Raw genomic sequence first — 144179 nt, 5'->3', positions numbered from 1 at the left:
GGCCGTGTTCCGAATTCTGAATGTGGAAGGCAGAAAACTGAACCGTTAAAATATCTTACAATTATTTTTTCTTCGTATTATTGTAACAAAAATATAAAGATTTGACAAAAACTTTTTTCCGCAGACCTCATTTATTTATTGTTTTAATCTTTTGGACTTCAATTTAAATTATTACTTTTAAAAATGGTTTTAAATTCAATAAAAACACCATTTTTAATTTAAATCCTATAAAAAACACATTAAGTTACCTAACTCAAAAGTGCAACACGAAATTACAATTTAGATAAATAGCTATCATTAGCTAATTACATGTAAAATACTAATATATGTTTTAACTTGTATGTATATGCAATATACATGTGTCTACAAGTGTCAATAATAATTTCGTCTAGAGTTAGGGATTATTTGATCGGTAAAAACGTAATAAATATTTATTTTTATTTTTTAGAATGAATTTTAATAACATTTTCATTGAATTTTATCCATTCCTATATAAAAATGACTTAAGAACATAACAATTTCTAAAAACACAAAAAATGTAATAAAGTTTTAAAAATACAAAATAAAAGTTACATTTTTTAATTCCTTGATTTATGAAATGAACTTTGTGCTTAGAAAGAAATGTTTTCAGACATTCAGAAAAAATACGATTTGCATTCAAATCCGTTCCCTAGTGACCCTAGTTATGAAAATCCTTCCTGATACAACTTTCAAACTTGAACATAGATTTACAAATATAGTTATTGATGATTAATATATAATTAAACAATAGGATTATTACATTAACTTGGGTACATGAAATGTGTAGATTCTTTTCTTCTTTTTTTAACTCCGTATTCAGATATATGCATAATTGCTGTATAGATTTGCGTGAAACTGTTCAAGTTGTATCAGGAAGTTAGGAGTCCCTAAGTTGTTGGAAAACATTTTAGTTATAACGATATGTTTGTTTTGAAGGTATAGTATAAAATGTAATAGCTGTTATCAAGACTCGTTGTTCTGATTAAAATATCGTAAATAAATCAAAATTAAACAAAGTATTGTATAATAGAGGAAAGGTTGGCGAATAGTAGTAAGTTTTAAAGAAGACCGTATGATTTAAAAAAAAAAATAGAGGTTCAGAAAAAACATTTTTTTTTTTTTTTGATTATATAGTAGGTTTGAAGATATGTTGAGGTCTGCTCAGACAGATATGAAAACAAAGTCAGCACTAAAGTAAAATATTTTTGGTGGTCTATTTATTTATTTTCCGCGGGTCGCCTGCAGTTGCTGACCCTCGGTAAAGTGTATAAATACTTACTTTAAATTTGAAAACAAGTATATCCTTTGAAAAATATTGATTTGTTTTTATCTTTAGTATTTATAAATTTGAATATTACTTTAATGAATCATTAGATAAGTAAATAAAAATCTTGTATGGTATTAAATAATATGGCATAAACAAATACTATATATGGTGATGTATACACAAAATAACTAATAATAATAATAATATAATATTAATCGTGTGCGGTAAATATTTTAAAAATAATTATTAGACTATGTCAAATTGAAGTGACCATTTTGTGAAATATTTTAGTACTTTTCACGAAGAAGACAACGTTTCCACTTCATTAAATTAACAGATTTTCATGAAGATATCGATTTCACGAAGTGCATGCTGCAATGACATAAATATTAAAGTAGGCCTATATTGCACTACGAGTGTCATGAAGACAAACACATTTAGCATCTATAGTCTACATATATAGTCTTGCTATATAAATATGACAAATATTATAATAATATGAGAACGATTCGTTTCCGACTCTCGAATTATATTATGTGAAATATACTCGAATAGGTTAGGTATCTATTGACGATGTTTCGTGCACGTGCTGTAGTATAATTTATTAACGGTGTGTATTACCATGTATTATTATTATTATACATGCGGTATGCTGCACACGTGAATTTAAATAATTAAATGCTATATATTAATACGTAATACCGAGTAAATAATGTTATGTACATATGACACACATAATATATTATGCACACGATATACGATGATAACTAGTCGCACAATATTACGATGGTATCATTAGGCGTATTCGTTAGCGTAGCGGACATCCGATACGATGATGTTCGCCACCCGAAAAAATGTTTGGAAACCATCTGCAGAATTTGTAAGCCTATATACCTATATACTTAAACCAATGTATACGTGATAATAAATACGTGTATTATAATAGATGTACGGAAATCGGATATATTTCGCGGGCATATATTTATATTATAAACTAGACGCTCTATACGATATTCTTCTTCTTATTATTATTATTATCACGACTGGGCCATAACTATCCGCACGTAATGGACCGCACGCATGCGACGATGAGATCGGACACACGCGGGACCGCAAATGTCGGGAAAACCGGTTCGGGGCCACTCGATTGAGTCGTCGCTGTCACCTATAATAATGCACAATGTTCCTATACACCGATGAAGTGTACCAATGGTTTCTATTATATATGATGTACATATAATAATACATAATGCGTGTGCCCAGTTCGCGATTGCGTTTCAATAGTACACAATAATATGTTTAACGAATCGGAAGCGAATATCGATAAATCGTCATATAACACTACATAAATTACAGTAATAAAATACCAGCGCACGTAGATGATATTTTTTATTTTTATTTTTTTTAAATAGTTTATTAAGGCTTTAACAACACAGGTTTTTAGCCTACTTTAATCAAAATGTATACAAGAAAAGAAAGGAAAATATATATATGTGTACATTAAATTTTGGAATACATTTTACTACATTATTAGGTATAGTTATTATTTACGATGGGTATTTAGTGTTGATGTTATGGAAAAATGTACTGATTGCAGCTGTTCATCTTTGAATAGGCTTGAAAGAGTGATGCAGGATTTTGGAGTATCTTGCGAGCTTCAGTGTATTTGGGGCAGGTGATTACGATATGTTCAATTGATAGAGTTACGTTGCAACTTTGCAAGTATTACATATGGCCATATGGGTGCTGATTCTTTTTTGAATAGATGATATTATGCTCATATATTATTGTCCATATATACGTTTGGTCTGCAAAACCAGAAGAAGAAGTGTCTTGAGAGTGTTGGCGTTGGATCATTCGCACCACGTTTTGCGTTATTTTAACGTCGCACGAAATGGACCTTATTATATTTGCGTAATATGCGGCCAAACTTCGATAAACTTTCGTGCAACGAAATTTCTTGATAAACGAAATATTTTTGTGCACAACAAACCAAGTCGGAATCAAATGTATTCAATTTTATGTTGAACGAATTTTTTTATGCCTAATTCGAATTTGTCTTATGTTAGAGACTTTGTGACATGCAAGAAATATCACTGTGACAACAGGAATGGTCAAACGATGCAGTGCTATAATCAATGTGAAAAAAGACAGATATATTTTTGAATCATCAAATCGAGAGTGGTCGTCTTGCACGTGTATCTCATCGATAAACGCCGACCAAAAATGCATGTTTACATATTATCGTAATATAGTAGATACATAATTGTGCTTATACTGCACTGTGATCGTCATAGTTATTTAAACGTCAAATACCATAAATATTATTCACCATAAGTACCAAGTAAAACAGTAAATTTATTCGAAGAATTACAATTTGAAATAACGATTTCATTTGAAACAATATTTATTCAATTAATACGATCGTAAAACTAAAAATATAGCATTTAAAGTCGTCAATTCTTCTAGCATTTTGATATGCATGCCGTTAAATTTTTATTAAACAATCGTAAGCGGAAGCTATTCTAAAAATCTTTTACGGCTATCAAAATTGAAATAGACTTCCAAAATACACGCAATTAAGTATATATATCATATTGTATATTACATTTACGTATGTTTTCTGTAGGGCTTCTTGATCGTTTTATGTTTATTTTTTATTGTCCATGAAATATGTTCAATTGAATACGTCTGATTTTTGTTGTAGTTTTTAATACATCGTTAAATATAATTTTTATTTGATATTTTGATGTACCTAATGAATTTCAATTCAAAAGTCCATTTCTCATTTCCACAGAATATACAAGGAGATTCCCATCCCATTTTTTTCCCATTAATAATGGATTTATTCATATTCTGATTTCGTAATTTTTGTATAAATTCAAAGACCATATTTTCAAATTTCTGTACTTTTTTTACTACATAAGACATATCTTGTGTATTATGCTGATAAATACTTCTGTTTTATAATGAGTTGGTACAAAAAGAAAAATAGGAATTTTTTACTTTAAATTATTTAGTTGAACATTAAAAAAAAAAAAATTGATTTTAGTAGGTAGGTATCTGATTCAAAATTCCAATGAGTATAGTTTCTAATTTACCTAATAAGATGTTTTCACTAAAGATAATAGTTAAGTGGTCAAGACTGACAAAGTGACACTCAAAGTCGTTTTTCGTGTGCACAATGATTTATCATTGAGTTCAAATTTTAAATTCAACATATTTCTTAAGCTATGTCTACCTACCTATACTCAATGACAAGAAACACTCAAAATCTACTATACAGCATAGCGACTTCTCCGGTTTATTATATTACTATAAAATTCCAATTATTACACTGAGTTTAAAATAGGTGGAGCGCAATATTACGATAGTAATATCCATAATTATATTGTCGATAGATAGTTAACCTGGATAATTTAATGGCGGTGATACTATATTATTACTAAATGAAAATACAATAAAAGCATGCTTAATGTCAATGCTTTATACAATTTATAAATCTTATTAATATGTTATAACTATTATAACTTATAAGTATTAAGTGCTAATCTATTCACGTAAAATATTATACTATACTATTCTCGGACTACGTTCTCTATAATATTATGTAAAGGTAAAGTGGTACACCTATGTAGTAAATTATTTTCAATACCTACATACATTTTTCAACACATCAAAACTATTTACATGCTCACGTGATCCGGGAGTGTATAGTTCCATAGGTACATATTTCGTACATGATTTCAAGTATACGTGTCATAAACAAAATTAATTTATTTTTGTCTTATCAAAATGTCTTTTTTAGATTTCGTGATAGATTAAATATGTAGTATACCTAAGTACAATAAATGTCAAGGTCTTCAACTCCGAGGTCAGTTATTAATCATTTTTGTTCTGTTATCTTATTAATATTTGAAAACTTATCATTTCTGATACTAATTAAATAATGTGTTTCTTTTTTTTTATTTTGACTGTTATTTTACTTTTAATGAATTAATAAAGTAAATCATATAAAGCGCTCGACATTTTTCTGGTAGGTTGTTCTTTCAAGATTGGATATTCATTCAAGTTGATATTTTGATGCTTATTAATTTATATGAGTAATTTTTGTAATAAGAAGTAACATCTGCTTGTTAAATGTTATTTTTCAAATCTACAAAAATAAATAATTATTGCATTTTAGGGTTGTTTATACCATTCGACTGCTCATACTTACACAAATGTAACTACTATACATGTTCTTACAAAGCCACTCTAAACTTTTGAAGAAACATTCAAACTTCAGAGTACTATCTAATGATAATTGAATAGAAACACGTGATACGTGACTTCGCGAGGACTTTTATAAGCGTATACTTCCTATAAATGTATATCCAAGATTAAAAACCAATATTAGCGTCTGCAATCAAACTATATCATAATTCATAATTTGTGTTGGCGAAAATTATATTTAATGTTTAATAATAATAGACCTATAACACCTGATGTATAACTGCGTGTTTGCCGGCCCATTAAAGTGGGACGATGTTTGTCGGAAATATAATATTGAAATTAAGTCAAGGTTATATTTTAGACATTCGTGGGCTTTAAGACAAATAGTTTATTACTTTATTACTTTAATATATTGTGTTGTCATTATTTAACAGATTTTTTTCTACCAATTTATACATGCGAGTATACTTTTTCGCATGTTTATATTTTATTATGACGTATGCCAGGGTATAGAAGTTTATTAGGATATTATGCGTACATTGTACAAACATTATTTTTAGTTTAATTCATAGACAAAACACTGCAGGTTAAATATACCGGGATTTCGAGTAAAAACTAAAAACAATCCGACTGATCGCCAAAAATATGATTTAGACATTGTATTATTATTTATTAATATTTAATGGCATATTTTCTGTTCAACCTGCAATAGTAAACATCGCGCAATAACAAAGTATATAGGTAATACTCCTAAAATATGTCACATATCTGGCAAGGATCCGCGAAATACAATGCAAACACATTTTCGAAAATAAACTATATTTTCTATTGAAGAAATGAACCACATGAATCAGCGTTGCAATTACCACACAAAGTATAGGTCATATAATCCAGGAATCACGTACGCGCCATGCGAAACCTGTTGTGGTTCACTTATTGCTATACTAAGTCGTTTGAAGTAAACTTGCGCTAATTATGTTATATATATATAATATTCCGTTCAACTGCAGCAACGCACGTAATAAACGTTATTAATGATAATATTATGTTTGTTCGTAATCCGGCTGAAATCGACTGAAAATTACTTAGTTTTTGCTCTGCTGGTTTGTTTACTGTGTGTATGGGTCATTGAAATTAATGGAATCCGTGCGATTTTATTTCGGAAGATATTAGTTGCGGGAGAGTTAAAAAAATAATTATGTTTGCTATTCTACTTGAAAATATTTTTATCGGTTTACTGACCCTAAGATAAAACCATTATTCATTAGATATTGTAAAGAGTATATTTTATACTCTTATAATGTAAAAGTATCTACTATATGGTACTACTTCGCGCATAGTACCTACTTATAAATTACTGCACTATATTATCACTTAAATATGTATAGTATATAAACTATATGTATAGCACAGTTAAAGATTAAACATAGTGAATGGTGTGATTAAAAAATGAATTGTACCTATAATGTTTAGTGTTCATACATTATTTAAAGAATTTGTCAAAAGTTCAATATTCGAGGGTATTACATTTAAATACCTAATTAGGTTTGGTTTGAGGCTGTTGAATTAAAAAAAAAGTTTGATTCGGGTCCGTTCTTAAAATTGGAATTCGCAACATCACTAGGACTACGATTAAAACCTTAACCGGCCAACATGTAATTACCTAAATAGACTAAGAGGATAAATATTAAACACCCGCGATGATATAGTGAAATCAATCTCTACCATCATAGTATATTTTAACATACAAAGTACGGGGCACTAGTGCCCCCCAGTGATATTTTAATGCTACCCACTGGTGGGTGATCGTGCCACACTGCCACTGACTAATACATTCTCATAACGACCGAACGACCGATAGCTACCAATGTCAATTATTATGTATATAATATATGTATAAAGAACATAAAACTATTTTAAGCTTTCGACTCTTGTATAGTTTATCCCATACTATATAATAAACAATAATAATATTTTATTGAATGTAGAACATGTCACATGCTCACAACTATTTTGTCGGAATTGTTTATATTATATACCTATTGATAATATAAATTATACGAATAGATATAGTTGTACTGATGTAGTACGAAAATAGTACACGTGATTTTAACAATGCTATCAATTTCTTTGGAAGTCGTCGATCGTCACCGTAAATTGAAGGTTGGGTGGGAATAAGGTGCTATATAACAACATTTCTAATTTTCTACATATTTTGAATTTTCGTCCTGTACTCCTGATGAAAGACAGGCGAGGCGACCATACACTGTATAGGTAAATTTTATACTACTTTTATATAATTGTTTAGAAGTATTCATATTTCATAGCATTGTTCTGTGATTGAAATATCAAATACTTATACTCGTCCAGGGCCGGATTGGATAGTCTCGGCCCTTCGAGAAATATTTTTCAATCGGTCCGTAATTTGCTATAAAAGCCCATATTGGACGAATTTTAGTATTAATAAATAGTAATGATCTTATCCTGTTTGTTGACTGTATACCTAGTGTATACTATTATAATATAGCTGTCATTAAAATGCTAAGTTTCTGGAATCTAAAGAGAAAAGAAGGAAACTACCTGACCCAGAGCTATACCAGAATCAAGAATTTATACAAACATTTTTTTCCATAGATTCAAACATATAATTTTAAATTTTAACACGTATTTTTTTAAATACAGATACTGATAGAAATATATATACTCTGTTCTACTTATTTTATCAAAGTTTTATTATTGAAAAATCGGTTATTTTGATATAATAATAATATCTCAAATTCTCAATAAATAAACCCATATACAACTTGTAGATGTATTTTTCAGTAGAGTACATTTAATAAACCTATATCAAAATTGTTGAAATAGGAGAGTTGGATTTTATTTCAATTTTATTGAAGTGCCACCCAGTGAAAATTACTTAAAATATGCTCTGATCTCTACTTACCCTGCCAACTACCGTATGTGTATAATATGATAAGAAATAACGATTTGCGTCGTCTCTGCATCACGGCGTCGGCCATACTTATCTCGTTTTAATTTTTTTGTTCGCACTAATTTCCTATTCGTAATACATTATTGTCTTGTTGCAGTCTATGCGACTCGTGTTAAAAACACTAATACGTTTTTATTTATTATCATACAGCGCACACAGGTAGGTAGGTGGGTATAAACACTAAACGCGAACCTATATGATATATGTAAGTGTTATAGGTGGGTTCTAGTTACCTACACCATTCCGCTGCCAGCGCCACTGACGGTCTGCCGCTCGGTGGTCGTGCACTCGTGCGCCTAATTGAAACGATCCGAACGTCACGCGTCATAAACTTCGTTTATTACTTAAATATTGTTATTATTATTATTATAAAAATCTCTTACCGGGTGGACCAGTCGTCGTGTAATGGGCATACGCGCCGCGGTTGGTCGTCGCGCGTATAACAAACGATTGACCGTATAAAAGTCGTTAATTAATTGATATCCCACTGGCGTGCGTCTCCGCGTGCCGCAGTCGTTGTCGCGACTCGGCTCCGGTAAGGCTCACCCCCGTAGGTTAGGTTAGGTATATCTTGATATAGGTATAATGCGACCGGTATACGGTCATAAAAATATTTAGGTAAATATTATTATTATCAACCGGCCAATAAGTGTACCAGTGTACAGGGTGTGTCTTGACGGATTCGGTCTGCGGTACACATTCCCGCACGACCGCTTAACGTCATATTGTACCAGTATAAGGGCATTTCAGCTCCATGTCCCCGGCATCCCCACTTTGAACTTTCGTAAAAAAACCCGGGGCGATCGTTTGTACTCTGTTTGTACCGGTTTGTACCGCAAAAATCATCGTTTGTACCAAAAGCTGTAAAAAGTTACAAACGTTTTAAGTTGGGGGTGCTGGAGACATGCCAGCACCCCCACTTTGAGCTTTCGTAAAAAAACCCGGGGCGATCGTTTGTACTCTGTTTGTACCGGTTTGTACCGCAAAAATCATCGTTTGTACCAAAAGCTGTAAAAAGTTACAAACGTTTTAAGTTGGGGGTGCTGGAGACATGCCAGCACCCCCACTTTGAGCTTTCGTAAAAAAAACCCGGGCGATCGTTTGTACTCTGTTTGTACCGGTTTGTACCGCAAAAATCGTCGTTTGTACCGAAAGCTGTAAAAAGTTACAAACGTTTTAAGTTGGGGGTGCTGGAGACATGCCAGCACCCCCACTTTGAGCTTTCGAAAAAAAAACCAGATCCATCGTTTGTACCGGTTTGTACCGCAAAAATCGTCGTTTGTACCGAAAGCTGCAAAAAGTTATTAACGTTTTAAGTTGGGGGTGCTGGAGACATGCCAGCACTCCCCACTTTGAGCTTTCGTAAAAAAAACATGGGCAGATCGTTTGTACTCTGTTTATACCGCAAAAGTCGTCGTTTGTACCGAAAGCTGTAAAAAGTCATAAAAGTTTCGGACACGACTACGGCATCCCCACTTTGAGGGTAGGCATAAAAAAATCGGCCAAAATATGACTCTTTCACCACTCAGCCTACGCACTTATCGCAACATTTATTGTGATCTTAGTTACTTTTTGATTTTTTGTTAATTCGAAAAATGTTTTCCTAAACACCATTGATATATAGCTTTGAGTAGAAGGCTCATTGGTCTTGCAACCCCTCCGATTTTAATATTTGTTTTTCGTAATTTTTTTTAAAAAGGGGCTCTAAAATTATAAGATATTAATAAAATATGAAACGAAATTGGTAATATCCTAATTATTAAAACAAATGTACTTGGTTTTAAAATGTATTATATTTTAATGAGGATTGAGTGACTGTAAACTTAAAATACACTTATAGAATTATATTTGACACAAAACTATAACAAAACCATTTAAATCCATTGAAAAATAAACATTTTAAATTATTTGTTGCAAAATAAAAATAACAAATAATATATGTACATATTGATATACAACAATCGTATTCGATTGGCTATACGATATTGTCACGAGTTCCAACGAATACAATAGTCCTGCCGAACTGGTCAAAAAATACGAACCTTTGATCAGTACCTTTCTATGTATTGTATACGGTACTTTGTGTATGGTAATTACAATTGCGTATTATCGGTTTTCTTTGACAGGTTCAGATAAGAACTAGTTTGCTAGTCTGATGTGCAGTGACAGTCCTACCTATGTATATAGTCTATTGATAATCTTATTTTATTTTTAAATTCTTTAAGAGGCTGCTACACCGGCATTGTACTTATCTGAAGAAAAATTATTAGTGTATTTAATTTTATTACCTTTACATTGTTAATAATTAAGTTTCTCTTATAAATAATTTAATTTTGACGATTGTTAGTAAAATTTAAATTTCAAATTCTCATATATTATAAAATTTCGTCAATATTTGAACTTCAAACACAAATAAATTTCACGTATTTATTTTAATAATTTTTGAAAGACTTTACCTAAGACAAACTTATGCAGATTCATACAGAATCTCCAGAATCTGAATGAAAATTTAACAAAGCAAAAAAAAAAAAAACGTATCAATAAAATAAATTACCTATTTCGAATCCCTAGCTTAAAAATGAGCTTTACATAATTTCCTTTTCGAAATATTTCTGTATTTTTTTTAGCTATTTATAGGTATTTGAAATATTCAATTTTTTAAAAAAATTTTTTGTTATAAAATATATTGATATATATTGTATTGCTGAGTTAAAATACTTGAAAATGTAATAGGTACAAAGGTTTTCATAAGTTGGTCGCTTACAGCCATTAAACAATTATTAAAATACATAATATGCGCAATTTGATTAATTATTGTTTGAAGTTCAAATATTTCCAAAATTCTTCAAATGAACATTCGAAATAAGAATATTAATAAAACTTCGAAATTACCGTATTAATAAAAGTGACTTAATTATTAACACTGTATTCAAGTTTAATAATAATACATACATTGTCACTCGACAACTTCTATACAGCAAAGTAACAACGTTTTTTTTATTTGATAATGGTTTTCAAAACTTTAAATAATATTAAATGAAATCAAAACAATTTTATTAAATCACTATTGTTTGTTACTTATTAACTTATTATTTCTTACCCTTTCCAGCCCATTGGGTCCATTTGGATTACGTATTGTATTCTTAAACGTTATTCCAATACAAATAGTTCGAAGACTCCAAATGGACCCATTAAATATAAACAATTTTATGTTCTATCAAATGGTACCACTGTTTTTAACATATGATTAATATTACTCGTGTTTTTATTGTATTTATTATGATAAGAATTAAATTACTTTTTCCGAAAGATTTGAAAAAAAAAAATTGGGCGGGAAAGGGTTAAAATACGGAATTAATGCTATGTTTTATTTACAAAAGAATATTTTAAAATGTTAATTTACAGCGATTAGATGCTAGTTTTAGATTCCTGTTAAATAACCTATCATTAGATACAATACAAGTTTAAAAATTATTAACAGTTATACCTACCTTTATGTTTTTATCATTTGTTAGAAAAAATTAATATTTTTAATTTTTATGTTAGATATATATAAATATATATATATATATATATATGTATATATATTACTTATATATAATATTTTTAATTTTTATGTTAGATATATACAGGGTGGTTCTTTTAAGTGTGTAGGTACACTAATTATCTCGAAAAGTATTTAATTTTTTCAATATATTTTTTTACATGGTTTTAATTTGTTAAAAAACCAACGTTTTTATTCAAAAATTATTTTTTTTAAGTATTTTTTATCCTTATCAATTTTTAAGTTTTTTACTTTTTTGAATGACAACATAGAATTTTAATTTCATTTTCCAAAGCAGAATATTTTTCTAAGTATTTAGATTCATTAAAATCGAATTTAGGGCTAGTAGTTATTGAGTTATAAGTATTTGAAGTTTAGATTGGCAGAGTGGTTTTTTAACAACTATAAACCACGTAAAAAATATTTTGAAAAAAGTAAATACTTTTCGAGATAATTAATGTACCCACTTAAAAGAAGCACCCTGTATATATTATTTGTTATTTTTATTTTGCAACAAATAATTTAAAATGTTTATTTTTCAATGGGTTTTAAATGGTTTTGTTATATTTTTGTTTCAAATATAATTCTATAAGTGTATTTTAAGTTTACAGTCACTCAATCCCCATATTTTGGCTGAATTTTTATGCCTACCCTCAAAGTGGGGATGCCGTAGTCGTGTCCGAAACTTTTATGACTTTTTACAGCTTTCGGTACAAACGACGACTTTTGCGGTATAAACAGAGTACAAACGATCTGCCCATGTTTTTTTTACGAAAGCTCAAAGTGGGGAGTGCTGGCATGTCTCCAGCACCCCCAACTTAAAACGTTAATAACTTTTTGCAGCTTTCGGTACAAACGACGATTTTTGCGGTACAAACCGGTACAAACGATGGATCTGGTTTTTTTTTCGAAAGCTCAAAGTGGGGGTGCTGGCATGTCTCCAGCACCCCCAACTTAAAACGTTTGTAACTTTTTACAGCTTTCGGTACAAACGACGATTTTTGCGGTACAAACCGGTACAAACAGAGTACAAACGATCGCCCGGGTTTTTTTTACGAAAGCTCAAAGTGGGGGTGCTGGCATGTCTCCAGCACCCCCAACTTAAAACGTTTGTAACTTTTTACAGCTTTTGGTACAAACGATGATTTTTGCGGTACAAACCGGTACAAACAGAGTACAAACGATCGCCCCGGGTTTTTTTACGAAAGCTCAAAGTGGGGGTGCTGGCATGTCTCCAGCACCCCCAACTTAAAACGTTTGTAACTTTTTACAGCTTTTGGTACAAACGATGATTTTTGCGGTACAAACCGGTACAAACAGAGTACAAACGATCGCCCCGGGTTTTTTTACGAAAGTTCAAAGTGGGGATGCCGGGGACATGGACCTGGGCATTTCCGCGGGAACTGAGCTTTCAAAACTTTTCACGTGGCGCATTCGGAAACCGTTTAATATTGAAAGACGCACTACACAATAATGTTATGTCTATACGTCATATAATATGGAATACGTGAAATATGTGCGTGACTGACGATCGGAGTCGACGTTTGATGGGAATCAAAAATTTTAAAATATACTTATCCAAAGCAAAGTTTGTAATTTTATAGCCACCTTTCGAGTTACGGTAAACCGAAACATATTTAAAATGCGACCTCCCCGGTTAAAATGTTCAAAAAAAAATAATAGTTGGAACAAACATGGCGTGACACCCTGTAATGCCAGCAAGTCCGAAAATACAATACAAACGGGTTACAGCGGGGTACGTTTACGTGTCCACGCGCCGACCGGCGGAAAACAACTTGATAAACGCGCACTCTCCGTGCACATAACAACAATAATGATGATAATAATAATAATACTATATGGACATAATATTATTGCCGTTGTGATATATTGTAGATACGTATTTGTACGCGTGCATAATATAAATTAATTATCGACGATTTATTAACGCGTCTGTTTGGACGTTTTTTCCCCCTTCCCTATACGTGTGGGGTGGCCCAAACGACTACCTACAGTGTTTATACTTTTTCGTTATACTGACGTTATATTATAATAATACCCGAGACTCGTGGACTGCGGTAAATAACATATTAATATTATTGTATCATATTATTTTATCAGACATCACGCAAGAGTATGATGTATAGGTGGTTTGCCAAGCACCGATTAAAAGATGAACCGAAGGCGTTTCGTTATTTACTAATTTTCCACATAACGTCGTTGTCACGATCGAATCTCATTAGCCACAGGTGATTAAAGATTTCCGATCGGAGAAAATTTAGGATTACTATATTATACGCCTCGTTTGTTCTCACCCCGCCCATGGGATCTTGCGTGGTAAGTGTATCGTATAATATACACAAAGCGAGCTGTAATCGTGTTACACTTGTTACAGTTTCTTTTTTAATTCGTACTGTTGTACAGAGTCCGTCGGAACAAACGCGTGTTCTTCAAAATGATGCTACACTCTAAGTAATTTAAGTAAAAAAATGTTTTATTATATTAAAAATGCATACGCATATGCAGTTTTTGTTTATATGTAACAGAATTTAGGTTTTGAAAATAATGTCAGTCATCTGGCGCCCTTGAGCCACAAAGTAGGGATGCAGCCATTCGCGAAACGATCCTATATCGCGTCGATCAGCATCTGTCCGGAAACTTTTCTCACCACTTGAGTGATCTCGTCTTTTAATTCATCAAGGGTTCTAGGATTTTATTGGTAGACTTTTGATTTTATGTGACCCAACCAAAAAAAATTACATGTCGTCAAGTCAGGGGAGTAATAAGGGGGCCACGGAATGTCCCCAAAACGCCAAATGAGCCATATGTATGATATTATTTTCAAAACTTAAATTTTGTTACATATAAAAAAACTGCATATGCATTTTTTTGAAAAACATGCGTTTGTTCTGACGGACTCTGTGTATAATCTATATGTATTATGTATATTATCCTATGTATAATACTATAATTATTGTTCATAGATGTGCGTTTTATTCAATGCAAAAACTTTTATTGTTCTGCACCAGTCCTAAACAGTTAATGGAAACATATTGGATTTTTTCAGAGAACTTTTTATTTTTACTGGCACTGCTGACTATTTAATTATATACTGGGTGAGGGGCAGGTGGCAAGAAAGTGCTTCACGAGCTATACTATCACAGGAAGTTAACAAATTATATTGGAAATTTGTGGCCACATGGCGCATAACATTTTAACAATTAAATTATATAAGCAATGAACAACATTGTATTTTATGATTCAATAACCCATAATTCACAGATTATATGCAAAATAATTACTAAAACTGTGTGCATATTATATTATATTAGAGTAGGTGCTTACTGGTACCAATAAATTAAAAATTCAGGGCCTGGGTGCATAATAATAAACAAAGTGTACATTGTTGGAAAACTCAATGAAAATACTGTTCTACGATTGTTTCTAATCCCAATGAGATGACGACTTCGATATCAATGATCTGTTATCATCTATCAAATTCTGTTCTGAATTTAAATGTTTTTAAGACGTTTTAACGTTAAATTGAAATTCGAAAATAAAAGCCTATAATTTAAATCAGATGATTGATAATGAAGTCGTTATTTCATTAAGATTAGAGCCAATCGTAGAACATCATTTTCATAGGGTTCTCTAACAACTTACACTTTTTTATGTGCGGCCTTAGTATATATATGGTATATTATCTATATTATCTATAACCCAGTTAAGTATACCTGCAGAGATTAATATAATATATCATATTAGTTTCGTTATTAAGTGTAATATTTATTAGACATAATGATTATAAACAATTTATTTTTACTTCTTCACCAGTATACCTAATCTTTTCCATTGAATAACTATATGGACTCAATGATTTTTTCACTGAATCAATTTCAACTGTCAATACTTCTCCTAATTTGCTATCAATTCAACTAATAAAATCGAAATCGAAAAAAATGGACTACTACAGTTTTTTCCCAGCTTTTTCATGCTACAATTATTAATTATAAGTAAAAATGTTTGTTATCATGTGTACATCTATATAAAATATTAATGAACCTAACATATTTTTTTTTTTGTGTCATTGCGTTCGCACTATAGGTTAGGTTCATAAGGTTAGGTATATATAAATACAATAATATTAATAATATTGTTACCAAAAACTGTGTTTGATCTTTAAAAATATATTGTCCGTTCTTAATCTTAAAATAGTCTAGTGTCTACATTATTTTAAAGATAGTTACATACAAATGTATTGAATCAATACGTTTTATTTACATATCATCATTCATCATTATGTTCAGAATGTTCAGATTTATCTGTCGTAAGGGTCATAATCATTTAGCTATAAATTCTTATAATATCCATATAACTAGTAGGTATGTATTATCTGTGAAACTTGAAATATTTTTAGTTTAATTTTTAATAGATTTTGTAGAATTGATTTTTAATAACTAATAACTTATATTTCGATGGATATACTGAGCATTTAATACCTGTTAGTTGTGGTTCATCATAAAATAATTTGATAATAACGAGTAGTTGAATGATTATTTTTAAGGCCTTAGATATGTATGTATACCTACCTATATAAAGTATTAAATATGGTTATAAAACATACGAATCGCATTGTATTTTAAAATAAAATAATACGTTTGATTGAATGAATGACCTATAAATTAATAAACAAAAAATGTTATACTTAAAATAGTAGAGCATAGATTTCGATTGGATTAAATTTATTTTAATTAATATACAGACTCAATGAAAATTTAAAATAATACACGAGAAGAAATTATTTTTTCTCTAAAATAAAATTCATTGAAAATATTATTTGATAAAAATACTTTTAACTCGACTAATAGTTAATTGAAATATCATTAAAATAAACGTAAAAACATAGATAATATTTTTACCTTTAAATTTGATAGTAAGTATATAGTATTAAACTCTAAGATTAGTTCTGATGAACACAAATTTGGTATGCCATACATGGTGTACATAATATATAAAGTAGAGACAACACTTATCTTAGGAGTGTGGTGTCCTCTTATAGACTTAGACTTACGTAAAAGTAGATGAGGTACGAAAAAGAACCATATAGATATATATTATTTGACTTGAAACGTAACGTTTTAGTAATTAAACATAAAAAACGTTTTTATCTACTTTAAAAAATATTTTAATGTTCCATAGTATAGCGTCGTAACTTGTTTTCTTCGAAGTAAAACAGTTAGTTTCTAGTTAAACGGAACGCATTTTATTGATGCTCTTAATTTTCAAGTTTTTATTATTTATTTGTAAAATATTTAACTAATCCACGGGACATTAAGATAAACTGTTCTCTAAAAGCGTTTTTTTCTACTCGCGCGATTCGTAAGTAGATTTTTACACAACATTGCACTTTCATTATGTACAAAATAGTTGTTGGTGATGGGATGTTTTTACGTTTTCTATAACTAAATCTTAAAGATTTTGTATATAGTATACCCCTACTTATATAAATGGGTATTTTCAATGAGGATGAGTAATGTTATGTATGCACGTGTACACGCTATAAGTGTACGTGTAAAAAATGTGTGTGGTGCTTTTAAAAATATAATTTTAATGGTATATAATACTATCACCATATAGTTTGTTCAGCCTGAAAAATGAAGCATACTTTAGAATCATTAGTCATAATTATTATTTTTGATCGGATTTCAACGGATTACCGCCACGTAGAACGTGATAATACGAATATATCTACCTGTTATTCGTTTGGATTTTCGAATACTTCACACGCACACTGCGACATATTATTATACATGTTACATGTATATGTGTATGCATGCATACGATGTGTTCGTAAGTCCATTGTGTGCGGAATCCGCATCGTCGGGAAAGCGTCGTCGCTTAAAGTCGTTATGGCCGGAAATTTTTCAAATAAGGGGAGAACATAACATTATTATTATAAATGGACGCGGTCTTAACGTATCAAACTCATCGGGCGGTATTGTGTGAAAATGAAAAACGCGCCGCATTATAAACACAATTGATAGGCATACACGCGCTTACGCCGCGTTGTTTGTCAACGGTATAATATTATGTACTCATATCATTCTTATACATATATATATATATTATGTTACGTGCTTTGATATAATAATAATATATATATAAATCCGTTGGTTTACGGAGGAGCGATTCCGCCCGCCGCAAACGCATCTCGGGATAAAGGTCATAAAACGTTATACGCGTATACAATGCGAGTACAATGCGTCCGGCAATTTCACTTTTTAGACGCCTCTGTATTATACAGTATTTTCTATTATTTTCTTGAAAGCCCGTGTAATTTGGTCATAATCGTAAAATACTCGCACAGGGCGATAACTAAAAAAAATACCCAAATAAACACGAGTTTTTGTTCACGGTGACGGGACATACACATAAAGTTTGTTTTTGGATATAAAAATTTAAGCTGCAATGCATATCTATATAATAATGTGTGTGTGTGTGTATTAATCACGGTCAGTGGTTGGTGTGCAGCGGTGCCGGTCTCTATCCATATAATATAATATAGCTGGTGTCAATTTGAGTAAAATTCCTGAATCCCACTCGAGATCGGAACAATACTCTAGGGTTCAGATAAGGATAAGTGTTTTATTATTTTCCCTTTAAATTCAAATTTGTGTTAATGAGCTTGGGAGTCACATATAAATATGTTCTCATACACACACATATACGGTATATAATATATTACATTATACATACTACGAACCGGTTGCCGCACAGGAACCTTATGGTACCTACTATTTTTCTGACCGCCAACTATATAATAATATTAAATGCATTTAATATTCTAATCGATTTCGAACAGGCGCCTCCTTTTTACCGACGGTTATTCTTTTGAATCCGATGCTTTAAATGCAACCGCCAACCGCCCCCTTCTATATAATAAACGTTTTCGGTTACACATCAATGATGATAATAAAAATAATAATTTTATTATTATATTATTTTTATATGGATCGTCGTTAGAAACTTATACAAGTAAAAATAATAATAACTATTCGACTCGTTAGCCTTAACGCGGTCTTCTCTCTATAATGGACTCATTTACGTAGTGAAATATGTTTATGAGGTTCACGATACAGGCCAGTCAGAAAACGATTTTGCCATCTAATATGAATATCCGGTTTTAACAACTGCAATATTATATAAAACTATTGAAGGGACTCATTTGGCTGTTATGTATATGCACGTTTACGATAATCTCAATTATTATGTATTTTTTTTTTTTACACAACAGACAAATCTAATGGCAAAACGGAAAGATGTTTTCGTGTTTTAAACAGCTAGGTTATGGGAACATTTATTGTTAAATTTTATTACGTTAAAATAATATATGAACTATGATCTTGAGTTAGTTCGTTTTAAGCTGCCATGAGTTCCTATACACAAATTACCTATAAATAGTGCCTATAACTTATTGTATAATGTTGTTTTTAACTCTCCGTCACTTTTTATAAAAAATATTTTCTATGAATCATTAAAAAGCTTAAAATATGTCCACTATAAGACATAATATTATACATTTTTATATTTTAACTAACTTTATTTATACATATAAAGGTACATTTTAGCATCATAATCTACGATATTATAGCTAACGAAATGGCATAAACACCACAGATTGAATATAATATAACTTATATTACTGCAGTTATATGTGTATTTTATTATATTCTATAGTCTATACGACAATAAAGTATGCATTTTTAGAATATTATACGATCAATTCAGCGCAATAGCAACTATTATTTAGAAAACATTAATTATTATTATTCGTGTTTATTACCTGTCCTATTTATTTTATTATGGAAAAATGTTCCAACTAAAGCCAATCACTGTTATGGGAAGTTGGGAATATTGAGTCGATCGGCTTATATTTTATTTACAGTCGATTATAATTATTATACGGCGTTATCGTGATGTTGATTACTACGAAGATGCGATATAAACAATGTAAAAACTTATGCACTACTTTATTATGATATTGTTATTCTATAGGTACAATAACAATAGGTATTTAAAACATAGAAAAAAAACCACAACGTAACTGCATTATATTATGATCGATCAAGGCCTTTAATTAGATATGAGTAATTATTCGTGATTAATTAGGTACGTGATGTTTATTGGAATTTCGATAGCATTTAAATGTTACTCTGGATCGTCGGAAAAATAATATGTAAATCTATTTTTTGGCGCCACATATTATCACACAGCTGCGGCATATTGTATGGTTGTCAACTTTCATTATAACTATACTTATATCATTATAATCGTCATCCTGTTTAATCGCTACAATAATTTGTATAATGTAATAAGATCTGTATGCCAAAACTTTTTACTAAACAATGGAACGTGTCACACGTTTATAAATAAGTATGGGCGCCAGGCGCCTAGGTGGTATATACATATATGTATATTCATTTGGTACCATATAATATATATGAGTTTTATACACCACATATCATATACTTGTACCAGTTGTAACGTATGTACGCGTGCATTTATATTTATGAATTTAATTTTTTTTTTTTTTTTCAGTTATCCTGCAAAGAACTTCTGTGAACATGGGACAGCTAAACATCCAAGGCGTAGCGACGTGTATGTACTTGTGCATGGACGCATGCGGCTTACTTTACGGCTCGGTAAGGCAATCATGCATATTATTATAATAATGAATAGGTACCTAGAAATTACAATATTTACAATCTACAGATTGTTATTATATATTTATATTATTATATATGATACCATTTTTCATATAGTACCTATGATAATATCAAAACGTGGCCTCGACTTAAATAGTGCAGACACAATCTCGTCATATTGTACCCATACCTATATTATATACAACAATATATTATAATACACAATATAGAAAATCTTTAAAAACAAAAAAGATGATCGTTGCTCGTAATAATGCGTTTGTTTATCGAATTATCGTTTTTTGGTTGTAATTAAATAATGATGATAAAGCGATATAGCATATTAATATACTATAGGTAACAGCTGGTATAATATTGCGCGTGTGCGTGTTTTCTGTACACATCTTATCGAGCAGCTTTACAACCTATTTGTGACAATTATAGTCGCATCATTGCCTGTAGCAGTAATTTTTTTCTCATACGAACCACCGTACTATTATACTTAAGTACATATTGTAAATACATGTAGACCTATAATATAGTAAGGTACTCGGGGCGTAATTTCAGTTTTTTTTTCGGATTATGCAAGGTTTTAAGCCGGCCATATTGAATTTTCACCAAACCATATGAATATAAAAATACCTGCTATGCACATTATACGGCTTTTGATTTTTTTTTCCCCCAAATGGTTAGAAGCAATTTAAAAAAACTAAAAGATAGCGAATAATTGATTACCTTTTGTAAAAATCAATTAGTAATATTAATATATTATGCATGAAAAGGTTGAAGAAGATAAATACAAGAAAAAATAAAAGTCCATAATATTAATTATCATTATTTTTATATTTATAGTTTTTGTACAAGCAAATTTCTCTAAAACAGTTATTATTATATTTAAAAAAAAAATCTGCCAGGTAATTTTAAAAATATAACGTATTGTAATCGTTATTTGGATTTTATATTTATTAGTTTATTACTGTTTTCACTTATCATTTACTGTAATAAAGGGTTCAAACAAAACACCCTGACGCCCAGTAGTGTAGCCAGGATTATGAAATGGAGGTTTAAATATAAATCAGCTAAGTTTTTTACAGTTTTTACACATAAAATATTATATATTTTAAAAAAGCAAAAGGGAGGGTTAACACTTAACACCCCCCCCCCTGGATACGCCCTGCTGACACTTACCTCACGACACCAAAATATGACGCCACTATGTTCGTGAATTTGGTCTTACGTACAATGTGTCACCAACGTTTTATTTGAATTGTATCTCGTATATTGCTGGACATATATAATAATGTGTGGTATATAGTGTCAACTGGCCGTGTAATGAATAATAAATTGCGATTTTCAAAGCCTTATGGAAGTGTTTAAAACTTTACATGACTAAATAATATCATTGTAATTTAATGCCAATCGATTTTATTGATTTTTATTTTTTGATTGTGATCTCGCTTCTATTTGGTCTTGCGTATAAACAAAATGTAGGTAATACCTACCTATTACAAGTTTTATATAACACATTATAATATTCGATAATATCGATACGTGTATACTTTTCGTGTGGGTCTTTACACGTAGCACGGAAAAATATATGATGTTAATATATAATATCTATTAAAATATTGTGATACGTAACTAGGACGACGTTCGTTCTTAATGTGCTATATATGTTTAGCAGAAATATGCACGAGTATAGTGACAGTGATTTAATCTAAACTATACACAAAACCCGTGTATTTTGTATCTGGTTTATCTTAGTGAACAGTTGTAGAACTTCGTTTCGAATGAAAATCATTATAAATCAAACACATGAAACATAACGTGTCCAAAAATGTATAATTTGCATTCTGGTTAGATATATTAGGATGCACGTCTTGTAAAAAATAAAATTATATTTGACAGCACGCAACTGACATATGTATATAATAGAATGTAGTATTTTGACAGATTAAACGTTTCGGGTTTTTTTTTTTACATAGGTACTTAATAATTTCATAAAGTTTGAAAAAAATAGTTATACATTTTTTAAAAATTTATTTAATTTTAACACCTACGTAAAATATTTTGATATTTGATCGGTGTATATATTATTATAATTTATAGCACATAATATTCTGTCCAATATACATACGATGATATTGATAAAAAATATCAGAATGTGCCATGAACTATTAAAGTTATTTAAAATTATAAACATTTTAATTTGTGAACGCGTATCAATAATATCATATTCATATATTATGATCATCGTTCCACGTTTCGAATATAATATGCTATATGTGTATACTGTTTACGAGTAGTGTAAATGAACGTCAGTCGTTGCACTTTAATTTTAAATTGATTGGAATTTTTTTTTGTTTAATAAAAAAAAAAAAATTGCAACTCCTTAATGGCTTATCAATTGTTAAATATTCCGACTACTAATTTTAATTTAATTGAATTTAAATATTTCAATGAACTATTAGACTGGTTTATCGATCATATAATATATACAGAGTGCGGAGAACAAATTATAATATTTACCTGTTGGAATTTACTATGAGAGAAGATGTATAATATACTGTACTGGCGTTAATAAATTTACGGTGAAAATACTCGGGCATTTATTTTAATAGGATATGAACGATTTATAATTTGTTCGTATAATTCAAAATTAATATAGGTATATTATGGCGCAAAATAATCGTTTTAAAAATATGAAAATGTATAATTTACTCATAGAATTAACTGTATAATAGTATAGCCGAGTAGTGTGTAGACTGTATCACGCTGTACCGAATAGCAGAATAGTTGATAAATATTTATCATCATGCGTGTTACCTGTATTATTTTCAAACACAGCTTCGGTAAATTATTGTTATTATTTGTTCATAATTATTGGTTATTAGTAACTACGTGTTATTATTTTATCGTCTAGTATAATTGCTTCGAAATCACGGCGCGGTACACACATTATAACAATTGTAAGAAATAAGTATAACGTGTGCATTCGTCCGCGATCGATATGCGAGTTATTATCGACATTATATTATTTACTAATCAATGATCATAATTAACGTTTTGGGAGCGGGGAAGGTTCTCTGTCGGTTTCCAATTCAAGAGATTAATCGATTATTCGATTAATCATTGAAATGGATTTTGATTTTGTTTTACTTTCTAATGATGTACAATATAAACTTCAGCCTAGGTATAGATTACCTGCGATTGCGTAGGTATACAAAAACAGCGGCATTAGCTGTGAGTAGTACGTAAATATTGAGTTGTACAATATCATATTTTGTTCCTCGCGTATTTTTTAAACAAAATAGTATAGATAATATATTTAAATATTATGAGCTAGGTATTCGATGAGATTATAATATACTAACGATAAAAAACGATTTTCTTTGCTGACGCGATACGTTTAGACAAAAATAAATTAAAAAAACCTCCACACGACATTGCGCGTGTGTCTCACCTAAAGTTAAAATAATTATAATCAAAAAAAATTTAAAAAATCCGTTTCCATTTAATCATGTTAAACTCATTCGTCACACTGCGTACACGCATACTTCGTTGCGTAATTTAATTGGGGACAGTTAATCCAAGTCGAGTTATAACACAATCAATGAGTTGACATCACATATATGTATATGTGTGTGTGTACCAAAGCAGTGGTGGCTATCGGCTGATGTTGCGACCGAACATTGTTATAATTAGTGATACATGTACGGACGTTGAACTCGGCGAAACAATAATACGAATCACATATTATATGAATCCGATGTCGCGGTCGTCTCGGATTCGCCAAACGAAATTTGTGGAAATGCTTCCTGTAAAATGTGCACCGTAGCTTATTTATGTGTGATGTGTATCTCAGTATTTAATTATTGTTATTGGTGTTGATTATATTATTATATAAGCGAATTACGAACTTGAAACGTACATATTATATTAAATTTACAACTAAAAATATATGATATTACATATTACTATGCACATTATACCGTGACATATATAATATACATTAAGGTATATATATATAAATTTTATAATCTTCGTTGACGTACGTTACATTGTCGAATGGTACTGATAGATCGCAGAAATTACATTGCGATAATATTTTCTTTATCATGCGTGTAATTTATATATTATACAGAGTGCCTGACAATATTTTTACCTATACTTGGTTCCTTCCGTATCTACGTATAATATACCCAGCTACAACTCACTATTATATTATAATATATACTCGCACATATTTTTGTATTTCAACACGTTTTTTACTTCGTATTTATACAGGAAAGTGTATCAATTATTATAATCCACGAATTTGTAAAAGTCTATGCACGGTAATTCATCAAACTTGTAAGCTATTTTTTATTCTCTAATAATTCGGTCACTCAAAATCTGATTTTAAAATTTTTTTAAATACCTATAGGTTCTAAAAGATGACCATGGTTTCAAATTCTTGAGAATTTTGTTCTGCTTGGAGTGTATTGTGCAGGAAATACAGAAATCTGTTTTCAATACAAGAACATCCCTTTTCTGCTGCCAATGATTCATGAGTAATTTTTCTGAAAATGTTAATGTATCAAAATCAAAATTTAAACGATTACCTACCTAGTTGAGAATTTATTTACTCAGTCTATTAGGATAATATAATGTACTTTAGAAGATATGCTGTGGCTATGGTGATTTTAAAATTGAAATTACCTATTAATATTTATCTATCTATATTACAATAATCAATAAAAATAGCCAAGTATAATAGATACTAGTTCCAATATTTCATTAATTGTATCTTTGTAAACCAAATTAAGGACTGTTGTCCCTGGTAGAAACATCGTTATAACTGAAAAACTTCTCATTCGCATTTTAAATTAGATAGGCAGGTGGATACATCAAAATTTTCAAAAAATATTTGTATATTAGGCAAAAAAAGCATAATTTTTGGGACGAGCACGACAAGATACACCGTGTAAACTTTAATGCAATGGACTTTTTTTAAAATTATTATTTCGTTCGTATTTCACCCATTATATGCACTGTCTGATCATCACAGCTCGATCGTAATGATGTCGCGTTATATGCTCAGTGGACATAATTCTCCGCTTCTATACGCATATCAATGAAATCGGTTTATATAATAATGTAATAATCATTCATAATCTTCCCATTATATTAGATAGGTATATATTATTGCTATGTGATTATATTTTCTACGACGCTGTGCGGTCGCCCATACGCGTTTATACAATAACATATAATAATAATATATTCATTACGGGTCCACGTGCTTTAAATCGTGCCGACTGTACATGTATATGTGCTATATACACAATAATTGTGACGCACAGCCGCGATCGTGTTATTTATTATTATTATTACTATCACAGCTTTTTTTTTTTTTTTTTAATTTAAAAACGCGTAATCAAAGATGGTAATCAAAATTAATTTTTCCAACACGTACTTGTTCACTGTTTATCAAATATATAATAATATTATGTAGTAATGTACCGATCTAGTTTTACTCGGTAGTTCACTTTTTTATACCTATCTATTATAATAGCTAATAGATTATATTGCTTATATATATATATTTAACTATAGGAATCTCTATAATATTATACGTAATAATATAATTTGTCTTTGTTCTTTTGCTACGAGAAAAAAATATGTTTTAACAAGATTTATTTTAAAATAATTTACAAGAAGTCTCAATAATAGTATAAAATATATATAACATATATATATATATATAAAAACACCAGACCACGTGATTAAAAAAAAACTCGTTTTACCTAAATTACTGGGACGTCCGATTACACTTTTCGCTATATACACTGCAGTCCGCAGCTACATTTATATAATAATATTACAGCGCTTTAAAAGCAATCGCCGCGCTATATATGGTGAAGGGCACACACAAGCATAAATACCTACGTATATGTATACCTATATAATAATGTATAAGATATCACACAGTTTATAAACACAGTATAGTGATAACGCGTAATGTCTGAACGAGCCGTAGAAATTCGACACTGTATTACAACCATCGGGAAAAATGAAATCGATTCGCAAAAAACAAATTAATGGTTTAGACGACGGGCAATAGTTGGTTTCCCGGGCACATAATAATAGTTATTTTATTCGCTCCATCGTCGTTTAATCTTGATCGCACGTCGGTAGTAAAATATACGAATATATTGTTGTCCGGTCGGCCGATTTGTACGTATATTGGGAGGACGTCAATTTCTCACGTCTTTATTATACACATCGAGAATATTACCCTAACCATCCGGTGATTTACATCCTATCGTCGTCGTATATTTTAGCGTCTCCGTTGGACTAATAATTACTTAATCATATTATATTATACATCACATGATGTTATGTGATAGCATGTCCATGTTTCTCCTATTACAGCTATGCGTATTAGGTAAGCTTTAACAGTTTAAATGGACTTTTTTCTGTCGAAAAGTTCTACTCGTAATATCACTAAGACTTAAGTTTATTTAAAAAGTAACTATGATTGTTAGTGTTCACTATTCTGAACAAGTAAATGTATAATATCCTTTTAATTCTTTGGAAGCTTTTCATTTAGAGAGTAATTTTAATGTTTTCTGTTAAAATATTTGAACACGAAACCTACACATTTTGTCTGTGTTCAGAATCGTTATTCATTTTTATCATATATATATATATATACACTTGAATATTGAGGTCAGCTACTTGATTTTTACGACAGGTAACATGAATTATTGTTTGTAGTAGTAAATACTTGAATTTTTTTCCTGTAAAAACTCAAATGATAGGTAATACTGCTCGACGAATAAGTCGATTCATTTTGTATAAAATCCTTCATATAAAGTGGTATATCATGTGCAGCTATTATATTTTCTACAAATATTACAACTAGGTTTGATTGAAAGGTATATGTTTCCTTACAGAAATCATATTGTCATTTATTGGTTGATTCGTACATGTTATATAGAAATAGAAAATGCACGTCAATAAAAAAAGAGAAATTTTAAAATAATACCCCATGCGTGCTGTATTCCACAAAATAAGAAGTAGCTTGGACTGTTTGGAGAGTAGATTATGAACTCTTTATATAGATTTAAATATTAGAACTCTATAATAAAATAACTGTAAATATAATTATATGCAAAGAGCATTAAAGCGGAACCCCATTGAAAACCAAAGAAACAATAACAATGATTGCTTTAAATCCACTAGTTTGTATTAGGTATACTTACTGTATTAGTTAATAATTCTATTATTCGTCATCGTCAACGTGGTAATATAGACATTATAGTGTCATAAGTGGTAACTCTAGCTTAAATTTAGTCGTGTCATCTCTTAAAAGAATTCAACGAAGTCCAATTATAGTACCTACCTATAAAATAAATTAAATTAATACAATGCACTATTATTGTTTGTGTGTACTTATACATCTAACCAATGTCAGATTTGGTAATTTTTAAACTGGTTGCATATAGGTACCTACTAAAAATGCTGAAACATTCCTTTTTTAGAGACGCTTTTCGTGATGGCCACGTTTCTCTATACACTAAAATATTGTATGTATCTTCTTATTTCTAAATTTATATTGTCTTCGTATTGTTCCCAGATAGTCAATCGGAACTCGGGGTGGGCGGGCGGAGTCGATCAAAGGCATATAGGCATACCATCCGACCCTATAGGTCTAAATTAAAACGTTTAAAAATCTTGTTGTCCCCGTCCGTCTTACTCCTCTCTTCACCACCCCTAAACAAAATCGTGTTTGTATGCACGCGCGCGCGTGTGTGTGTAGCGCCTAATTGAGAGGCTCGGAGTATTATTATAGTACTAGTATTTATTGCCACCTACAAATATACGGTTCGGTAAAAGCGTACGTCTAACCATAATTTTTACCACCTTGACAGTTATAGGGTGTGCCGACCAAATTAACCGGTATCATATGCATTCGATGTCCGACGGAGTGTTGTTTACGGTTTTTCTTCTCCCCCGAAAAAAAAAAATGAAACGTACAACAAAAAACAAAATGTGTATAAATATTGTCCTGAGGGTTTTTATTTTATATTTATTATATATGTGGTTTTTTTTTTTTTGTTTATTTGTTTGTTTAACAAACAGAGTCTTTCACACCAATTTATGACCGTAACAAAAAGAACACGCCGCGGTGGTCGGTGTCTTGTGTTTATATACTTTATCGTTTTCATCCCCCGCGCGATAATATTTCAGGGAGTTGAAAGTAATTTCTTATGTCAACCACTTGTGTCTGCACCTACTGCTGTTGCGGGGTAAGATCGGCGTTTGGCGGCAATAATATACCAAATTATTACCATGTCATGTGAGATGACCGTCGAAATGCAGTGACATGCACAAAACAATTTGTGTGTTAAACAATACTATATACACACCTGAAATCATTATCCACAGTACTCGAGTACTATATTGGTGATAATCAAGAGTGATTTTAAAATTGAAATTTAAAGTTATTTAATGATGTAAAAATGACAATAAATATTTTTAACTTTTCGATCAAGTCTTATGGCATAGGTATTACTTACTCCATATGTCGTGATGGTCCTTAAAAAATCCAAATTATTATCTGCCGGAAGCAGAATTGTACTTTTATGACTGATACAGCAGGAATCGTTTGATCTCGAGTAGTTCGACGAATAAAGTAAGAGAGATTTGAGAAACTTTCAAACGTTTGTAGACATTGGTTCAAACACTTTTTTAATTAAAACATCCCACGTACCTATATAGGATACTATACAGCCATTTTGTTATATCCATCTTTCATGTAACGTAACAAATTTACTTTCAGCACTTCACGTTTAGTTTCACTAGTTTGGAATATTAGAGTGAGTCTTATCTATTATGATGAAATTTGATGATCGGAACATCATCTGTATTAATTGTATGTGGGTTTTGTATTTGTATGGTTCAGTTCTAATAAGTGAGTTATGAGCATTTTTATTTTATGTTAAATAATGTACGAACAACTTGCTAAAAACTTGAACCACCGTAAAAAACCCTCATACAAACACGCAAATGATGTTCTTACGATCAAATTTCATAACAAGTCGATTCCCTATAAATTTAAACTAGCGAAGCTAAATGATGTGATCTTTTGAGAGTAAATTTGGTGTGTTACGCACTTTTAAGACGGAAACAACAAAGTCTAGTGTAGCGTTCTTTTCATAATTAATAGGGAAAATATAAATACAATATTATATTGAAAAATATGAATTCTTATGATATTGCAATTTATAATATTGCATAGTAGATAATTTTGTCACAATTGATTTTGTTGTTGTAATTGAGATTTTAGTAAAACATATAAAACATAATAATATATGATTTATAATTTTTCCTTTACCCAGGCAATTTATATTAATGATACGTTACTGCAGTCACAAACAAATTAAATATTTATATATTACCTATTAATTATTAACAAAAATAGTGCCAATTTAAATACATTTGCGATAAACTCCATAGAAATGGCAAATAACGAAAATATTAAATCACGTCAACAAAATTTTTTAATGTAATTACTATGTACTCATATTGTATACAACGTCAAAAGTTGTGTCTTTTAAATTTTCTCTTTTAAAAAAAAATACCTGTACATATTATTTTGAATTCATTTTTCATAATAATCATACGTAAGTACCTGTATCATACATAGAAGAAGGTTTATAACATTATAAAATATTCGAAAAAAAAACGTATATATATATATCATATGAGTAGGTACTTCATTACGTCATTTCAATAATACCGTACAAAGTAATAACTAAGAAAAACATCTTTTGTAGTATTTTACACAATGAATAATGATTTATAAGAAAAAAAACGGTATATTCTATAAATTATATGATATTTTAACGTAGGTACAACTCACTTACTATAAAGTACCTATTTACATTTTATTTGACTATCATAAAAAATACTGTTTTTGTTACACTTATTAAGATTTATAAAAATATATATACGTTGTACGTACCTACCTAAATGTATTATGTTTAATACGAATTAGCATAAAATGAGTATAAAACAGTATGATGACATAGCATATTTATCGCTATAGATCCGTGTATAGATATTATTATTACATTATATACTTTCTTAAAGTAAAAATTATTATCTACTACTCATGAATTTTTATTTTAATCGGCAATATACCGTTTTACCCCCTGGAACCGCTTTCGCGTTACTTTGTGAGAACAAATATATTATTCTCAGAATCATTAATCGAGTTCCATCAACTTGATTTCCTCCCACAACTTTGGTCAACGGCGAATGAAATATTATAATATAATGTTATAATGATAATAATATGTAATTTTTTTTTTTTAAATTAAATTAAATTTTTTAATTGTTGTATTAATTTATAAGATTGTTAGTAGGTACCTATTTACAAACAAAATATTGATACTAATGACAGTCACGATCTAAAAGCGTACTTTATTTGAGCCTCCAAATATAACTAGCTATGCATGTATAACAGTGCCGTGTTAAGGTGTAATTCCGCCAGGGGCACACATATTTTACCGTCTCATAACTCACCTCCTCCCCACCAAATTTGAAAAATGTAAGAAAAATTTGTACACGAATTTCGCCTATAGAATATTTTGAAATTTCGCCGCCGGATGCAAATACCCCCTTGCCCCTCGTAAAACACGTCTCTGTCGGATGTAACACACTTGCTTAATTATAATTATGAGTTATGATAACTTCAAACGGATTAAAAATTGATATGTTCATCTCGCCTAAATTCTTCTTATATTATAATTTACTAACATTGTAATTTCGTAAGTACTTTTTAATTCATAACAGGTGTAATGCCTAAAGCTGTCTTCTTGCTTTTATAGACTGCCAGCATTGTATAGCATTATATACGTATAATAATTTGGATGATAAAAAGGTCTTTAAGGTCTCTAAAAAAAAACATCTCATAGGCTTTATAGGCCACAAAAATGTTTTGTAATTAAATTATACGCAGTTTATTTTGAATATCTAATAATTATTTAAAACCTCTAATCACGATAATCGCGGGAAAGTACGAAAATTGTAAGTGAATACGGATTTTCCGTCATTTACCAGAAAATATGCGATACAGTGTATACCATTATCGTGTGCCCTTTTGCTAAAAAACAGTTAAAATGTGTTTGCATGCAAATGCAGTTTACGCGTCCGTCATATGTCGTAAAATCAAAACGGTTCTAAAATATGCTTTTCGTTTAACAACGGACTGCCGAGCATTTTCGTTATCTCTTCGCGGACTATCCAAAGCGCAGCGGCCAATACAAAATACAATGAGTACAATACAAGGACAAAAAGACACGAGAACTGGCAAAGTCTTATTGTTAAATGACGCAACGACTTAACAACACTCCGTGTGCAATATAATACTTGCGAGGACGTATAATATTGTAATATTTTATTTTTGCGCGCGTGCGTCTGGCTATCAATCGTTATTTTTGACACGATATAGTTTATGTAGTATTTATAGATAATACATATTGAGTCGTGTGCGAAGACAGAGAGACAGAGAGAGAGAGAGCTGCTCGAATGATAATAGAATTACATTGTACAATAATTAATATCATGTCTCTATAAATCAAAAAACGTAACGCGTTTTTGCGGCGGTTGGGCGAACAAGAAGTTCATTTTACATTTTTAAACGTTGTGGTTTAGCCACGAGCCATCGTATTAATTTATTTGTGATCTCATATTTTATTTGAACATTTCAGTGGCACCGTAATATTTCAATTTTATTTCGCGTAGTCGCAAAAAAAAAAATGGATACCTACCTACACCATTTACGTCGTATATATTATAAAATCGAATCTATGCCGTAGTTCATTTGTTTGTCATTTACGAGACACACTCGGACACGTTTCGGGAAAATTATGTATTTGATATTATAATGCGTATATTTTTTTCTACGGCACGCGCAATTTTACTTATGTCTACGACGGTGTCTGGTCGACTGTAATGTTTGAATGAAATCATTCTTAATAAAAGTCACATGCACAGAACGTCCGAAAACACTTGTAAAACGTATTCCTAAACACATAAAACCGCGTTAAAACGTACGATAAACAATGGCGCTTAATATTTCACACCTTTTCAGGTACGTTCGACACGTTTAGGATAATATACGAAACCAGTTTATACCGCGCCACTATAGGAGGTACCTGTTTGAACCATTCATGAAGAAATCTCCAATATATATATATATATTAGAAGCACTTCTGAAGTGAAAGCATGCGTAAAATTAAACCACGCTAAATATGTTATGAATTATAATATTAAAATATACCTATACAGCCTTATAGGCGTAGATACTATAAAAGGTACACCGTACACGACAACTCTATACGTACACAATAATTTCGGATCGAACGTAAGCTTTCCGACATTGACCCTAAACTCTGTACAGCTGGGCGGTAATTGTTTAATAATGATTGCAATAAATAAAAAATATATATATCAAGTACAAAACTTGTTATTAGTTTATTACTCATTGTATTATAACGTTTTAATTGTTGACCCTTACCTGCAGGATAAATCGTCGGAGGTAGAATACATAATAATGAATACTGGTCATACAGTGGTAATAACAACTTTGACTTTAGAGTAGCGTTTAGGTAACCTACATATTAATATGTGTTATGTTGTGATCGTGCGTCAAGGAACCATATCGCTATATACAATAATATATATTGTATACATAACAACATAGTGTTACAACACTTTAAGATTATATTACGATTTATTTTGAACGGATGTCGTGGAATATGCGTGAGCAGATAATCTGTAATGCTCTCGCTGAAGTGCAGGTTATACATTGAATAAAAAGTGATAAAAGAATACAACAATACATTAAAAAATCGTGATCCCGTATAGACTGCAGTTGAACGACTACGACTTATATTTTGTATAGAAAAAAAATAAGGGTATGAACTGAAATATGTACTTAAAAAATAATAATAGTAGGAAACAGAATTTTTGTATAATACCGGAGAAAATTTGACCGTACCCCATATTTCAAATAGTTACAAATTTAATATGTATCATTTTCATGATATTCTAGCATTAAGTGAAATAACAATAAAAATAACAATATTACGTAACAAATCATAGCAATACAAGTAATTTCTATACAAACAAATAAACGGAAGTTCTTCATAATTTAATCGTTTGGTGCAACCGTTTTGGAGATATTACAAAAATATCCCCATGGAGATTAGAAACCTGTGCATAATATGCATTAGAAACTTTCATTATAAATGCTAAAAAAATCATATCAATAATCGATAGGACGATAGACAATACCTATAATTATAGTCAACATACAGTTTAGATTTTTGTTAGAGTACGATGCGCTTAGAACATAATATTATAACATTTAATTATTCGCTGTATTAAACTTTTGAAAATATATCCTATTATGATGTAAGGTGTTTAGTTTTTATCGGTTAAAAAATAATCGAGTTCGTTCAAAAGTGGTGTAATACCTAATAAAAATGTACCGTCTACCGCATGGCGACACGTCTAATAGGTTTGTCGCCTAAAATAGTTAACATATTATATTATCATCGTCTGCGGAGTGTGGAGAGTGAGTTCGTACGACCGAAAATTTTATCCCATCTAATATATAATATGATATCATAGCATTAATAATACGATATACATTATATTTGTTCCGTTTGGACGGTGCTGTGCAGTTCCTATTTTTTATGTGTACATCTATATACCTACTGCGCATCGTTGCATAGACGAGTGACAATTATATTTATGTATCACCATTATTCGGCCATCGTGGGTGCGAGTCCGCTGTTGGTCGTATAAAATACTGCAGCAGTGTGTTTGCCCGCGCCACACAATATAGTCATATACGAGAGAAATTATTATTATTATCATTATTCCCCTATTCCACCTCATACGTAGACGCGCGAGGCACCACAGCTCGTAAAAATTTATTGGGCGCCGTTTTCGTACGCATATATATATATATATATATATATAGGTACTCGTATTAACGCGAGCGGTGCTACACACGGTGTTATATGCGTATAGTAGGTATATGTATAATATGTATATGTGTGTTTTCTTTATACGACCGACCGTGTTTGTTAAATAGTGTTATTTTTTTAAATTATAATAACCAATGGTCCAATTAACCCTCATCCTATACAGTTGTGTTCGTTACGTTGTCGGATACGACCGGCGCTAGCAGCAAATCAGATAGATAATAATGATTGCGATTTATTATGCAGCTGCATTAAAATATTTTTATAAATTAGCAAATCGCTGGCCCGAGTCCATGTTATATGTTTTAGACGCGCAAACGACATTAATTTACATTATAGGTAGGTACTCGTATTACGGTTCGTTATGGTGCTGTTAGGCATAGATAATATAAGTATATTATCTATGGTGCTAGGTCGATCAGTGACTTGTAATATTTCTGGAGTTGGGCCGATATCACTATTTTTCCTGACATTCGATTAGCCGAATCGCCCAATACGTTATCAAGTCGACGACCGATCGTAAAGTGCTGAGCACCTTGTCCGCGAACCGATTCAACAAAAACATATCGTTAGAAAACTGTGTAATGGAAGAACAAAATTCCAGTATTTGAAATTCGGCGTTGTAATTCGTTCATAAATAAAATAATTAACACGGACGAATAGTGAATTTACTGGTGGTGGTCAAAACTTAAAATGTCCGACACCCGCAATGATATAACAACCTATAACGTAGGCCGAGTTTTAAATGTTATTAAATTTATTTTCGATGGGAAAACGCTTGTGGTGTATTGTTGTAATATTTTAATATTGTATATGATTAATATATTATGGTCGGTACGATATTATGATGCGTGCACGAAATTGGGTATATATCGATGAAATTATGTTTCGTAAAATATTATATTATTTAATACGTCTTTACCGGGAGTAAGGGCGATGTGAAGGACAACGAATTCAACAATCGCCGTTGCAGCCGATTTCGACCTCTCAAAACATAATAGTTAATATGTTATAGCCGCGTGCAAGTCAAGTAGGTCTGTCTTGGCGGGTATTTACCATAACAGAATATAATAATGCCAAACATGTTTGCTTATAATATTTTTTGTACTAATATAATTATTGTATATGTAAAGTGTGAGTTTATAGTTTTAACGTTTTCTTTACAAAATCGACTCGGACAATCATCGACATATATTTACTCGCATCAAACACACATAGATTTAACCTTTCTTAAAATCTGTTTCCATTTCTGTTTCACAGATTTAGAACACAGTTATTTGAGTAATTTACATAAGATAATATAGGTCTAAAATTATACCTATATACAACAATTATAATAATTTTTTTATTTTCTGTAACCGATGGCAACCGATTTTTTGAGAGTACCTCTTTAAAATACGAATTTCGAAAAATAATTTTTTACTATACAGAATATAGTAATTAATGCGATCCCTGAAAATCTCTAGTGAACCGGTTCGGTGGTTTTGGCTGCACGTTGATTATGATAACTATTTTTGTATATGCGACCAATGGCAATCCAACTGGAATGACACAGAATATTCGTTTTTGGTGAGCTAACAATAATTGCTGTCAGGGCAAGACCCTCATCTTTAAGATTCAAAATTTTAAAAATCGGTGTCGAGGTGAACATCCACAAGTCCGATAGACTTGATTACATCACATCACCTTTTGTGTATATCGCTATAATATCTTTTTTGTAACATCGTATTATTTATATACAGATAAAATATAATATATTGTAACGAAAACGGGTTACTGTTCACGATACGCTGATTGGGCCACATATAACACCTACCATGTGTACTTACTACCCACGACCTACCACATCGGGTACGGTTGATAAAGTGGTCACCGGTAATCGACGATATTTTCCGGACAACGCGAGACCACTTTCCGGGATTAATAATGAGGATTATACGCTGTATAATGTCCACGTGCAAGTGTCTCGGCGGGAAACTATATACTTCGATGTATTATAATATTATCGATTCGTCTCGATCTCGGGAGAAACGCTTCGCGACGAAATCATTATTTTAATGCTGTAACGTGTGATTTATAATCATATATCACTGCAGCAATAATATCAAATTTATCGAGCCAGAGATTCTCGTCGTCTTCACCTCATCGCCATGCAATATTCTACTCCGTTTACGTAATATCATCGATGATAACAACAATAACATTGGTCCACCACACCTGGGCAGGTCGTCGTTACTTCCCGCTACCAATTATTCCTCCTCCTCTTCCGCCACCGAAATGCCGTCCGCTGCATGGACACACCGAAGCCGTCGTGTCGTACTTATCTCACCGGCAAATCTTTGTGCGAATCTCAAACCTATATATACTACCGAGAGTTCTTTGCTAGCGATGCCACCTGCGTGTGTGTGTTTGTTATTGCGTGTACGCCTATTTTTTTTTCGTATTATTATTATTATTATTATTTTTTTTTTTACCGGTTTGACGTTTATGATATACGACGACCGGAGGACGAGACCGCACGAGTAGTTGTGTCGGCGACGGTGGCGGAACCCATTCGTTCGGCGATGACGTTGTTTCGCGTTCGTTTTTATAGTGTCGCAAAAATCCGCAAGACCGCCCCCCCCCTCCCCCAATTATATTATTAGCCATCAAGATAGGAATTTTTTTTCTTTCTTACCGTTGCAGCAGTCAGCTCTTGACGCCCCGTATATTTGTCACAGTCGTTATTGCGATCTAATACAATTTTAGTCCTTCAGGTCGGTTTATTTATGATTATTTTTATACGTCATGTGAATTTTTTTTTCTTTTTCGCGAACATACAACGTGCAAATATACAAACGATATAATGCAGTATGTGACGGGTCGCGATATAAAAATGAAATATTATACCTAAATCGGTCGAGATTTTCGCTGAGGTTTAACGTCAAAACATTTTCTTCCTAATAAATGTTAATACATATCATGGCATTTTATTACTATTATTTCTCTGCGGGCGTACGTATTTAACGCTGACACATTACTCGTTTCGGTTTCAATCGTGCCTTGCTTGACTGCACCATTTAGCGCAGCTGCGACTAGGTCGGACCGAAGTTCTGTGCGCTTTTTTCATTCCCATTGTTTGAAGATATTATATATTTCTACGCAATTATCATATTTTACGATATCAGCATGGCTCCAAGCTCAGACGTTCGGACTGCAGTGCACATAACGCACCGAATGTAATGTGAATATTATTAATGTTCTAATGTCAACAACTGGTACAGTCCACATTAAACATATTATGTACTATATCAAACTAAACGACAAGATGCAGTATACATTATTGCTATATGTAGGAGCCATAAGGTATTGTATATTGTTTTGGCCGTTTAATCTATCTTCGTTACCTACCAAATAGCGACACGGGCAACTGCGTATAAACGAATAATATGTGTCTGCATTGTGTTTTAAATAAAATTATGGAGATATTTATTTATCACCGTATTCTAGTATCCACTTACTTCATATTTTATGTTCTGTAAATATAGTCTTAAGAGGATACGAAAAAAGGACTCTTTTTTATTGGTTTCAATGTGTATGCATATCACATAAAATTATTTCAAGAGCGTATAATTATTATAACACCAACACTAATCTTTGTGTTTTGAGTACTCAAAGAGCCAGATCTATTTGACGTAGGACGATTTCCATAATAGGTATCTACACCTTAAGTAAAATATTCAGGATTTTATTTTTTTTAAATAATCGGTATATACCTACTTCAAATGCTTATAAAAACTATTCGCTATAGATTAATATTGTTTAGACATGGAAGTTTTTGAAAGGTACTCGGCTTAACTCTACATTATAAGATACAATGTACGTATATATATAGACATATTATAGTTATTACTAAAAATTCACTTTAAATGACGGTATATAGTCTATAAATGTATGGTGTTTAGTAGATGAAACTTTAGTCTTTACTCTTTACAGGAATCCAAAGACGTGAATATAAAACATATTGTGTAACTTAAAAATAATACGAAAGTGTCCAATTTTTACAATAGATATTATATAAGTATTATATATCACAGAACATTTTATTTGTACACTTTTTTATAATCTATACGATTAATGTATATCTGATATTATAACAACTTAATTAGATTTAAGATTTTACCTAAGTCGTGAAATGTATGCATTGTTATTAATGATTACGTTACCAATAATTGGATACATTGATCATCACAATATTGTTATTTTACCTTACTAATAAATACTAAAACTATTTCACTAACTAACCTTTTCAATTATTATAAAAAACATGTTTATTTATTTAATTTTAAATATTTAAGCACCTTTTAATCAAATATGTTTAACATTACATACGTGGTATAATAATTTAATTTGTTATCGTAATAAATTATAAGCGTTTTTAGTATTTTGTTCGAAAAGAGGAATGATACTTAATAATTAAATTATAATATTACTCAAAAACTAGTGTACGTAATTACAAAAAGGGTTGTTTTCCTATATATATTCTAAAATTAAACACCAAAGAAGAAAGCCAGACACATAGGGGCCTTGCCAATATTTCAAAAGTTTTTTTTTGACACACCGCCATTGATACTAAACGTTTTTATCGAAGGTGATACCAAAAGGAAGTGTTGAAATCTATTGGGCTCTAGTAAAAGAAACGTATATAATGACTATAAACTGAAAATTAATTTTTATAACTAAAGAGACATTTTTATACATAATATATGTAAAAAAATGAATGTTATCTGAAGTGTTAATAACACTGTGTTATAAGTATACAATAAGTAATAAAATAGTAAACGCTGTCGAATATTGACCAATGAATAAAATAATGTACTTATTGTGTATAAATTGTACTTCAAGGTAGTAAATAGTTACTATATATTAAATATTTAATTGCATAAAAATCAACAACTATTATAGTCTGTAGAACATAATACGTAATTATAACAGCTAGAAATGACTAGTAACTAATAGTATTTTTGATATAATATAAATAAGTGCGCATTAATAAAATGTAACACACACAACCGTTGAAAAAATTTTACTGAGAATTGTATTCCGTCGAAGTGTTGAAATTTTCATTATTTTTGCCCACACGAAACAGTGTTAATAATAGTCCTAAATTCAAGTATAAACCGTTTATTCTACGGTCAGCGATGTATAAAGAACTTAAAAAAAATAATATATGTCGAATAAATTTGCTTTTGAGTTATTTGGAATATTATTCAATGCAATTTCGGTGTTGAGAGAAATACACATCAGTATAAATCGCATGTATTCAAACGCCTCAACTTCAAAAATTAAGTGATGGCGTTATTTTCAGATAAACAAATATTCTATTTCTGAATCCATTAATGACAATAAAACTTACAATTAATCAATACATTGAAAATCTATTAAAGTAATTTTAGAATTAAAGTGGTGTAAAGAGGCTATTAGTAAGAACGATGTTATTTTGTTTACACACGTATTGCTTAATATTATTATTATTTTTTTAGCTTTAATGATGTTAATTTCACATTCTCGTCTTTTTAACTATTCATTTATGTCCATGCAATGACTATTAAAAGAAGCAGTACTTACTGTTTGAAGTACGCGAAACTATTTTGATGTGTATAATTTTTGGGCCCTTTTATAAAAAAGGATTAAATGCGCATTTCGTCTGTTATACATTATATTTATCCAATAACACAGAAATATTTCATTTTCATTCAATTCACATTTTATAAATGGATTATGGCGGATTTGTATTACTGATATGTATGTGTATACGTAGAAGAGTATATTGTAACGGACCTTTGTACAAAAATACCAACGCTAGTGTACTTTTTTTTTATTGAATGATTTATTTTGTAGCAAGCATGTACGTCATACAAAATTTCGTAAACAGGCTACCGGATTTCGTATCTATATACCTGTATAGTTTTCTTCAAAGAATTAATAAGAATTCTCGTATAGTCATACACTACAGTAATGTGGACTAAATTAATACTGAACTCAAAACATTACTTAGAGACGTGTGTTGTATGTGTACCTGCGTGCAAGTGGGCAGTGGTACGAAATTTACCAAACTCGTTTCGAATTTGAGACACCGTCGTGTATATGCCTTACCCACATACCGCTTAAATGGTTCGTGCGAAAAAATTCTACCAGGTCGCTTAATTTCACGCACGAGCTACGTCCGTCAGTTTTAAAAATATTTTTTGTCGATAACAAACCTTTTAAAAATAAGCAGAGATAACGTTTTACCGTTTAGTGCAGCATAATAGTTGTATTACTAAACAAATGACAAATAGTTAAATATTGCGTTTATCATTGAATAATATGTCCATTACTATACAAAACAGGTAATATTTTCTTTTAAAGAAAAAAAAAAAAAATAATTTCGTGAATAATTAGTAGGTACGTATAGTTTTTATCTGTGTTGGTCATAATATTAGTGGACGTTTATGTTTGGAGTTTTAAAATGTGATTAATTTATCCATACAGCTGTACAAGTATTTAAATTGTTTTTAAACAACTATTTCAAGTATTATGGTAGATACATTATATTAATTGGGTACCTATTTAGTATTTAAAAAAATACTCGTCCATCTTTACTTTTTCATACCGTTCAATAACGAATTATTCAAAGTATAGCTATAAGACATAATATATGGTTTTAATTTTTATTATGTTGAGACTTAAGCTTAATTCTATAAAGATACATAGGCATGTATACAAACAAATAGTATAATAATATGTGGAAACTGTTTGTAAATAATTCAAATAAAATCTAATTTTTCATAAAAACTATTCAGTTTAATTTAATAATGTCTCAAAATATGGTTTCCAAAAAAAAAAGAATAAACAACCACATGACATTAAATACAACCAATTGGTTCCTCGCTCCGTTCGGGTTCTAAAAACTAATGATCTGACCATCATCGCCAACGGAAAGGGAAGTTGAACTTCTTTGCCACCCTATCTACTTCAACAAGAGTCGTAAAACAAAATGGAAATTCCTTTCACAAAAATTTGTGGGGTGCTTTCTGGACAATAATAAGTAATATCATATACCGATCAAAAACTGCATTGTAGTTTCGTTTATCGTCTTGGAGAATGACCTTTGTTATATCAGGCTGTAAAGTATAAGTTATGCACGAAGTCCTCTACCATAAAAGTGCATAGAATTCTCCGGGAGGTTCTTGGGGGATGATTATAGGCTAAGTCGAGACAGAAATCCATCAGTTACGACTTGATGCCCACTGGCAAAATAACGTTATATCACCATTCATTCATGATGATTTGCGTTATTGTATCGATGGTGTATTTAAAACTGTACACTAGGGTCTTGAATTCTCAATAATTCGAACGAGATTGAGGAAAGGGGTCGTTCGGATTAGCGATTGGTTCGAATTATCTATATATGGCTTGAAAAAAAAACATCAATTTTAATATTTTAATCATGACATTTTATTTTATTTGTATTAATCGTGTAAAAACTCGTAATTTCAAAAGACAATGAATATATAAAAATATTAATATAATGAGTACAATTATGAACTTTACTATTTAAAATATTGAATTATTTATTTTTTTTTTTTTTTGTACACTGGTTCTTATTATGGTTTGGTATGCCTTGTCCCAGTTGTCCCACATAATCGAAAAATGTTATTACCGGAAAATATTATTTTTAAATACATACATATTATGGCGATAAGGTAATTTTCAAGCCCGTTCGGATTATCGAGACCCTACTGTATATGTATATAGTACATAAGCGGTCTCCACGTTAATAATTTTCGATATAATTTATATTAAGTTAAACGGAAATACGTTTCTTTGCCTTCTCTCATCTCGTAACATAACACCAAAAATTAGGCCCAACAGCATGTCGAACAATCCTGGATCTCACACGCAGAATTCCGTAGGTAGCCTTTAGAGACTACCAAAATCCACGGATCGAATCTTGACCTATGGGCGCCGTGACGGGTGTGCAAGGGGGTGTATTTGCACCCCCTAGCTTTACAAGAAATTAAAAAAATTAAATTAAATTAAAAAAATTGAATGGTATTGAAAATATTATATTTTGCATAACTATCTACATTATTTCTACTATGTATTGCTCGGATTATACTTATTTTACATAATTGTCTATATATTATATTATTTATATTATGTATTATAGTACTTATTTTTTAAATACTAATTGTAAACGCCTATAGGTTTTTATCCAAATTCTTCAATTGAATTTTCAATGAATTTGTTATCCTCTTCTAGTCTCTTTCTATGTACACATTGTACATACATCATACACAATCCGGGCATCACCCACAGTGGCTCTGTTCCATGTCTTGACTCGTCTTAAAGTACTGAATGAACGTTCAATGCTGAAAGAGTGGTGGCACTTCTTTTTGTTGGCTGATATCTATAGAACTATTAGTACTTAAATTAACTATGTCATGATTGCCTTCATTTATGCTTGATGGACTTGATTCTATCTTGCGTTTCTTTTGCAAAAAACGTCGTATGTCACTCATTTTTATATATTAATAATTTTACGCGAGAAATAAAATAATATATTATATTTTGACGTATTTGGTATTAAGCACGTTGAGAAATACATGCACGGACTCACGACACACGACTAATATTGGTTCAGATTTTATCATACAGTGTGAATGTATAGCACATGTCAGTTGTCACGTGTAAATTCAATATACCTACAAATCGGTCAGTTTTATCGCATGCGATAAGCTTACCAGTTGTCGTGTAGGATAAAGGCTACTATTGTCATCATCGAGTTTTTTAATCGTAGCCACTAGCACGCGTTACATTGTAGCCGTTGAAAAAAAAACATAAAATAATTTTGTATCATCATATAATTTGAAAAAAAAACATTTTTTACGTATTTAACTATTATGATAATATTATTATTCTTATTACGTGTAAAACCATTATTTAGAAATCCACGTATATACCTTGCAAGATGCACCCCCCCCCCCCCCATCCGATAAAATTCCTGGTGGCGCCTATGTCTTGATCTATATATATTATATATCCGTTTGCGGTTTAAACTGGTACTTACCGATGTATATCTAATTATATATTGATAAACATATTATTTTCACAGTTGGTTTTAATTTTGGTTAGGTATAATTGCCCACAAATAGCCGCCACACCATAATCCCGACATAACTATCGAGCCTTTGATCCGTGGAGTGTATAATATATACATATATATAACGGTTATATATTTTAACTGTCACACTGAAGTTTTCTTTTTTTTTTTTTTGTTGCAGAAGGAATTTGAGGACGAATGCGTGTTCAATGAGATGATCGAACAGAATCATTACAACACGTACTCGTCCGTCAAGTACACGAACGATCGGCGCACCCTTTACCTGGCGCTCAACAAACGGGGCACGCCGCGCAAGGTGCAGATAAAGGCGGACGCGCCGCTTGGCAAGCTGTCCACGTACACGCGGGTGTTGACGCAACCAGTTCCGGCGGAACGGGTGGAACGGTTGTTGGCCAACCGACGCCCTTTGCTGTCGGCCGAGTGGCCGGCGTCCATACCACACGCGCACCGGCACCAACACGCGTGTCCACCGCACATGGGGCCACCGCACGCCACCGGCAAGCACCGCAAGTCCCAAGGCCGCAAGTGCCAAGTCAAAGGCGGCGGCGGCGGCGGCGGTCGGAAGAAGAACAAAGACGACGCGAACAGGGACAGTGGCAGCAGAGAAGACGAAGACTGCGGCGGCGGCGGTAACAAGAAGAACAACAACCGGTGTGGCGACGGCGGCGGCGACGAAGTCAGCCACCGGAAGGTAGACGCGGCCGGCCGGAAAAAGAAATCGAAAAAACCTACTGCCGGCGGTGGCAAAGGCGGCAAAGGCGACAAGCCGCAGCGGCAGCACGGTGCAAAGGCCGGAAGAAAGTCGGAGACGGATGCTCCGCCATCGCCGCCGCTGGAACCCGTCGTCGCGGTCCAGGCGGTTACCACGGTCGTTGCCCCGTCGTCGATCGTCGAAGCGGACGGCGGTGGCGACGACGACGAAGAAGACGACGCGGTGGCGGCTTTGGCGGCCACGGTTCCGACAGACGAGTTCCTACATTTTAACGACAATTAACCGTAATAATATTAATAATGATAATAATAACAATGATACAATACATAATTATAATATATACATTAAACGCACTTATATGTTGTTATGATTATTACTATTATTGTCATATAATATTTATACAAACACTGTACCTACCTATACTGCTTTTCTTATTATATAATATTATCATTTTATATATTATTATTATTATTATTATTATTATGTTGTGTTCGCTTCGATCGGTTCGTGCACGGGCCCCGCTGACGGGAAATCGAATCCACTTCGTCCGAGTTCGATCCGATCTTAACGCGAATAATAAAACTTAATATTAAAATCATATATTATGCCTACCTACTATATATACTTATACTCGTATCTATTATTACTCGTACTATTTTTTGTTTTTTTTTTTTTTAGTGTTATGTAATATATCCTCTTAGCTGTACGTCCATGCATGCGACCATCATTATATTTCTTATCATAATATACATGAATATAATAGTAATAATGATAACAATGATAATTGAATAATATTCTTATATTGATTATTATATTTTATTATCCGCACCGAAAAACTGGCAACCATATTATTAACGTAAACTCTGCCCCCGCCTAGTCTAACATCTTCACACGCTGCCGCCGCTTCTGAGTGCGTTGCCGCGCCAGTCTGTAATAGTTTCCTACACCGTACCAGCCCACTCAGGGTTCTAAGTACCTAAGCATATTGACCGTTTTTTTTTTAAATTTATATTACGCAGCATCACTCATCGGTATTCAGTGAACGTTCAGTATTCTTCCGCACAAAATGTACAATAATATTATGATAATATAAGTATATAATGTGACATAATATAATGTTATTTCCGTTGACTTCTTGCGATGTGCCATTTTTAAGTCATAGAAAATTTAAAAATATATATATATTAATTTTGTACTTTCTTGATACTGATAATATGTTATAATAATATGCTCCGTGTTTTGTTCTGAATGATATTATAGCGTACAGTAAAAATATGCACAGACGATAAACTCGTTCGTCTCTATCTAATATTGTATGGTATTCTAGTTAGGGAATACACATGTGTACCTAGTAGAACGTGCACGTTAATAACTCATGATTAGACAATATAAAAATATGTTTACATTCCAAATTTCGAATAGTTTAAAATGTACGTGACAAACTACTGTCAAACCATAGCAGCGTTTTAAATCGTCGCGGCCATATTATGATATTATTGAAAATAATAATGTATTCATACCAGTCCGGTTGACGATGAATATTTTACTATTATGCACCAAAGTCGTCCCTCGCCGAATCTAAAATACCAACTCGTGAAATCTCGTGTGCTTAACAAACGCAACAATGTTTTTGTAAAAAAATTATTCATCTTTTTTTATACCAAATAAGTTTATATATTTTAGTTTTCCTATGTTGTACAAATTTATACTAAAATGTCATTTTTTTTTTCAATTTGTAATTTTTAAATGTGCCTGACTAGTTTTATTTAATGCGTATAATTAGCATTATGATGTCTGTATAATATTATTATTTATTATAACTAACCATACGCGGTGATTTGAAATTCTCCCATGGTGGTTTTTAATGAATGCAATGCAAAAAATATGATTTTTTTTCCTAAAAAATAAAATATTATAGTGATTTTTGTACTCTACATTGTTAAATATTATAGAGAAAAGCACCTAGTCAATATTCATCAAATAAGTGTTTAGAGCATTAGGGAGAAGTATATATGTAAATAAAAAACGAAATTATCAAAATTTGGGGCCTGATTCAGTGGTTGGTTTCAGTCACTAACGTGTTTTGAGATCAAATCGGCGTCGCTCGTTCCCAGATGGGTGACCAGTGACCACTCGGATTTTTGATGACAAATCCTGGCACACGTGTTCCTGAACCAACCATAACCCCCCTATAAAATGCTAATGGCTATAGTTGCCGATGCTTAAAATCAATATATTAAGCTTTGTTTTTTTTTTTTTACAGATTTTGTTTTGTTTTTACTTATTTATATTTATAGGTTAGGTAACCTAACCGTAGGTATATATACCTCTCTCTGGTGATCGAGAAGCTAGTGTGTTTATTACTTAAGTATTAATTCTGAAAGCGGTTCGTGTCTTGTTGTGTCCATCGTATTATATATTTTTTCTAGATAATATATAAATAATACTTACCTGTACAAGTATATCGCGTATACTTATATTTTAGTCCATCATTGTTTATTTATACTATACTACTATACCATTTCTATGTTCCCATAAACAATTGTTTGTAATAGTTTGATATTGTAACCATTGTATAATAAATGTTTTGTGACCAAAAACGAAAAAAATCAAACCGTTCAAATACAATATTATAATAAGTCCCTATAATATCATTATTATTTTATTTTATTGTAAATAAACGTCAGTATTTTTAAATGTTGCAAAAATATATTTATTCAATGTAACTATGCACTTAGGTAATTTAGTTTATATAGGTACGTGTGGTTTGGTTAATATTATACTTATTATGCACGTGATGTATTATGTCATGTATTGTCCCTTGTTGGCTGTTATAGCTATTCTAAAAAATTGTCTTCTGCCAACGGAATTTTTTTTGAATAATCTATATAGGTACTATGTGGAATAAACATTTCATCTTCGTGATGACGTATTGTAACGGAAAACAAAACGTTGTGAACCGTCCAAATCGTTATAGCGATTTAAGATTGTAACGCATGGACGAAATCTGATCCGTAATGGTTTAATGGTTACCTTTAACGGGACAACGCAAATACTCGACCAAAGTGCCAAAAAGTATATTGTTTTTTGTAGCAAAATATTGTATCAATATAGAGAAAACAGAATAACACCGCCGCAACGATGTCTTTACATATTATTAATTTTAATTTTAATATTGTTGTGTTTGACTTAAACGTCTATACTTAAATCAAGAGAGGTGACAGCTCGAGCATATGGTCGTCGAAGTCCCCTCCCCCCGCTATTGTCTTGCGTCGTTACGTCTCTGTGACCATTAAATTTAGAACTACCTTAAAATTAGATGATTAGTGCAATTTCGCACTAATGCTGAATGGTTTTTTTTTTCATTTCTACACTTAATTCTGGCTCTGGGTGGGCAGTGTAATAAAAATATCTATTGGCGCGTTTAAAAGTGTTTAATTAAGTCGTGCGTGTAGGTAGGTACAATATATTTCATAAAAGCGTACATACAGGGTGATTTTTTTATCATGTACCACTCATTATTTCAAAAAGTATCAAAGTTTTTGAAAATATTTTTTTACAAAGTTTCATGTTGTTAAAAAAGCAACGTTTTTATTAAACAGTTATGTTTTTTAATAATTTTATCCTTATAATTTTTTAAGTTTTTTACTTTTTTGAATGACAACCTAGAGCTTTAATTTCATATTCCAAAGCAGAATATTTTCCTAAGTATTTTGATACGTAAAAACCGAATTTCGGACGAGTAGTTTATGAGTTATAACTTAATAAGTATTTAAAATTTAGTGAAGTGGAGAGTAGTGGAAAAACATGGTTGCGGGGTTACCCCGTACCACTCCACTCTACCAATCAAAACTTTAAATACTTATAACTCATAAACTACTCGTCCAAAATTCGATTTTTACATATCAAAACACTTAGAAAAATATTCTGCTTTGTAATATGAAATTAAAGCTCTAGGTTGTCATTCAAAAAAGTAAAAAACTTAAAAAATTATAAGGATAAAAATATTAAAAAACATAACTGTTTAATAAAAACGTTGCTTTTTTAACAACATGAAACTTTGTAAAAAAATATTTTCAAAAACTTTGATACTTTTTGATATCATTAAATTCATGATAAAAAAATCCCCTTGTATAATATAATATTATAACACGCTGCACGTGACGTTTCTTGGTTTTATTTTTGAATGATAATATGTTAACATTCTGTATCAACTGTAATATTGTTAGGTATTTTAAATGTTTTCAATTTCAATCGATGATAGCAATAGTATCAAATAGCTAATCGTCTAATACCCTTACATATTATCATCTGCAGATTAAAATTTTTACACAATTTATCAAGCATAAAGTTGATATTATGTATACTGACCGACTTAACTACCGCGGTAACGAAATACAGTAGTATGAATTTGTGTGTTCACATCCAGCTTTTCTGAGGTAACTATAACTTTGACCAAGCGGGAATGCTCCACTCAGAGTGTACCGATTTACTGCGTGACACATATTACGAAGATTGCACACTCATTATCCACCTATTTGCGGCTCACACAAAATTGTTTAACGTGTACAGATACACGTACAAGTTTTTTCTCCATCAAATCTAATTCACAAACTAATATAATATTTCAAGTGTGTAATGAGTGCGTAATATTCGTAGTTCGTGACACGTTTAAATGATGTCCTCTGAACGGAAAAATTTAGTTACCACGGAAAAGCTGGCTGTGACCATACAAATTCATTCTACTGTATTTCGTTACCGCGGTAGTCAAGTCGGTCAGTATACATAATATCAACTTTATGTTTGATAAATTGTGTAAAATTTTTAATCTACAGATGATATGTAAGGGTATTAGACTATTAGCTATTTGATACTATTGCTAGATATGCTACTAAATTCAACTGAAAACTTAAAAATATTCAAATAACTGTAGATAAAATAAAATCGTAACGTTACAATGTATAGAAGCGATTGCAGATCTTATAGTTTCTTTATACGGATGAAAAAAATAAATCACCTCATCAAACGTAAATCTGATTATGGTTTACTGCCAAAGTGATAAGTATTGTAAATAATAGCATGAAATTTATTATTTTTAAAGTCACTCATTATTTTAAAAGTTTATTTTTAAATCTGATTGGAGAAATGAATGTGTTGATTTTACAATGATTTGTATTATTTTTTTTTGTGGCTGCCAACACCTCATAGAGAAGTAAAAATGATTTGATTTTCTAATTCAGCATATTTTCCATAGTGTAGGAACGTATATTTAGTTAAAACTTGGAGGAAAGAGAGATAAAAGTTAAAAATGCCCAGTAGTTTTCAAAAGCAATGCGAGAAACAAAAAAAAAAATTGAAGGAAAAACAGAATTTTTAACGCAAAACCAGTTTAAAACAAAATCAGTTTTGTCTTCTTTGGGTGTAACTCAATGTAAATACATGACACATTGACGATATTTTAAATATTATTTACTATACACCATATTTTTTTAAATTATATGTTGATTTTTTCTGATACATGCATTAGCCATTTTCGATATCAAATTTTGCTTGACAAAAACTTGAAAATTTAATATAAGTTTCCTTGTAAATATTTTTTTTTAATAGGGCGTAAATACATTTTTTATGACATTGGATATTCATCCGATTTTCTTATTTTGTTGTAAGTACTTAATTCAAAAACGAATTATAAGTATACAGTAGGTATACTGCATGTTGATAGGTACTTTAAATTTTGATAATTTTTTTACGTGACCATATTAAGCAATATAGAACATGATAAAATTTTTAAGTTTTCTGAGCTATTTAAAGACATTTTTCAACTTGACCTTTATATTTTCAATTATTTTTATAATGTCTATAAAAAGTTCGATTTTGGACGAAATTAAATATTTAAATGTAGAATAACAATTTTAGTTATTATTATTATTAAATGAAGAGGCTTCAATAACACAAATATTTAGCCTTTTAGTCATTTTGTTGTGTTATAAAAATGTATTATTTTTTTATTAATTTATTAATTCATAGGTACTTGAAATTTTAAAGTACGTTATTATATTTCATACACACATTGACAATTACAATTGAAATGCAATTTCTTTTTTCGGTCAATATTATGTTCAATATTTTTATTACTAATAGTAAAATGAATTACTTTAATAAGAATAATATCATAAAATATACTTAGTCAATATCTGCATGCAGTTATGTAAGGTTTTTTTTTAACTATTTCAATCATTTTTTTAACAATAAGTAGAAGCTTAAACTCGAAACTCCTGTGTAAGCAATTTAAAATTGTCAGCATATAAAAATTGTTATTCAGTATTCACATCTTTAAAACTTAAACACGAGTAGTAATATGAAATAAATTAATAAACCTATTCAAATGATTAAATAGTTGTTGGAGATAAATGTAGCTTGTTCGTGCAGTGGAACAACAGTTCCATGTCTAATTATTTAAATGTGTAAAATATGCTCTACTGTTTAAATTAAGAACGAACTAAACGAATTAGTTTTTGATTAGTGAGTAGTAAAAGTTGTATAAGACTATGTGAAGACACTTTATGTGGCCATAGTTTGAAACTTAGTACCATTTGGTTTTAAACAGTTTAAGTGTTTTGTGGTGAGTTTTGTTATTGATCACCCGGGCAGCTAATTGAGTTTTAGCATCTCTGAAAAAGGAAATATCTTATTGTTTAATGGTAATAGTTTACAACAAATTTGGCAACTCTATAAGTAGTTTAATAAATTATACTCTGCAGATTTTATTCTGTTTCATCTATCTAAACACAGTGTTAAATGTTAAAAAAAGTACAGAAAATGTAGCAACTCTACAGCTGTTCCCATTTTTTTAGTTTTCATAATCGCAATAATGTAATAAATATATTCATATTTAAATAAACTGGATGAACCCAACTACAATGTAAACGTATAAAATTTAACAATAGTGTAGTTATTGTAGTAGTTTTAATTTCCAAAAAGCACACGGAATGGATTAAGGTTTTTGAAAGTGAATTCTATGACCTTAAAAACTTTCAGATGTCTGGGAAAGAATCTCCGTTAATTAGTTTAGATAGAAAAAATAAATTATTCTGTTAACTCAGTCACTCAGATCTCATATAAGATGGACAAACTTAGACGCTGTAGCGCCGATGCCTCCTGCTCCATTGAGCATCCATTTGTAAAAAAAGGTGGAAAATTAAAAAAAAATCAGTGTTTTACTATTTCAAGTTCAAGCTGACATTAATTACCATAATATATAGTGCGTTTCAAATAACCATCTCATGCTCCAAAAGAGACCGAACAAATGAATGACAGAGGGTTTTTAGAGAACTATAAAACATAAGTTGAAATTCTCTAAATAAATCTACGAAGTTTTAATTCCTTGCATATAAGTTGTTCAATGCTAATCTAAAAATTTAGACACTTATCAAATATTCAAATGTAATACTAAGAACTAGTGGTCCGAAAACTGCATTATAGAAATAGAGTATAGTCAAGCAAGATATAATTTTGAGAACTATACTTTACCAGTATTAGACATTAAACAGCCTTTAGGAATAATACATAATTCTAAGTCAAATCTCGTGTAAATCCCAATGAATATCAGGTTTTAGATCATCTTGTAACAGTTTAAGATGCTCTGTAGAATCAACACAGAGGAATAGTTTAACATCATCAGCAAATACCATCATAGAAAATCACAGTGTTGAGTGTTGTACTACGGCCTTGATACAATTTGATAAAGGAAAAACATGGCAAAAAGAACAGGAGACAAATACCCTCCTTTTGATTATAGCGCCCAGAGGTGACACTATACTTGGGCTGAAACACAGTATGCCATTAATATTTACAAATGATTTCCTATTAGACGAATATAGGAAGGAAATCATGAGATTAATGGCTCACCAAAACCGAGATCTACTCATCAACGAATCGCGTGACGGAGCACGCGGTCAGAATACTCGGCAAAGTCTATAAATACATCGAATCAACCCGCAAAGGTTTGCTGCAGTGGTGGAGCATCGAAAAACTGCCGGAGAATAGGTTGATTCGATATTGCCGGAACAAAATTAAAAGCACGCAACAAAATGTATATAGTGCTACAACAACAACACACGTACGGCGCATTTGAGGGGCACTGCTACTGCCGCTGTAGAATTCGTTTTTAATTCTCTCGTCTTCCGGTGAGACAATCGCACCTGACGTTGTGCCGCGCCCGTTTAAAAATAGACGTCTGCCGCCCGGCTGTTGGCGACACGAGTGCCGTTTTCGAAGCGACCTCCCCCACCCTCCTTCCGTACTTGAACGGTCGGTGACAATGCACTCGTCCGAACGCGTTTCATCGTCGTCGTAAATAGTCTTCGACGCGTTCGCTGCAGTTTTGGCACGTGCCGCGTTATCGTATCGCACAAAATAATAGCCATATAGGTTAGACGACGACGAGGGACTACCACAACACGATTTTTCGAAATCGAATCATTTACGACTGTCAGAAGTGAAAACGAACGACGACGACGCGCATTTTTTTATCATCAATTTTGACTATTTGACGCAAGGATATTTTTTTTTTCTATCTCTACGCCGCCCACCAACCCGTAGGCCGTACTATTGTCCTTATACCACCCTGTATATATTATAATACTAAAAAAACTACCTCCACCACCTCTATACAGAGTTACTCAAACGTTATTATTGCCATGTAGTCAATGCGCTACAGCACACGTTATATAATGTTATTATGTCGTGTCATAGGTATTTGGCTCGTTATCGTAAAGCTGTGGCATTTTTTTTATCACTTCGGTGCCAGTTGATTTATACGAATTCCGCGACATTATCATAGTAATATAACGTGCTTGAGTAATATATTTTAATAATTATTATTACCCTTTAGACTCATACGGATGATAACTAATTTAATAAAAACACGTAGGTATACCCAGGTACGATTTCACTGATTTTTGTTTTTTAATCTTATTTAGGTACCTACCAATTGTTATAACGATTCATTTTACACGCAACGAGTATATATTACTAGAATTAAGTATCTATAACAGGTACGCTGTATGATATTACACCACTTATTACAACTATTTATAAAAGTGTAGATATGGGTAACGTCAAAATAATTTTTGATTTCGGAATGACCGATAATCTTTTGATTCAATGAGTGAAACTATACAACGGAAAACGTGATTTATTTGGGGTATTGACCGATAAGCAATACCTATACTGCAGCAGTAGTTACAATAACACTATAGGCATGTCGTGCGGAAAAAATAAAAATCCTGCCCTAGACCATTAATTATTATTATAATAAAGATAGGATTTCTCACTCATTAGTCATTTCAGATATCTATTTTAATTTTTAAAGTATTATGTTATTAGTAATAATATTATGAAGTACCTACACATGAAAAATCATCATCTATAGTTAACATGACTTAATCTAGAGTGATTTTGGGTGGATTACAAAATGTATATAATATATATGTACAATTACTTAATTTCCAATTTCCACAACGTTTCAGTTATCTTAAAATTGTTGAATCTTAGTATTAACACCGTGTACTGATATCACTACAAAATTTACTTTAAAACATTTTCGGTGGGTTAGAAAATATTACAAATCAAATTACATGATTCGGACATTAATCTAATATAATTTGAATTTTAAGTATAATATTTTAATGTATATAATGATGGGTATAATATCCACTTTGAATATCTATCTACCAATTTTATCATTTACATAAGTTTTTTATAGAATATAGCTACCTAATAAGTGTAATTATAAATAAAGCAAAGTTCAAAATATTTTGAAAATTTTAGAATGTAGATTTACAGAAAATGATAAAATAAACATTTTTCGATCGTTTAAAGAATCTATGGTTTTTGAGTAACACCAAAAATCAATTTTGTTGAAAACGGCTATGCGTAAAAATTCATGTTTTTCTTAATTATTTTTAGTTTACTTACCTTGATTATTTCGGAAGATACTAGAAACATTCAATTTTGACCTCTCTAATGTACTAATTACATCCAATTTGGACCAAAAACCATTCTCAAATTTGTAAATATTAATTGTTAGGTATTTTTATGCAGCAGTGTAGAACAATACAAAAAGATCGTTTCCAGTTATCACTGCATTTTGCTTTATATGTTTGAAATTTAGATATATAATATTATATTTTAATAATTAATGTGGAACTATAATATAATATTATCATTTATATAATAAAGCATAATATATTTTTAGTAAATAATTGAATTCCACTAGAAATAATAATACAATAAATACATCATGGATTTTTTAAACTATAGTTAATTATTTTAGTATTATTAACAAGTTAATATTCATTATTACTTATAATACTATAATGTCTAATATTATACGTTATTTTGTAATTGTATGATGAAAATTCAGTTTTATATTTCATCTTAAACATCTTAAACCAAATGAATTTCAATGTACAGTTATTTTTACGTATAGGTCTCCAACAGTACACATAGTATTTTGGTTCCACTTTTGAACAAGAATCTGTTGGATGAGGTTCATCAATAAATATTTTATTGACTTTAGGCAGATAGACATAGATAAAAAAGTCTAATATCAGTAGTACAGTCTGTGATGTTTATGACAAAAATGAAAGTGTCAACAAGTTGATTATAATATTTAGAAAATTGGTTTTACATAAAATGACTATAATAATTATATTATTATACGCTATTACTATGTCTTAACTTTTAATGTCTTTTATGTATACCCTTTCTGTATATTGAAAGATTAAATAAATTCCAAAAACTTCCGGAATTGTTAAACGAGTGGTGGATTGGTATAAATTACCTATCTTCTAGAAAACCAGTTTATTCCTGTAGGTACTTATAATATCTCTATAATCTAAATCATGGAACTGTTGACCATCACTATCGACAAAACGTTTTATACGTATCACGCATAACAGATGGTTGGATTTCAATTGGATTTTATAGAAAATCATACGGTTTTTCAGTATTCATATATCCCCATGTATGTGTTTACATATATAATTATTGTGCGAATTTGTACAGATCGTGTTTTTTAAATAAAGAAAAAAAGCATTCAAATTAGTCATATATTTGGATTAAGTATATGTACATTCGATATAAATGAAAATATTCACACATTACATCAACCGATATTTCAACTGTGACATAATATTTCAAGTTAAAAAAGTTCAGAAAGTAATAAGTATTTATACTATATTTCAATACCTATCATATTATTTTTTACCTTAAATTAAATAAGTAACAAACACGATAAAAAATGCGATTGTTATCAACGTAATTAAAATAAATTTACTTTATTAATGATCTAATGGTAACTTTTTAGAGTATGAGAGAAGAGCCGTAATTCACATGTTACTTACTAAAATTACTCAACAAATACTCTGATAGTTTTTCGTGTTTCAAATCTGTAAGAAACAAAAATGATCCAATCGAATAATTCGGTATCAATCATATAAAAATTCAAGCTGGACGATGTATAGAACACGATATAATATCTTTAATTTATCGTAAGTTAAAATATTTTATTTTATTTTTACTCGAGATTCAAGAATTGTGTTCAACTATAAAAAATAAATGATATACTAAAAAAAATGTAGGACTCAATAAAATAGATAAAAAAAAGTGGTTGTAAAAACTAATAGAATGTCTATACGGTAACATTTTTTAAATATGATGTATTATATACCAAGCATAATTGGCCGGAGAGGTGTACCAGTTAGTGAAAATTTAAATACTATAAATATTTGATATTATCTAATCTATTTTTATTTTACTAATATATTTTGTAGTAATATTTAATCAATTATAATAATTTTAAATGAATGATACTTGTTAAGATAAAAGAATATGCGTTTCAACGATTCGAGTTATATGCGTTAACGATAGTGAATTCACGTTTATAATAATTGAAAATGTACCATATAATATTATAATGGGTAACATTATTACATTACAAATTGGTTTTGATCAATAATATTACATCGTAATTTAACGTTTTATGCACCAGTAAAGCGAAAAAAATATTGATTTACAATAGTGTCAAATGTTTTATTAATTATTGTATTATAAGAGGAAATCAGTCCAATGTTTGTTTTCTCTCTTTTCCAACAATATACAAAACACATTTACGCAGAATATTTTTTTTTACGTTTTGAGTAATCTTTAAGTCACAAAAATGATATAGAATACTATTTTTAAGGATAGGACATATCAAGCTTTTTAAATATTTTCTCAAAACAATTTAAACATCGTTGATTTTACAACGATGTGTGTATGTGTTTTTTTAAATTTTATTCTGTCACATTTCAGGACTGTAAAATGCTTCGATTTTCTTCAACAGCTTTTTATCTGACAGGAAAGTAAATCTAATTGGTATTTTTTATTTATTTATTTTTTGAGGCAGGTGGAGGGTTAAGTGTAAAAAGTTCTCATTCGTTTTAAAAAGCCTCAAGAAAAACAAGCAAAATATAACGAAAAACCTGAGATTTTTATTCAAAATTGGAATAAATTACAAAATCCTCATACAACAATTTTGCTAATTTATTTTTATTCAAAAATTATCAAGTTTAGTTATTGGAAATTTTTATTAAATATTTGTTTTATCATATTCTATACATGAAAACTTTTTCAAAATATTTTGACTTGCTTAGAATTATTTCTAGATATTTTTAATTTTCTATTTTTTTAGTTTATTTATTCTATAAATGTCAGTAAAAATTTATTCGTTGGGTCTAAAAGCTTGAAATTTTATTCAAAGTACAAGTACAAGTAATTATAATAGCAGATGAGAAATTTTAAAGATCCGTTTAAAGGTACGATTAATTTCATAAGGATTTAAAGTTCAAATTATTTTGTGATTAATAAATAAATAAAATGTTTAATTTTTATAGCTATGGATTTTAAATGTAAAACAACAATTCTTATAAATAGTTCATAGTGTAACCAAAAAACATAAACACTAAATTAACACAGTTATGTTTTACAAACATTTAAAATTAAAATGTAGACGAAATTATATAGTAAACCAAAAATTACGACTTAAGTTATTTTGTTATAATTTGAATATATTATTCGTCAGAACTTGAAACTTTTAGAATACATTATTACATTATATATAATTTACACACAGTGACATTTTAAAATACAATTTTTTTTTAGAAGGGGGAGGGGTAAAAATGAATTTAACTTACTGTAGTACTAATGCCTAATAGTAAAATTAAATAACATAAATTGCAATAATATTATACATTTATTTGGTAAAATTGTTAGGCTGACAAGCCGTCTTCACGCAGAATCATTTTTATGTAAAAATGTATTGAGTTCAAATTTAATACAACCATATTGCAATGACTCTCTCTAGTTCTCTACCTGATGCACCTACAGTAAAGCGTTAACAGTCGTTAAAAAACAAATAATAACAAAATATAAGTCAAAACGATATGTCAAACCTTCAAAAATATTATCATCTTTAATTTTTGTTATAGGTAGTTTTATTCTTAAGATTACTCAAAATCATAAAAAAAACGATTATAAGTGAAACCGTTTTATCTTTATTGCACAAAGAGAGAAAAGATATAATTGTAGAAAATCGAATTTAGACTGTCCCATCTTTGATAGAGAATTTTTACATGAGTGCAATAAGGATACGTTTATAAATTATTTATATAAATGGCATGTTAAGTATTTTAATAAAGCTAAGCTTGAAATCATTTTTCAAGTTCAGCGATTTAACGTAACTTTCAAATATAAAACCTCAACACGTCACCAAATATTTCCCTTAAACATCATCCTGTACTGAAGCTTACCAACATCCTGACCTTTTTTAATTTTTAATTTTTTGAAATACAGGTTTTTAACAATTGAAAATAAATAGTACTCTGGACAATTGTGTAGGTCGAAGGTAGGTACTGCAAATTTCAACATGTAATCCAAAATGTTAAATTATATTAAATTTGTATAGTATTAATTAGGTATACAATAACAATTTGGTAACAAATAATTACATAATAACTTAAAAATCTAAATTGTACGAGACATACAAAACAATAAAATATGTTTAATAAACAAAATAAAAATAAATTAGGTACCTATATTTTAGTTGATAATATTAACATTAATTAAACGGGTTTAAGTAAAGAATTTAAAGTTAAAAAATTAGGAATACTGTACCTGATATTCCTAAAATAAATACCTACACGTATTTCTCACTAAACAAAAATTAGCTAAGACTTAATATAACTGCAGTTTACATTCGATATAAATACTTATCGCTAATAAAGGAGTATAATTTAATTTTACAATATTTATGAATTTAGTAAAAATTGTAATAACTTAATAATATTAATATATTACTTTTATTTAACACAAATTTTAGCCTACGACTATAATAATTATGGTAATAATAGTACCTAGTAATAATAAGAAAATGACAAAGAACGATAGTAAAAATATATGGCAATAATGATGAGAATTTATAAATAACAAAAAAATAATCAAAATAATCAATAAATTAATTATAGTTAAATGAAAAATCGTGAAAAAATGCATCATAATAACATGACGTGTATAAGGTATAACATATATATATCGAGGAACCCTAATAATAATATCCACTCAAAATCTGGATAAAGAGTTAGGAGATTTGACGCAATAAAATCTTGGGGATCCTTTAAAATTCATACATTCATGCAATGTCTCCTTTTTCTAAGCACACGAGCAAATACTTAAATATGTAGGATTACTCTCGCGAAAATACGAATACAAGTCCACGTATGGTTTTTTATGGGCGGATAAGGATAGGCATGTTAACTATTTACAGTATCGATCTTTGCTTATAACTAACAAGTAATTATACAATAAATCGTCGATTGAATGGTAATAATATTACATTGATCGGATCGCTCTACAGTCTACATCGACGCCGACGATAAATCTACAAAAATCAGACACGCCGATCCGGTATGCTATATTATATTATATAGGAATGGACTTGAACCAAACGAAAAACGACTCCGTTCAGAGTTATTGGTTCCAACGACCCATCCACCATCCCAAAAAAGTTTAAATGGCTCAAGTGCACTGATCCGAGAATTATACTAGGAAACACTGCGACTGCGACGCATACGCACACTCGTCTTCGCCCGACATCGGAGAAACGTGTTATCAACTAATAATTTATAATATCGATCTGTGGAGGTGATGGTCCACGAACGGTCTTGAAACCGGAGACTATAATGTATTTGAGGGCTACGTCTCCTACACCGGATCTGCATCCCGTCACACGTGCCACAGCAACAGGTGGTTAGTAGAGTCCTCGCGACCAGCCACTTCCGACGCGGCCGTCGACCGGAAATCCTCGTACCCGTCGCCGCCCGATATCAGCAACAGTTTGCCGGACGAGCTCATCTTCCTTTGGTTCAACGATTGCCGTCGCTGTTTGGAAAAGTTCTGCGGCAAATGGCCGACCAGAGTCAGGAACCGCACGTGGCCCGTGTGACCGTGTGGCACACCTGTGTGAAAAAGTAAAGAGAATAATATTATAACGTACGACAGAATAAACAATCAAATACATATTTTAGTATAGGTTATAATTATTTCATTTTATACTGTCAGTCTTGTAAAAATATATTTTAATATTATATGATATTTGTATTTGCATGGAAAAAGCATTTCAAATACTTTTAACAAACTAATGAATACAATAGGTATTTGAACTATTCTTATAAGTGGAGGTCGGATGTATATTCTCTTAAAATCCTTAAAATATGATGTTTTTATGTTGCATAAATTAGGTAATATATTCTCCTAATATTCTTTTAAAATACCAGATATATGATGTTTTACGTCCTTAAATATGCAAAATATTCTTTTAATATTAAAAAAAAATTCAGTTTAAATTTATTTTAGCTAACGAAATAACCTACGTGCTATCGCAATCGATAAGGAATACCTGGAGATTAATTTTTATTAAAACTCAGAAATTAATTATTTATAAACAGAATTATTTAGTGAACATTATACGTAACAAAGTGCTGATATACGTGAAATATATTCATTATATGCCGATATTACAAAAATATTCTCAAATATTCTCTAACCCATAAAAAATGCTTTATATTATGCAAAATACATTTATTCCTATGAATTCTGTGTTTCATGAATCTTAAAGATTTCTCACTCCTATTTAACTGCATAGACTAGAAACACATATGTAAAATCATAAAAATCCGACATCTACTTATAAGTTTTAAATGTAATACATGACTTTTAATACATGCATTTATTTCATAGATCATTAATACAACTAATTTTAGTTATATTAAGCATTGAGATTCTTAATTTTTTTATACTATTGACAGAAAATAATAATGAAATCAGCGCGTTTTTTAATGTCGACCATTTTCTACGAGACCCTAAGACTTTTCCATTCCCTCCCCACACACATCACGCACTAGAAATAACATCTAAGCATGCTTGATAATGTCTTATACATAAGTCTGGTTATAGTGCTGTATGTATATGCAGGTTTAAAGTATATCGACTAACCAATAGGAACAGGGAGAGTGACGAGTTTTCCGGTGTTCGCGACCACGGCCGGTATGGACATGGTCAAGACGACGCCCGCACTGGTGCCGATCCACAATAGGTCTTTGACCGCCAACAGCGACGTCACTCTAAGGCACGCCGCTTTGTGTTGCCTTATGATGTCGTCGCAGCCTGCAAAGGACAAACGGTAAAAAGAAAAACGATTAGAAAAAAAAAAAAACAACAAATGTACCATTATTGAAGTTCGTCGTCCATAAATGTTACCTACATATTTTTAATAAAACGGTCGCGAAACCATAAAATATCTGCACGACCGCAATGCGACACACATTATGTTATAGGTACTTACTCGACAGCATTTTAGTGACGGCCGGCGCAGTGTTTACTTCGGCTAGAACTTCGTACGTGACCGAGTGAACGAGCCGGAGCACGGCCGAGTTCTGCAGTGACAGCCACACGCCCATTCCCGACACGACCATGTTGGTAATCGATCGGTTCGAGTCGCCGCCGATCACGAAAGAATGCTGAAAACGATAAATGGGTAAGTAACCGCTTCCATACAATATCGCCGTACACGCACAATATACACACATATAATACAGAATTATATATATATATATATTACAATAAATAGGTAGGTATAATAATCGTGCGAGATGTACATATATAGGTCATGGGCTGGATAATGACCAACGGAGGGGTTGTGGTTGGGGGCTAAGAGATTGTAGGTCGGGTCAGTGTTCGAGCATCACAAATGTGCGCATCGTCACGTCATGTCACACCGCAGAAGTAGTGATATTAGCCGATTATGACAGTGACGATTAGCGAATTCAGAAGAACAGAATGTGCATATAGGTCAACATATATTTATTAAGTGATCGACCATATAAAATACATTATACATCGAACCGTGTTATGCTGAATACAATAAGTAGTGCCCATCACCAACTACCACATACCTACACACGATTACACAAACACATAAGGCTCGGCACCATTGCTGTTCGTAAAGTATCATTGATGAGCATGCCCTTGTCCAGCAAAACAATATATGTATATTTCATTCATTAAGGCATATGATTTAATAGAAGAGGATATCAGAGTGTTCTCCGGCATTGTCAATGAATATTTGAATATTGATTGTATTGGTTTTAAATTTATAATAAGTTGTCTAACACTAAAATATAGACAAATGATAAAATAACTCGTATAGAGAAATAGAGAATTATAAATTAGTTCCACCCTATAGACTTGTAAACGTCTATTTAAATACTAATATTAGAATTTGCGTAGGAAAGTAATTTAAATTATAGTGGTAAATCGTTGAATACAAAATATACTATCATTTAAACTATTTTTAAAAGTTATAAATTTAAAACATAACTTAATAATTGCTTTTGTTTTACTAACAGATACAGTTTTTTTTATTATTTTTAGTACAATTAATATTATTATACTTAGCTTATTGATATTTTATAGTTTATAATTTACACTAAAGTATAGGTATCACCATTGTCAAAAATAAGTATTCATATTGTAATGAATTTTCTACTATATTTGACCGAATATAATCGGTTTTTTTTTTCAATACAAGGATTTAAATATTATTGAAAAATATAAAACAAATTCATATGTTGTCGAAGATGCTTTTATCCGAACACATGCAGTTGAGTACACATTAATATATAACTAGGTGAATTATGAGTTATTAAATAACTGTAATTTTTTTTTTTTTTTTGCAGGACAACCAGGTCATCATTTCCACTCACTTGAAATTGTAATGTGACCGTGTCGAATATCTTGACCGTATTGTGACACGAGCACCAGAGCTTATCACCAACGGGCAGCATTTTGGAAACCGGGATAGCAGCTGAACCAACGTTGATGGTCACCGGATCCGATGTATTCCAACTACCATCTGAAGATTAAAGATTGTAATAAAATATTGCAGATATATAGGTATTGTCATAATATACTTACTCGTGTCTGGGTAGTAGATGCAAATATCACCATTTGCTAATGAAACGTAAACGCGATTGTTGAGATATCTATTAAACAGAAATAGTTTTACTATTATTCCCTATTTTAAACAGTTAAATATTAAATTAAGATAAACAAAACATAAAAAATACTCAATTATATAAGCAATTTATGCCATTCACTTTCTAACATCACTTATAATAACATAATAATACAGTTTTAAATCATAATAATTGAAATTGTATTATAAAATTAATGTTATTGGTCCACGCCAAGCACTTACATGATACAATGCACAGCTGACCCGTGTTGAATTTTGACTTTATTCCGTTTTATTCGAATGTTGTCCATTGAATTGTACACGTGTATGCATCCGTCTTCTGTACCCAACCACATGGTGGGTTCACCTTCAAAGTCCACAGGGTCCGTGGGGTACATTCCGTCAGGGACGCGATCGTGACCGGCGTCCTTTTCGTCATCCTCTTCACTCGACGAGCTGTGGGACAAAACAATATGAGTATAAATTTGTGGGAACTAATTTAGAATTACCTCCATCCTACGACCAACTGGTTTGAGGATTACATTTTCTTAGTAGATAAGAAAGCTGCGCAATAAATATTGTTGTGCACCAGTTTTACTCAAAAAGTTAAAATTTTTTTTTAAATATCTTACAATTTTTTATGTTAATTTAAAAGAACGAAATTTATGTTCGAAGTTTTCAATTTTTATGACAAAAAAATGAAATCAACGCGACATTTAAATACTTTAAGAACATGTTTTCAGACCTACTTCGTAGTCTTATATCTATAGTTATCAATCAGAAATTTATTATATTTGTTTGAATTCTATATTCCTGGCTTTTTAATTTGTTGAAGCAAATTTCTAGCCACTCTTATACAAACGGTGCATCATCGTTGCGAATGACCCCATTCGTCTGTTTTTAGAATTGACACAGCCTATACGACTCTTGGGTGTGACACGTAAATCGTAAATGGCTGTTGGTGTGATCACAAAACGTTCATTATACGTACCTATCCAATTTGATGTCCGGTCCGGTCTGCTCAGCGCAGTCTTCGATCGATATGCTGATCTCTGGATTACTGCTATGGTCGTCTTTGTCGGCACTGTTGGCTTGACTGGGTGGCGAACCAAAGGGGAAAAGAAAATTGATAAAATTGAATTGTTATCACAGTGCCTATATCATAATTGTCTCGCTGCAGACAGCGTACAGAACTGGGCGACTTACTCGATGCGTTGGGGTGCAGGTATCGAGGTAACGCACAGTATGCGTGCGTTGCATACACCGTTACACGAGGTGACCGTCGGTTCGGGGTAGAGGCTCAGCACGCACACTTGGCCCACGTACCCGTCACTGTTGCAAACCCACACGTCTCTTTGGTTCAACGCGGGCGCTGCACACGTAAACTGCAAACCGGCCCGGGTCTTTCGTATGGGCACTGGCCCCACGAAATCAGCATTCGGCCTCCGGTCCGTGGATAGGACTGAAATGCACGAAAGGAAAAGCAGTGATTAAAAAACAAGTGTTAGGTGTAAGTCTTAAATGCATTCAAAAGCATCGTCATGACGTGTATACAAAAAGGGGGATGACGTAAAGCAACATAATAGTGCAACCAACCACCGAGGTTACCACCGCTGTTTTATCGACAAACCTAAACATTATTGTAGTTGTATTGTTATCGTTTGCAAGAATCGAATATACCTGCTACCATGAAATAGTCTACACGTATAGACACTTCTCTTACAACCAATTTAATACTATTATTATGTAGGTCTTGTAAAAGTTCTTATATCTATGGACGCATCTGGTGCGCTATTGTTGAGTAATACGCCAATATATATCATTTTACTAACCGAGTTTTTGTTTGGCCTCGTTAAAAGACTCTTCCCAGTTTGCTCGTTTTTCTGGTTTCGAAAACATTATTGATACGGTCTCGGTACCATTCCTAAAAAAAAAAATATCGATAAATTAGACATTCACTCATCCCATTCAATCTTGTGATTTTTCTCAAATCGAAAGTCGTTTCCCCTGCTACAGTATAATCATGGGCGCAATTTCAATAAAAAAAACTAAGGGAGCTTATGCTACGCATTTTATCATTTTAGTTTTTTTTTTTTTTTGAAAGAAGAAGTTTTTGATACATAAGCACGATCATTATTTGAGAGTGCTAATTTTAAAATTGGGGGAATACCCCCTAAGTCCCCCCCCCCTAATTGCGCCTATGAGTATAATAACTACACAATATGCAATATATAATAACTTAATGTGGTTTTATTTTTGTGTATGAATTTTGTTTATAAAGAATTAATATTAAACATACTATTTCAGGCACCTAACAGTTTTCATCAACAAAATAGAACTTAGAACAATCGTTTTCTTATTTTGAAGCTTCTATAAGCGTACGCGTATATACTCTACGCCGTCCATATTCTTTTTACCTGGTGTGCAAGTTTAGTTCTAGATAACATAGTTGAGTGTCGCTGGCTTGTCGTTCTGATAGCTGTTTGTTGAGTGCACTAAGCATATCTTTAATCGAGTCTTCCAGATGACTGTGTGGACAGTGCAACATAGAAACCATATCCGTCATTTGGGTCAGCGTGGAAACATCTTCCGACAAATACTCCATCTCGCGAAGCATGCGCCGTACGTTTTCATCTTTAACTGAAATATCATCAAGGATTTAATATTTTAATTATTTATATTATTTACAACGAAACATATTATAATACTCTAATTTCCTAATAAGTATACAAAGTAACCATAAGTCATCATCAAGAATGATTATAAAATAATAGTGTTGTTCTGACAGCTGCCTTATCAATCTTTAAAATATTAAATTTGAATTTTACGATATTTTACTCTGTTACCTAAATAAACAAATAATAAATTTGTGAACTTTAAGCAGACTTTTTGTGTACACTTTAAATTTTAAATAATATGTAAATAAAAGCATAATATATAAAATGTATAATGTGAGCACAAAATATTTGTTTTAAGTTATCGTGGTAGAAAAATTGAAGTAAAAAAGTTATCCATGATGAGTTATAAATGCATAAAATGTAAATGTTAATAATATATTGAATTTAAAAACTATTTCTTTTAGTTATTGAATGGCAGTAATGCTAATTTATACCTTTAACTATTTCAACATCATCCAATGGTATCTTCATAAGTAACTTATATTTGTTTGCTTCTAAATTGCTCACGACGCTGTTTGGCGTAGTCCTGTAAAATGTCCAATAATAATATTTTACAGAATTCATTTCACAACATCTATTATAAACGTCTCAAACTGTTTTTCTTGGCTCATTAACGTGTATGACATTAAAATGCATGTAACATATTAAAATTTTAAATCTTATTAGAAATGTTTTCGATAGCCTTCTGAACATTATTTGGTTACGTAGCTTATACGACCATCCCTAATTATACAGTACACAAATTGGACGCAATAATAATTCATTGCACCTACTATATAACAATGGTTCCGGGATGTAATTTCACTAATAAAGACAAAAAAAAAATAGCACAAAAATATGAGTTCTGAGGTTGCAGCTGCTTCAGTTAAAAATCTGTAGCTTTGGTGTCAATATTAAATACAGTCATGTGTTGATTTCAAGCTGGGAGAACTCGGTTTTCACATTGAGCGATATTTAAAATAATTAATATTCGCTACAATAGTATAACTCATAATGGCTAGGTAGAGGGGTTGATACCGCAACACTAGTTGATTTTAAAATAAGCTCTGCGCTGTTTACAGCCCAACAAATAAAACATGTCAAAATAATTAATTCGGGGGAGGGGGGTGTTTTTAAAATTTCTAAAATTGTATTATTGACAAAATCTTAAAACAAGTATAAAAAAAAATACAACTAGGCAAATTATTCTTTTAGTCGACGGAAGTAGATCTTGGCTACTTTAGTTTCTTTCTCAATAAACATATCAATTATCAACAACTAAGTTACAATAAGTAATAACACAACAAATGAGCATGAATTGATAAATGCTGGATGGTTTTTTAATCAGAAAACACTCGTTATTATTTCAAAAGGTACCAACGTTTTAAAATAATTATTGAAAGTAGTTACAAGAGGCAACGTTATTGAAAAAAAGATATAATTTAACTGTATTGGTTCTTTTTTCTCCTTTTTTAATGGCAATATGAATTATTAATTCCTTATTTCACAACGGAATATTTTTCAACCATAGCTATCGCTGCTCAAATATTTGATCAACTTTTCTATCGAATAAATCTACTTAGGTATTACATGATATTAAAATGTGTGAAATGATCTAGAAGTTGTTTTAGCAAAATACATCGATATTAGTTGAACAACAAACATAATACTAATGTGAAATTTAATAATTATTTAATTCCATATTTGTAGTCAATATAATATGTATACACGATTTTTTAACCGAACATATTGTACAGATATTATATTATTAATGTATTTAATGCACTGATTTTAATTTTAATTATAAACCCGTGGACAATGTAATATTTGACTATTAAACATCTAGTCAAAAAGTTAATATAATTCCTATATTATTTTATGTTTTTTTGAGTAAACGTCAGGCTTAACAGTTTTGTGTATTTCATTCTACACAGACTGTTGGTTTATAACAAGTTCGTTAAAATTTAAAATCAACTACAGATTTCTAACTCGTTTTTAAAAAAAAAAAAAAAACATCATCATAAAGACTTTTATAGCTGACAGACTCAAATTGTAGTAGGTATAGAACACAACTAGGAAATCGTTTTGAGATGTTTGCACCATCACGTCTGGTGTTTGTTTAACTTAATAGATAATGGTGTGCCTCTTACGTGGATGGTTTACGTATGGTCCCGCTTTTTCTTTTGATACTGGTTACGATCAGCAAGTCGGAGAACAAAAAAAGCGCTCGTTCCTTACGGTTCATCGACTGCCCGGAAACGATAGTCACCAAGTCGTGTCTGAGGAATGTTCGGTCGGTGGCCGCCAAATGTATTAGTCCGTCGATCAAAGACTCGATCTGCTCCAGCTCCATGTTGTCCTTTTCGGTGCAGTTGATTTTCACGGCCATTTCGTGCACTTGCTTTTGCGATTCGATCAGTGACTCGTGATCTGGATGCGTTGGTTCGGTGTGTTTCAATAGGGTCTGAATAAAACAAAAACCCGATAGTTATGAATATGAATGGACTCCTATTACACGTGGTTTTCAAGTCGTATATACGAGCCGGAAAAACAAACAATGTTTCAATAAATTAAAAAGGGAAAACCTAGTTAGGTTATAATCTATATATTATAATGCACTAAAATATACATTAACAATAACGCGATAAATAATGGAGACAAACAGACGTGCGTGCCTTTTATTGGTAGACATTGAAATGATTAGCTCATAGTATATATTTTAGTGGTAAATTATAAATTAATAAAAGTAAGAAATAGCTACCAAAATTATATAATATATTAAGTTACGTAATATTGTGTTTGCCGAATGTTAGATAGAGGTAAACGCAGGCGTGGAACTAAAAATATAAAATCTGAGTTGGTGAGACATTTTTTTCAGTAAAAATACAGTAAGTATTAATAATCATTGCTCATAATATATGCATTTTTATTAATCATGACGGATTAGTTTTGACCAATCTTTAACCTTCAAAAAAAAAAATGGTTATATATAATAACATGTCCAAAACCCCTTTTGGAGTAGGGCCCTTTTTCCTCTAAGCCCCTGGACCCTCGCCTAATTAGACTGTTCTTAAATCCTAATTTAACATAACATGGCTCATGGTGGAGTGGTATGTATGGTACTACCTAATTAAAATATGAATTATTGCATAACGCTGATGAATTTAGAATATATATTATTATTTTTAGGTTTCACACACATTTGTTCAAAGGGATAAAAACGTGACTCGATCGACACAAAACAAAAATAAAACACATATTAATAATTATTTTAAATTCAACGATATGATTATCATTTTTAATAGAATGTTTATAGAATATTTTAATGATTTTTAGAGCATATTTTAAATTTGTAAGAACCTACTATTTTAAACTACTAAATGCAGTAATTAAATTAGACAAAATAATATATTATTTTTTATTTTATTGAAAAATTTTTAATCAAAATATTTTAGTTTATGGAAATCCAATTGGTAGTTTGGTACATCGATGCATTAAATAGCAATTAATACGTTCTTTCCTTTAAATATTCAATTTTATGTATATATAATTAGTTAAAATTAACTATATAGTTCTTAGATATTAGGTATAAAAAATAAAAATAAATAAATACCTGTATGAGAAGTTCATATCTGGGTATTCGCTGGACAGGCATGATGAGAAGTGAATCTAGTGCCAACTTTCCTTTATGTTCTCGAGCTGTCGACTGTACAAAAACAAACAGATATAACTTATTAATTTGTGTAAATTTTAAATCGATAATGTGATTGATTTTTGATGAAACATTTTTTTTTTTAAACGATCGTCCCGATCTTTAATTGTTTTTGCATACCTCTAGATATCTTGCAAATGCTGGTTTTGAATTGCAAGTCGATTTGATAGCCTCTTTAGCTTGTTTCCAGTTATTTATGAACGATGTATATGAATCTATCACAGGCTTTTTTGAAAACTGTATAGAAGAAAAAATCATACAAAATAAATTTCATACCAGTCATATTTCAAACTTTTCTCCCAACAAACCATTTCTAATAAGATGTCGCCGATTCTCTGATGTGCGTCCCAAATTTCGAGACGTTTATGTAGATCTTTTAGGAATTGTTCGTGCTCCATTAAAATGTTTGGTATCTAAGGTCAGAGATAGTACATTATATTAATATGTATAAATGAGCATATGATAGTGAAATCTATTTATTTACCTGGTAAAATATCTCGTCAACCACTGACGGTTCAATTAGTACAGAGTTTTCGACACTTTTCAATGGCAACAGATATTTCTAAAATAAAATATATACATCATTAAAACTGTAATATAAAAAAAAATATAATCTTGATTCAATTTATAGATATTTAAGTATGAAAAATTTCCTAAACTAATATACCTATACAATATTGTGTAATTACAACACAAACTGGAAATTGTTATATTATGAAAAAACGCTGCTGAAATTAAAAACAAATTATGTAAGGTAAAAAATAGTGATGGGTAACAATATTGATAGTTCGATACGGTCAGAAAAATTATCCTCTAAATTGTACTACTAAGAAAATATACCCATTATACATTAATACGTTCGCTATCTGTGTGACTGTGTTGTGCGTGGGTCAGAAAGAGAAAACAATATTGCGCGGAGCTGCAGACACTCTATTAATAATTATATGATGTGTGAGTATTTTATATTTTTTGTGTTCTACCATACTTTTTTTAATAGATTAATTGCTTCAATCTTCCACTTTAATGAGGTTTACTGATAGGAAATTTGATCTAGTTTGTATTTTGTTGGTCAAAAGTAAAACTTTCAAGTGCATTTCATATGTTAACAAATACAAACAGATAAAAATACTTGAATATTTAATATTTATGCAATACCAGTTTAAAAAAAAGTTTGATTTTAGCACCAAATATTTGTGTTACTACATAGTATTTGCTAGACATGATGCTATTTAATTTGTCAAAATATATTTTAGATGTTTTTAAGCTACGCAACACTGCATTAAAGACATTTGAAATGTTTAACTTGTTTCGATTTATGCTGATAAAAATTTGAAATTTAAATGTAAGTTTCATTACGTTATGTATTTTGTTCTTTTATCATTAAAAATGCTGAAAATACAATTTGGAAATATAATATTATTATTAATTTACTAAAAACCTGTTTACACTATTTTAAGGTACACAGGACTAGCAAAAACTATAGTTCAGCCTACTACAGAATTAAAAATATATTCGAATGACATAAATACAGTGTCATACATTTTATACGGTTGTAAAGAAATAAGACTCTATTCAACTTTTAAAATATAATTTATTTGACGTTTTGAAGATTTTTTTCTGTTTTTGAACACCACATGAGGGCCAGCCACTCTTGCATTATTATTTCGTATCATCTCATCTCCCCCCATTTACTTGTTAATTTTTATTATTTATGTTAAACTATTGTACAAATATTAATATTACGATAATATAAATTCAAGATTTTAAAGTTAAAAAAAAAATCACATTCTCAATAAAAGTTATGTTTTGTAAAAATTAATTCATATATTAATTTATTTGATTAAATACGAAATACCTAATATAGACTATAAAAACTGATTATCGTTTTTCACTGGTACAGATAACATTACAGATTAAAATAGTTTATGTAATCGCTACACACATAGAAGTTGAATTTAAATTTTACAGATGTAGGTCAAGTTCGACGATGTGATCACATTAATGTCTGGCCAAAGGAGATAAATCAATCTTTTGTTTTCAGAAGTTTAGACCGTTGAAAAAATAGACGAATATTCAATATGTGATCCTTCAGTAACTATGACACTGTCAAAAGCATTGTCTAAAATATAATATTTTCTACAAGAGTGAAAACTTTACTGAATATATAACATATACTTTCAAATAGAAATAATTAAAGTTTATGCATGTTAATGAATTTGATATCTTATCTCAGACAATCATTAATTTCAATGTTTATCGTGGACTAGATGATCTAATGAGATGAATGATATCATAATATGAATGTATGGTTAAATATAATTTTATGTTAATTATTATTTATTATATAGTGGGCATGATTAATTTGCAAGGAAGCTTTTACAATATTTTACATACCACGATGCAAAGTTAGTCAGCAAGTTATCGCTTTTATGTCTTACTATGTACAATTCAAAAATTTTCAAAATCATTTGGTTATTACAATAGTTATAATTATCAAGTTTTCAAAATTTTTCAAAAATGTAGATCGTGGTTGGTTTATTATTGATCGACATGACGTACAGCAGTACAACTGTACAGGCATAGGTCTGGTTTTTCACCCAATAAATAATCATCAAACATTTGCGGTAAAAATCGTGAATAAAAATCGTGCAGCGTTGCCAAAATATTGATACTTAAACAATGCATATTTTTATTTTTACGCTGTTCTAACGACTAGTATAGAAATTTTTCAATACATAATATTATGTAACACATAAACACAATGGAAGTCAATAATAGCACCAGCTGGCTCTATAAGATGGTGTATAGATCTTATATACAATGTATTGAATTTGGGCGTACGCGCGACTTGTCTCAGATTTATGAAACAAAATAGTTTTAGTTGAGATTTAAGAGTATCTTCTTACATTCGATTAAATTAGTTTCACGAGTGTATTAAATAAAAAGTTAACATGTCAGACTAGAAACCTGTAGACTATTCTACAGCTTGTGCTATTTGTACGTCTACCTATTAATTTCGTTGAATGTCATAATATATTGTTGGAATACAATTCGTTTGAGTGCTAGTTCGTTTTTTTAATATAGTTACCTAACTTTTTTGATTGTACATTATTATTTTTGCAAACGTGTAATACAATAGATTCAGCCGATTTTTACTAAATATACGTAGGTATAATAAACATTAAATAGACCCGTGATACCGTAGCCAAAAGAAAACGTTAGGAATATGACGCCAAAGTATAAAAAACCAAAATTAAAAAAAAAAAAGACAAAACGATGATGCGATGCGATTAAAGTGAAAAAAAAAACACTATGACGGTGGTTTCACTCAGTCGATATTATGTGTGTGTGTCGGAGAAGAAACCCGGACCTACAAACCACGTTGAAAAAAAATCTAACCGCCATAGACACGTGAATTAACATTTTCGTATATAATATCGTGATATTATTATGTGCTATAAATTATTATGAAACATATTATTATGTACAGGGTGATTAGTTCAACCGGCAACGCTATTATTTTTTCAGAAAACGTTTTTATTTTCATAACATAAAATTATTTTTGTACAGTTTTGAGTATTTATAACACGAAATTTTGGCAAAGAAATCAAATTCATATTATGAATATTGTTCATTAGGATTTTCGGTAAACGTCGTCAAAAAATAAAATGTTTCAATCTTTCAAGAAAAATAATTTATAAACATTTTGACTTAAAATATAACAAATATGAGTAGTATTTTATGTAAGTAAAACAGGTACGCAATTAAAATATTAATGTGGGAATAACAGGTGCTACACATTACTGCACAGGCTACCCTGACCAGCTGGGTTAAGTATACCCTTTACACTTCACAATATTCGTATTTTCTACGCTTTAAATCCAAAAACAACTGCACATTGCAATAATTTTAATTTTATTTTTATAAGCCGACATTTTAAAGAGTTAAAATAAATGTATATTTTTTTTTTTTGCAGAACGTTACAATATATTTGATTTTTAATAACATTTAAAACGAGTAAAAACGCATTTTCTCTTTGAAAATCACATAACTATTAAGAGCCAAAAATTCAAACCGTTTACCCTGTAGGTATACACATCGTATAAAATAATGCGATGTTATATTAAAATAATAGAAAATGATGGTAAACCAACGGGTTTGCCTCAGACGCAATTCCGTCACGGCACTGTGTATCATATTATTATTTAGCCCGACGATCCGATTATTAATAATAGTAATACGTAATGACAGGCGCCTAAAAATATAAACGGTGCGAAAATATCGGATTACTAGCTGTGTATACCCCTAGACCGTGTTCTTGCGGGATTATAATTCAATTTTTTTATTTTATTTTTTTTAATTATGCGCGGCGCTCTCTCAGACTCAGCGTACACGTCTTGTCGTTTTATGAAATATATTATTTTATAATATTATTATTATGTAGGTACCTGCCTACGTGATAACGTGCGCGCGGTGACGCCGTCTCGTCGGTCCGTATATAATATATTAATATCGAAATATTCACCTCGAGGGACTTGAGCCAAGTAAAGATTAAAATTCCAAGCGTAAGACGAAATTTTCATTAATAAACGCCGTCGTCAAATATATAATATATATGTGACGTGTTCTGTTAGGTATAGATATATAACTTGGTATCTGCACCTCGTGGACTTATCTGCAGCTCCCGTTCATCACATACGATTTGGGCGAGGAAGTTCGATTTGAAAAAAAAAATATAGATTTACTGCGCGTTGTAAATTTATAATACCCATACGTGACGATTGAATAAAAGAGCTGATTCTAATTATTGTGTGGTTTGTTAGTACTTAATACCGTAATAGGTATACACGACATCATATTATACAAATTTTTCTGTATATATTGCTGACCTATATTTGTTTTACACCAACACCGCTTGGGCGTTATAAACTTTGCCCTCTATCATACGAAATACCTCAGATGAGGGCCATCTATAGTGTTCAATTTTATTTTTTTTTTCTATGGAGGGAGGAGGCTATGGAGATTATTTATTTACTCTTGTCTCCTAGACGTATCCGTTCGAGGCGGGGGTGGACTGACTATAGGGTGGTTATGTGGAAATCCCCACCGGCAAGGACTGATGAAAATTGAGATCGATATTTAGTAATAAGTAGACAATAATTATTGAGCTGGTAATGTATATATGTTTCCCGGAATGGCCGATTTATAGTCGCTGCTCGCCTCCGCTTGGAGGTATACTATAATGAAAGTCTTTGCTGTTGCAGTGCTCGCCCAAAGCACCAACCACTCTTATTAAAATAACTTTTGCATGTATACTTCTTCACAATATTCTTATGCGTACCTAAATTAATTTTAAGCAGGGTATCAGTTTTTCAATTTTTTATAAATAAATAACGACGGCGTTATATTTATGTGCATTTATCTTAACATTTAATTTACCTATAATCGTTGAAAACTAAATATATTTGTAATAAACCACGTGGTTCGGTAAGAAGTATAATCATCACGTGAAACTGGGCCACCACTACATATGCCGTCGATGAGTAGGTACTACCAATGACATTTGCCGGCGTTGGTAATATCGGCCAATTTTCCGAAATAAACGCGTCCGACAAAAGTTTATCGTCCATAAAACAGTGGACAGCATATTTTACGTATATGCTTAATATATTTATGAGGAATGTCCATTTAACACACTAAATTAATTTTTCAGTCAATGTTGATGACTATTTATCAAGAATAGTATATCAGTTTAATCATAGTTGTTTTGTTAGGTATATTTTATTTTCTCTTATGGCCAATACTTTTAATTTCATATTTCGCGGCAAAATTAATTTTCTTACAATAATATATTATTATGTCGTATATGCTGCAATTATTAAAAGACACAATAATCATATAACGCGCACTTACTATCCTTTAGTCAAATTTGAAATGCGTATATAATATAAATACAAATCTGCCCATCCGATACAATATTATATTTTTTTAAATCATTTTATGCATTGATTTCAGAATATCTTTGCCCCCGGGGAATTACTGAAAAAGACGAGTAATGAATAAAACGGTAAAGTAAATACGATAAATGATAATATTGTGTATGTATATAAGATCTATTCAACACATTTCACTAAGTGCTCGGCTGGCTATTGTGAGAACGGTATAAAAAATAATTTTATTGCATATGGTTATTCTTAGCCTACAGCCTACAGGTATCAATGTAATCATGGGAAATTGAGTTAGTTTGTCGAGTAGAAACTTAAAAGAAAAAAAATAGTATATTGAGTAGACTTCACAGTTCATGATTTTTATAACTATATAACATATATTGTGTAATTCTGTAGTTTAACTTTTTTTTTGTCTTGGGGGTATAATCGTTTTTATGCCACCATAAAAGAAAAACTAAATTTCTTGCTCATGTACATATTTCAAAAAAATAAAAATCTCGATCAGGCTGTTAAACCCTTTAAGAAATGAAATTACTAATCAGTCTAATAGTATTCGAAAAAGATAATTTGCAAATCCCTAGCTGACTATATATGTAAAGCTTCAAAATAATTCTTTTCGACCACTCGGTCCTAACAAAATACACATTTCAGCTTGATTTTTTTTTCTCTGTTTTAAGGATTATCTAAGTGCTAATTATAGCACTTCCAGAATTTTTCAACACTCATCGCTTAAAAAGTTTAAGAAGGTATACACATAACAACAACACGATGAATGGTCACATGTTATTTTTAAACGAATTATAAAAATTCGTTCGCTCTGCTTAAATTGTACGCGAATTTCGTCCACGCATTTAGCTACCCCACGTGATTCATAAAAATAAACATCCGAAATTCGCAAATTCCGGGTTTGAGTCATACAACATCATGTTATTAGTAAATTACACACATTACATACATAAAATATAAACTACATAATATATAGATCACCATCAGTGCTCGTGCATGATTGCATGAACCCGATCGGTATGTTTTCCGGTGTTTCGGCCACGACGCCTTTCGTTTATTATTTACGAATTCCTAATACTGTTATTGTTATTATGCGAAAAAAACCTGACTATTATAATATAATCGAAAATACGATTTCGCGCATGTATATATACATACACATCACGGCCAACGCATCTCAAACACAAACACGCACACACACACACACATATAGAAGAGCAAGTACATATTTTTAGAAACGTTTGATTTATAAACTGCTGCGAAAAAAAAATAATAAAGAGAGAAAATAAACCGACGGACCCCATTGACGACGAGAGTGCGATGATGTATTATATATTATGTAGAGTCGCGAAGCAGCACAATAACGTTATTCGCTATATTATAACTGCCACATATAGGGACGACTATAATATACGTCATCAGGAATGTACACCTATTTTACACTCGGCGTGTGTCTGAAAAATCGACCTCAGAGAAGAACTGTTGTTGGATGTCTGACAAAATCGAGACGCATATACGAACGAATTAATTACTGCGATGTGCACAATATATATGTGCGCGTAATATGCCCGTAAGTGTCGTGTATTTCTTGTATTCGATCATTTTGAACGGCATTGAGTATACGGGACACCTCGCAAGTCCTATAAAGTATTATGATTATGTTGATTACTATACTGCAGTTACTGAAATAACAACAATAACGGTGCAGTGTAAAATATAGTTGAATTGCGATGAGTTTTTATTCACCAATCCTATTATATTATTTAAATTCTCAATACATTTCCGATATTTTTTTATGGAACGCTTGACAAGGGCCAATGCGTTTCAACTACGAATCCATAACAATGTTTAAAAAAAAAAATTTAGGTTATCTAACATTTTATTAATTTATATTACTAAACGTGAATTTCCGGAGCTATACGAGACCAACGCTGCAAAAATACGACCAGTCGTGCCACGTCAATATAATAAATTATTAAAATTGTTTGTATTCAAAAGAAAAAAAAGATCTTGCTGACAATCGTACATTATATGGTAGGTATAATAGTTATGTAAACGAAAAAAAAAAACAATATCGTTTCAGCAATCTGACAAAGACAGACGTTTCAAATTTACTGACATTATACAACGTTTCAAAACCAGCGTAGACAGCCTCCCCACAGGGGTTTGGTCCTGTTCGATGGCTCTATAATATATTTATAAGCATAAGGAAATTATCGTGTAAAACACTCGACGTAGGTATACCCTAAAGTCTGTGCAACGGACACACAATTCCACTATACATAAATCGTTTTTATATTCTACGATCTGATTGTAATATATCATCACACGATATATATTTTGTACGTACCTACTTAGAATGCCAATTTACGGTTAAATGACGATTTAAATTATTTAAATCTGCGAATTCAAACGCACCGAAAGCGCCGACTCTTATTCGCATTCAGCTACGATATGATATTATAATATTATCATGCTCAGATAATAATTACATTATAGAATCATTAAATGCTTTTTAAAATAAATAAAAAAAAAAAAAACAATCATTGTTTTACACTTAACCGCAAGAGTAATGACGAATACGTAAGTTAGGTATACAAATACACAATACACATATATATATATATTATATACACATTAAAACATTATTTTTCAAAAATATTTAAAGTACCTACCTCGTAAGTATATTAAATTACTTGTAGGTGCCTGGTATTTTTGTTTATAAACATTGAACTAGTAATGTAACATTTATTTTAAAATCTATACCTGCATGTGTTATCTCCGTCTTACACGCGTATCACATAGCAAATTTTCGTTTGCTAGATTCAATAGTGTGCTGTTAGTTTTGATATCAGAGTGAATTGACCCACTATCAAAATTTTAGGTGAGAACATTATCTGTGTTCTCGTGTTGGTTTTTTACGATATTTTAATTTTTAAATGAGTTATGAGCATGTTAAGTGTGAATATTTGAAATCATTTAAAAATTAAAACATCGTAAAAAACCAACACGAGAACACAGATAATGTTCTCACCTAAAATGTTTTTTTTTTTTTTGTTAAAACTCGGTAATTTAGAAATAAAAAACATTTTTCTAGCAGCTATAGGTCTAAACAATTATAAAGAAATCAACGCATTACGGCGGCTCAAAGAGAGGCATTTTTAGTTGATTTTAATTCCGTTTCCATTGTGTACCTTGACCTGGTTAGGGCTTTTGATGTCGTCCGTAGTATATTTAAGCTTTCATTTAGTTTATTTTGTTTTTAACTCGATCACACAACATCCGTTTATAAGTCACGGACACTGATATTCTGACGAACTCGTGGGTTATTCACTCTCGATACAATACTACAATAGTTCATGCCAGAAAATTAGACTGAATCATCCGAAAAACATTTGGCAGTTTGGCACCGCACTATGCCACGAGGAAATGTGCGTTCAAATATCGTTTTTCTGGCACAAGATTTATACCATATACATTGATAGGAAAAAAATCACGAAAAAAAAATTATTATTAATCATTACATAATATCGCTTTGACTAGTGATTGTGTATACTATAACGATAATAATACGTTGTAAGTTACACGACAAATAATGCATCAACTGAAACATTTTATATACGTAAAACTCCTATAAAATAGCTTTTTATTCATATATTTCAAACAAGTAATCCGTCCATCGACCACTATCGCAACGGAAGTACATACAACTTACATCGTATTAGTGTCGTACCTCGTAACAATAATTATTGTTGTGGTAAGTTTTTATTAGATTTTAACGTCTCATCCGTTGTATAAAAACCGAAAATCATTAACTAACCGTAATTAAATTGTAATCCAAAATTTTGTAATAGTAGCATGCATTACTGAAACATTTTAATTTTAATAAAAAAAAAATAACGTATCCAATGCATACAAATTTTGATTAGACTATAGATAGGTTCGTGCAATATTCGTTTAAATATATATAGCTGAAAGCGAACAGTGTGACGATTCGTCTTTTATTTTTCATTATATTACTTAATTCTTATCAATAATATATCGATATAATATTTAATATACGATTTTTTTGTACAAGCATATTATAACAGTTATACAACTGACTATTAACTGTGGGCAGTAGCTTAGCTTTTATTATAAAAAAGATAAAAATAATTAATTTAGTTGATATAAATCTAAGGTAATCAAAATCAATAAAATCATATGTAGGTAAGTAAAAAAAAAAATTACTGGCTCATATAAATGTCACAGTTTATTTTGTATGATAATATTATAAAAAGTATCATTTTAATGTTACTTTTATATTCAATGCAATTTAAATGCTCTGAATCGTTTGGAGAATATTTTAAATAATAATACAAATTTACATTAAAGATAGTTTTATGGGAAAATTATTAACTTCGTTGTAAAAAAAAAAATTGTTGAAGGACAAGTGAATGATTACACTAGATTAACTAAACATATAGCAGAGCTGACATTTTTATGGTGTTTTCTGTTGTGTAAGAAATATAATATACAAAACCCAAGATGCAGGTAGTTCTGATCTCGAGAATTAATTTAAAGACGGAACCAGTGCAGAAAATGAATATCATGATTTTTAGTTAAAATTAACCATCATTAACTCATCTCGGAAAATATTATTCGAGTGTGTAAATTTTCATTTTAGACTTTTGTTTTACAAAAGCAATTCGTCGATACATTTATTTAATTATTTATGGCAATAAAGAGTAAAGCAATTACTCAAAATGTGCGTTTTCAAATACAAATTAACACTAACTAATAAACATGCCGAAGCAGTACTAAAGATTCCTTTTTATATAACATTTTGCATAAGTATATTATATTGTTTATTGTAATATACCATATTGATTGCGTAATATACAATTATAATAATATGTTTGACAGTTTATACTACACGAGAGTATTAATTACTAGTAATGTATATTATTACTCGTATGTTATATTATGTAATATTGTTTTATCAAATGTCTGTAAATTCAAATAAACTGTTTTGTAAAGCTTTTAATAAATTATTAAAGTTTTGTGTTCTTCAATAATTCTTAAAAATCTTTCTAAATTAATTAATAAATTATTTTGAAGTATTTACCCGCATATTTCACACTACACGACGTATGAACAATAATTTATAGTGATTTAAATTAAAAAAAAAAAAATTAAAATTGTATATAAGTACCGGAAGGTAATTTTAAACCATCCGTTTTGAGATCGCAATCTGTCACCGTTTCAGTTATACTAGATTAATAATGTGAATTTCAGTAACTTAATTGATGATAAAGATTATCAAATCATCACACACGCAACAAGTTAAATCAAGTTATATAGGTCAGGTACATACCACATACGTCGATAAAAGATTTTTAAGAGCAGTTATTTTGGAAATAACATCACAATTAGGTTTTATTATCATACGTAAATTATAGGTCGCTATACATGTAATAAAAGTAATAGGAAATTATGCATTAAGTAATGACGATAAACATTCGAAATGAGAATATTCTAATTTAAAATAAAATGTTACGTGACTAGTGACTAGCTAGAAGCTGCGTGGGATACAAGAGTAACGACATAATTTCCATTGGAACCGATTAATAGATTATAAACTACGAGTATATATTCAATTATAAATATCCATCTCATGGTTTTTATTTAATTCATAAATGAAAAAATATATACACGTGTTTACTGATTACCGTATTAAATATTAACTGTACCTACATATTACCTAACCATAGTGAACTGGATGAAGTTAGAAACTAAAAACTTTTTTTTCAAATTATAACATTATCTATGGTCTATATCTCAGAGATCCTTATAAATCTGTGGTCATCGGCAGTCTTAATACCCAATATAAGTCAATATAGTGACATAAATGTATTATTACAATATTTTTGAATTGTTTTTTTTTTCATATAAAACATAATATCATGTAATTGTAAGAGATAACCCTATACTTCCTATAATTTTTAATATAAAATAATTATTATGCTTTTATGATAACACGAGATTTTTTGTAAAAAAAAAAGGTATTTGACAAAAAATTTATAGGGGTCCACAATTTCTAAAAATCTTTCATCACGGTCCGTGTTCTATAAAAGGTTAAGAATCACTGGTCTACATATTATATAAAGAGTATAATGTGTCTGATATCAACAACAATATTTTTATTGATAATACGGTCATATGATAATAAAATATATTATATTAATATAAACATCTATGCACAAATAATATTTATGGGGGCACTTATAAAATAAATTAAATTTTCCATATTATCTTTGAGCTTGATACAATAGTTTTCTCAATTTGTTTGGTTGTTTCAAAAATTTTTCGGTGATACTCAAACAGATGGTATAGAAAAAAAACTTTCACCTTTTCTAAAAATTTCGATTGTTATACGTATCCTATATTAATATATTTGATAGATCCTATTTTATCGATTTAAATTTGAAATAATAAAATATAAATATAAATATATTATTATAAAATGTAAAAACAATATAATATTTATTAAACATTGTATACAAATTTAAACCAATAAAGTATAGGTAATATCAAACATAATATTTTTTTTTTGTATATCTGCAGTTATCTAAAGAATTGTGAGAAAATGGGTAAAACAGTAAATCATTCATATAAAGTCATTTCAGTAGAAGTTTATATTGCAAATATAATAATAAATAAATTTACTAAAAGATAAAAATCAATACAGCAGGAAAAAGCATTAACGATTTGGTCAACTTTAAATCAGTATAATCGCCTATTAGGTCCAAACGTATCATATCAATATAACGTGCAACTTGAGGCTCACATCGAGCGTGACAGACCTGCCAACGTAGCACCCTCGTCAAACCCAAAACTAAATAAAGATATCTCGAGGCCACAGAAAATTATTACGAGTATTAAGTTTATGTCACGTAATATGTCATGGTTATCGTACAATAACGTGTAAACCGTTTATAGAAACACGTGTTTTATTTAAATTTCAAAAAAATTCAAAATTGGTGAAAGAATTATATTTTAACGATTTTCGCAGTATATATTCCAAGACTTGCGTCTTCTCGAATCAGTTTTAGAACCAACACATGTACCAAACGATATAATTTCAAGTTCACAGAACTGTTGATATAATAATCTCTACGACGCTAGAAAACTAAAGTGTTATGGCACCAGTGCTTTTCTAAACATATTATGTCAGCCGTTCGACGAAATGTCGTCTTCTATTACGTGAAGGCCTCCTGTTCAAGCCCCGCGTCAATTTTGTCCCCTTCTCCCTTCATTTAAATTGGACAATTTCTGTAATACGGACCGTTACTTCAAAATACGATACAGTTCGTTAACTTCGGTTTTAGAAATATATACCTATGTTAATGCTGAATATCCTGGTATTGTTTCGCCTACATTGATACTGCTTAGCATTTATGCTTCTAATCAGTCCAAAACACGAAATAACATACTCTTATTATTGTCGAATACACCGATGACCAAGTCATCTGTATAATAAATACACAAACGATACAGTGATTTCCCCGGATAGTTTACGATCGCATTTAAATCTACTTTCTGAATGGTACGCTAATTGGCGAATCAAATTAAGTTACAATAAATCCATTTATACCACCATCGGCACAATCACTCTACCTACTCTACTTATCACAATCTACCTACATGGTTTCTGCATGACCAAACATTATAAAGTAAACTGTCAATCTAATCCTCCATCTCGATCCCGCGAAATATTCAGATCTTAACCTTGATTCATAATGTGATTACCTGAAGTAATTATTTGAAGTCAAAAGATTAATTGTTCCTAATGTTCACTCTGCTGTCGTAAAGTGTAAGCTAAGATGTCCGCTGCCAGAAAAATAAAACTTTTAATTTATTAGACCCACAAATAAAGCCGCGATATGTCCGAACGAGATACATAAAATAAGGGGTCGGATAGAATTCAAACTTAAACGGAATTAAAGTTTTTCAAAATATCACACGTCATGCAGAATTTGCTTGCCACAGATTCAAAAGAAAGTTATGCCGTGATATTTTGATCTCATTAACCCCAAACTAAGTGTCACTATAATGAATGACTTTAATCGCGTAACTCTAATTTATGTTTTCGTTCTCATACCCCTTTATCACAATCTATATATGAATACGCCATCATTCAAAAAGCTGACGGATTAGCACTGTCTCATCAATATTACCAGACCACGACTATATAAGAGCTATTAATAATAAAACAGAGCACTGCAGAACTTATTGGCACCCTGGGAGATTTCGATGTTTACAAATATTATTATTATATTCAAATAAAATTAGGTAAGTGATTCTTTAAACGCAGTCAAGACACGTGTCTAATACCGCGGCAAGAGCTATTAAGTAGATATTATAAATTGTGTTATACTTATAATATTATGGTGTCGCCTTATTCTCTTTAGAAACCTATGGTAACAATAATATACAGTCCGTCGCCATTGCGCGTTATTAAATTTGTTTTTCGCTCGTCCGCTCGCTGCAGCAGGCGGCTACGGCGCACGCGACGGATTGATTGCGTGGTCCGATTAAAATTTCGGATTTATTTATACCACCGCCAGCTGCTGATGTGGCATAATATACGTTTAGTTCATTCGTTTCCTACGCCGCGCAAAGGGGCAAGGTCGGCCGTGTAAAAGCAATAATATCGCACAAGAAATGACTTGCGGCGAAGCTGTCTAGAAATAGACGCGGCGCACAGACTTAGGCCCCGCGACGGCGTCGGTGGTCAGGCGCCACGCGATCGCGATTATTATTAATATAATTATCACTATATTATTATGGTCTATCGCGTAACGGCGACGACGACAACAATATTACAGCAGAGGGACAACAACAACAACAATGACAACAACAACAATGACAGTGTCGTCTCGGTTGTCTGTTTCCTGATGTTTCACTCGCGGCGAAATGTGTATAGAAAAAATATCATCCTAGCTGGAAATTTTTCCAAGTCTTTTTCGAAGCGCATTGAATTTTTTTTTTTTTAAGTCGATATATTTTTATCGCTTCGGGGTGATGATAAACGAGAAACAATAACGTGAACAAATCATACGTCACGAAATGAAACGGTTGTTACTACGATTACCGCGGCGCAATTGCATGTGTCGCTCTGTTATATCTGTGGGGCGGAAATAACAAACATTATAACATGTAACCACATAAATTTGCGGTATATATGTAGTACAACAGCATTAACTCCGCGGGTATGGCGAGTGTACGACCGTCATAAGTTTTTTTTTTTTTAAACGACCAAACTATACGTATACGTACATCAACAATAAATACGTAACGATAAATATTGTGCGCGTTACATAATCATTATTTATTAGTAGTTATTATAATTAATGATATATATACCAACCACATCACGTTCGTCGAAAGTTTCATATTAGTTGTAGGTATTATGTTATATATCACATAATTTGGTAGACGCGACAATGGTAATTATCAAATGTAGGTATAAGATGATATATGTCGAGTCAAATCGATTATAATTTTACTGTTTAAGTACAACATATCATTACAAAATGACTAGAAATCACTATTAACACCATTAAAATATTTAATAATAACCGTCTGAGGAATTGATTACTTTGAAAACGGGAAAAATAATCTTACTGTTAAAAACTTGTAGCGGTGATGGCGGAAAGAACGGTGAATAACTGATGAATACACGTAAATAGTGACTAGTGAACATAATTTTAGAAATCAAAAAACAAGTCACCCAAGATGAATTTTAAGCAACTTTGAGTGCATTTAAAACGAACTACCTTCCATTGTCTCGTTTACAATATATTGTATACAATACTATGTCGGCCATAATAACACGAATAGTTCGTTTTGTAGATTATAGTTTTTGGTTTAATTCCCTGGATACATTTAGGTCATGTGTACATAATGTAGGTATTTATATATTTTTATATGTAATAGTTCCATAATGTATTATATTTTATAATGTGTTAAACGTGTCGCTAGGTTATTGTTGCGTTATTTCGTCCCAAATTTCCTGTAACACGTGTTAATAGTACTATTAAGCCTAAAATAACAAAAATTGAATTCAAATAACAGCGTAAACATTAAAATAGTAAGTTTTACGAGGAAAAAATAAACAGTTTTACCTGTTCAAACGTACCCTATGTAATATACTCTTTTTTAAAGAGAAATAATTAATCATAAGTATCTATTTTTGGCAATTGATCGATCTAGAGTATTTTCTTTTAGCGCATAATTTAAGATATACATCATCTTAAATTATCATGAATGAATTATCATTATTATCATGCTTCAAATAAATTCTGGAATTCTGGAACACACCACGATCGTGTTTTTTATCAAATTATAAATTATACTATAGGGCTATAAATTATTATATTATTATATTTCATTAAAATTATTGAAAATACAATATATTTTGTTCCTTTATCCGTATTCTGATGTAAATGAATAGGACTATCGTATTTATTAGTAATAACTGAAAACACATACCAATAATGTTAATGAATGATTTGAGATTATTGACAGCCGTGAGCTGTGGTTCAAGAATTACCTTGCTAATGAAGTGACGTTACATGACTAGTAATTGTAAATAAATTGTGTTTTTATAATTCTTTATGTAGTATTGCACATTTTCCTTTTATTGGTATATACCTTGATACATAAAATAATAATTATAACTAATAACACTTGTTACTATAGTATAAAATTATTTTAAATAATTATCTAACAATATTAAGTTATAAATATTAAATATAAAAAAATATTTTAATTTTAAAAGTTTAAATTTTTTTATATGGATGTAGGCAAATACTTAAGCATAGTACTACATTGTATGTCAAAGTTATATCTTTATTTCATACAGTACAAACTACGTTTATTAAAATTTTATCTCATTTTAAGTATATAGTTTATTTTTTAGTTTAAGATTAATTAATTTTTTTTTCTATAAATAAAAATGTATTAGGTAGTATATTAATTGAAGTAAATAAATAAGTATTTTGAACAACAGGCTATTCTTATTTGTATTTTATATGCGACCTTAACACAAGAGTAGGTTACCTATTTAAATGAATCAGGTGGACAGGTGATACTTTATTATATTTATTAAATGGTTTTATAGTATACCAGCCGAATGGTATTTTTCAATAAAAACTAGGAATGTAACATGGTTAATGAACTTTTGACAAGTTTCCAGGTTCTATATGTTAGTCATGTACTCGTATAATTGTGGTTAAAAAATAAAAATAATTATAATAGGTATTTGGTATAACATAAAATATAAACTATAAAGATATTACCGTCGTCATTCGACGATAAACTACGTAGACCGGAAGCAATGTTTTATTCGTATCACAACATGACGAACATTCGCATCAGAAAATCCCTGAATTGTCTAATTATGTTACGGCAAATTAATATCTACGGGATTGGCTTGGCTCTATATGTTATACTTGTTGTCGGTGTATTTTTTTGTACACAACAACATATTTCAAAACGTAAAAATCTTAAGTTGATAAACGTGGCATACATTTTCTTAATAATTCTGATGCAAGCATTTTACCTAATATATTATATATACTTCCCGACTTCCGTAGGAAGTATGTACTTGTGGTGTTGTGCATCTCGGTGATCGTTAGGCACCTGTATCGATAAAATATCTAAAAGCGGCATCTTCTTTACTTTATTTTATACATGGGTGTAAATGTGTAATAACTAATAGATAAATCAAAGTTCGATAATAATAATATGCAACGACACGGACTGTTCCAAAAAAAGGCATGATGAAATTTAGTTAGATTATCTGATAATAATCAATAACACACTCGTCATTAAATTATGCAAGTGTTTATTTATACTCTTAAAATAGGTGATTGCCCATATAGTGTACTCCCATACAACATCTTGATTATAAAAGTTAAAAGTTTTCAAAAAACAAAACGAACATTCATGGGTTTCATATAAGCATATTTTACTGTATATTTGTATATTACGATTCACGTGGCCAATATAGTTTATTTAACCTGAATTTATTACGTTTAAAGCGAACCTATGTATATTAGAGCTCGTATTACTATAGTATTAATAATGTATTATACATTTGAAATGAATGCAAACATTACTATTAGAGAAATGTTCGATTTTTCTATGTGTACATATATTTATATAGTATACTGAGTATAAAACCATAAACAACATTGACATAGGATTGTATGTTTGTGTCAAGTTTGCATAGGATAATAATTATTAGATAGAGGTTGTTTTCAAAATATTATTCTGAATGGACCTCGATTTAAAAACATGCACGAGATAAAAATTAAACCACAGTAAAACCAACAAATCGCTAGAGATTCACGTATAATATAAAACGTGTTGTTTAGAAAATGTAATTTTTTATATTTAATTTTTAACTGTTTATAATAATTAGCGACTAGTATAATATGAAACGTCAGATGTGTGATATATATCCAACTTATTACGTTCATATTAACTGATATAACCCATTTATTATTATAAATATTATAAATACGTACACCTACCTTTGAATTAAAATATTAATTCGTCCTTAAAAACTTAAATAAAAGTTAGTAATATAGATTAAAAAAAAAAATAAAACATCGAAACAATCATAATCAACATTTTAGTAGCAATATAAAATGTTAAAATAATCGATATGATATAATTTGAAAAATGTATCAATCGAATTGTGGGCCAAAAAAGCTGCGGACGTCAGTGGTTCAAGCTAAACCGATATTTTCAGCAATAAAAAAATGATAGTGTCTGATCATAAAAATGGTCAATTAATGGTACTTTCTATGAACTTGACCAATAAACAATTTAATATTTCCGTTAACTTTCTCGATATGAAATCCGACGATGTGAAATATAAGTATTTATAAATATATCTAGATGACAAAAATAATAGTCTTAATGATTTTAGTTTAATGGATGGAAATGAAAATTCAGAAGTGAACGATTGTCAGCGATTGCGATGTGTTTCTTGTTCTGTGTTTATAGTATGCAGGATATTTTATTAATCTTGGCTTAAATTTAACCAAACTATTCAGGATTAAAAATAATTACTGAATACTGTAAAGTCGATAAAAAAATTAAAGTTTTTATTTTCACTGTAGAAACTATAACTCAGGCTCTAAAGTTAGATGTAACTAAAAGAAAAAAAACCGATGAAATTCGGTGTTATTAAAATGGAAAATCTTGAAACCTTAATCGCAAAACACAAAAATCGTGCCAAATCAATAATTCATCTAGATAATGTGTTATTTTTTTTTTTAATTTTTCAAATTTATTAATATTTACATATATCTGAGACAATGAGACATAGTTGTATAAAGCTGTGGATCTGGTAATAAAGTGGACTCGATTTAAAAAAAAAAAACCTAACACAACAGTTGTCTAATAAAATCAAAAAATTCTTGTCGAAACATAAGGCCATAGGGGTAAGACCAAGATGTAAATATTGAAATGATATACATATTTATATACTTATTAAATCTATCATTTATTTATGTACAGGCATAACGCGTTAAATTCAAATAAATATATAACGTGCATTTTAGGTGCTTATATTATGTTCATATAACACACACGGTACTGGCCCGCGACAGGAGCACGGTGCTCGCAGTTATACACAATATTATAATAGTACAACGATCTGTAAAAAACATTATATGACAAAATTGTAAGGCCAGCCTATTGTGTAATTTTTGGGGATCCTGCGATGAAATATTCAACAAAATATAATTTGTGGGATCTCGGAATCGCATGTTCACGTCGGTTTCGGTTTCGGAGCCTGCATCCTGCAGTGTAAGCGGTCGAGTGAACAGCTCAGCTAGATAATCGATCCATCGGACGACGTGTAATTCTTCGATTTTGACGAGCAAACGTGTGCACGGGACGTATACAGTACCTATACAATTTTATTGAATTTTATTAATATAACGGTCCACACGTCACACTACGCTTTTTGTTGCTACCGGGGGCGATAAATCCGCACTGGAACTTTCTCTCTCCGCCTGCGATCTATATGTCGCCGGCGGTGGCGGCGTCGCCGTTGACGATGTAATTTATTCGCTGACTTTTACATAAAACTATTACTATTATCATTATTATTAATAATAATATTTTAAACGTATTTATGTACACAGGGCAGGGTTTAATGACTGGCGACGTATTAATAGTGTAATCGTAAAAGATATATATGGATATTATTTATGTATATATATATATATTATAATAAATGTATAATGTACGTATGTATATATAAATAGTGCTACATAAATAATTTATTATTTACATAAAAAATCTCAATAAAAATAACGTTCCAAAACGCGGCAATGGATCATAATTCATGTTTTTGATTTGTCAAATAAAAATGTGATATTGGTATAGCAATGAATTTTACACTAATACTATTATAAACTTATTTTGGTACTGTTTATTTATTTAAATGTATAGTTGCTAGTTCTTGCACGAGTTCAATAAAAATTTTAAGACTTTAAGAGCTGGATATTCAATGTAAAAAATACTGTATAAATATTCTAGACTAAGACTCTCGTAGAAAAAAAAAAAACAACAAATTAGCAACAAAAATCGATTAGTTCACACGAGAGTTGAGACATCTAACACTTTTAATTTTTAATATAAAACACAAAAATTATGATATACATTGATGATAATATAACGCTATTCAAGTCTGCATTATTTGGATATAATATATTGGAAAGATTGAACAACTAACCACTTTTTGACGACAAGAACACTAGATGCAAATATGTGATTTGAATTTTAAAAAAATATCACGTCAAGAAAGATGAGCAGTAAAAACTAATTATAAATACGTGGTTTTAAATATATGAACAAATTGTTTGAAACGAAAGAGTAAAAAAAAATGTATTATGTACCTACGGCTTTATGAAGGATAATATTTTGTCAGAGAATTCTGAGAAATCAGAATAAATATAGATAAATAAATACATAAAATAACAGCGTCACCTGAGCAAGTAAACAAGAATAAGTAGGTAGGTTAAAATAACACAAATAGCCTAAAAGATAATCAACCAGGAATAATAAGTTGTGTTAGCTGTAGCTGCAGAAATATAAGTAAAAACTATCGGTTACTCTCACGTGCATATTTAGGGGTCAAAGCGCACCCATTTCAACGATGTTAAATTGTTACATCAATTTTAGAATGAATCGTTTTAAAAGGCAAAAAGAAATTTCGTGATAATACAGCCAAATCCATATTTTTGTGTTATTTAGATAATCCTTAAGTAGGTAGGTACCTGATAACTTATATATATAAGTCTTTAACTGACATATTTTACCCTCCTAAAGAGACAACATTACAAATATTAAGTTCTATTTCATCGATGTTTAGAAATCACACTGCTATAGATCTCAATAATTATTAATGAAAATAGTAAAAGTTTAACTCTGAAACAACTGGAACATCTATGCATACAATATATTAAGTCACATGGTACCTAAATAAATTATACTTCAACTGCGATTTATTTGATTTTCCCGGGATTTAAAAACAAAAAAATTCCAATTAAATTAGTAAAATTACTTTATTATTTTAAGTCATTCGTACTTCAAATATGTATATAATGCATATTTTAAAGTTGATTAAACATAAAGAAATGTTTAGAATCTAATGTTAAATGATTTAAAGTCAGTATATAAGAACTTATATTAGATTGCAGTACTGTATTATATAAACCGAACATTGAACTCTTTAAAAAGTGTTCTTGCCTCGAGGGAATTAACGGAAAATTGTATTTCTGGATGTCCTTTAAAAAATAAGGAATCGCTTGTCATAAAAATGAATGCCATCGGATACGTGGAAATGATATAAAAAATAAAACTGAAAGAGTAAAATAAAACAAATTCACTACCTAAATAATGTTTATGATTTAACCATGGTTTGATATGCATTGTTTCATGCTAAATCATGATATTATCAAATTAAATAATTTAATTATAATAGACACGGGGTAAAAATAATAAAAATATTGAATAACATAGTAAATATAAACCTTAGAAATTTATTGATTGATTAGTTCATTTTTTGTAAGTTTACAATCAATAAAATTTTATATAATTTAAAATGATTGAAATTTACCATGGTATTATACTAGCAGAAATAATAATTTAAACCTAACCTAAGACACTAAAAGATATATTATATAAATATAATATGTATAATGCATATTATTTTTAATAGCCATAATGCTATATGTATACAATATATCCAAAATAAATAAATCACCAGCATCATATCGTAATTAAATTAATACTGATTTTATTTTTATTAAACACCTATGTTTTTTAAATTAAAGTTCATAAATTAATCAAACTGGTATAAAATCTCAAGATTGTCGAGTAATATTTTGTTTTTAGTACAATCTAGGCATCGACATCAGACATCAGACATCGGTTGCATTGGGTTGGTTAGGGTAGGAAAGGTAAAGGTTATATTATTATCTTCTTTCATTCGATTTTGCTATTACTTTTGAACAATAATAATAATATATTATAGCTATTACATCATACTTCACACATTGCCTATTGGGTACCTGTTGCTAGAGTATAACCTATTATTGTTACATCTATGTATTCAAGAAGATTAAACTATTACTTACGTTGACTAATGTATGTAAAGACTCGACGTACGAACGCTCCGTATCGTAAAGCTCGACCACTACATGTGTTCTCGTATCCTGCAACAAAAAATATAAAAAAAATCTAATTTTTAGAACGCCATCATTATTATAGTATTCACATTATAATTATTTATATATGTGAGTGTGTGAGTGTGTATATGTTCGCTTAAAACGAAAATTAACGTGAGTACATAACGTGTGACGTCTGTCCACATAAATTATTTTAGATCTTTTTTTAATTCTCTAACAACCGGCAATGATTTTCACTCCCTCTTCACCGTCGTCTTTACTCGACCGGGGATGGCGCGTGGCGGTAAAGAAAATGTATTTTTTGGCCAACTTCCTAACAAATGGCGTGCGTCTGGTGGCGAAAATGACGTTCGCAATAATAATATTGTCGTCACGTTTCCACGACCGCCTCTGCCATCATTACACACCCCGTCCACCCCTACCATCCCCCTACAACAACGGCGGTAACACCGCCAGCAGCGGCGCAATAGGTAGGTACACGGTAATACACAAGACAAGACACGCATCACATATATACGATATCCAAAGACTAAAATACACTCGACACGGGTGCTCTGCACCATTGACGACGGCGAGGACGAGGATAAATAGAAATTTTAATTGGCCAAAAAAACGCGTCCGTCGTCCCGACATTTTGCGATCATTGCGCGCGTAATCAATCATAAATACATAAAATAATAATATAATAATATATATATAGGTAGATACGTGGATTGGCGCCGAACACGATAGGTGTATAAAAATATATAATTATTTGATACTAAAGTCTTCGCTAATGGGACTCCGGTGGACGGTCGAGCGGAAGTAAACTATTCGTTATAATAGTTATATATACACAAGTAATACGACCCCTACACATAGAACAACTCCTCTCGTTGGTTTGCTCATTTCGCGATGACGTAAGTCCGGAGATGTCATACTATAGGAGCCAATGAACCACACCCCTGCACCCTTTCATTACCGGGTAAAGTTATAATAACGCGACAGGGTGACATCACGCGATAGATGTTATATTTTATAAATAGGCACCTACACAAAGTGCATAAACGTTTCGGAGAACGGAAACAGCACCCCGCCAGTGTTGCAGCCTTGCAGGGAAAACATGTTGTCTATTCGAAAGAAACAATATAGTTGCGTAATTTTTGTTCTACTATGATTAATACTTTGTTATGTAACGACCAACTATAAATACCAAAATGCTACATTAGAATAATGATACTTTTTTTTAATTTTGCGTACCTAATAAATATTAAAAATTGCATTGTTCGGCTGATCACACATTTTATTGGTATAACATAATAATAATAATATAATATCTAAAAATTTATCATTAGAAATGTGAACAAAAATGTGTGCCAGACAACTAATATGATTTTATAAATTATAATCAATTATAATTGCATTAATATTGTAGAACAATATTCATGAATAGGTATATTTGTAACATAAAGTTTAATTAAATTAATTTAACTACCTAAAAATTAACGATAAACCGAATGCAGATTTTTAACCATTAAAGTATATTAAATATCAACATTATAGTAATACGATAAACAATTTAAATCAATACTAGTAAATAATATTGTTTATAAAATAATTTAAATAATTAAAATACTTGTGACTTCTTACGGCGTCCTAAGCTTTTTTACTAATAACGTATGAGATTTTAATTTTTAAAACTACCTACTTGAACATTTGAACAATAGAAAAAATTGTTAACTTTCGAGAGCTTATTATGAATAAATAACAATACCTACCTATAAATATTGTATTTCTAATAGAAAAACAAAAAAGTCATTAATTATGATTTGTTGAGGTTACGTACCTAATATAATATTAAACTACTGCATACACGTCTATAATACTTATGCCATACAATAATTACATTTTCGTTTTCATCGACGACACAATTCTTGTTGTTTATACCTATTACTATATTTATATACAAACATTTTTAAAAGCGTAGGTTTATGGTCGAGTTGTAATTAATTTACATTATTTTTCACTATTTATTATATGTATATATTACAAATTTGTCCCACGAATATATCCAAGTACTCGTATTTTAATTTTTACGAGAAATGTTTTTAAAAGTTATTTAATTATACTAAAATTAAAACTTTATATTTTATTTTTAACTTTTGTTGTGGGAAATGAAAATATATGTTATTTTTGTACATGAATCTCTATGATGGATAAAATTAACATTTCTGTTTAAAAAGTGGAAGTATCTATTATGGGTTAAAATCTAATAAAAATGTATTTCGTGACCGGTTTGAAACTATACGCACACCTCCGCGGTTTTACTTCTGGAAAAACGAAATTAAAATAAATTTTGTAAAATAAGAACCATACAGTCGCGTGTATAGACTTTTGATCGTTTTCGAAATGTTCTTCTTTTCCTCCTCCTCCTCCTCCTCCTTCTGAATCTCCAAAAACAAAATTAAACGAAAGTACCACCCGAAAACAACGACAATCAGGCTCTTACCGGTGTGGCGACTTTGACGGCGGCCAATAGTTGTTGCGCGGCTGTCACTGCGTTTTCGTTTAGTGACCGATCGTCGTCGTCATCTCCGTGAACGCCGTTCGCAGTCATTACACTTCATATTGTACACTTCGTCGGCATTGAGACCTGACGACAATGATATTCCATCGGAACGTGGTCGAGCGACATCCGGATATTGTGAATATACTACCCATGTATATATATATTATATATACACTAGTACCGCGATATCAGTAGAGGGACCGGAGGAAAACGAAAGTTAATCGGCGATGGACGACGATGTGCGAGCAAAAAATTAAAAGCGAAAACAATAATCGACAAAAGCTCGACGCGATTACGGACCCCTCGTGTTCGAGACCACCGACGCCGCGAAAATCTCTTGTAAAAGGGTCTTATTATATATTGTTGTTATTAACAATAATTTTTATTATTGTTGGTATCGTTATATTATTTACGTAAAAGCGCAGATCCGCGAGTGGTCCGACGACGTCGACTGTACCACCTGCAGTATCGCCGACGCTGGTGCCGAGAGTGTATATAATACGTACGCCGCCGACGGACGGGAGGCGAGCTGTAGACAAGCGGGCAGACTCGAGCACGCGCGGCTTACGTCACGTTTAATACACGCGCGACATGACGAGAGACTCAGACGGTCTATGTAACATTATTATTATTATACACGTGCGCTATACACACAAAATTATTATATATTATATATATATATATTATTATTATTATTATTATATACGTAGTTTGCTATTTCGTCGGTCTCGTTGCTATGGACACGATTCGGATAAAAGTCGGAAAAGCATCCATTCAAGGACTATATCCGTCAAATGGTGGTGTGGTAGTAATGGTGTGGGTGGTCATGGTTGGAGGGTGATCCCGTCTTCTCCCAATACACCTGTTGTGTATGTATTGCCCGGTATCGGTGTGTGTTTGTGTGTGTGTGTGTGTGTGTAGTTGGAGGATTCCACTACCCTTTCCACCATGACACCCACCAGAAGTAGCAACTAACTTACGCATCACATATGGTTACAAAAATATACAGTTTGAACAACACGTCATTTTTATTAAATGTATCTACCACCAATTCTTACGCACTATATGAAATTACAAATGTTCATAATCATAACTATCCATTTACGAGATTTACACTGTATTATAAACTATAATATAATATGGTTTAGTAGATATGATAGTTTGATTGATATTTGATAGCTATAAAGATATTCTTGATATAAATAATAATATGTACAATCATATTTTTTTTTAGTATTTACTAGACTAATTTAATGCATTTAAGTACATTTTTTTTGTAAATAAAATAAAATTAAAGGCATACCACACTGCAACTTACAATTTTCTCTCATTATAATGATTTAGAAATGGCGTACAAAGAGAAGAATGTGAAGCAAAGCCACATACCACATAACCTAAATGTTCAATAAAATTAGTAATGCAAATTTTATAAAATGAATGAGGGAGGTTAGCCCTATTAGGGATAACGAAAAAATGAGATTAGGTTATATGGCTAAGTTGTATAATATGTTGAAAGAAGTTATGAAATTGTGACAAACATCAAACAATTGTCCTGGTTTTCCCTGGAAAATGTGCATAGGTAATATACGAATATTAATATTAATTCATAATTAATATGGTATTATATAGGAACGCTTACGTCTATATCCTTCGATAACGATAAAATGGCATTTTAATTTAACAAAACTATTTTCTTCAGGTGAACTTGAAGAACCTAACTGAAACAGTGAAGCTATTTTCGAGACGGACATCATTTGAAAGATAAAAAAAAGAAAAATGTAAAAGAAACAATACGTCGTAGTGTAAAAATGTAAAAAAAATCAACTATAGGTACCTATACAGCTTAAATAAAATGTATAAGAAAATCCACTTCAAAAAAAGTAAAACAGCTACCTATCATAAGAGTTCTCCACAGACTAAGTCAGCAAATTTTCAAGATTGTCGACTGACATAACCAATGAATCAACTTAATAATTGAACCGTATCAGCTCTACAATATCGTCAACTTATTCAAAAACTGAATCGATAATGGATTCTAAAAAATGTAGATAATAATGTTGAGAAAAATAATTGAAAATAAAATTAAGCTTCCATTCATTATATACCTCGTAGAAATCAATATTACTTCTAAAATCACCCCAAGTAATTAATCCATTCGCTTAAACATTCTATTTTAATAAACTTCTAATTTGAATTAATGAAACAACTATGTATTTTCAGCAATTTCCATACCCCGAAAAAACACACAGCATACCTATATACCTAATCAACTATTGGAGACAAGAAATAAAACAAATTATTTAAACAAACAATCAAACGTTGTTATTCGTCTAGTAAATATCCATCTATTTTAAATCTAATACGAAACCATTTAAATTAAATAGGTATCTATTATATTTAGTATCATATTAATAATTAGTATCAATGTTCCCCAAAGTTGTGTAATATAGGTCGACAACTAATTTAATTAAATTTGCTACAAATTCATATAGAATTTAATTTGTATCTTATTTTTTTATATTAGTCGCTAAAGTAGCAATATTATGTTTTGTTGTAATTTCTTATTATTTTGTAAAAATATGATTTTTTAAGCATAGTGCGTATAAAAATGTTGATCGTATACCTAGAGTAATGTTTTTGGTTTTTATTTAATTCTTTGATAACAACTCGATTTTTTTCATTGTAAAAATTAAAGTTTAAAAATGTTGATGTAAAAATATCACGTATTAACCAATAGCTTTTAATTAATAAGTATACCTTTACATTTTACATCAGCTGAATAAAATGGCAAAGGTGTTTCCAACACAAATGCACTATAGTTATACACTGTATAAGTCTGTAGTTATACTATATTTGCATTGTCCATTAAATTATTTTATTGTAACTTAAAATGCATATAAATAAAATAAACTATTTAATCAACAGTTATTCTGCGACTTATAATTAATTAAGTTGACCATATGAAAAAACCGATTTAAGATTTAAAAATGTAATACAATATTTTTCATAGATTTTCTTTTACTAGAAATAAAAACAAAAATGTTTAGCTTAAAACAATATACATATTTTAGTAGCGATTGAAGTTTAAAATTTGAATATTTCAAAAAATATCAACCGTAGAAACTTAAAATTTTACTTAATTTATCATTTTCTACAGGTAGGTATACACAATGGTTTTTTTAGATTTACGATTTTTATGATTTTTGATTTCAAAAAATATTATTCGAATGAATTTGAAGTTTTCGCTATTGTGTATATATTATATTATCCACAAAGTTATTACACGATGACATTTTCAAAATATTTAGATTAAAATACTATATCTAAACTATTTTTACCACGAACCTACTTGCACTTTTCTATAATACGCAGGTATTGATTTATATATTATATAAGAATTTAATGTTATTATAATGTATATAAATTATTTAGTATTAATATCAAAGTTTAGTTATCGGCACAAAGTTCTCATATTTTTATATTTTTATACATTTTAGTTTTTACCTACATTTTTGATTTCGCTGATATTTTTAATTATTGCGATAAATATTTTATAATTTTATAGGTACGTTTATCAACAAATAAGTAATAAGTGGCAATGTGGTTGAGTAATCTATATAAAAAGATACCATAAAATACATTTTTACAGCGGATATAATCGATTAAACTGTATTCTTCGCAAATTCTCATATTTGAAATAACTAAATTGTCTCAATGGTTCGAATCGTGAGTTACTGGCTATGATTAATGCAAACCATCTGAAACGACTAAATCAGACAAATCCACAGAAAAATTAGGTACGTCATATTCACTTTAGAGTTTAGAGTCATATTAAGCGTAATGCACTTTTTTATTTATGCTAAATTCGTGTTCCAATAAAATATAATATCACGTAAATGTAATATTTTTAATGTGGTAAAAAAAAATGACCGTTTGTCTGTTATCGAACGATTTATCCCTATCATGAGATAATATAGTATCAACAAATATAAGTGGTACAACCAGTGGTGCAACTATAGGATCTATTTTTTGGTGGGGGGGGTATACATATAAAAAATAAATTAACATAAAAAAAGGTCTTAACTTTAAAATTTGAATTTTTAAAAAAAATTGTAGGGAGGGGGGAGGGTCACAGTCCTCTGGTTGCGCAGTTGAGGTAATATTAATGTTGCAAGTGCACAGAAAAAAAAACAATGTGCTGATAGTTTTTGCCAAAACAAAAATGATCCTACTCAGAAAGTGTTTAAAAGTGAAAAAGAAACAGTACTGATTATGTTTGGATACGATGATTTACAAAACTTATTAGTTTAATAATATAACGTTCCACATTAACACGACGCGTATTATGGGCATTTTCGCGTCCGTTTCCGACGAGGTTAATGCACCGCTCAACAGTGAACCCACACAGAAACATGCACGGACTAGCTCGCATCACTTAAATAATATACTTCGTCTAGAAAACGCCTAACTGGTAAACCAACGTCGTCGTCTGTGTCCCTAGTGCATACCACAACAAACCGTCTTCGACACTGATTGCGAAACGGCTTTTTATTTTACTCTTCAGTGTAGCAATATCCATGCCTGATATATCAATAACGAAAACGTTTTGGAATTATTGGAAAATAATTTGGGCACTGTCATGTTTCCGCGCACCATCGTCGTTTATTACTACGGTCACTACGGATCAAATATCGGAAAACGTTTGAATGCTTCATCCAATAGGTAGCTCATTTTCATCGGTAGTTACTCAGGAGATGGTGGTCTCACTCAACTGTCAACAATAAATATAGATCGACTATATACAGCGTTACGACAAGCTGCAACTAAATCGCGATAATAATATCATACACGTTTTTAAAGGTAAGTAGGTACCAACGTTTTATCTGCAATTGGTGTGCGATCGTGCATTCGGCTTTTGCATAGTTAATAGCAATATTGTGTTCGATCCGTGAGAAAATATATAGAGATGCGCCTCAATATAATATTGTTTTTATCATTATTATATAGTGTTTTTTTTCCCCAGATGGAAAACACAAGCAATTAGCGCACAGGCGTCATGACATCGTTTCGTGAACACTCTCCTCGCGTTCCATTACGGGTCGTACATGATGCATGTACTCATATTATATACACAAACGACTATACGACTACGACGGCCACCACCGTACGAGCTTTTCTATTTTTGATGTTGCCTGCAGGGACGGCGGAAACGAGAAACGATGACCGTGTGACTACCAATTCTCTCTCTATCTCTATCCTTACTATCTCTCTCTCTCTTTCTCCCACTCCTACTCACTCGCCCTATCCCTCTCCTTTATAACTCTCTGTCACACACTGTATGTACACAATACTACACATATTATTCCATTACTCCGTCACCAACCGCGTCGGTGGAGCGAATCGGAATTTAATATGAATAATATTTCATGCCAATATAATACTGCGTACCTACCTATAAGACGTTTATTATAATATAATATACACAGTTTTAGAAAACAAATATTTATATCATTAAAATCTATAATTGATTTGCATCCTAATAAATATAATATTATTTGTACGTACGAACAATACATCTGTACTGTGAACACAAACTTGTATTATGCACGCAAAATTACAATGAAACGTAAGACGTGTATCCCCTCGGCAGCTAATTACACCTAATCCTCGATGGAGATACAGGGTTAATGTTTTTTCGGTACACCGGTTATTAACCAAATACCGTTCAATACCGAAGTAATAGTTCATACTTTTTATTTAACGTGGGTTTCCGTATTACCGCAAAACCGGCATCAAATTAAAATACCATCTACCCTACTCCACGACTGATATTTACTGTACTTAAATTTTAATTTCCAAGGGCGCAGCCAACACCGCTATTGTTATTGCTTGATATTATAATAACTTTTATTAATATTATAGTTTAATTATTAGTCTGGTGTAAACAACGAACAACAACACTATTGACACTTATAATGTTTTGATGTTTTTGTTTACCTGGTTATATTTTCGTATATTTTAGTAAAACTATTATTATTTTTCATTTTCCTTGTTCCTTTCATCGTGGTTTCATTTACATGCGTAAATACCAGACGAAAAATAATAAATATTTTTAAGCGAGTTAGTCTATTTACTTACAAACTTTTCGAAATAGATAGTAAAAAAAAATGTAATTCAACAATTAAATATATTGATAAATTAATTATTTTTATTAGTTAAAAAAAAATATTAACACAGAAAATATTTAAGTGAATATTGCCTATAATAGTAAAGTCACACTATCTGAACATACTATCTGCCTATAAGTGATAAATAAACCAAATAAATATATATTGTATGCCTATCAATTATATTTTATAAAACAATCGCCATAGTAATGTATATTGTATCCAACTTTACACTGATTGATATTATTTTAAAGTATTTAAATTATTAAAATAATCTTGTAGAGTCAAAAATGCAATATTTCATATATTATTTTTGCTTAAGGTAAAATAACACGTCGATACCGATGAACTTTTTCAGTATATATACTTCTGGCTTATTAAATTCTGCCTTTAAATTTTAAAGCGTTGCAATTGCTGAGTGTTAAGTGAATAGGTACATACGTAGTGTTCAATTTATTCACGTAAAAATCGCTTAAATAAATCTAACCAAGTTACATCATAAGATAATTAATTAATTATTCATTAATTTTCAGTTTAAAATAACATTAGTGAAATTAATTGCCTAATAAATATATAAACATTTGGTAGTTATATGTGATTTAAATACCTACGGTGTACTCCTGCTCTGACCTATATAGTATTAGCATATTAATATTTTAATAAATAAATATATAACTTAACTTTTTTTAATTAAAAATTGTGTAGATTTTAATAACTGATTAGACGTTTACTAGAACATAAACAGCTCCAAATAATAAGCACATTAAAATTTATAATACACGTTAAAAATGTAGTATATATTATGTATTTTCTTAAAATATTTGGAATTTGTCCTAGAATTACTTATAGTAAATAGACCCCCCTGAATAAAGTACAAGTTTATGTTGAATGAGATGGAATAAGATCGCTCCAGTTGACACACAAAAAAGAAAGAAAAATGATTCCGAAGAAAATGTTTTCGTTAGATTAAAGAAACAATTTACAAAATAAATCACTAAATCAGAAAACTAGTTTTTACATCAATATGATTTATAATGAATTAAGTCCTTGGCAATTTTATATTAATTTATAGATATTGGTATTCTTAAAGATTTAAAGAAGAATAAAATTATAAAGATAATTTGTTTTACATTTTATTAAGTAAGTATGTAATATATACTCTGCAGTATCGATAAAACATCTGAAATATTTTAACTTTTATAGTTTTGATTTTGATAACACGAAGTAATAAGATAGTACAGTTTTAATTAATTATCTAAGTAATGTTATTTATGTATGAATATTTAAAAATAGTCAAAATATTGAAATATCGTGTATAATATATAATACATATTGTATAAGTATAATAATAATGAATAGCACGATTTTATTTTTAAAGTTAAAAAATAATTTATAGTCAAATAAAAATAAAGGTTAATAACAATGTTATACATTCACCAATAACACAAATAACAATGTTACTTGTTGACATTTCAACAACTGCAAAAATGTGAGTACATAACCTTGTTGAAATACATTTCTTTGTAACTTTTATTTGAAATATATATGTATATTAATAATGAGTTTCAATAAACTTTTGTGATTTAAGATTTTAACATTTTGTGTTACAAAAATGTGCTATTGTGATAAATATTAATAAAACTGAAAAATATAATAACGTCAGTTACATTTTATTTTGGACATGTTTTATGTAGGAATGAAATTTACGTAGAATGTAAAATAATAAATTTAATATTACTGATGTTTTTCGTTTTTGAGTTTGATTTGAACCATATACAATTAAAATAATCATCAGATCAAACTGACTTAAATTATGCAACTGTAGAACTATTTGATTAAAATTGTCTAATATTGATAATTTAATATATTAATCATATATTCATATGTAAATTAAATAAATAAATACCTACCTATTTATAAGTTACTATACTAATTCAATATAAAACCATAATACCAATACTAAAAAATCGAGAACTTAATATTATCGGTTGAATATCTATATGTAACATATATTTATACTGGAAAATTGGAAATATTATCATCGTCTAAACAGTTGACAATAAACTAAAATATTTGAAAAATAAATTTAAGTCATATTTTTAAAACCAACTGAAATACACTACCCATCACTAACTATGAATACATTAAAATACCAATAAATAACATAATTTTATTATCATACGAGAAAACTTTATAACGAACTTGTACATTAGTATATCACGATTATCAATTGTATTATTGTTATTTATAAATAATAAATAAATGAAATCGAGTTTAAAACTTGAAATTATAGTTAATTTTATTATAAAAATAAAAACAAAAAAGGTGTTTTGATAATAAATTAGAATTGCGCTAAAAGAATATACGTGGATTAATCCATTTTATTACGACAATGAACCCTTTAAATTAAAATGTAATTTAAATGCAAATGGGCAAACATGATTTTACAAGACATAGGTATACCTTATACTTCAACAGATAATTAATACAAACTCTATCATGTAATTTCTACTATTTTAATATATAGGTTCACCCATTTTTCTAGTTATGAACTGTATGATTTCACAGGTAATAATCAAATTCAAAATTATAATTAATTTTAGATTAAATTAAACTATTACACTATTTTTTCGTATATATTAACCAAATAACAAATAGTCATGTGAATGAAATAGAAATAATAAATTACGTAAATCTTGAATTCAGTTCTATTCATTTTAATTCGTACAATTTAAAAATATGCGCAGGGTCGAGTTCGGTTCTTTTTTAAAAAATAGAGTTCGTAACATCACAACAGCTTTCAAGTCCATTTTTAATAGTTTAATCTGTAGGTTTATTTTAACAACAACAACAACATTGGAATTAAAAATCTAAACAAATCCTTTTTTATACTTCTATTTTGTTTAAATATATAGGTATCTCTATTATCCGTCATAATTTTAATGCTATGTACACTGTACAAATAAGATTTTTATATTTTCTTTTGTTATTATTCATAATAAAAAATTATGCTTAGTTCATCTTAATACATAGATACATATATTATGAAACTAATAAGAATTGATTTTTTATAAGCTAATAATTACAATAATATCGTTTGGAATTTGTCAAAATCGTGTAAAAATAAGTTTTACTTTAAAAACTCACTTCAAATAACATAATTATATTATTATAATTAATAAATATCAAAAACTCTACACGTTTAAGCCAATATATTATGTTTAGTCTAGAAATGTTAGAGGATAATTTATCATAGATATTTGGTATACCTAAGCAATAATCATATTTTATTTATATGTTCTGTATACCTATAATCAAGATTTTATATTGATTATTTTTTTTTCACTATAATATCATAAATGTTTAATAGCTGAGCATTAATATTAATTATATTTTGTGCATTTAAAATAGGTAAAATATAATTAAATTTACCTTTAATGGGTTTGTCAAAGGTCCTCCATATACTTGTTCCGAGCTTCCTTTTAATAATTGTGCTAATAGCTGAGGACTAGGTTCGGGCGTTTTTTTCACTCTCGAACATCCTTCCAACTGACTTGGACTAGACGTTGTTCTTTGATGACAAACCACTGTTTCATTAGTGCCATGTTTCTTTCCGGCCGTAACTGACAACGGTAAATTTGCACTGGTTTTTCTTTTCGGCGATGTTCTGAGTCTTAACCGGTCCGACGGTTGGTCGGGCGAGGTGTAGCTTCTTTTTAGCTGACAATCGTCGGCCGATCGGATTTGCTTAGGATATTCATCAAGGAACTTCAAGGCATCTTGCTTCTTACCATTCACTTCTGGTTTTTTTTTTTCATTTACTATCATTTCCAAATACGGACCACGGAGAGGTCTTTTTGAGTAAGGCACGGGGGGACCAGAATTTTTTTCGGAATCAGAGTTGTCATTGCATGGAGATGATGTACACTCTCTTGTTGGTGATAAAGTTTGACTATGATTACCTTGGTCGCTTTCACCTTCTGACAAAGAGTCTGCTTTTGACAATAAATATTTACGGTAATTTACTTTTGGCGATGAACATACTATTTTTTCTTCATCTTTTTCTTCAGAACTCTGCGCAGATAATTTAGGTCGTAGTAGGGGCAGTTCTGTGAGGGACGACCACTGAGGCATTTGTGGGAAATCCGGACTCTGTGGTTCTTCTTTTGGTGAATCAACAGGTGTACTAGTAGTACTATCCTCGATATTCTGAACAGTACCGTCAGTCTCAGATTTCCACTCCGATAAAAATGTTTCTTCGGTTACTTGATCAGGAGATTCTTCAACTGATACTTCTAGCGATTCTTCAATTATCGCTACGTCTGACTGACACAATTGATCTGAAGACTTAAACGATTTATTTTTTCGTCTAGGGGGCGTAGGTACATCTATAGCATCGTGGTCTTGAGAATAAGATCTTACAGGTTCAGATGAATGGGCTTTACGAGAAAGGGTAACAGGATTTGGTGTACTCCTTTTCCGTCCATCGGATCTTATATATTTACCGTCAGATGGCGAATAATAAACTTGGGAAAATGATGCACTCCTAAACGGTATAGACCGCTGGTAATAGGAACCGACTATAGTTCTAGATTCGGGTTTTCGTATACCATCTTCGAACTTATCTAACGATTCCTCACCACTCAAATTCGCTGTCGACGTGGCTGTGCTACCCATCAGATTTTCATCTTTAATATCTGACGCCTGTGCCTCACAAGCCGGTGGCTGCTTCAGCTTGTCTGTGAGCTTCCTCAGCCGATCGGATTTGTCAGTAGTTCTCTGTGTCACGTTTTGTTTAGGTTTTTTATTTTGTGAGCCACCTCTACCGTTGCGACTGCCGAAACGAAACCTTTGGAACCGGTCCAGATTAATAGCTTCTTGCTCTTGTAAAAGTAGACTTTTAGAATCGTCACAGATTTTAGTGACTAACGGAACACGATCGACATTTAACTTACCGAAACAACCGGACGACGATTTTTGAACACGGTTAGACCAATCCAATGAGCTACGGTATACTGGCGCCTGTATTCGGGGCAGACAAGTAGCGCCAGTAGTATGTCTATTATTAGAGCCGGTCGGAAGAGGGATTCGGGATGTTACTCCGCAGCAGCACGACGATTCTTTAGCGTCAGTATCTAGTTGGAACTCGCCATTAGATGGAGCCACGGTGACATCATTTTTGGTAGATATTGGACCAAACCGAACTCGAACGGAACCAATACTAAAATATTGAGGTTGCCTGAAAAATGATCAATATAATTAATACATTTTCATTGATATATTCAAATATAAAATATTATAATGTTGTGTATTCCTTAAAACTCAAATCAAATCTAAAATGTTTAATAAATGCGATAGCCCAGCACCATTTCTTTACTGTAATATTTTTTTTTTTTATTATGTTTATACTATATGATCAATGTATAGTAAATAGTAACTGCTAATTTACAATGATATATTTCTAATATTATATATTCTATTGCACAAAAAATAATTGTATTTCGTTATTTAATTTAAAAAAAAAAAACCATATTACGCTTTTAAAAGAAGAATAACAAACAAATAGTAATTTTTAAAATTATACGTAAACATTTGATTTATTAAATAAAACAAATTTACATTTGCTAAATATACATTATAGCATTTAATTAACATTCAGCATTTTTCATTCGATGATTATCCATTTAAATATGCCAATAATTTATATAACCATGTAACGATGTGGTATCTAATTTAATGTCATTTAAAATGTCCGAGGCTTCAATCGATAAAAACAAAGTATATTACTCAGTACAGTACCTACCAATGTACTAGTATTTACGTTGAAAGCTATAGATAAAGTATTAAAAGATCAAGCACCAATAAAATAATTTAAATCATCATATTATTGAGCATATTATGATAACTATACGTAGGTATTTTTTTTATTTTTTTAAATAGTATTTAATTACTTTAATTTAAATTTAACTGTAATACCGAAATAAATTGTTACTCACGTTCTTGATAAAAACTAACAAATAAATTTATAAACCGATAGATGCACAAAACTCTGTCTAATAATTATTATAATGGAATAATAATAATAATAATGAATGTAATTTCTATAATTATCTCTATTTTATATAAAAATTCCATCGTTGAAAGTATAAAAAAGAATATTAATACGAATACACCATCCACTGTATTTAAATAAATAAACTATAAACCTTTTAAATTTAAGAATTTTCTCATTAGACTAATGAACATATCGATACATCATATAGAACAGTGATTCTTATCTGTTATAAATTAAACTAAAATATAAAGAAAACATTTTCTACTCTAATATAAAATTCAAAATTACCTATAATAATTAAATGAAAATTAAATACCTTAATAAATAGCTGGGCAATAAGTAGTTTTAGTAAACAATAAAATAAATAATAAATGCAAATAATATTTGCAGTTCCGGGAGGAACATAATATTAAAATAATATTATACAAATAAAAAATAAAAACGATCTAAACGATCTAACCGAGCAAACGAAACAAATTTAATATATTATTTTTGAATGGTTGTGTCAAATAGTTCTGAAAATTAATGGTGTCCTGGGTTTTACTTGAATACTAAATGTCAAGCAAAATGATTAACATTGTCATCACTGTACGAATTAACTGATGACATATTAGTTTTTTAAAATGATTCAAAAGCAAAATTCTTATAATACTCGTTAAATTATCTTAACTTTATGTTGGTATATATTATAATGTGATATGTATGTACTATGTAACCTGATATCAATAGATAATATTTTGATAAAAAAATATTTTCAGTAAACTGTATGTCTGTTTATTTTGATAGTATAATAATATTTTAATATGTATATTGTGTTGGTAGTTAATAATTTGTGTATTATTATTGTCTGTTCATCTACAAACTGTAACAAATATTTATCGGTATAATCAATAACTACAAATATGATATTGATATAGGTTGGTAACGAAAACAATCTCTCGATATCTAAATGTTATCTATTAAATCTAAATGCTTCAAGAGAATAGGAATTTGTAATGAAATTACGTTATGAAACTAGATTATGATAATATATGCATACATTATTAATAAAATAATACATCGGCTCTTATATGTTTTATGATACACTTAATAGAATAATTATTTGTTAAAATGCAGTTTTAAGAGTTAGGCTTACAATGGAATCACATAAATATGTATTAATATCAAAATAAAATGTCAGGTAAATCGGAATTCAATAATACTGTCAATATTGTATCATGTGTTCGAGAAAACTGCTAATTTCACAGATTATAATCTCCTGATTTAAACTAATTTAAAATAATCAGTTTGTTTTAACTAAAATAAAACGTTGATTGTAGTGATCGCACAATTCATATTCAATAAAATATTTATCATCAAAAAAGAACCAGCACCCGTATGCGATACTTGCAACGTAACTCTATCAATTGAACATATCGTAATCATCTGCCCCAAATTCACTGAAGCACGCAAGATACTCCAAAATCCAGCATCACTCTATCAAGCCTTCAAAGATGAAAACACAGTTGCAATCAGTACATTTTTCCATAATATAAACACTAAATACCCATTGTAAATAATAACTATTAAAATGTAGTAAAATGTATTCCAAAATTTAATGTATACATATATATATTTTCCTTTCTTTTTCTTGTATACATTTTAACTAAAGTAGGCTAAAAACCTGTGTTGTTGAAGCCTTAATAAACTTCGAAAAAAAAAAAAAATTATATTTGCATTTTTATGCGTTTCAGCGATGTATGCGTATCATATTAGTCAGTGGACTATCTTTTCAAAAACGCTTTTTAAATTCAATAACTGTTAATTTTATTCCGTATTCATTTCAGTAAACAATTCCAAACAGTATAATCAATCCGACTTGAGAAGAATGTTTTTTTTGAATTTTCTATGTTAAGATAATATAGAAACAAATCCGTTCATATTAAAATATGCATCGGCGACCAAAGGGTTGTTTTCAGGAGGGGTGTCAAAATGAAACTAGATTCTAAAACCTATTATTCTGTATAAGATATAAAGTATGGTATTATTGGTATTTAATATGAAATAGGTAAATAGATTCAAAGCATACCCGAGGCTGGGCAAGTTAACTAATTATTTTAACTCGTTAAGTTAAGTTAATACAGAAAAATGTAAGTTAAGTTTAAAGTTAAAAGTTAGTTTTCTTATTAATTTAACTCGTTAAAAGTTAAAAGTTAATTTGAAAAAAAAGTAACTTAACTTAGTTAAAAATAAGTTAATTTTCTTTTTTCATGTCCAATAAATTATCATACATTTTTATCAAAGCTTAACAAATAACACAATATAATGGAAGTCTAACTATTTTCAATAAACATATGTAATTGTATTAATTACAGTAGGTACTTAGTAAGTACTACTTACATACTTCAATCAATTATAAGATCTAACATTAAATTAGTAAGAGTATATTATCTCTGCATACAAGGAAATTAAATAATATTTTTTTCTTTTCTCAAAATAATTATTACCCCTATTATGGTCCTATAACATTTTTGTTTTATTATAATATATTATATATTATATATATATATATATTATACATATTTTCTGCGAATAAGCAGAATAAAATAAAATATTATTATCTAATACTATTATTATTACTCGTAAATCGTTTCCCAAATTTTATATAGGTATAGATAGTTGTAGTTATAGGTACACGTTATTCTAATATCTATTGAAATTTCAAATATAAAAATAATGCAAAACACTCACATTCATATCGTAAAGTATTTAGTTATTCCCACAATTATTATTTTTATATACATAATATCAATAAGTTATAAAAATCAAAATATAATTTTAAATATATGAAATTTATATTAGGACAAATTAATAAATTAACTCGTTAAGTTAGAAGTTGTTTAAAAAAAAAAGAAACTCGTTAAGCTGGAAGTTCCTTTTGAAAATAAAAGTAACTCGTTAAATAACTTAGTTAAAAGTAACTTAACTTTAACTTTTTAACTCGTTAATGCCCAGCCTTGAGCATACCTATATAGTTTTTTTGCATGACTTTTATTATCTAAGGTGGGACATGAACTCTTTGCTCCTCAATAGGGGTTCCTTGATAACATAGACCAGTTTTTTATATTTCGTATTTCTTCTTAACACTAGATTAAAGTGTAATAATGAATAATCACATTTAAGAATCTATTCTACTTGAAGCATTTATTTAAGTTATTATACGATTATAATTAGTATTTCTTTGTGCTTAGAGAAACAATTGAGAAATTCAGAATTTATTACCTCCTCTGCAAAATACCAATAAACTGAAGTTTATACATAGCTAATAAATAAGGATTCGCAAACATTTTAGATCTTGGCCATTAGGTGATAAGAAACAAAAATGACCAATAACGAAAAAATGATGATTGAAACAAAAATAAAAAATCAATGTATGCTTTCCTAAACACCTTAATATTCACAAAAAATTAAGTGCAAGAAATCTACAATAAAATATAATGAAAACAAAACATGAATATGTTAACACAACACACAAGTCATTGATATATTGAATGTAAAATGGAAACTACTTACAAAAGAAATTTTCATACAATATAATAGATAAAATAAAAAATATTCAATCTTAAAAAGCGTTAATATTGGTACTTAATATTCTAATCTAAAAATAATTACTAAATTAAGTAAGAAAAAACAGCTTCTAGTAATAAAATGTGACTTAACGAAACAACTCTAATTGAAAATAGCATGGCAAACAAGCAATATAATAGTAGTATACAATATACAAAATGTTACTGAGTTATAGGTAATTAAAATGTAATTCATCCAATATAAGAGTAAACAGCAATTAAAAATATAGTTATTTTCTTATTTATCCATTATTTATATAATAGATTATATCTATTATTTTAAGCGTTTTAAGTTCTTTATAACGAAGAAAATAAATTAATATATAATTATTTTATACAACATTTTCAATTTGTATTAATTTTTCTATGATTACTTTTATGGGCATGTACTAACTTTTTAACGATATAAGCCATGATATTGATTAGAAAAATTAAATATATTTGATACTTAACACGTTAAATAGATCTAATTTCATTAAATATTTTTCTCTAACTTGCAAGCTTTTGTTGAATGTAAATATCGTTAAGCGTTATTATTTTTTTTTTTAAATTAATTATAATAAGACATTCCTAGCCTATAAGGCTATATCTACATCTGTTAAGCGCTATTAAATTCGATATTATTAAATATATATAGCAAAAAATATATTTTTGATTAAAATTAAAATTTTTGTTTAATTATTGCATTATTAATAAACTAAATAAACTGATTATAAGATAATATTCATGAAATTTAATTAAAAAATAACTACCAACGATATATTGTATTAATTATAATAAATTAAGTAGGTATAGGTACTATACAGCTAGCATAATTGTTAATATTAAAGCAATAAATAAACTTAACAATATATAAGCCTAACAATAATAATAATTATATGGTAAAAATATTAAACAAATTTTTTTTTTAAAGATGTTGGATAAAATATTACATAAAAACGATGATATTAATATTGTCTAGTTTAAAAATATACATGCGAAAAAATTTTAGTTTTCCTGAACACGTGTCAAAATAAAATTAGGTAGGTTTAAATTTTTAAAATATAAATCCATTGGGGCTTGATAATTACTACGTATATTTCACTTTATATAAGTATATTATTCAAAATAAGAAAAAAATAGAATATTCAGAGCTCTGATCATGGTTTAATATTAATCTGAGATTGAGAGTTTAATCTTGACGTACCTACTAATACCAATTTATTGTCATTGATTAATAAATTAATTTGAATAATTTCTTTGTCAGTTTTTGACGAATCTTACAGGTTTGACATGGTCCTTCACATTATATGAACAGCCAAGAATGTTAAGATAGGTTCTGTTTTTCAAGTATAAAATAATATACTTATAGGTAGGTATATCGTATATTAATAGAAAATACATACATGAATTGTAGGTAAATCAATTAAACATTAGATTTTAACTGAGTAAATAATTGAATATACCAAAAAACTGTTATATCATAATATAACAAAGTTGTAAATTATTAAATACCTACACTTTGTAAGCAGAGTCTCGCACTATGATTATTCTCATGCATATGCCTGTCCACCTACATAACAACTAGGTTCCCATACCTAATCTATCTGGCGCCTATTAAATATTACAGTATACTATATTATATATTATTGTTTCATCTTCATCCCCACTCAGGTAAATGTGGTAACTTGCATAACTGTTTTAAAAATGTTAATGTTCAAAAGAAATTAGAATTTCAACATTTGAAAATTGTATATGATTTCTCTATATAATATTTTGTTGAAAATTATTAGCTTAAGTACCTTTAAATACCTTATACTTTCAAATAAATACTATAAAATATAATAATTTTGGATCTCTGTAATACAGTGTTTAACTTTACAAAATAATCTAAAAAAACGATTAACTAAAAAAATAAATTATTAACGAAAACTTACACAGTGCAATACAGTTAAAATTAAAATATAAAAACACTATTATAATGGTTATAAGAATATTTAAGACAGCTATAGTAGGTAATACTAATAAAACATTATTTTTTATTTTTTAGTTAATAAATAACCTATTTTTACTAATTTATTAAATATATAAAACCATGCATGTAGTCATGTAAATAATGCTCAATATAAGATTTAATAAAATATATGAATAACGTAATAGTAAGTTATAAACTATAATCACAATTCACATTGATATGCAAATCGATTCAAACTTTGAATGCTTATAAAAAATAATTGTGACTATATATTTCATTTATTTTTCAACTACTATTGTAAAAATATTTTAGGAGCCTTGTATTAAATTTTCAAATCTTAGATATAAAAGGAAAAAATTTTATGAATTTCTAGCGTAAAATAATTTACGAATTTTCGTGATTTTCGTGATTTTATTTTTAATATTTTTCAAATGCTATTGTAACAATGTGTTAGAAGCCTTGTATTCTACCCAACAAATAAATTTTTATCGATATTTATAGAAAAAAAAAACCAAAAAGTTGAAAAATTTAAACAGCTCAAAACAAATCTAAATATTTTGAAAATTATATCAATATCAAATATATAAAATGCCTATATAAACATTCAGTGAAAATTTCATGTATCTCCGGTCATTTGTTTTAGAGTTACGCCAGAGTAAGAAAATCGCTAAATGAGAAAACAAATGAAAATTCAATGTTGTAAAAATTTAAATTTCAAATGCTCATAAAAATTTAATTTGAATTTCTGGTGGACATTTTTTTTGTGATAAAGATTGACAAACTTTTTTTGACATTTTTGACATAATTTTTTTATGAATTTCTAGCTTAAAATAATTTGCGAATTTTTGTGATTTTTTCGTATTTTGTCAAAATTCAAACTTTGAATGCTTATGTAAAAAAAAAAATGTGACTGAATTTCTTTTATTTTTCAACTGCTATTGTAACAGTATATTAAGAGCCTTGTATTAAATTTTCAAGCTTTTCTACCCAACAAATAAATTTTTATCGATATCAATTTAAATAAAACTAATAATGTTCGAAAATTGCAAATACCTATGAATAATTCAACTTAAGTCAAAAATTTTCGAAAATTTCGTGGTGGATAGAGTATACTTATATAAACATTTGGCGAAAATGTCATGTATTTATGGTCATTTGTTTTAAAGTTACATCAAAAAACCAAAATCGATTTTTTCGACAACTAATTGTGCGTAAAATTTCCTGTTTCCCCCTTAATTTTTTACTTTTGACCTTTCAAGGTACCAACTAGATTCACTTTCTGATCGAACGAGGTACTGAAATCAAAAATCGAAGCACTTTTACTACCCCAAAACGTGATGACAGACACAAAAAAAAAAACACACACATCATGGTAAAATCAATACATTCATAGCTCCGCTCAGAATCTAAAAACACGATAATTTTTATACGTCGCGTGATACGTATTTTAATCAAACGGATGAATAACAATGACGGTGTCTAAATCAAAGATATATAATATACATTGAATCAACTGCAGCAACTATATACTGTAGATAGCCGCCGTGTATAGTTGCACACGACATGTACATCATGCGCAAGATCAAAGGGCATGGTTCAATTATTGGAACTATTACGGTGTATTTTCTCGTCACGTGAGATTATAATATACTGTTGTTATCATAATGTAGCCGACGACGGACACTCACCTGATCCATGTGGTAGGTCGGGCAACGGCGGCGGCCGTTCCACCGCCCCCGCCGCCATAGTCGGCGTTGTTCAGTAACGAAGTCTTGCTGTTGTGCGTCATGACGGTTTCGGATACGCTGTTTCCTGAAGTCGTGAATCTGTCACTCCGGCAGTTATCGCGTGGCTGATTCAATGACGAGAACGATGATGACCGTGACGATGATGATTTATAGGTATTAATAATTATGTAATATAATTGTGAGAAAAAGAGCTGGGAGGATGATAATGGGTGTTCGAAATTATAAAGGATGCTTTTGTAACGCGGTACAGGAGATAGGCGATCGGCACGTTCGATTTCAGATTTATAATGTTATATTGCAGTATGAATTGTAAAATTCTGCCGCACTCGGAAACACGGTATCGTTCGAACCGCAATTTTGGATCGTCGGTGGACGGACACGGATGTGTCAGGAAGAGGTACCGGAGGAATGAAAAATCGTACTACCGACATACCTCGGTAACAGTGGCTCACACTCTTGAAACCCGGGAATTTGTTATTGCGATTTACATTTTATATTTCATTTACGATACGACGCAGGTTTTCCCCTCGTGCGCGTGTTCCGCGTCCGCCGTATCACCGACGACTCGGTGTCTCCGGTGATGTGATTTAATTAACACTCCGTGTACACAACAGCTGCGGCTGATATGCCACTCGTTTGCTCGTGTCCCACCACAACCGTCGTCGTCGCCGCCGACACGACTTAGCTGTCCGTTGGTGATTTTATATTTAGAACGCGGTTTTCAAAACGCATTGGACCCCGCGGACACCGCCGTTGGACCGACCGACGCCACCACCGCCATCGGCTGCATCGAAGAGCGGTGCATTCCTCATGAAGGGCAAATACCTCTGGAACAAAAAAAATTTTAAATTTTAATGATAAAATATGGAACTAAATACAATCTAGAGCATTCTTAATCTGAGGTTATGAGAAAAAAATGAAAGACGAAGAAGAGAAGGAGGAGTTACGATTCTCTTATACAAGCATTGTCCCTGTATAAAACACAGTACCTACCTACACACCGATAATACTTAATAAGAATTGTTCGTAAAACATAAAGTTGATTTGGATTTGGAATTGACAGTGTCTTTATCAAATATTCGAATGTATATACACTTAGTGAAAAATACCTATATAATGAAAAAATAAGCGTACCTACACAATTCTATTTAATATAATAATATATTTATTTTCATCTAGAATCTAGGTTCTAGACAAACAATATTTTAATAAAATATTTTTCGGTGTAATTAAAAATTAAAAATATTATATCATTATATACTCTCACAGTATTCTCCTCATACATAATTCTGACCATACTTACTATATACATTATCTTGCAGTTATCAATATTATAGGTATTATGTGTATAATATGCCAAATAAGAATTAAGTTACATTATATAGATTCAATGTAAAATTAAATAATTATAGAATTCAAGTATCTTTACAATAAAAAACGAATCTATCGATTTTGATAAATTTGTAAATATTACAACTTAAAATTACGTGGAACATAATTAAATTTAATCATACAGCATAAATATCACTAAGTGATTTAAAAATGACAGAAAAAATAAATTATATTAGATTTTGTAAGAAAGCTACATTAGGTTTTTTATAAATACCAAAGTATATGTTTAAGACAAGAACAAATAGTCAAAAGAAATTACCGTCTAAAAGTGAATGTCATAAACTGGATTATATTCAAAAATATTAGCAAAATTATTTTCATCTCAGATAACAGCTATTTTAATTTTGTTAAAATAATAAGACGTTTTAATGAATGAATTCATAACTCATAAGTAATATGAAGCGTAGTCTTGTTTTTTATATTTTTTTAAAAACATTTATATACTTAGTCACATAGATTCATAATTAATATGATTCTTATAATACGTTCAATTTATTGCTTAAATTAAAAAGTTTAATTAATATCTTTTGAATTTATGGTATGAGAATGAGACTATTATGATAAAATATTTTGGATATTTACATAATCCAGTTATAATATGAATTAATATAAATTAGTTAATGTTATTTAATCCAACTAATCTAATTAATCTAAATCATGATTTTGACCATATCGTAATATTCATAGATATTCTATAGAAATGTATAAAGATAGATTATTGCACCAACAATATTACAACATAATTACAATTAGGTACATCAATAATAATTATTATTATTAAGGCTGTAACGATACACTGATACATTTATAATAATTAAAGAAACTATTATTAACTCGTACATCCTTACATCGACCAATACAATATTATAAATTATAATGCACATCGTCTACATATTATGTAGATATGGGATTGGTAGAAGTAACGAGGTAACGACTCACCATTTATGTAACATAACTATATTGTCATAACATCAGTGGTTTCCGTAGAATTGACTGCCTACACGAAAAACTAACTAGGTATATCAACCTCAATAGCACCCATTTGCTAAATATCCCCTTAAGATAGCGTTTCTCAACTAGGTGATCGTGTAGGTCAAAAATAATAAAACGCTGATTTAAATATAACATAACGTTTAGGTGTGACAAGCTTAAATTACTTAACATGCTATTTATAAATTGATATTCGAAATGGTATATTTCGTTTGGTTAATGAATGGATATTTTTTGTGTTCAAATTTTTACCTAATATAGATAGGAGGGGGTAGAGGGTCGCGAAGTGATTGGCCATATTTTATACCTATTTTGGAGTTCGCAACACTAAAAAGGTTGAAAAACAATGCCTCAATTTAAAAAAATTATATAATACCTATTTATGTACAATTTTTAGTAAAAGATATGTATATAGGTGTTTTAGTACCGTAGCTAGCGATTTATTTTTTGAGAATAGTAGCCAGTAGGTCACTTATTTTATCATTACTTAATAAGTTTTAAAATGACAAAACATACGTTTAAGTAAGACATACGAATTTATTTTTGAATATAAAATATATAGTTACAACTATATAAATAACTTGATGTCTAAAATTATAATTAAATTGAATTTTTCGTGGTCAGGATAATAGTAACAAATAACAATCAAGTTGAAATTTTAAAACTAAATGCATCAATTTTTTGGCGGTAAATTTATCAATATTTATTTCAATGTCCTAATGAATGTATTAAGTAGTGGTATTGGTATAGTGCCAGACCATTTGATTGATTTTCACTAATAGAATGACTCAAAAATGTTTTGATACACTTTAGGGCCAATAAGTTGTACCGTCTACGGTTAAACTTCGATTATGCTTAATCAGCTGATAACAGATATTTAACCGTGCAAATTCGGCCGATTAAACCCCGGTTAACTTTAATCAGAGATGGTACAACTAGCCCTTAGACTAGAGAAGTTGGTTTTTACTGAACATCTTGTCTCAGCTAAAATTTAGTATCTTATTGGTTTATAAAATAATTATATTTCTGTAAAATGTAAATAGACAAGATTTGGTTATTGCAATATTATTTTATATTAAATACTAAACATTACCAGCTAAATAAAATGTATTTAATTTAAATATTACTTAATCGAGAATAGACAGTAAATCATAAAATAAATAATATTTGACAATCAGAAAAATGCTTATATTAATATATTATTATAATATCATGAACTGCTATTTTAAAATTGAATCTATAGTTGATCATATATAGTCTTTTGTTATCAAATTCTATTAATTAATCTATACGTATATAATATTTATTATTATAACTACCAACTACAATAATATACACCCGGGGTATTATTAAGAAGTTAGAATCATTATTTTAGAACTTTTAGATTCTAAATGAAGTAAATATAGATACAAAGGTTTCAAAATATTGTTGATTTAATTTTTTTAGTCTATGATTTTTAAGTTGTAGGTTATTTATTTTTATGTTACGTAATACCACGGTCCGTAATCCAACTACACATATATAATCCATTTATAACTATAGGGTTATTACTTATAAATATAAATATAAGGATAAGTACAGTGGAGTAAATTGGGTTGATTTTAAAAGGTGAGTAAAATAATATTAAACACTCCAGCTGCCTACATCAACCCACAAGCAACAATAACAATCATACATATTGTAAATAAACTATAAAGTATTGAACAATATTATACAATGAGTATTTAACGTAGGTACATGTACCTACATCCAAAAATAAAAATAAAACATGAACCTTAAAAAAAATTAAAACGAAATACAAATTTTCAGATTATGTAATATCGTAGTAATTATTTATCATAGACAAGTAAAGGAATTTTCAGTTTTTCCCCCATCCTATACTTATAAACGTCAAAACTATATTATTATGATACAGTTTGACAAACAATAGGTATATACAATCTACTGAGTATTCATTCGTCGGCAATTTGATAATGAATGAATCATGAATGAATAAGAAAAATTACATATTCATCAAGATTACAATATATGTCCCAAATATTATGAAACGCTAATAATCCATCATCCTAGTGATTCATCCTCATGTATAATGTGAACAGGAGATTTTTCAAGCCTGTTCAATACTTCATTATGCATATTTTATTGTTATTAATTTGTGTATACTTCTAGACCTTTTTACGAAATTTTAGTATTTAACAATTAATATGCGACTAATATATTAAAAGACAATACAGTCCACTATAGTCTTTCACATTTTTTTTTCATACCATATTTTTTGACTGCTATTCGTAACTTAATGCCACTCAATCTCCCCTCTAACATTTATCAGATTTAGGTATTTAACACACCTTGTGACTTTTATCTACTGTCAAAAGTGAAAACTGGTTTGAAAACATCTCATTTTGACTCCGTGGAAAAGGTGAAAATAAAAGCAATAGATAAACCAGGATATAAACTGTAGTCTAAGAACTTGATATTTAGTGATCAGAAGCACTGCAAGTATTAAATATTAAAAAACGCAGTGATATTTTGATAGAAGCTGTGGAGTGTTTGAAAGTAGATCACAATTGAATTGTAAAATTATTAAAATTGACTACATTTATTACAGAAATATCGTTTTTAAATACCTAAATGTTGTTAAAAGATATATATAAAATTCTTAAAGTCGCTAGGTATGCTAAGTAGCATTTTGCAGAAATGTCGTTGCACTAAACAACACTTTACGCTACACTTTCTAACGGTGGCGCGAAATCGAGTTGATGGAAAAAATTTATTTCACCATTGCTTCTCAAAACAAAAAAAATAAATAGAATTTTTAGAATTTTTTAAAACAAAAACAACATACAATACAATATTTTTCAGGCACGTAGCCGACTATTTATAAGTAATCAAGAATTTGGGGTGGGGAAGTCGGACCTGAACCAAAGTGAATTTAATGGGAAACTACACTACTCACCACTCCTAACTACGTGTCTAATTTTTTTTCCATTTATCAGTCTTAAATAAACCGTTGAGAATCCAACGACGCGCTGAAAGCTGAAAAAATGGTCGGTAACGAGATGGTTGAGATGACCATAATGATGATCATTGATCAAGCGGGTGGAGCAACCTATTCTTAAATATTTAATATCTGATAAATTATATTTATTTAAATTAAATACTGAACATTAAAAATCACCAATATCCCCCACCCATGACGAAATCATTTGATTGCCATAAGGTGACCACCATCACCGTTTCACTATCAACCAATGAAAAATATCACGATTATATGCTCACGATTGATTTAAACAATATTTACATTGGTATTAATTTGTTAATCGTGGTATACATTTACTCATGCAAGCAACCCCGATAATTTCCATCGTCAGTTAATTAAGTCGAGTTAGCAGCTATTTCGTCTGTCGTGACGTATCCAAGAGTTGAACTTGACCAAACTTTAGAAATTTCCCGGTTGGTCATGGTTATAGGATGATCCATAGTAACAACAATGGTAACGATTAAGAGGACGCCACACTGGCATTTGCTGTCTCCATCATCTTACAAGTGCGTAACATACCAAATTTACCGACAGCAGATCACCTGTTGCTTCGTTATTTCAAAAATTTTAGTGATTCGACCTCTTATGAAACTTGATGTATGAATATTATCTGTGTTTGTATGTGGGTTTTTTACGATAGTTCAGTTTTAAAGTGAGTAATGAGCATTCTAATTTATGCTATTTTATGCTATTTTATATGTATACGCAAAACATGCTAAAAAATTTTACCAATGTAAGAAACTTGCATACAAACACAAATAATGCTCTTGCCATTAAGTTTCATAAGAGGTCGATTCACTATAATTTTTTAACTGACGAAGCTACACGCGATCTGTTGAGCGTAAATTTGGTATGTTACGCACTACGCACTTGTAAGATATAAGAGACGCCAAATTCAATACGTTCTCAAAGGCATTCGACACGATGGACGACGTAACTATAAACAGTGTGAGCCTGGCTTTAGTCTGGTTTAATCTGGCCTGAGAAAACATGTCGTCATGCCAAATGCATTGCTACAACTTATTCCATAACCGATATATTTAGAGCTTAAAAATACATCGATTGTAAATGTAATGATGTATTTTATTATCTCAAATGTATTCTCTTAAGGTGAATTTATCTAAAAAACTAAGTAAGATAAAACAATAAGTAAACGTAAATAGTAAATTTTTAATTATGTGTAGGTACGTAATGCTTCAAAATCGAAATTTCATTTAAGCATAAGCATAACAATTTTTATTATTATTTTCATGTTTGCATAAAATATATATTTATAGTGTGGCTGTTAACATTTCGCATATAGTTTCTCAACTACGTTTTGACGTAGTGATTTACACTTTCATCATTTTTTTTGAAATTTAATACTGTTGGCTACAATGCGATATGCCAACTAGTATTTAGTATTTAAAATCACATTAGTAGAAAGCAGAACCTCGCACAGTTTCCTTGTAAGTTTCGTATTACATGACATTTTTGAGTATAATTACTTTATTCCTACAATATTACAACCATAAATGAGATTTTAAAACAAATATATTGATATAGACACACTAAATTAATATTATACATTTATCACGAGACTTTGTGAATTGAGTACTTGATTATTTAAAAATGAATTAGAGTGCATAATAATAAAAATAATAACTAAATACCTAGTCTAAATATATAATTTTTAACTAACTTTAATGTAACACAAGCACAACTAATAATCAATGAAGTTGAAGCATAATTTCAAATAAAACAATATAAAAATAAATGTACAATTGGTTAGATGAAATTGTATACGGCCTGTACTATAATGAAATGAATATGTTTAATGATAAACCTTTCAGTGTTACAGAAATGATAAATACCCTAAATATTCTATTAATTACTGTGAGCCTCGTGGTTAATAATATTTAGTACATATTTAGCACATGACTATTATATAGTATTATAAAATAATATGATCATATGACATATACAGAAAACTTGTTTGTAGAATGTTTTGTTTCTTGAAAAAGTGCCAATATAACGAACGGATACATTTAACAGCAAATCGCACTTAACAAACAATAAATATAATTAAAGAATTTTCATTAATCGTCTAATAAAATACTATTTTTGAACTCAAAAAACTCATAAAGTGATATTTTTTGTATGGAAATATGAAACATTATTAACTTGGACCAATAATCCAAGATAGGTTTTATCTACAATATAACCTTCTTAACTTGAAATCACACTTAGGAATCTATTTTATTATATTAATCAAGTAAATGAATCAATGAAATAAAGTACATAATATGTTACAATTTTTCCAAAATGTGTTTGTAAACCAATATCAATGTGCTTTAGCGTTCGATTGAAGTAGGTACATGCAATTTTCATTCTTTGATTTATGAATGAATGTATTTCAGTATCATAGAAGAAATTATACAACATGTCAAAAATAAACTAAAATAAAACATAGATACCATTTTAAAAATCAACAAAATGATTGAGTTATTCAAATAAATAATAAATTCTTTATTTTTATTATTGTTATTAAATTTTAAATTATTATTGTTTATTCAATTTGTAATATTAAAACATCCTTCTATAAGTATGAATATGAATGCGATTCATAAAAATGATTTAGCAACCTATATGAAAATCGACAAACAAATTTTGAATTTAAAAAAATCAAGTATAGAGGATGACTATTCATTAATCGGTATACCTATAGGGCTACTTTTATGTTAATATGACACTTAATTTTTAATATTAAATAGAATTTACTATTTTCAAATAATAGTAATAGTATAACTTTTTACGAAGTCAAAATACAATCATTGATATTAAATTATAGTAGGTAGCAAATAAAACTGATCCACTAGAGAGTGGTATTTTATTTCAGATATTGAAGATATATCAAAATTATGCTTTAATGAAAGATTAAGTATAGTAAATGAAAAAGAAGAAGATTTAGGTGAATTTATTGGTAAAATACGGAAAAGTAATTCAAATACTAATTTTGCATCTTTAATGATAATTTTAAACTCGACTAGTATTCACGAACATAGTAAAGAAATCGGATTCAGTGTAATAACAACCACCACAACAGATTTCCTTTCCTACAAAGAAAAATGGTCACAATGGTAACATATGACTATGTTAAAACTAACTAAATTATAATTTTTTTAAAGTGGTGGAAAATTTAACAACTATAGGAACTCTAACGAATCTAAAATGACACGTAAAACTGTTTTAATTTCGAATAAAAACAATGATGGAAGGGTAGAAATCTATACGGATTTAAACAACGGCGAATTAATTGATCAAACCAAAGACATAAATTTAAAATACACTAAAGTAAGATTACGAATAACCAATAACTTATTTTAACTATATGGATATAATTATTAGTCATTATACTCGCAGGTACTTATTATTTATTAAACAGCTAAAATTTAATTAAGGTAATATAATAAATGAAAGTAATATGTGTTTATGTAACATGAAAATTAAATTTCCTTAGTTCAAAGATCGAAACATTGTTTATATTATTGTATACATTACATATTTACATCGGACTGAGATTCACTTCCTATGCCTACCTATAAATCGCTGTGAATGAATATTAGTTAAAGTAGCACTCAAATAACATTTGTGCTATACAACACTTTACAGATTTACAATCATAATATGAAATATTATGCTTTCCCCTTAAGTATAACAATATTTTTATTTTTTTATTTTTTTTAATTCCTAAAATTGTTTTTGTAAGTCATAGAAATGTTTAACTAACAATAATTTTGTTCAGATGTTCGACGGTAGTTTTATATGATAGCGTAACTACTAATTTGTTCTGGCCTCTGAGGAGGGAATTATTCAAAATGTTGTGAAGTTTAAGTCCCTTATTACATCTGTCATTAGTCACAATCCAAAGTTTTAATACTTTTACAATGTATGCATTATATGCAAAATTAATTGATACATATTATGTATTTTTATAAATATATTATTTAAAAAAACACCTCAATATTAACATGTAGGTATTTTCCTTTTTAAACTTATGCGGAAACACAATAGATCGTAACAATTTTTCTATTATAATTATTCATAAAATAAATAATAAAACGTGACTTTACCTATCTTAATTAACATATTATATGTACTATGGTGTGCTAGACAGAGATGGATTCAGGAGAGAGGGCTAGGAACATAGTAGTTTGGATTTTGTTATTTAATATAGTACCTATCAATTATGTATTTTTTAAATTAGGATTAAACTTAAATTGGGGACAAATTTTTATATCAAGAATAAAGTGTACATACTATATTGTAATTCTATTTGTGTTTTAAAATAATTGTTGTCCCCACCCTTGCCCTAGCCACTAGGAAACTCCTAAAAATCAAACTCATTTTGTTTTTTCCCTGGATGTAGAGTTATACACAATGTATATTAAAACAGGATTCGTCTAATTACTCTATAATATATATTAGATTATGTTGCAATAAGTAGGTACTGCAGGACAAAAAAATAACTTATACAATAATAAGGTAGGTAGGTAGTATAGTTGATACCTAATACATTTTAACATAACAATTATACTTAATGTAAACCTACTTAATCTTATAATAATTACCAATTAAAATAGTTTATTGTTTTATTTTTTCATTAATGTTTAATTTATTTGAACATACAAAAAAAAATATTTTCCTGATTCACTAAAAAGCAGAATTTGCTAACCGAAGGTATGAACTATGCTTTCCTTCGATATCTTGCAATAAAAGGATTTGAAGGTACCATTAAGAAAAAAACAGCTATCACCATCAACGGAACATTGTGTAAAACGATATACGTACGTAGACACTTATAAAATCTTAATAAGTATAAATTATAATTAAATAATTCATAACTTTTTTATAGATATGTTCATTAAATGACAATTACAAAATTAATAAAACTTCAATATCAGTCTTAATTATAAAGAGGATCATACAATTGGGAAAATCTTTAAAAACTCCAATTATACGAACCATTACTGTTTTAACCCGTTTGGGTTATATATTAAATCATTCATGGGGTAAAACGGTTAAACAGAAATTGGTAATTAATAAGTCAATGCGAATCACCAAAGATGGTTTTGTTTATAACGACACTACGACACTTCTAAAGAATAATATTGATCAAGATATTCGTTTCAAATCAATGTATGTAAATAAAATTGTAAGTAGGTATATACCTATTTCCAGAGATACGATTTGATTTAATTTATTAATCAAAATTTTTAGTCTGAAATGAAAATAAAATATAAAACTTACATAAAAAATAACAAGGATGTGGACGACATGATTATTGATTATATAAAAGCTGTATTAATATCAAAGCCAGATAATGTGTTACAGTTTTCAATTGATTACTTTAATGATTTCTAAAAAAAATATTAATATCTTATTAGTTTTATGTATTTATATATGAAATGATGACTTTTAATACAATTGAAATCGTACGACAATAACAGGTTATTATTACTCGTGTATAATTTATTATATTATAGGTAGGTACATGCATTTATTACTATTAATTATACAGACATAACTATAAATATCAAAACTGAAGTCAATTAATTGCTTCTTATTCGATTTAAATGTATAATAATACCTTATCCTAAAATTTTATTATTCTGATAAGGAATAAGCTATTGATTCAAATTTCACATTAATTATCGATGATTTGTTGCAGTATGAACTTACTTAGTATTGAACTACCTAGGACCCGTTTTACAATCATAGTTTAAACTTCGGTCATGCTTGAACCACTGATTTTACCGGCTGAATTCCGTGGTTTAACCGGAGTTCAACCGGAGTTCAACTTTTGTAATACGGCCATACGGACCCTTAATCACTTTTCAAACACTAGCCGGTCGAAAAATTAAGTACTTACATAACTTGTCCGAAAGTTTTATGTTGACGCAATCAATTAAATGGATGCTGATAAAATGATTAGTAGATATAAATTAGATATAAAATATATTATATACTTATAATAACCAAATTATATTTATAATATATTATATATAAACCTATATATAAAATAGATAATATGTTAAATACGGACGCATTCGGAACATTAAATAATGGATATTTTGGGACGCACTCGGGAGTTGTTCATATATATCAAGGTTGATATTTAGAATTTAATAATAATAAAATTATAGTTTATGATAATGTCCGACAATTGATAATATTTATATTTTTTTGCACCTTTGACTCATGAGAAATAATCTAGAAATATCATAGCATTCGTAAAAAAAGTCGGCCACTGACACTTGACAATTCTCACGAATGCATAAAAATATATTAATACATTATTCATTAATTATAAAAATAAAAACTTGTAAATCCAATCAAATACTTATAAGTTATAAGGCAGCTAAAATAGTCTATTTCAAATTCTTAAGCTATATCAAATTTTAATTTATTTAATTTTTTTAATTTATCATATTTAAAATGTATCAGCATATTAATGATCTAACAAGTTTTATAACACAATATTAATTTTAATTTAAAAAAATGCAGTGTTGTGTCTAACATTTGTGTCTAACATTTTTGAGTCCAATGTTCCTCAGTCAATACCTCTAATATGGGTGAATGGGTATTGATACCAGGGACGTAAATAGTATTATACCTTTTTATACATTATTATACGGGACGCAATTCATAAGCAGCAAATAGATGGAAAATAGACACACTTTAATACCAACACTTTTTTCTTTTTTTTTTATACACCTCACACTGCCAATAAACATGCATGTACGACGTACGTATTATGTAAATAACTTAACTGTCCACGTAATAGGAATGATTAGACGATAAACATATTTCAGTAAATCATGCGATGGTAATATAATAACATATAGTATTTATAGTATGTAGTTACGACGAGATTTACTTTGATATTAATATAATGAATTATATCAATTATCAATAGGTATTCAACATTATACGATTAGGATATAGCCTTATGTGTATGAATGATTGTAATTTGTTTAGTTAACATTAATAATTGTAAACGATAGATTTTCTTACCTATGATATAAAATTAATACCTAATTGATAATTTTTATCTATAACCGACTCCCATGGCCCCATGTTATAATACATGTGGATAATATTCCGAGGGAACAGTAGAACACAATATTTCATTACCTCTTATTATTATTATTATTATTATTATTATTATTATTATTATTATTATTATTTATTTATTATTAATATTAAAAAATAAAAACGGATGAGTGGTTACCGCTCTACCGTACAGTAGTTTTCGAGTATTATATGTTTTGCACATAAATAACGATTTTGAGCGGAGATGTTGTGTTATCCTAGCATACTTATATAAATAATCATATTTAATAATTCAAAAATAAATAGTAAGAATCAAAAATATCTCATGGGCCATGGCTATAAATATTAAATAGCATAACTTTCCGATGTTTTTTTTTTTTGTTAAAAGAACGTCAACGTATTTATTTTTCTCTCTCTACGTCCGAGTCGTGTGACAGAGCAAATTTTCCATTTACAATAATGATTATTAACATAATAATTTTTAAAATTGGAGTATAATGACCTCTTATAAAATTTAAAGGAAAGAATATTATCAATAGGGAATCTCGTATTAGGTCTAATCTAACCTCTCGTTTTACTATATTTTAATTCTTAAGTCTTTAATATTTTAGAACTTCAATTAAAGACCCTTATAAGAGGAACCTTACATTAAATCTTAAGCTTTTTTAATAGTTAGCTCAAAAACAAAATTCGATAATGTATCCTACTATTAATTTTCTACAGTTATTGCGGTTTTTATAGATAATGTAAAAAACATAATATATGAATAGGTATAAACTATAGATAAGGCGTAGGGGATATTTTGTAAGTACCATAATATGGTAATGGTAAATGGTAACCCTAAATGGATAAATTTCTTACCAAATATGCAAATATACTTTCTTTGTTATGGCATTATCTATACTGAAGATCTATTGCAATACTTTCAAATCTATTGTTTGGGAACATATTATTTATTATTTACCTACATATAGGTAAAGGGGACAATAAAAATATCCACTGAAAACGATTTCGGTGTTGTAACGTCTCGCAAGAAAAAATCGAGGATGATTAATAATTATAACATCGGTGAAAAGGCTAAAAAACCGATGAAAACGAGTGCGGGTACGTATACCTAAACACCACATAACCAGAGACGTGTCTAGGACCAAAATTCAGAACAGGCTTGGTTATAAAAATAATTTATATAGTCAACATATTATTTTTAAATTTAAGAAAAATTGTATCATGCTTTTAATAGTATGTGTACTAACATGAGAAGTTAAAAATCGGGGTAGGCCCGGGCCTACCAGGCCTACTCGCCGGACAAGCTTCAGCATGCACCTAACAATAATATTATTATTATCACGAGTGTCGTCGCGATGGAAACGGATGTGCGCAGACGCTAAACGCTTGATAATGAACGCCTGAACGCGGACATCGTCGAAAGCGATTCGGTAAAAAAAATAAACAAACCTGCGCTTTAATAATGGTGTTGGCTGCGTTGCACTTAGGTCGCGGCGTCGTCGATGTCAGATGAGAGGGCCGATCGGCGGAAAAACTGATCCGGCGGCACTATATAGTGAACTGTACGGAAATAATATAAAATCGTCTCAATATATTGTATCACAAACCGAAATGCAGTAATGCCCACGTTGCTATACACGACGATAATCCACCAATATTATAATGAAATACGATGTTGTCCATCATCGAGATGAAATAAAGAAACCGGACGAGACGCGTGATTTCGCTCTACGCGGACGGACAGAGGTTTTTTTCCTCGAATTTTTGTTGTTTTTTGAATAACTGCTGCTGCGACACGGACGCGCGCGAACCGTCGCACTCGTCTAAGACGCGACTGTCGCGCCGTGTAGGTAAGACGTGTACGCGTGTGCCGGCTAAAGAGCGAGCGAGTGAGCTGCTGCAGACGTCCACGTACAACGGAGAGGAAAACACAAACTCCCGATGTTATTGTACGCACGCACGCACACTAACGCCAACCGCTGGCCAAAGACGTCGTCATCGGTCGCGTTCTTGCCTCCACCGGTTACGATGATATACGAAGTCGTCGTATACCGCACAACCACCACCGCCGCCGCCGTCGCCAAGGACCCGTTTTTTTTTTCAGACGTTCTCAAACGTAGTATTACAATAATATTAATAACGCCGTACACACTACACACATTGTTTAACGGAGAGCCGAACGGCATTGTCGTGTGTGTACTACAACTATATACGTCACGTCTTATACAATAACATCGTATGACGTGCCCGCAGAGGTGAATCAGGTTCATACCGCACCGCGCGGTAGTCGGTCGGTAACAACATGGTAGTATATTAATATATTATAATATGATACAAAAACTCGGAACGGAGTAACGCTAAACAATATGTTTGTATTATAGGTACCAGCCTGCTGCTATACCTATACTGTTTGTAGCGGACATGACTTTTTACTCGTAGGTACCTGTTATACTTGAGTATGGAAAACGGATTTCCTCAAGTTGTATTGTTTCGTATAATAATTATATACCTACCGCAAATCATATTATCGTTTTAATTAATCATATTTTTATCATCGTATTATTACAAGTTTTCAAACATACTCCTAGACGTTTCCAACAACTCTTATCATTTAACCATATAGTTGTTGGTCTAGGACAGGGGTTTACCTATAGAATTTTCGAAATAAATGAACCAAACCATGTGGTGGAAGTTCACTGAATAACTTTTGAATGTAGCTACATTTCAACATCGACATTCAGAAATAAGTATAAGGTCAAAAAATATTACTGTCTCACAGATAAAAGTTGTTTGCGCCACTATATAATATATACTGGCTTCCAATAATAATAAAATGTATTGACAACGTACCATTACTAAATACACATTATATAAATTAATTTACCTATAAATCTATTCATATTTATTCGTCCAAATGGTATTTTTTGAAGAATAGTGGGAAAACCACACAATCGGTGTATAACTATTTGCCCAAACAGATCATATTTTGGGTCGAAAAGCATGAACAGTCTGGACGTTGGACGTTGGACGTTGGACGTCCAAATATAAAATTGGAAACAATTAAAAAAAAAAGAGATACCGTGTATATTTAATGGGTTTTCGCTCTTATCTTTCCAATTTATCGAGGAAGCTGAGAACAGCTAGATAAAACCAACGATTTTATGATTCTAAGACTTAGTGACATGATCTATACGCTATACCCTAAGCTTTCCGCTTCCATATAGTGCTGTCAGAATATTTTTATTTTTATAATATAATAGGTACCACGATCCGGCATTGGCGTTATTTATGTCAAATGACAAAGAATGCTGGAATACGTCCCGTACGTTGTGGACTCATTCGGCTTACCATCACTTACTTCATAAAACAATTGTAGTCTACACTAAAAATTAATAATTATTAATAATTATGTATTGGTAACAAATTAACAGGCAGTCACAACGAAAATAAAAACACGTGTTTTGAACTTATTTTTAGAAACTTAAAAATCTATTAGCTTTACTATAATTAATAGTATATAAATTTAATTACATTTTAGTGTAACATTATATGTTAAATTGTTCGTAAAAAGCTCTTAAGTCGTCCCTCTTCGTTGAACTTTGAGTATTTTTTTCGAAAATACCTTTTTTTTTAGCAGAATTCAACTTACGAAGTTATGACTAAGTTCTTCTTTTTCCTTGTTATTGTAATTCAATTAGAATTCGCATCCATGGTCCGTGTCGACATGTTATCGCGGTATCCACATAATTTGTGTAAGTACAAAATAAAATTGTATTGGTTATACATAATATAACTCAAGTAGGTACCTAATATGAAAATTGCATATAGGTACCCACTATTCCATATACTTATATACATATACCAATACATATTATATGACCTAATAATAACATTTTTTAAACAAAGGAAACAGTCGTTTTCGTGAAACAGTTGTTCGGGAATATGGTCTTTTGGGAAAATGGATTCGGGATTTTGGTTTTGGTTATCATGATCTTTTAGGAAAATTGTCATTCGGGGAAGCGTACAGTCATGTTCATTTGATATAGAAACCACGTTTAAAATTGAAATGAGATTTAAGTATTTTTTCAGCTATAAAAGTGTCTTCATGCATAAAATAAAAATGTTATTATATAGGTAATCAATAAATTCATCAGACAATAGACATAGATAAACAGTAAACACATTTAAATATCGTTGAACTTAATCATAGCCCTCTGTATCATTTGCTGTGCTCCACATTATTTCCTTTACACTACAAATTAGAGTTGCTTTAACGAAAAGTGGCGATTGACCTTGATCAATTACTACGCAGTACACACAAGACACAACGCACTTCGGTCTTTTGGAAAATTGCCTATATTGAACTCCTTAAAACAGTCGGTACCAACTAATGTTCTTAAATTTAAATAAAATGTAATCCTAATTTAGAAAAAAAATTATATTTATTTATAAACTACAACATTAAATCGATACATTATTTTTATTTTTTCATTGTAATTCATCACAATGGGTAAAACGGTCTTTCATCATCTCCCTTTGTAATATTCACTAACCACAACAATTACAGTAACATTCTTCATACAATATTAAAAAGAACTGCTCAATCCATAATTTTTTAAAAATGAATATTTTCCAAGTCAAGAGTCAGAAAATACCTCTCTGTATCTTTTTTTCACGAATGAAATACTGTAGTTGGCCCCTCAAGTCGACTAAATTGCTCTGAATAAAGTATACAAACTTTTCCTCTTAATTTATATGTTTTAAATATAAAATAATTGAAGTTAGTTTCAGGAATTTTTAAAATTACCGTTCTAAAGTTATCACATGGCATATTGGCACACCATCAATATTTCAGTTGTGTGGCAGCAGCCCCCCGCCTCAATTTTATCCTCTTGAGACGTCTTAAATTGTACACGTTTGTATTTTATATAAAAATTCATAAATATCAGTTTAAGACATAAGAACATATAATAATATAGGTATACGTATATACGTCTATCCACGACCACCCTTAAACAAAATTATAAATATTACTATAGAACTATAGAGAACTATTAACAAAAAGCGATGAGAGAAAGCTGATAATATATGAAATAAAAATAGGTACTGCGGAATATATTTGGACCCCGCTTTAACCGAGAAACAAAAACATGGATCGATGTAATTTCCAATGATTTGACATTCATCTGTTTCCATTATAACATTTTTATAGTTGAATAAATTTTATTGGCTTTTCAGTAATTATTTATTATTCCTTCCCAACTAGGTTGCGTTACAACCTCTTCTTTCTTTTGTAACAATACAATTTCTTTTGCATTTCAAAATATTTTTGACACTCCAGCTCAAACCTTAAATCAGTACCTAATTGAAGAAATTAAATTTTTTTTTTTTGGTCATCTATCATTGGTCATTTTGAGTGTGTTTTTGTTTGTTTATTTAATCTTTTGGTTTGTCAACAATTTAATATAGACAACAATTCTCCGTTTCCACTACCAATACCATATAAGAAGTAACATACTTTTTACTAATTAATTTAATTTTGTTTTTTTTTTAAGTATATTTTCTTGAGGGTGCTACTGAATCTCTTTTTTTTTCATGTTGTTGATATAGTATTACAATGAAACTAATAAATAATAATTATTACTTAATTTATTAGATTTAAAAATTAGAATAGGTAGCTTATAATATCCAACTATCGTAACAAAATGATTATAAAGTAACATTAGTAACTAAATTTTGTTTTGCTTTTTCTAATACATTTGCCTGCAGTCGTTCTTCAGTCTTCTAACCATATTTTACTTGTGTTAATTAATTAATTTAAACTTTGTCTATTATAAACTGTAAATAGTAAATATAAATGCATTATGTAAAGCCACTAGGTGTTTCTAATATGTGACATCAGTAGCGTGTCCAGAACTTCTTTTGTGGATGGGCCACAAAAATTAAGTTCAGAATGGTTTTACCCCCTCCTCATACTAAAATTTCATTGAGCATCGGACTTACACTAGTCTAGTACTTATATAAAAATGTGAGTGGGCACATGCACACCGGGCCCACCCCCTAAACACACCACTTTGTTCACACCACAGTGTGACTTCCAATCATATCATTATTCATACTTAAATTTTTGCATTCTCTCATTATTATATTGCTCTTTGTACATGTATGTACATATTGTAATATTTTGAAAACAGTCATATTTAAAAAAATTAAATAAAAATAAAACCTTTTCCATAAAATTTGAGACACATTGTTGTTTTTAGATTTAATAATTCACAGAGAATTGCAGTTTTTGACTCTATTAGAAAAAACTATTATAATTAATTACATTTTTTTTTTTTTACTTTTTAAATTACATTTCACTTCTGGATCTATCAGTACTTCTAGATAACCATCTACTGAATTTACATCAATATTTGATTGATACAATTTATTACTTTATTTGTGTAATAGTAAATTAATGCTAATTATTATCTATACATATTTTTAATCCAAACTATAATTATAGTGTATTGTATATAAATCCAAAATACTTAGGTAAAATTAGTTAATACCCAATACTTTCTCAGTGCCCACCAATATATTTTAACAGTGACTCTGGCAGATACCATATTAAACTCCATACAAAATTTACATTTAATTCATCAATTGTAATGTAATTACTTTGTGTTAGATTAAATTATTTAATAAACAATTATGGCAACATCTGAGAATAACAATTAATTTTAAAATAATAAAAATTAAGAAGGTAGTTTTATAAGTATTATACAAAATACTAAAAACTTCCTGCAAAACCTTAAATTATTATTTCTGAAAATAATATTATATTATAGTAGGTAATAAGTACAAATTATACAAAATTTGTGAAGTTGTAACTTAAACTATTCATTATGGCAGTCAGAGTTGATTTCTGTTACAACACTCGGCCAGTAAGTTATACAAATACAACCACACAGGTATTGAGTTCACTATTGTAACAGTATGTGGGTAATAGTTGAGTAGATGTTAATTATACCATAAAAAAATACTATATTTCTTATATTATAAAACTGTACTCTTTTTTTATATATTATATACAGCTTTTTATTTATAAAAAAATTATAATTTCATTGCATAAAAAATAATCAAGCAACTAGTAATAAGTATAAGATAGGACACAATAAATTATAAATTTGTATTGAATTGTTAGAAAATAATTATTCATGTGATACACTAGTTAAAAAAATTGAAATTAAACTATCCAGTGGCAAGTTAACAACCAACAATCAACAATGTCAATTTGTCAATGCAAATATCTTGACTTTCATTAATAATACCTTTTTCATAGAATCATAAAGTATACAACACTGTATCGATATGTACGATACTCCGTTACTAAAAAGAATATAATAGGCAGAAACCAGTAATTATCAAATTATAAAGGTGTGTGGGAAAATGCTCGTTTGGAAAAATCATAAAAGTTTAATTATTTATCATTTCTAAGTTGTAATGTACCACCCACATACTGTCAATTTTCTTTTTAAATAATAACAATAAAAAAAAATTATACATAAATAGTTTATTATCAAAAATGCAAATACATATTTTTTTATGTAATTAAAAATGAATTACTAATTAACTTAAATATATAATACTTAATTTCATAATTTTATTAAAGGCACAATTTGAGTACAAAAATAAATATGGACGGATTACAATATTGATCAAATCATATGTATTTAAATAAAGGGAATGGCAGTTATCAAATTTCATACAACACTTCTTAAAATGGTTATTTCCATTTGAAATTAGATCCCTGCTGTTGCCTTTAAAATTCTTACATATTAATGGCAGTCTTAACAAAATGGTTTTTAGGTAGCAAACAAACTATCCATAAAATAGATTTATATAAAAAAAAAATGATATTTTTTTATAATCGTAATACAAAAATTGTCTTTATAAGAATGTTAGTAAAATGTGCATGTATATCATAACTTTTTAAAATATAAGAAGCTCAATATTTGGAGATTGCATTTCGTTGATCACTCTGTATTGGGTGTAGACACATAACCAGCAATAAAACTAAAAATAAAATACATTAGAATATTTCAAGACGGATTATTTAAAGCAATTTATGTATCGGTATTTTATTAAGTTTTGGCAAACATACTTGCATAGCAGCCACGATCCAATAAATTACAGCAGCACATACTATGTGGATCTAAAACAACAATATTAATTTTGAAATATTTAATATAAATTGTAAAATGTTTAAGAAGCATATAAATTTATTTGAATATTATTATTAATACTGCTACAACTAGGGGTCATTAAGCTAAATATAATACATGTGTTTTTTATAAGTAGATATTTTATATACTACTGGACAATTCTTATATAAAAATCAAACATTATATAAAAAAATATGAATGTTAATGAAGATATTGTTTACACAATTTAAATAAGTTACAAAACATTATCTTCTAAAAAAAATTATATTTTTACTATTTTTATTGTTATTGTTTAAAGTTATAACTGTATTTTATAATAATATACATTTTGATTTCCTTATTTGAAAGCAGAATATTTTTCAAAGTACTTTTATTTTGATGGTAAAAAGATTTATCTAAGTCAAGTAATTTCTTTTTTAATGAAACAGAAAGACCTGACCAAAAAAAAAAATTATGCTAATTCAACGTATGACAAATTTTTTAATATTATATGGTAAGTAAATAATTTAAGAAATATACTCATATTATCAAATTCTAAAACCATATTTTTAAAAAAGTTATTACATTTCAAATTAATTTAACCAGAAAAATATTGAATTCTAAAAATATTCTAAAAAGTAAACTAATTTACTTAGATAAATCTTTTTACCATTAAAATTGTTCTTTTAATCAGATTCACAAATAGGCTATTTTGAATTTGTCCAAAAAATTGTTATATTCAGTACTAAAAATAAACATAAAAAAAAATTTATTACACAAGTAGAGCTAGGGTTACACAATGAACAAAAAATAAATAAATAAATAATATTAATTTGAACAAGTTATTCCAAAAGTCAGTTTTATCTGTTACATATATAATCCAGATACTTTAGGAAGTTTTTAAGCTCTCAAGTCAAAATTGTGTTTTTATTTGTTGAGTTGAGTCCTATATGTTTATGGTTTTTTATATTAACTGCTGGTAAACTATTCATAAAAACAATTAAATGAACTATCTAATGAACGCATTTGTTTAAAAAAAACACGAACATGAACGAGTAAATTTTTAAGGACTGAGCGTGATCATGAATTATTCATTTTTTTAGTTAACATTCTAAAAACTTATACATTCAAAAATACTTCTTACCTAACCATTAATTAGAACAGGAAATCAAAAATATAGGACATGGTGTCAATCAAAATAGAAAACACATTCAAAATAAATACAAGAAAATTGTTTAAATGAAACACTGGTAAAATTGACTGAACAATATAACTGATTGCCAGTAACATATTATTTATCATTAAGATAAAATTTATGATGCATATAAGTTGATCATATCTGCTAAAAAAAATGTTTGTAATTTGTTGGAGTAGTTCTTGGTTTATTGTTTATCGTCTCATATTTATTAAATAATAATAAAATTATACATTTTCTCATTCTTGAAGATCAACAATCATTTTTTATTTTATTATTTGATTTTTGCTTGATGTCTGATGATGATTGTTAATTGTTATAATGTATATCTTTATTTCTAAGCAAATTTAAAAATTAAAAACAAAGATAAATATTATTTTTCATTTTATTAATGAAATAGTTCAAATCAAACTATATAGCAAATAATTTTTATATTTTATCATCATCTAATATCATGATTTGATACATATAAACAAAAGCATTGCTCCTTCAAAAAAAAAAATATGCATGAATTTCAAAAGAATTATGTTTGTCAAAAAGGCAAATAATTAAAATATATATAATTATTAACCAAGAATAACAATGTTTAAATTTAGATTTTAAAAGAATAATATTATGAAAACTACTTACATATATATAGTATCCATATAGCAACCAGATGGACCAAACCAACAAAAATATTACAACAAATCCCATACCAATTAACCATGGTAATAGGAATCCTCGGAGATCGTTATCCAAACCCTTCAGCAACAATAGAGATGAACCCACCATGTAGACGAAAAATATTAAAGTGTACACCACATAATAGTTGAGTTCTAAACAAAAAATAAAATAATTAAAAATGTGATAAATTCTAGCTCTCGAGAGAAAGAACCTATTATAAGTAGTATATCAAATATCTTCCTAACACACCACAGCACAACCAAGTAGATACCTCAGTTCAATCAGAGCTGTTATTTTACAAGTATTAAGTTCATTCAAGTATTATGCAATAAATTTCCTTATTCATTGGCTTGATTTATTAAACATAATACATAATCAAACATTAAGAGGACATTGCATGTGTTGTCTCTTTCTTACACACGTAATAAATTTCTGTTCGATAATTTCAATAGTGAGTTGTTAAGTGATCTATCATTAAACTTTTAATAAATATTATCTGTATTTCTTCATAGATTTCGTACGATACTTAACTTTTAAGTGAATAATGGGGATTACCTACAACTATAACATAAAGTATTTCCTTTAGATTACTTCTTACCACGTAAATTAGCTTCAAAAAATGGATTATACATTTGTGTCGATTCACCTCCATTTTGCATATGAACAAGAAGTGCCATCAAGAAAATTGAAATTGCCTAAAAGTAATAAAATAAATATTAATTTACTGGAAAAACATAAATAAGTGTATAAACTTACAATTGTATATGCTGCTACAAATTTACAACCAGTTTTCACATCTGGGTACACAATAATAGGTGTCCAAAATGTTTTTAATAGAGTCATTGTTTTTTTTTCCACAATCACAATATAATCTATAAAAATGTTGATTAGTTTTAGTAAAATTACTTAAAGCAGCAATTACTAGGCAAGATAGTAAATTGTAATTTCAATAATATGAAAAAATTTTGTAATACTAAAATACTACTACATCTACTTGATCAATTATAATTATAATATAACTTAAGTAACAATTTCATAAATTAACTTGTGGTATATTACAAAGTAATAGCAGACCTATAATAATTATAAAATATATTATGTAAATAATTGAAAGCTCATTAATACGTAATTTATAAATATGGATTAAAGTTTAAGGTTTTAACTTTAGTAAAAGTAGGCAATGTTTGGAAGTGGAAGAAGCTACTTAACATTCATTAATGTAAACAATATAAATAATTTAGTGATCGAAATAATACAATTAAAATAGTAATGGATAAGTAAGTACAATATAACAAATTTGGTAAATTGAAAGCCACATAACCAAATGAAAGCAAGTTTGAAATATATAAATGTATGACATAAGATGCAAAAGTATGAGCACCGACAACCAACAGGTATAGAAAATTGAAAATATCATAGGTAATCAGTGTGAATAAGATTTTTAGAATTTCAAAGAATTAAAATGACATAGTCATTAAAACCTCGCATTAAAATGTATGGGTTCAGAAAGCAAAAAAAAATATATACCACCCTTAATTTATTGTTAATAATTAATTCCGAACAATGAACTTTTGGGCGTGTTGCAGTAACTGGTGATGGATTTTCTACGAATTCTAATGAAAAACTATGCTTACGAGTTTTGAAGTTCGGCAAACGCTTCTTCGTTCGTGTTAAAATTCGATTGTTAATGGATTTGGGTTAACGATTAGCGACAACCAGTTGCCACCAAAAAGGCGTCTTGAATCTTAAGAGTTGAGAAGAACGGAATTTATCAATCTATCGTCGGAGCGACGTTATCACTTGTTTTATTACTAAATAATAGTTACAATGATGAGCGTCTCCAGAACAAACTTACGCAACCAATCAGAAGCATTCATATTATTGTTATCAGTATTTATGAAAATCACATTTCTTATCACCTTAAAAAAATTATAATGTGATATAACCGTCAATCATACAGGTGTTATACTTAATAAATTTTAATATTTATTATAACAATTATAAATGTAACGTTTAAAAATTTTAAATATGAAATAATTTGGGAAAGTATATAAGGAACCTATAAATAAGTATTAAGAAAAACAAAAACGATTTATGAATAAATGTTTAACGGAACCATTTACAAAGGAAATAAAGAGTTCTAAGAAAATAACTATAGAAGACAATAATTATCAAATATTTTCACGGGATGCACTTATTAACCGCTGTTCAGACGAAATATCGAATACGAATTGAAAGATTTTATACCTACAAGTTACAACTAACAATAGTCCTACTAGATATTATTTAGATTTTATTATCATTATAATTATTATAATATAATACTCATTATAATTATTTGTATTTAAACGTGTTTTTTTTTTTATTACACTCATTAGTTACCGACAAAATTATAAAATATGGTATTATTAGGTTATATACTTAGATATTTGTAGTAATGATATGTTGATAAAGTTTTATACTAGAATTCTTAGTAGTTTTCTATAGCACCGATAACATCATCAGAAAAACAAATTAAGAAAAAACGGGAATTTTTGTGCAAAATCGGTTTTTAATAAAATTGATTTTGGATATTGGAGTAACTCTAAAACAAATTACCGTAGATACATTAGATATTCAATCGGTTTATACATGTACCGATATTCTTATTCAAAAACGATTAACTTGAGAAACTTGAAATTTACATAATATTTTAGATTCTGAGCGGAGCAATGAATGTATTGATTTTACCATGATGTGTGTTTTTTTTTTGTGTCTGTCATCACGTTTTGGGGCAGTAAAAATGCTTCGATTTTTGACTTCAGTACCTCGTTCGATCAGAAAGTGAATCTAGTTGGTGCTTTGGGGGGTCAAAAGTAAAAAACTACTTTTCTAAATAATTGAGAAAAACAAACTAAAAATTAAGGGAAAAACAGGAAATTTTACGCACACTCATTTTTCGACAAAATCGATTTTGGTTTTTGATGTAACTTTAAAACAAATGACCATAGATACATGAAATTTTCACCTAATGTTTATATAAGTATATTCTATCCACCATGCAATTTTCAAAAAATGTCGACTTAAGTTGAACTATTCATAGGCATTTCAAATTTTCGATCATTATTAGTTTTTTTTTAATTAATATCGATAAAAATTTATTTGTTAGGCAGAAAAGCTTGAAAATTTAATACAAGGCTCTTAACATATTGTTACAATAGCAGTTGAAAAATAAAAGAATTTCATAGTCACAATTTTTTTTTATAAGCATTTAAAGTTTGAATTTTGACAAAATACGTAAAAATCACGAAAATTCACAAATTATTTTAAGCTAGAAATTCATAAAAAATTTTCTTTTTAAATCTAAGATTTAAAAATTTAATACAAGATTCCTTACAAGTTTTTCAATCTTTATCACAAATAAAAATTCCACCTGAAATTCAAATTAAATTTTTATGAGCATTTGAAATTTAAATTTTTACAACATTGGATTTTCACTTTTAGCGATTTCCTTATTTTGGTGTAACTCTAAAACAAATGACCGCAGATACTTGAAATTTTGACTGAATGTTTATATAGGCGTTTTATATATTTGATAAAATTTTCAAAATATTTAGATTTGTTTTGAGCTGTTTACTGACATTTTAATTTTTCAACTTTTTTAGTTTTTTTTTTTATAAATATCGATAAAAATTTATTTGTTCGGTAGAAAAGCTTGAAAATTTAATACAAGGCTTCTAACACATTGTAACAATAGAAGTTAAAAAATATTAAAAATTACGGCAATGTTCAAATTATCATAGATAGAAATTCATAAAAGTTTTTCTTTTTAATTCTAAGATTTGAAAATTTAATACAAGGCTCCTAACATATTTTTACAATAGAAGTTGAAAAATAAAAGAAATACATAGTCACAATATTTTTTTATAAGCATTCAAAGTTTGAATTTTTACAACATATTATGTAAAAATCACGAAAATTCGTAAATTATTTTATGCCAGAAATTCATAAAAAATTTTCCTTTTATATCTAAGATTTGAAAATTTAATACAAGGCTCATAATATATTTTTACAATAAAAATTGAAAAATAAAAGAAATGCGTAGTCACAATTTTTTTTTACAAGCATTATAAGTTTGAATTTTGACAACATATGTAAAAATGACGAAAATTCGCAAATTATTTCAAACTAGAAATTCATAAAAATTTTTCTTTTTAAATCTAAGATTTGAAAATTTTTAATAATCTATAATATATCCTAGACAGATAAACCGTCTTCGCTCAGAATCGTTTTTTGTATACAATGATGACGCGGCTTCGGCGGCGACGATGACGGTGGTGATCCGCGGAAGACCGGTCGCTAAGGTATGGTGGCGAGGTGGGTGTGACGATGTAAAAAAAAAAGGAACAAACAACACAGTTGGTCACTAATACTGAGGTAAATGTGGGATTACCACGTTTATTGCGTTATGATATAATAAATAATAATGCGCGTCTGATTGACGTGAAAAGTGTGTATCGTCTTGATCGTCCGTTTTTCGGTTGTCGGTACGACGGTCGGTGAACGAGAGAGACCGGCGACGGCCGGTCCGCGTCCGGCGCGGCTTCTCTTCCCGTCCCGCCTTGTGCCTTTGCGGCGTGGCGGGAGAGTCAACTGTCGTGCGGTCGTATCCCGTGGTGGCGGTTGACAAGAGCGTAGGCAGGTCGCTGCGGCACCTGTACTTTGTACTGGTTGCCGTTGCGGGCCGTGTCAATGATATAATATCATTGGATTCAAATTTAATTCCATATTTCCATCCATTACAGTAACCCACTTGTAACCTACTGTACAGCAGAGCGACATACACGACTTACCCGCTTTTTTTATTTTATCATTCCTTATACTTTATAAAATTTTCAAAATATTTTAACACTTTTTTAGTTATTTATAGACATTTTCAATTTTCAATAATATCTATGACCTATACTTTTTGAATAATAACAAATGTTTAAAATCGTTTGAGGATAAATCGTTATCGTTACGCTATTTCGTAAAAATTTAAAATTCAAACGCACTTAAAATTTTTCCCATAATGATGCTTCGAGTTTTCTCTATAGCTACTTGAAGGAAAACTTAGTGTTGTATTTTTAATCCTTAGTTATAAACGCAAAAAAATTTATGGTTTTTCAACTTCAAAATTACTTGCAAATTTTCGCGTTTTCGACAGATTTCGTAAAATTTTGAACTGTATACGCTTATTAAAAAAAATTGTGACTTACGATTTTTAATTTTTTTTAGCTACAATAAGAAAAACTCATAAGGAACCGTGTATTAAATTTTCAAGTTTTTTTGGTCGTCCAACATTTTTTTAACGACACTTCAAAAAAAAATTCTCAAAAAATCGAAAATTTCAGTGGTCTATAAATAACTCAAAAAAAGTCGAACATTTTTGAAAATTAAACTGTATATAGATATCACTTTTATTAATATTTGGTGAAAATTTCAAGTATTTACAGTGATTAGTTTTTGAATTACAATCATATTAAAATATCGATTTGGTCGAAAACTGGTTTTGCGTAAAAATTCCCGTTTTTTTGTTTTTCTCCATTTTTTTTGAAAACTGTTGGAAAATGTTTACTTTTGACCTCTATAATGCACCAAGGATCTTCAATTTTACATCGGAAACCACCCCCAAAGTTTGAAATCGAAGCATTATTTCGACTAATTATGCTGTACATGGACAAAAAAAAAAAACAACACACACATCATTGTAAAATCAATACATTCATCACTTCGTTCAGAATCTAAAATTAAGACCATTTGTTTCCAAACTTTTTTTTGCGGAAATGTCTTTTGGCGGAAACGTGAATCGTACCTTTTTTGTTTTTGGCGGAAAAGCTAGAGCTATGACGGAAACGGTCAATATTATTTTGGCGGAAACGGGTAACTCCCATATTGTATGTGTTATGAATGACTGAGTGAGTCGAGTACATAATGAATCTGATATAATTTATTTTATAGGTACCTAATTTTTTTTTTTTTTTTTGAAATTATATTATTATTATACCAAATAGCAAAAAATATCTTAAACTGAAAAACCGTCTCCGGAGGAGAGCAGTTCGCTCAGAATCGTTTTTCGTATGCAATAAATATAATATATCATTATATTGTCGAATTCAATTTAATAGGTACCATCCATTGCAGTAACCCACTTGTAAGGTACTGTACAGCAGACAGTGCCGTAGAAACCGCGATGCGGGCCCTGCGTTGCAATTTCTAATATGAGGCCCATACTTAAATAAAATAATATAAGAATTAAGAATCTATACTATAATAACAATTTTTTTAATAGTATCATAATTATAATGATATTATGCTGTTAACACTTTGTTATTTTAGTATATATAGCACCGCCAGTCTTCAAATTAGTACTCCCAGTTCCTATATAATAACATGTAATAATATGATTATTTTTAAATGTTTTGAATACATAATATATTATGTACAGTGTATAGTTGCTTAAATAAATAAAGAGTAGCGATTACATTAACATTTATACAATTTCAACTTTATTATTGGTTATTAATTTGTCTATACAAAGTATTGAAGAAAATGGCAACCCCTATTTTGAATATCATTTTCGGATTAATGGATTTTTTTAAAGTAATTTTGATCTAACAACCAGTGCCGGATTTACCTCTTCAGCCGCCCTAGGCTATTAGGAAAATGCCGCCTTAAAATCATACAATCATTTTTTTAAAACCAATATGAGATTGATATAAGTGTTATTTTAGTGCACAATTAAAAACTTATAAAATCAAGTACTCAAGAAACAGGAGATTTAATTTTAAAATACAAATACAAAAGTCAAGATATACAGTGATTACTTTAAAAAAACTTTCTTCGTGCCTTTTGTTGGGCGAATGTGTCGATTAGATCGTCGAAATTTAGCGCTGTCAATATTTCAGCCTCAATGTTGAGAAGCATCAAACTATTTAAACGTGTTTCTAATGTCGCCGACCTTAAACAATTTTCTATACGTTTTAAGCATGAAAAGCTACGCTCGGCACTGCAGTTTGTAACAGGCATGCAATTGAACAATCTATACGAGATGTCTATATTCGGAAAAACAGATGTCAGATCGTGATCACGTATATGTTGGAGTAGTTTTGACGGGGAATCTTTCTCAATACTTTTATTTTTGCAGTATAATTTAAAATGAA

At 29.7% G+C, this 144179-nt stretch overlaps 4 protein-coding genes and 1 long non-coding RNA gene across 5 annotated transcripts in view; 3 read left to right on the top strand and 2 right to left on the bottom strand.

The window, feature by feature from the left end:
* LOC149057869 (uncharacterized) overlaps positions 1–47349 on the top strand; it is an 83325-nt gene extending 35976 nt beyond the window's left edge. Inside the window, exons 2-3 of the mRNA XM_089223963.1 lie at positions 20638–20741; positions 44101–47349. Of these exons, the coding sequence (XP_089080089.1) occupies positions 20638–20741; positions 44101–44934 (938 nt within the window). The 3' untranslated portion in view covers positions 44935–47349. The remainder of the gene's footprint in view (positions 1–20637; positions 20742–44100) is intronic.
* Positions 47350–59666: 12317 nt separating this feature from the next.
* LOC107168182 (rho guanine nucleotide exchange factor 17) lies at positions 59667–128868 on the bottom strand. Its single transcript, XM_089222582.1, has 20 exons — positions 128398–128868; positions 114366–115252; positions 104496–106302; positions 92298–92375; positions 70119–70196; positions 69943–70047; positions 69755–69871; positions 69536–69628; positions 68073–68386; positions 66378–66469; positions 65683–65905; positions 65098–65189; positions 64472–64727; positions 64257–64361; positions 63509–63721; positions 63226–63293; positions 63015–63163; positions 61595–61769; positions 61246–61416; positions 59667–60209 (listed from the first exon to the last, which is right to left on the bottom strand). The coding sequence occupies exons 2-20, from the start codon at positions 114464–114466 to the stop codon at positions 59977–59979; spliced, it is 4470 nt and encodes a 1489-aa protein (XP_089078708.1). The 5' UTR covers positions 114467–115252; positions 128398–128868; the 3' UTR covers positions 59667–59976.
* Positions 122434–125250, top strand: LOC107168204 (uncharacterized). The gene is made up of 6 exons (XM_015517530.2): positions 122434–122542; positions 122726–122966; positions 123039–123180; positions 124551–124673; positions 124742–125041; positions 125107–125250. Exons 1-6 carry the CDS (start codon positions 122434–122436, stop codon positions 125248–125250), a joined length of 1059 nt encoding a protein of 352 aa, XP_015373016.2.
* A 203-nt stretch (positions 128869–129071) lies between the features above and the next one.
* LOC149057868 (uncharacterized) lies at positions 129072–129467 on the top strand. The gene is made up of 2 exons (XR_016190809.1): positions 129072–129253; positions 129330–129467. It is a non-coding gene; the product is annotated as an uncharacterized LOC149057868 (long non-coding RNA).
* Positions 129468–134491: 5024 nt separating this feature from the next.
* On the bottom strand, positions 134492–138799 carry pasi1 (septate junction component pasiflora 1). Its single transcript, XM_089224234.1, has 6 exons — positions 138633–138799; positions 137755–137870; positions 137597–137693; positions 136963–137150; positions 135098–135148; positions 134492–135009 (listed from the first exon to the last, which is right to left on the bottom strand). The coding sequence occupies exons 2-6, from the start codon at positions 137839–137841 to the stop codon at positions 134926–134928; spliced, it is 507 nt and encodes a 168-aa protein (XP_089080360.1). The 5' UTR covers positions 137842–137870; positions 138633–138799; the 3' UTR covers positions 134492–134925.
* Between the last annotated feature and the right edge of the window lie 5380 nt (positions 138800–144179).

This window comes from Diuraphis noxia, unplaced genomic scaffold (assembly GCF_037042655.1).
Source record: "Diuraphis noxia isolate RWA-SAM2 unplaced genomic scaffold, SU_Dnox_SAM2 contig0003, whole genome shotgun sequence".
NCBI classification, from domain to species: Eukaryota; Metazoa; Arthropoda; class Insecta; order Hemiptera; family Aphididae; genus Diuraphis; species Diuraphis noxia.
Note: the sequence above shows the minus strand (reverse complement) of the source record. Positions and strands in the feature narration are given on the sequence as shown.

Excerpts from the sequence above, each read along its gene's own strand:
- pasi1 (XM_089224234.1), bottom strand. The coding sequence starts at position 137,841 with ATGACTCTATTAAAAACATTTTGGACACCTATTATTGTGTACCCAGAT. Across the intron at positions 137,694-137,754 it reads TTGTAGCAGCATATACAATT|GCAATTTCAATTTTCTTGAT; the intron begins GTAAGTTTATAC and ends TATTACTTTTAG. Across the intron at positions 137,151-137,596 it reads TTTTGAAGCTAATTTACGTG|AACTCAACTATTATGTGGTG; the intron begins GTAAGAAGTAAT and ends TTTTTTGTTTAG.
- LOC107168182 (XM_089222582.1), bottom strand. The coding sequence starts at position 114,466 with ATGACGCACAACAGCAAGACTTCGTTACTGAACAACGCCGACTATGGC. Across the intron at positions 65,190-65,682 it reads GAACTAAACTTGCACACCAG|GAATGGTACCGAGACCGTAT; the intron begins GTAAAAAGAATA and ends TTTTTTTTTTAG. Across the intron at positions 63,164-63,225 it reads CATCTACTACCCAGACACGA|ATGGTAGTTGGAATACATCG; the intron begins GTAAGTATATTA and ends TTTAATCTTCAG.
- LOC107168204 (XM_015517530.2), top strand. The coding sequence starts at position 122,434 with ATGAATATGAATGCGATTCATAAAAATGATTTAGCAACCTATATGAAA. Across the intron at positions 124,674-124,741 it reads CATTGTGTAAAACGATATAC|ATATGTTCATTAAATGACAA; the intron begins GTACGTAGACAC and ends ACTTTTTTATAG. Across the intron at positions 125,042-125,106 it reads CAATGTATGTAAATAAAATT|TCTGAAATGAAAATAAAATA; the intron begins GTAAGTAGGTAT and ends CAAAATTTTTAG.